Here is a 130,698-nt window from a genome sequence, read left to right on the forward strand (position 1 = left end):
CTCTCTCTCTCTCTCTCTCCGCCCCCCACACACACACCTTAAACCAGCTTATATTTCAACTACTTCTTGGACTCGAACTCAAGTTCTGTCGAAGGGTCATGAGGACTCGAAACGTCAACTCTTTTCTTCTCCGCCGATGCTGCCAGACCTGCTGAGTTTTTCCAAGGACAGTAGATTTCCTTCCCTGAAGGGCATTAGTAAACCAGATAGATTTTTTTTGAAACAACAATCTGGCAATTACATACTTAGCTTTACTAATTCCAGCATTTTATTCCAGATTTATTTAATTCATTTAATTTAAATATCCCCAGTTGCCATGATGGGATTTGAACTCACCCGATCATTAGTCCAGCTCTCTGGATTACTAACCGAGTAACATAACTGTTGTGTAATGATTTAATAGAATAGCTATGCTAAAGACTAATATAGCCCATGATGTATCAGTGACATCAGCAGTCATATATACTAGACCCCTGGGAGAGAGGATGGAACACAATATACTCATGAGAAACATACCTACTCTGTAATCTATCTTATATCTAGTGTTAATAAACCAGTTTAAAGCAAGTACCAAATTAAGACTACAGTGTCTCTAGATAAGATAGGCCAAACAAACCAGAAGCCAGGAACCACGCCACTAGTAGATGAAACTGGTAGCAGCAGCAGTGCCACCAATCTAAAGCAGCATTGGTGCAAATGAGATGGAACTAAGGCAAAAGAGTGCAAGAAAACCTGGCAGAGTGAAAAATTTACAAACCTAACAAAGGAAGTGGCAAACTGGTGAGAGGTAATGATGCCCGTACCTGGTGAGTAGTCGCTGCCTCTACCCCACCCGTTTGAAAGCCTCGATGACCCACAGAGAGGCCAAAACTGGGAGCAATGGAAGAAGCACTTTCTCCGATAGAGCAGCATTGGGCCTTCATGCTAAAGAGCAGAAGTACCAGGTCAGTTTGTTTCTTTACGCCATGGGCGCAGTAGCCGATGATGTTCTCCTAAGGCAGGGGATGGAAGAGTCTTCTGCAGTTTTCAACACACATTTTAGCCTGAAGCGAAACCTAGTGATAGAGTGCGCATACTTTAACCGAAGATCCCAAAGACCAGGGGAATCAGTTGGTCCACTCCTCCATCACCCCCTACTCCTCAACCCCCTCCTATGGCACCACCCCATGCCCACGCAAAAGATGCAACACCTGCCCCTTCACTTCCTCTCTCCTCACCGTCCAAGGACCCAAACACTCCTTTCAAGTGAAGCAGCATTTCACTTGCATTTCCCCCAACTTAGTCTACTGCATTCGTTGCTCCCAATGTGGTCTCCTCTACATTGGAGAGACCAAACGTAAACTGGGCGACCGCTTTGCAGAACACCTGCGGTCTGTCCGCAAGAATGACCCAAACCTCCCTGTCGCTTGCCATTTCAACACTCCACCCTGCTCTCTTGCCCACATGTCTGTCCTTGGCTTGCTGCATTGTTCCAGTGAAGCCCAACGCAAACTGGAGGAACAACACCTCATCTTCCGACTAGGGACTTTACAGCCTTCCGGACTGAATATTGAATTCAACAACTTTAGGTCGTAAGCTCCCTCCCCCATCCCCACCCCCTTTCTGTTTCCCCCTTCCCTTTTTTTTCCAATAAATTATAAAGATTTTCCTTTTCCCACCTATTTCCATTATATAAAAATAAAACCCCACTAGAGCTATACCTTGAGTGCCCTACCATCCATTCTTAATTAGCACATTCGTTTAGATAATATCACCAACTTTAATTTTAACACCTATGTGTTCTATTGTACTATTGTCGTTGACATCTTTTGATGATCTGCTTCTATCACTGCTTGTTTGTCCCTACAACCACACCGCCCCCCCCCCCCCCCCACCTCTTTGTCCCTCTATCTCTCCGCCCCCCACACACACACCTTAAACCAGCTTATATTTCAACTCTTTCTTGGACTCGAACTCAAGTTCTGTCGAAGGGTCATGAGGACTCGAAACGTCAACTCTTTTCTTCTCCGCCGATGCTGCCAGACCTGCTGAGTTTTTCCAGGTAATTCTGTTTTTGTTTTGAATTATTTCTTACCAGCCTATATTGCCTAGCTAGCTCTTGTGAATACTGGATATTGAAAGATGATCTCACCTGCAACCGCATGGTTGTTGGGGCCCTTGATGAAAAGCTCTTTGATTTTTTATAGACCAAGTAGTTCAATATGCGAGGCAGCCAAACTCTGGTAGATAAACCAGGCTATAATTCGTCCCAACACAGAGGCGCTGGATGACTCCGTTAACTGGGTAGGCCCAAGGGCATCAGCCCCAACCACTCAAAAGCCCACCAAACTGGGCGAAAGGGCAGGAAAACCCAAAGCAGCCACTATGAGATGCTTGCGTTGTGGTGCAAAGGAGCACAGATGCCAAAATTGCCCAGCTGGGGGCACAGAATGCTCCTAGTGCAGGAAGACTGAACATTTCAAGCACTTCTGCAAGCCCAACAACTTTACAAGAGGAAGAAGACACAAGGGTATTTAGGAAATGCACTCCGTCTAAGAAATTGGAAATCTTGACAAGTGAAATTGCAGAGTTTCTGGGGAAGTAAATGGTCTTAATTCAAAACTATTGGTCAGGAACAGTGCAAATTAAAGGCTTTGACGCCAACTTTAAAATTGACATTGCGGCTGACGTTAACATACCTCCTCCAGCTGATCATCCGGACTGGCTTCAGTCAATACCCCTTCATCCATCAGATATTAATTTGCAAGGCCCAGGTAGCACAAACCTTCCAATAAAAGGCAGGATCATTGCTCCTCTTTGCTACAAGGGGCGACAGATCATTGACTCTTTCTACGCTGTTCACAATCAATGCACGTCCTTATTGAGTGGAAATGTCGGTGGACTACTGGGTACCAGATGATAGCCTGCATTTGGACAACTCGATGCCTTTCATGGAAGAACGTCCAAAGTTTTATGTAGAACCAGTGGATTCTCAGCCTACAGCAGCTGAGGAGGTTTATTTAGTCAGCAGTGATTTCCTTTCCATCACAGAGACACCATCCACTAGAGCCCTAGGGCAGACATTGAGGTTGTGGATCTCTTGGTTCTTTAGGAAGCTAGGCAAGGGGCGGTAAATACATTTGGCACCGCGGCAGAGCAGCATTCGGATCTTTATCCACGCACACCAGAAGGCAGCAACCATGCTACAAGTATATGAAACAATAATCAGGATGCTGTATATACCCCCATGACACTTTTTAAACACAGGTGTTCACAAAAATGAAGGATTTTGATACAGACAATAAGCCGAAATTGTTTCCACAGCAGAAGTGTCAGTAACTAGAGGACACAGACATAAGGTGATTGACAGAAGAACCTGAGGTGAAATTAAGATTAAAAGGAATTTAGGCAGCGAGGTATAATCTTGGAATGCACTGCCTGAAAGGGTGGAGCAAGCAGATTGAATAACTTTCAAAAGGGAATTGGATAAACATTCGAAGGTGAGAATATTGCTGGGTACGAAAGAGCAAGTTGGTGAGGGAGTGTCACAAATTGGAAAGGTCTTTCAAAGAACTGCCACAGGTATGATGGGCTGAATGGACTCCTTCCAGGCTATAAGAGTTAGAGGGTTCTCTAGAGTTTACGGGAGATATATGCCGTGATATCAACAAAACCTGATGGCAGGTGTGCTGGATTCTTAATCGAGCCTGGATGTCTCAGTCAAATCTCCAGCCCCCATCTGCCCCCAATTTCTCAGACAGGGAAGTGGGGGAGCAGAGTTGTTGGGAGTTGGCATTTGGCGATCCAATATCTTTGCACCTAGGTCAGGAAGGTGTGTGTTATCAGCAGGATTTCAGTGAAGAGATCCGTGAGGTTTCCCATCCCTTCCAATTATAGATTTTAACACTTATGTGTTGGAAATGGTCTTGCCCTTTCCCTTGGGCCCTGGTAGTGGCAGCAACGGGAGTGATTCAGAGTGGAATGAATCAAAAATGTACAGGTAGCACATGGCACAACATTAAAGTGAATGACCACGGTGGAAAGGTTAAATTGTGAGGACAGTTTCACAGGCTTGATTTGTATTCACGAGTATACAACACTAAGATGATCTAATTAATATTTATGCTGTTTGCAGAAATTGATAGGAAATAATCTCTATCGACCCTCTAAACTCAGAATAAGAGAGCATAACTTTAAGAGGTTGAGGTATTGTGGCCAGTGGTAGCATCCCTACCTCTGGGCCAGAAGCTCAGGGTTTAAGTCCTACTTCAGGACTTGATGGCCAGTGAAGGTATCATAGTCATAGAGGTCTACAGCACAGAAAAAGGCCCTTCGGTCCATCGAGTCTGCGCCGGTCAGACAAGTACCTAACTATTCTAATCCCGTTTTCCAGCACTAGGCCCATAGCCTTGTATGCCCTGGCATCGCAAGTGCACATCCAAATACTTCTTCAATGTTATGAGAGTATCTGCCTCTACCACCCTTTCAGATTCCCACCACTCTCTGGGTAAAAAAATTCATCCTCACATCCCCTCTAAACCTCCTGCCCCTTACCTTAAATCTGTGACCCCTGGTTATTGATGCCTCCACCAAGGGAAAAAGTTCCTTCCTGTCTACCCTATCTATGCCCCTCATAATTTTATACACCTCAGTAATGTCCCCCCTCAATTTCTTCTGCTGCAAGGAAAATAACTCCAATCTATCCAATCTCTCCTTATAACTAAAACTCTCCAGCCCAGGCAACATGCTGGTAAATCTCCTCTGCACTCTCTCTAGTGCAATCACATCCTTCCTATAATATGGATTCCAGAACAGCACGCAATACTCCAGCTGTTGCCCAACTAGCGTTTTATATAGTTCCAGCATAACCTCCCTGCTCTTATATTCTATGTCTTGGCTAATAAAGGCAAGTATCCCATATGTCTTCTTAACCACCTTATCTATGTGTCCCACTACCATAAAGGGCCGGTGGACATGCACACCAAGGTCCCTCTGATCCTCGGTACTTCCCAGTTTCCTACCATTGTGTATTCCTGTGCCTTTCTTGTCCTGCCTAAGTGCATCACCTCAAACTTATCCGGATTAAATTCCATTTGCCACTGATCAATCCATCTGACCAGCCTGTCTATATCCTCCTATGATCTAAGGCTAGCCTCCTCACTCTTTACCACCCCACCAATTTTCATGTCATCCGTGAACTTACTGATCAACCCTCCTACATTCAAGTCTAAATCATTTACATACACCACAAACAGCAAGGGACCCAACACCGATCTCTGTGGAACCCCACTGGACACAGGCATCCAGTCACAAAAACATCCCTCGACCATCATCCTCTGCTTCCTGCCACACAGCCAATTCTGGATCCAATTTGCCAAATTGCCTTGGATCCCATCGGCTCTTACCTTTGTTATCAGTCTCCCATGCAGGAAAAATATCAAAAGCCTTGCTGAAGTCCAAGTAGACTATGTCAAATGCATTTCCTTCATCTACACAACTGCTCACCTCTTCGAAAAATTCACTCAAATTGGTCAGACATGACCTTCCCTTAAAACCATGCTGACTGTCCTTGATTAATTTCTCCCTCTCCAAGTGTAGATTAATTCTGTCCCTCAGAATTGCTTCCAATAGTTTCCCCACCACTGATGTTATACTGACTGACCTGTAGTTCCCTGGTTTATCCCTTCCTCCCTTCTTGAATAATGGTACCACAGTGGCTGTCCTCCAGTCCTCTGGCACCTCTCTTGTGGCCAGAGAGGTATTGAAAATTATTGCCAGCGCCCCTGCTATCTCCTCCCTTGCCTCACTTAACAGCCTGGGGTACATTTTATCCGGGCCTGGAGATTTATCTACTTTTAAGTCTGCCAGACCACTTAAAGCCTCCTCCATTTCTATGCTAATTTCTTTAATTATATCACAGTCCTTCTGGCTGATTTCCATACCCATGTCGTCCCTCTCACTTGTGAACAATGACACAAAGTATTCATTTAGAACCCTTCCTGCATCTTCCAGCTCCACACACAAATTACCACTATGATCCTTAATGGGCCCTATTCTTTCACTACTTATCCTCTTGCTCTTAATATACTTGTAAAATAACTTTTGGATTTTCCTTTATTTTACCTGCCAATGTTTTTTCATGCCCCCTCTTTGCTCTCTTAATTTCCTTTTTAAGTTCCCCCCTACACATTCTATACTCCTCTAGGGCTTCCACTGTTTTGAGTCCTCGGTATTTGCCATAAGCCTCCCTTTCTCTCTTTATCCAATCCTATATGTCCCTCGACATCCAAGGTTCCCTGGATTTGTTGGTCCCACTCTTTATCTTTACTGCAATATGTTGGCCCTGTACTCTTCCTATTTCCTTCTTGAATGAGTCCCACTGCTCTGATGCAGATTTACCTAAAAATAGTTGCTCCCAGTCTACTCTGGCCAAATCATATCTGATCTTATTAAAATTGGCCTTCCCCCAATTTAGAATTCTGATTTCTGACCCATCCTTGTCCTTTTCCATAACAACCTTGAATCTAACAGAGTTATGATCACTATCTGCAAAATGCTCCCCCACTGATACCTCTACTACTTTCTCGGCTTCATTCCCTAAAATGAAGCCCAGGGCTGCCCCCTGTCTTGTAGGACCTTCTACATACTGACTTAAAAAGCCCTCCTAGATGCATTTTAAGATTCCGCTCCCTCTAAACCTATCACACGATGACTAACCCAGTTAATGTTGGGGAAGTTGAAATCCCCATCCATTACTACCCTATTATTTTTACGCTTCTCTGAAATTTACTTACATATCTGCTCTTCTATTTCTCTTTGACTGTTTGGGGGCCTCTAGTACACTCCCAGCAATGTGATTGCTCCTTTTGTGTTTTTCAGTTCTACCCATATGGCTTCATTTGAGGAGCCTTCTAAGATGTTATCCCTCCTTACTGCTGTATTTGATTCCTTGATTAGTATTGTGATGCTCCCTCCTCTTTTACCTCCTTCTCTGTCTCGCCTGAAAACCCAATATCCTGGAATATTGAGCTGCCAATCCTGCCCCTCTCTCAACCATGTCTCTGTGACAGCAATGACATCATACTTCCATATGTTAATTTGTGCCCTCATCTGCCTTATTCATCAGATTCCTTGCATTAAAATAAATATCATCTAAGCTCCCTTGTGCCTTAACTGGTCTATAATTTCTATGCCTTCCAGACTCACTTGCTCTCTCTTCTAATTTTGGCTGTGCATCTCCCTCTGCTGAACCTCCTCTCAGGACCCCATCTCCCTGCCAAGTTAGTTTAAACCCTCCCCAAAAGCACTAGAAAACCTTCCCACAAGGATGTTGGTCCCATTCCGGTTCAGGTGAGCCCCATCCACCTTGTACAGGTCACACCACCCTCTGAAACAGTCCCAATGTCCCAGAAATCTAAAGCCCTCCCTCCTGCACCATCTCTGCAGCCACACTAACCTCCTATTTCTATACTTACTAATGCGTGGCACCAGAAGTAATCCAGAGATTACTACTTTTGAGGTCCTATTTTTTTAATCTGTTTCCTAGCTCCCTAAATTCTGCTTGCAGGACCCCATCCCTCTTTCTACCTATGTCATTGTACCACATTGTACCAATATGTACCACAATCTCTGTCTGTTTGCCCTCCCCCTTTAGAATGCCCTGCAGCTGTTCAGTGACATCCTTGACCTGGCACCAGGGAGGCAACATACCATCCTGGAGTCACATCTATGGCCGCAGAAATGCCTGTCTGTTCCCCTTACTATTGAGTCTCCTACCACTATTGCTCTTCCCCTCTTTTTCCTCCTTCCCTGCTGTGCAGCTGAGCCACTCACAGTGCCATGAGCATGGCTGCACTCCTCAGAGGAACCGTCACTCTCACCGCTTCCCAACACAGAAAAACGGTTCTCAAGCGAGATGCACCCTGGGGATTTCCTAACTACCTGCCTGACACCTTTCTTCTGACCGATGGTCACCCATTCCCCCTCTGTCTGCACTTCCTTAAGCTGTGGGGTGACCACATCTAAAAACGTGCTATCCACGAAACTCTCAGCCTCGCGGATGCACCTCAGCGCCTCCAGCTGCCGCTCAAACTCTGAAACCCGGAGCTCAAGTAGCTGCAGCTGGTGGCACTTCCTGCACACGTGGTCAGTCTTGGACTTCCCACATGTTGCAGGCGGTACATAACATGGGACTGAGCTGCCCTGCCATGCCGCTAGTTGAAATAAACCCCTTGCTTTAAGTTAAATACAGTAAAAAAAGCATTAAATTATTTATGTACTTTAAATAAAAACTAGAACCCTTACCTTTCCTTAGCTTAATCTATTTTAAACTGGAGAAAACTGTGTTCATAATGTGGCCAAACCAGGTTGATTATCAGCCTGTAAATCCTTCCAATACATGTCATGGCAGCAGGTAAGGATGGGAGAGTTTCCTGATCAGTCATACTGCAGAAGGCAATAGCAAACTACTGTAGTGCTTTGCCAAGCATGATCATGGACCAATCCAATGGAAGTCCATGGTCACCAATGCCCTCATAGGGCAAGGTACCTGAAGGAGGAGGAATCTTAAGAGCCAATGTTGTTCAGGAGTGAAATCAGGAAGCACATCTTCACAGTGGGTAGTAGAAATCCAGAATTCGCCACCAAAAGGCTGTGGATGGTGGTGGGGTCAATTGAAAATTTAAGATTGGGATTAATAAAGTTTTTTTCGGCAAGGGGAATTAAGGGATATGGAACAAAGGTGGCCAATAGAGCTAAGATCAGCCATGATTTAATTAAATGATGGAAAAAGCTGAAAGGGTCAAACGCTTCCTGAGTTTTAAGCCTTGTATCTGGTCTTCTTTCCTTCTCAGCACAAGTAAGCCAATTGTCTGGTTTCCCTTCCCAAAAGGTCGACAGCCGATACTGTCATTATCCTGGTGCAGTCGCTAATCCATGTGACCCATACATGCGCATGCCCCGTCAGCAGGAGTACAGGTAGGTGCTTTGACTTTCCATCAGCAGATTGTAAGTACAGTGAGCTCATGTAAATAACAATAATCTCTATGTTTCTTTGACAAACTGAACTGATGGCTGATAGTTTGCAATGGATTTTACTTGTAAAGATACTGCAACCTACTGCAATATGAGACACCCAGAATTATACTCATCACATCTCCTACCTTTTCTATTTGTCCTGATTTCACGTGATGGGTGGTATCTCCTTGATTCTGTACTCATGTCAACCTCATCTGCCCTCTCTTGTTTTGAGTTTTATTTATGGCTACCCCTCCTTACATTTTCCACTTCTGATCCTTTGCCATTGGGTGTTCTTGATGTTCCTGTGGTTTGAAACCCCTAATTTGGACCTCCTGTCACCTCACTGGGAACCTTCTGCCCCCATAGCTCTCTTAAGCGCCAAAGGTTCTTGTTTCAGAAAATGTTGAAATCGAATCTGTGAATTCTAACTTCCCTCTGCCGAAATCACCACCTTTCGCAACTTCACTTGTACATTTGTAGTCTTGAGTAGGTAATCACAATGTAAACATAATGTTTGACCTTCTACCTGTGCCACAGAAGTGATTGATATTCTAGTTGGTATGAAAGGTTTCATGAAGCATAGTTCCTTCTCCATTAGATCTGGCACTAAAACCTTGCCTCAGTCATACTGGCCGCCAACTATTTGTGGTAAAAATTCTGCCTGTTGTTCAGCCCTGCAAAATGCCAGAGACTCTCTCAAAGGCATTGGAGAGATCTAATGGCAAGCGAATTAGCAAAGTATTGGTAATCAGAATTTCTGTTCTGTTCTCTCCCAGGGTGGGGGTGGATGATGTTTTTGTCATGGTTACCGTTGTGTTGACAATAAATGTCGTCACTTGTTTTCTGCCTGAAGGCATTATTTGCTGATGCTTCATTCTGAGTCATTTCCTTGGCAGTTTTTTGTTTTGTCAGTGGTGGTTTGCGATTGTCTTCCACTTTCAGGGCAGGGTGAGGATGCAAACCAACTAAACCAACCGGCCCCCTTGACACCTCAGTTGACTTAAGTGGTATTAAGTTTTTTTTTCAATTGCTTCATTCCTTGTCTAGACTATGAGAATGCCTTCCTACTTCTCCCTTGGCTAATTCGATTCATTCATTGTAGGTGCATGTAACATAATGTGCAGCACTTTATATTCATCAGGGTGGAATTTCATCACCTGCCCAATTGCAAATAGGCCCTTCTACGAATCTTCAGCTGCCTCAACCTCCTGCCATCTATAACTTTTAGATTTGAGAAGAGATTGCTATACATTCAAACTCGACCAAGGAGTTTTCTCCACTGACCGGGCCAATATCTGAGAATGACAGAATTTTAATGGCACAGAAGGAGGCCATTCAGCCCATCATGTCTGCACCAGCTCTCCAATATGTACCCTTCAACCATTGCTAAGAAGCATACCATCTGGTCATTAGCTTGCGGAAGTTTGCTGTGCCACATCAACATTCAGAAAGGAGCCACAAAGCAATCACACCCTCCGCAATAGGACAAGGCCCAAACTCTACATTATCAGAAATAAAAACACAGGGTGTTAGAAAAACTCAGCAGATTTGGCAGCATCTTTGGAGAGAGAAAGAGAGTTAACATTTTGAGTCCGATATGACTCTTCTTTGGAACTGCTTCAGAACACCTTCGTTCAGTCCGCAAGCATGACCCCGACCTCGCAGTCGCTTGCCCTTTCAATTCACCACCTTGCTCTCGTTTCTGTCCTCAGCCTGTTGCAATATTCCAGTGAAGCCCAACGCAAGCTGGAGGAAAAGCACCTCATCTTCCGATTAAGCACTTTACAGTGTTCTGGGCTCAACACTGAGTTCAACAACTTCAGACCATGAACTCTGTACTCCATTTTGTATGTTTTACCCCCCCTCCCCCCACCCCCAGCCAAGTGCTAGTCTGTATCTTGTTCTCTTGTTTTGCTTTCAGGCAGCACTTCACTTATTCTGCTATTAACACCTACTCTGGTCCAACGTTTTGTTCCTTTATAACTAACATTCCGACTCTGCCTTTTTTCCAAGCCATCTTTGTAATTTAATCTCCCCTATCTTCTAAGCTATCCCTGACCTTCCTTTTTAGCTCCACCCTCCCCCCTCTTTTTCAATAGCATAAAACCCATCACATTTCTGCCCCCCTTCAATTCTGAAGAAACAACATATTGAACCCGAAATGTTAGCTCTTTCTCTCTCCACGGGTGCTGCCAGTCCTGCTGAGTTTCTCCAGCACTCCCCAGCATCTGCAATACGTTTCTTTTATTCTACAATATCAGGTGCACTAACTTCCATCTCAGGAATAATTGAACAACTTATCCAAATCCTCCACCTCTCTCCTTCCACCACCTACTACCTCTAACAGCATAACGTTCCCAGATGTGCAATGTGTATTAAAGTGGCGACATAGGTTCAGTCTTGAGTTAGAAGGTCGGGGGTTTCATGTCCCACTCCAAGGGCCTGAGCACAAAATGCAGGATGGCAATCCAAAGCAGTACTGAAGAAATGCTACACTATTGGAGGTGCCAACTTTCAGATGAGATGTTAAACTGCCCCCTCAGCTGGATGTAAAAGATTCCATTACACTCTCCAAGGATATCAGAGGAGTTTTTTGGTATTCTGTCTAACATTTATACCTCAGCTAATATCACCAAAATGTTGCTGTTAATGGGATTTACTGTGTGCAAACTGGCTACTATTGTAATACATTACAACACTGACTACACTTCAAAAGCCCTTTGGAAAATCCTGAGATCTTACCTTGATTGGCAAGGGGATCAAAGGTTACAGGGAGAAGGCGGGAGAGTGGGGTTGAGAAACTTATCAGCCATGATTGAATGATGGAGCAGACTTGATGGGCCGAATGGCCTAATTTCTGCTCCCAGGTCTTATGGTCTCATCATGAAAGGTGCTATATAAATGCAAGTTTGCTCCCTTTTACCCCAATGTGCATCTCCACAATAATATTAAAAGCTGCTCAGTAATTTTATAACCCAAGATTTCAAATTAATTAATTTTAAAATATCGAGTGTGGGATACAGAAAAATATCACACAAAGTATGCATTTCAGAGGCTGGAGCCCAGGCAAACTGTTGGGTTGAAGTAGCGGAAGTTTTACTCTACTTCTGGTAACCGAGGTGCTCCATTGTCCAACACCAAAATCCTGCCCCTGGATAAGCATGAAAGCAAAAGTAAACCAGGAGAACGGGAAAATGTTTGAAAGTAATTTACTTTAACGTTTTGTTTTTTTTTTGTTTGCAGTTACAGTTGTAATAGGCTGGAGAGAACAAGCTAAATGATTTTCGAGTAGGCCACAGATAATTAAAATCGTACAGAACAATTGAAGAAACCAGTCAAAGGATCATCGATAAATTTGAAGTACTATGGGTGCCTTTTGCGCTTTACCAATACTCTCATGCCGTCCAACACTATATTCTAATCTTTACTAATCTTTAGGCAAACCACACAGACAATCGCATGCCATTCAATTCTCTACCCTTAACCTGACCAATTTTACTTGTGTGAACACAAACACTATACACCTGGTCACCAATACCATCAATCCAAGCACAAACGTACCCCGTAACCCTTAATTCCCTTTATTACTCAAGTGCTATCTGACGCCGTCTAACCATACCAATATTCACCTGCTCTACAGCACATCAGAAGAGCCTCTTCACTTTACCACCCCCACCGAAACGAGTACCAAAGTATCGCCAGATATACCATCTGTTATCCTTGGCAGTGTCACAAGTACCTGAAGAACATCCCGTGGCAACTGTTATACTTTGTTATGCTGACCTGTACGAATGTCCTAAGAAAAAAATAAAGGGAAACTGGATACATGTGTGAGAGAACAGGTGACATAAGCCAGCTGCAGACCTTAAAGGAGCAATATGAAGATGTTATACTGGGAGGGGGTGGGGGGAGGGGGGCGTGTGAGGGGGGTGGAAATAAACACCAGTTTCAAGATTGATCAGAAGAAGCCTGCCCTTTGAACCACCACCTATTCACACCAGATCTCTCAGCCTCCAAAGTGGAACTCAATGGCAGAGCTTTGGCGCTGGCAAAACTGCGTTAGTGCTTTTTGGTGGGGTTTACCTTCTGGGCCACATGGACACTAGCTGGGCCAGATAGCAGGGCAGGCTCCGCGCAGGGTAGTCCAATTTCCCCCAAGAGATCATAAAACAGGCATTAGACCCCTCATTAGCACAGGCAAGAGGCTTTATTCCTGTTTCTCGGTGGCATCCCTAGATGCCTGAAGATCATCAGAGACGGAAATGGCTACATGCATTTTCTCGGTATCCTGAGAGCTCAGGATGCAGCCTTTCAAAATCGTTCACTTATATGACATCCACGGTTTCTATCACTAAAACAGAGGAACGATGACCTCACCTGTTTTTGTTACCTATATGTGTTCCTGGACTGCTGTTCTTGAATATTTTAATAAGTCATATGCCTTGGATATTTGTTATGATGCGACAGATGACGCGTGCCAGGCAAGTCAAATCCACGTGGGAAACCTGATCACACTGTCACAACGATTATGCAATTTATATTTTATTTCAAGTTGCATGCCTTGAGTTCAGTAGTAATAAGTCCGCCAAGATGTTAGAGATTTTTTTTTAGAAAACTAAATTAAACATTTATTAACAAAAGAAAAGATTTCAAGCACATACATAGGTCTACAAATTACTACTATAATAACTCGTAAAACCCCTAATTAACCTGGCTTCCAGTTACACCCCAATTAAGGCAACAGTAAACAAAAAAGTAGATTTCAGATAGATTCCAGCCAGTTAACACAGTATCCTGGACAGTAGAATTCAAAATGGCTTTCCCAGCTTTGGTTTCTGTAGACAGCAGCTTAATGCACAAATACTGGAGGCTTTTCACACTTCTGGTAGATCTTACAATGCCTTCCTAACACATGGCCTCATCTCCTTTATGCATGTTTCTCCCTTTTAATGCAAATTCCATAGTTCCCCGATATCTTTGGGATTTTACTTTTCTCATAATATAAATCTATTCATGGTGCTAATACTGTCAGTAACATTTGGGAAAAATAAACACACTGCTTGGCCAAGCTTCTCCGGCTAGGTGTAATGTCCTACCATCTCTTTGAAATTCAAATTACCCTGATTTATCTAAAAATGCAAATTCTCCTCACCTCACATTCTAAAACTTCAGCCATGTTTATGGATTTAGCATTTCAAACCTAGCTTCTTCTGATGAGTCAAAGCCGCCAAACCAGCTGTCTCCAATTCAGTTAAATCACACACACACACACACACACAGAAATTATCCAAGCCCCGCTATTAACTTACTTTTACAATAAATCACAATAATATGAGAATTATTATACTTTCGTGACATATCCCTAAAGCCTTTGGATTGTGCAGCTCCAAAGCGACTATCGCATGAACTCCCAACAAAATGATACTCATGGCTAATATCTCAGTTCCCCTCATTATCTGTGTTCTAGTTGATTTTCTGATCCTTTCCATCAACTCAAAGATTCTCTCTTCCACTTTCATTGTCCAAACCTATCCGCTGCTTTCACACAGATGAAGTAATGGTGGAAGCCATTTGGCTGATCTGGGATGACTGCAGAGTTTTGGCTTTCATTATTCTACCATTTTGGCTGTTAATCCTTGTGTGAAGAACTGTTTGCTGCACAATTCTCAAATGTGCCTCTGTCTCTGTCCTACAAAGAAACTGGAAGTAGGAGGCTGTGTAAAGGTTGTAATGATAGAACGAAGTTGCAATCCTTGTCTTCTCAGAAGGGGAAGGTAGTGGCATTGTGGTAGCGTCACTGGACTGGTAATCCCAAGACCTAGGGTAATGCTCTGGGGACCTGGGTTCAAATCCCATCATGGCAGATGGTGGATTTTGAACTCAATAAATACCTGGAATTAAAAGTCTAATAATGACCATGAAACCATTGTTAATTGTTGTAAAAACCCAACTGGTTCACTAATGCCCTTTAAGGAAAGAAATCTGCTGTCCTTACCTGGTCTGGCCTACATGTGACTCCAGACACACAACAATATTTTAAATGCCCTCTGAACAAGGGATGGGCAGTAAGTACATTCCATAAAAAAGATGGGGGTTCCACAAGAACACCTTGCATTTATATAGCGTTGCTGGTAATTAACCATGAAGGACATTAGAGACAGACAATAAAGCTTGAGGAGCAGCATTCCACTTTAAGCATGCGGCGAGCCTCCATGAACAACCACAGCCGACATGGGGATTGAACCCATGCTCTTGACATCATTCTGCATCATATTCTAACCATCAGCTGAGCATTGTTGGCACCTCACAGTAAAGTCAGCTGACAAAAATTTGATACAGCCACGTAAGAGTATATTAGGACAAGGGACCAAACATTTGGTCAAAAACATAGCTTTCAAGGAGTGTCCATACAGGAAGAAAGAGATCCAGAGAAGCTTAAGGAGCGGCATAGCTGCCGCTGGTAGAGTGATTAAAGTAGGGGGTGCACAGAGGCCAGAACAGGAGGAGTGCAGACATGTCAGAGGATTATGTAGTGCTTGAGGAAGGTTCAGAAATAGGATGCAAGATTTTATGGGTTCCCTGAACATTCATGCACAGTGAACACAAGGGTTATACATCATGTTTTAGTCACTGAGCTCAACTTGCTCGATCTCTTCCTCTTCTTCATCTAAGTTCACATTAAAATGTCATTATTTTCATATCTGACTACACTACTTCATACAATCATGATGTTAATTATACCAGTTCTCACCTAGTCTTTATCATGATGTTGCAGCCTGACTAAACTTCTACCTCCCAAGGCTTTCTTTCTGACGTCTGTTCTCTCAAAGGCCAGCAGAAATCACTGCTGTTTAGGATTGGTGAGGTATAGATGGCAATATCATGATTCAACTAAAGGTAAGTTAGTTTCTAAGTAAAATTAATGATAAAAGGTCCAGGTCGACAGAGCTGGCCCTCCAATTTTTTTAAGATGGGATGCCTGGAATGACACTCAAAACTGCGAGTGGAGCCTCACCAGTCAACTGTTCAAGGCCAGCATAACTTCTTCAGATGTGCAGTCAAATATCTTTGCGTTGACTGAGTGTTTACTTGATAATTTTTTTATTATCATCCGGAAGCTTTAAACAAATCAAATTTAAATGATTTTCCTTCAACTTTACTAATGGACAGTTTCTCATTTCCTTTTTCCAACATAACATAAATTTACCTTTATCTATAAGATGGCTTTCCTTAGCCAACATAACGATATAATTGCTCCAGATCCTTTTTCATTGGCCTATATCTATCTCCTTTAGTCAATGGGGCTTATGGTTTGGGGTCATTGGAAATTGTTATATCTGTTATCATAAATGTTATTTTAATGCTCGTTTGATAGTACAGAACTTGAGAATTGCTGAAAAAGAGACATGTCAAAGCTTTTCGTCTTGCCCTCTTCAGGACACTTCACAGGAATACCAATATAAGGGGAAAACAACAATTTATATGTGAAGAGAGTGCTGATTGGTTGGCAAGTGGTTTCGGATTGGTAGAGGCATTGCCAAGGAGAATGCACCAGTGATGGTGACTGACAGTTAACTGCCAAGCATTGTTTGAAATTTAAATCAGGCAACTTGATCCTGATTGGTCAAGGTGTTGTTCTGAGGAATGAGTCAATGAGTGGCTGTCACTTATTTTGTTCAGCTGAAACAGGTGAAATATGTGTACCTGTTCCTTCTATGTACAAAGAACAGGACCCGGTGTATTAATAACTTCCAGCGCATGCAAACACACCACACTGCAAACCCGACTGACAGTCTCATATTGGTTTGTTTTTATTCGTTCATGGGATGTGGGCGTCGCTGGCTGGGCCAGCATTTATTGCCCATCCTTAATTGCCCTTGAGAAGGTGGTGGTGAGCTGCCTTCTTGAACTGCTGCAGTCCATGTGGTGTAGGTACACCCACAGTGCTGTTAGGAACAGAGTTCCAGGATTTTGACCCAGCGACAGTGAAGGAACGGCAATATATTTCCAAGTCAGGGCGGTGAGTGACTTAGAGGGGAACTTCCAGTTTGTGGTGTTCCCATTTATCAGCTGCCCTTGTCCTTCTAGGTGGTAGAGGTCATGTGTTTGGAAAGTGCTGTTAAAGGAGCCTTGAAGTCTATCTTGTAAATGGTACACACTGCTGCTTCTGTGATGGAGGGAGTGAGTGTTTGTGGATGGGGTGCCAATCAAGCGGGCTGCTTTGTCCTGGATGGTGTCAAGCTTCTTGAGTGTTGTTGGAGCTGCACTCATCCAGGCAAGTGGGGAGTATTCCATCACACTCCTGACTTGTGCCTTGTAGATGATGGACAGGTTTTGGGGAGTCAGGAGGTGAGTTACTCATCACATGATTCCTAGCCTCTGACCTGCTCTTATAGCCACAGTATTTATATAGCTAGTCCAGTTCAGTTTCTGGTTAACAGTAACCCCCAGGATGTTCATAGTTGGGGATTCAGTGATGGTAATGCCATTGAACATCAAGGTTGTTCATCATTTTTCCCCCCCCACAACCCAGAGTACTTTATGTGCTCTTGCCATCCTCAGTGCTTCCTCCAAGTGATGTTCAACAGGGAGGAAGCACTGATTCATGGTACATGGTAATCAGCAGGAGGTTTCCTTGCCCATGTTTGACCTGATACCTTGAGACTTCATGGAGTCCAGAGTCGATGTTGAGGACGCCCAGAGCAACTCACTCCCAACTGTATACCACTGCTGGGTCTGTCCTGCTGATGGGACAGGACATACCCAGGAATGGTGATGGTGGTGTCTGGGCCATTATCTGAGAGATATGATTCCATGAGTCAGGCTGTTGCTTGATTCATCTGAGACATGGCTCTCTCAATTTTGGGACTAGCCCCCAAATGTTAGTAAGGGCTTTGCAGGGTCAACAGGGCCAAGATTGCTGTTGTTCAGTGCCTATGTAGATGCCGGGTGGCCTGCCCGGTTTCATTTCTTTTTTGTGACGTTGTAGCAGTTTGATACAACTGAGTGGCTTTCTAGGCCATTTCAGCAGACGTTTAAGAGTCAACCACATTACTGTGGGTCAGGAATCACATGCAGGCCAGACCAGATAAGTACAACAGATTTCCTTCCCTAAAGGACATTAGTGAACCAGATGGGTTTTTGTAGCAGTCTCAATTGTCTGAGACTTTTATCTGCCGTGGCAGGATTCGAACCTGGGTCCCCAGAGCATTACCCTGGATCTCTAGATTACTAGTCCAGCAACAACACCACTACGTCATCACCTCCCAGCGCAATTCTTAGCGCGCTGAGGATTATTTAGCAAATTGTGGAATCACATTTAAAGTTGGACACCGTGTTTTGAGTTTTGCAAGCGCAGGCTCGTTGGGTACGGTCAGTGCCTTGCCCGTTGTGAACCGCGGCTGGGACACGCTGTTTGATATGCCCGCCAGCCTTTGGGATGTACGGCCTACATACCTAGCATCACTGAAATTCACACACCACGTTATTCATTTGTAGGACAGGCAGAATGTCATTTCGGCTTGACACCGACATCCTGTCAGCGGTGAACACCACTTGTGTGATAGCTTGACATGTCCCTTTTTTCAGCAACACCCAAATTTTATTTTCTCGAGTCACTTATGTATAGTTTGAACAGCAGAAGATACAACCGCTACCTGCTCAATAGATTGGTCTTAGGACAATAGGAACAGGAGAAGATAGACAGATTTTTAATTAGCAATGGGTTGAAAGGTTACGGGGAGAAGGCAGGAAATTGGAGTTGAGGCTGAAATGAGATCAGCCATGATCATAATGAATGGCGGGGCAGGCTCGAGGGGCTGAATTGCCTACTCCTGCTTCTAGTTCTTATGTTCTTCAGGGAGGATGGGGTAATCTAGGGAACTATTGGCCAGTCAGTCTAACCTCAGTGGTGGGGAAACTATTGGAAGCAATTCTGAGGGACAGAATTAATCTACACTTGGAGAGGCAGGGATTAATCAAGGGCAGTCAGCATGGTTTTGTTAAGGGGAGGTCATGTCTGACCAGTTTGATTGAATTTGTCGAAAAGGTGACCAGGTGTGTAGATGAAGGCAATACATTTGATGTAGTCTACTTGGAATTCAGCAAGGCTTTTGATAAGGTCCCGCATGGGAGACTGATAATGAAGGTAAGGTGCCCATGGGATCCAAGGCAATATGGCAAATTGGATCCAGAATTGGCTGACTGGCAGGAAGCAGAGGGTGATGGTCAAGGGGTGTTTTTGTGACTGGATGCCTGTGTCCAGTGGGGTTCCACAGGGATTGGTGTTGGGTCCCTTGCTGTTTGTGGTATATATAAACGATTTAGACTTGAATGTAGTAGGTTTGATCAGTAAGTTTGCGGATGACACGAAAATTGGTGCGGTGGTATATAGTGAGGAGGATAGCCTTAGATTACAGGAGGATATGGACGGGCTGGTCAGATGGGCTGATTAACGGCAAATAGAATTTAATTCCGAAAAGTGTGAGGTGATGCACTTGGGCAGGACAAACAAGGCACGGGAATAGAGGATGAATGGTAGGACCCTGGAAAGTACCGAGGATCAGAGAGACCTTGGTGTGCACGTCCACCAGTCCCTTAAGGTAGTGGGACAGGTAGATAAGGTGGTTAAGAAGGCATATGGGATACTTGCCTTTATTAGCTGAGGCATAGAATATAAGAGCAGGGAGGTTATGCTGGAACAGTATAAAACGCTGGTTAGGCCGCAGCTAGAGTATTGTGTGCAGTTCTGGAATCCGCATTATGGGAAGGATGTGATTGCACTAGAGAGAGAGCAGAGGAGATTTACCAGGATGTTGCCTGGGCTGGAGAGTTTCAGTTATGAGGAGAGATTAGATAGACTGGGGTTATTTTCCTTGGAGCAGAGGAGATTGAAGAGGGACATGATTGAGGTGTATAAAATTACAAGGGGCATAGATAGGGTAGACAGGAAGGAGCTTTTTTTCCCCTTGGTGGAGGGATCAGTAATCAGGAGGCATAGATTTAAGGTAAGGGGCAGGAGGTTTAGAGGGGATGTGAGGAAGAATTTTTTCACCCAGAGGGTGGTGGGAATCTGGAACTCACTGCCTGAAAGGATGGTAGAGGCAGAAACCCTCATGACATTGAAGAAGTATTTGGATGTGCACTTGCGATGCCAGGGCATACAAGGCTATGGGCCTAGTGCTGGAAAACAGGATTAGAATAGTTAGGTACTTGTTTGACCGGCGCAGGCTCGATGGGCCGAAGGGCCTTTTTCTGTGCTGTAGACCCTCTATGAGGAGGCCACTGAGCTCAAGTCTGTCTCATCATTTAGTTAGTTCGTGGCTGATCTACATCTGAACTCCATCTATCTGCCTTGGCTCTGTAACCCGTTGTACCCTTGCCTAACAAAAAAATGGTCGGTCTTAAATTGCTTCCTATCACCAAACCCACTGGCGTATTAGTAATATAATTGGATAGGAATCTGGAGGCTCAGGCTAATGCTTCGGGGAAATAGGTTCAAATCCCAGCACGGCTGGTGGAATTGAAATTCAATTAATAAATCGACAATCTCAGTAATAGTGACCATGAAACCACTGATTATCGTAAAAATCATCTGGTTCACTATCGTCCTTTAGGGAAGGAAATCTGCCATCCTTATCCGGTCTGGCCTACAGGTGACCCCAGACCCACAGCAACACCCGTGCTCTGTAATAGCCTAGCATGCCAGTCACTTCAAGGACAATTAAGGATGGGAAACATACACTGCCTTTGCCAGCGCTGCTCGCTTCCCATGAAAGAATAAATAAAACAAAGTTTTTAACACAACTATCTAATTTGCTATCGATTCCATGAATCTTAAGGTCGCGTATTCTCCACCATTGAGTTGCTTTTCGGACTGGAGGATGGTAATATAGTGGGACTCCCCAGTGGTCAGTTTCAGGACCACCGCTTTTCTTGATTTTATTAATAACTTGGGTGTGCGGGACACAATTTCATTTCAAAATTTGCAAGTAACCGCAACTTGGGGAGGATTGTGAACTATGAGGCTGATACATTTCATGAGGACATTGACAACCTGGTGGCGAAGGTGGACATGTGGCAGATGAAATATAAACTGAAACGTGAAGTGATATATTCTGGTAGGAGGGACCGGGGGGGGTATATATGCACAAATCCTGGAACGTGTAAGGGCAAGCTGAAAAAGCGAATAAGGCACACGGGATCTGGGGTTTTATAAATAGAGGCACAGAGCACAACAGAGATAAACCTTTATAAAGCACTGGCTCGGCCTCACCGGAGTATTGTGTCCAATTCTGAGCACCACACTTTAGGAAGGATGTGAAGCCATTGGAGATAGTGCAGAATAGACTTACGAGAATGGTCCCAGGATGAGACTCTTCAGTTACATGGATAGACTGGTGAAACTGGAACTGTTCTCTTTAGTGAAGAGAAGGTTGAGAGATTTGATGGAGATATTCAAAATCATAAGGGGCTTGGACAGGCAAGATAGGGAAAAACTTTCTATTGGGGGCGGGGGGGGGGGTACTGAGAATCAGAGGACGCCTATTTAAAGCTGCTTTCAAAAGAACGAGAGAGGACGTAAGGAAAAACTTTTTTCTTAAACAGTGAGTTCAGATCTGGAATAAAGGGAATTGAATTATTATTTGAAGAGATTTGCAGGGCTACTAGGAAAATGCAGGAGAGTGGAACTAGCTGAATTGTTCTCATCGAGAGCCAGCACAGAGATGATGGCTACGAAATGCTTTGGGACATCCTGAAATCATTAGCAATGCAACAATTTCACTATCATCTCCCACAGATTCTACCTCCTGCGACACCTTCATTTCCAGCATGCAACCCAAGCCCCACTCTTAGCAATATATTTGCTTCACATTTTCCTTTGCACCCCATCTTAGTACTGGGGCTGTTACATTCCCCCGCTTGCAACAACAAATATTTATATAGCACCTTTAACACAGTAAAACTGTGGCAAATGGATTTCAATATTGGCAAATGCAAGGCCATCCAGTTCAGGCCTAAAAGGGATACAATGGTGAAAGTTTGAATGATGAAAGTTTGGAAACAGTGGAGGTCCAAAGAGGCTTGGGTGTAAATACATTGATCATTAAAATGCCATGAACAGGTACAGAAAATAATTAAAAAGCCTCAAGGAATGTTAGCCTGTATACCTAGAAGACTAAAGTACAAGTGGTTAAGCTTCAGCTACATAGAAACCTGATTAAGACCATGCCTGGAGTATTGTGAACAGCTCTGGGAACCACAAAGAGAAGGATATGTTGGCCTTGGACAGAAAGCAGCATATATTTACTAGAATATTACCCAGATTCCAAGGGTTAGCTAAAAAAAAGAAAGAGATTAAACAAAATATGGCTGTATTATTTGGAATTTGAAAGAATAAGGGGCAATTTAATCAAAATTTTCAAGATATCAAGGGGAACAGATAAGATAGTGAAGGGGAATTATTTTTGCTGCATAGAGAGGTGAGAACTAAGGGACACAGTCTAAACCTTTCACTCCAGACTTTTCAAGAGTGAAATTAAAATAAAAGCAAAATACTGCAGATGCTGGAAGTCTGAAACAAAAACAGAAAACATTGGAAAAACTCAGCGGGTCTAGCAGCATCTGTGGAGAGAGAAACAAGAGTTGACATTCCTAGTCCATATGACCGGAGGTGGTGGGGGGGTTGGTGAAGGTAGAGCTCTATAGAAGTCCAGCAAAAGGTGGGAACAAAGGAGAGATTGACAAAGATGTCATGAACTGAAGGACAAAGGGAGTGTTGATAAGACCATAAGACATAGAAGCAAAAATTAGGCCATTTGGCCCATCGAGTCTGCTCCACCATTCAATCATGGCTGATATATTTTCTCAACCCCATTCTCCCGCCTTCTCCCCATAACCTTTGATCCCCTTACTAATCAAGAACCTATCTATCTCAGTCTTAAATACACTCAATGACCTGGCCTCCACAGCCTTCTGTGGCAATGAATTCCATAGATTCATCACTCTCTGGCTAAAGAAGTTTCTCCTCATCTCTGTTCCAAAAGGTCTTCACTTTACTCTGAGGCTGTGCCCTCGGGTCCTAGTCTCTCCTACTAATGGAAACATCTTCCCCACGTCCACTCTATCCAGGCCTTTCAGTATTCTGTAAGTTTCAATCAGATCCCCCCTCATCCTTCTAAACTCCATCGAGTATAGACCCAGAGTCCTCAAATGTTCCTCATATGTTAAGCCTTTCATTCCTGGGATCATTCTCGTGAACCTCCTCTGGACCCTCTCCAGGGCCAGCACATCCTTCCTGAGATATGAAGCCCAAAATTGCTCACTATATTCTAAATGTGGTCTGACCAGAGCCTCATAAAGCCTCAACAGCACATCCCTGCTTTTATATTCTAGTTCTTTCGAAATAAATGCCAACATTGCATTTGCCTTCCTAACTACTGACTCGACCTGCAAGTTAACCTTAAGAGAATCCTGGACTAGGACTCCCAAGTCCCTTTGCACTCCAGATTTCTGAATTCTCTCCCCATTTAGAAAATAGTCTATGCCTCTATTCTTCCTACCAAAGTGCATGACCTCACACTTCCCCACGTTGTATTCCATCTGCCACTTCTTTGCCCGTTCTCCTAACCTGTCCAAATCCTTCTGCAGCCTCCCCGCCTCCTCAATACTACCTGTTCCTCCACCTATCTTTGTATCATCTGCAAACTTAGCCAGGATGGCCTCAGTTCCTTCATCTAGATCATTAATGTATAAAGTGAAAAGCTGTGGTCCCAACACTGACCCCTGTGGAACTCCACTAGTCACTGGCCGCCATCCTGAGAAGGACCCCCTTATCCCACTCTCTGCCTCCTGCCAGACAGCCAATCTTCTATCCATGTTGGTACCTTGTCTTTAACACCATGGGCTCTTATCTTTCTGAGCAGCCTCTTGTGCAGCACCTTGTCAAAGGCCTTCTGGAAGTCCAAGTAGCTAACATCCATTGGCTCTCTTTTGTCTAACCTACTCATTACCTCCTCAAAGGATTCTAACAGATTTGTCAGGCATGACCTCCCTTTGATGAAACCATGCTGACTTTGCCCTATTTTACCATGCACTTCCAAGTATTCTGAAATCTCATCCTTAATTATGGACTCTAAAACTTACCAACAACCCAGGTCAGGCTAATTGGCCTGTATTTTCCCATCTTTTGCCTCACTCCCTTCTTAAACAGGAGGGTTACATTAGCGACCTTCCAGTCCTCTGGGGCCCTCCCTGACTCCAGTGATTCCTGAAAGATCACCACTAACGCCTCCACTATCTCTTCAGCTATCTCCTTCAGAACTCTGGGGTGTAATCCATCTGGCCCAGGTGATTTATCCACCTTCAGACCTTTCAGTTTTCCTAGCACCTTCTCCTTGGTAATGGTCACCATACTCACCTCTGCCCCCTGACTCTCTTGAACTTTGGGGATGTTACTCGTGTCTTCCACCATGAAGACTGACGCAATGTACCTATTCAGTTCCTCCGCCATTTCTTTGTTCCCCACTACTACTTCTCCAGCGTCATTTTCCTGCAGCCCAATGTCCACTTTTGCCTCTCTCTCACCCTTTATATATCTAAAAAAAACTCTTGCAATCTTCTTTGATGCTGGTGATTAGTGCTAAAAAAAGGTGCTAATAGTGACATAAAGAAAGCAAAATGTGATTATAGCAGAACAAGGGTAGCATTGTGTGAAAGAACAACATGGAACAAGTAACAGGTGGCCCTGTGGGGGATGGGGTGGGGGAGGGGGTGGTGGTGGGGGAAAAAGAGGATAGAAAATGGGATTAAAAAAGGGGATAAAGGCACAGAGAAATGAATAAAAATAAGTGGATAAAAATTTAAAATTAATGTAGAAAAAAGGGGATTAAATTAAAATATACTTCTTAACACAAAGTATGGTAGCAGCTTGGAACACTATTCTGCAAAAAGCAGTTGGTGCTCGATCAATTGTTAATTTTAAAGTTAAGATTGAAAGATTTTTATTAGTTATTATGGGAAATGGGACAAAGGCAGGTATGTGGAGGTAGCTCGTAGGTCAGTCATGATCTCATTGAATGGTGGCGGAACAGGTTTGAGGGGCTAAATGTCCACTTTGGTTCCTATAAAATACCCCACCCAAGCTGCTTCACAGGAGCATTACCAAACAAAATTTGACATTGAGCCACATAGGGGTGGTGTTGGCACGTTTGCCAAAAAGGAGGAAAATGTGAAGAGGTTAGATAGGGAATTCCAGAACTTAGGGAGGAGGTTATGCAAGAAGTCAGAATTAGGGTGTGGCGACCTTGGAAGGTTGTCGGGCTGGAGCATGTTAGAGAGATAGAGGGGTACAAGAACATGGATAAATTTGAAAACAAGGAAGTGAATTTTAAAATTGAGGCAATGTGGACCATCTTGAGAGAACTTGGCAGCGTGGATATCCAGAGGTAGTTTCCTCTTGTAGGGGAGACTAAAACTAAGGGATAGAGTTTAAGGATAAGTGGTTTCACTTTTAAGACATGGAGAAATTTTTTCTTTCAGAGGATTGTAAGTTTGTGGAATTCTCTTCCCCAGAAAGTAGTGAAGGCTGGGTCTGTAAATTTATTCAAGTATGAGTTAGATAGGTTTTTGATAGACAAAGAAGTCCATAAGACCATCAGACCATAAGACATAGGAGCAGAAAATAGGCCATTCGGCCCATCGAGTCTGCTCTGCCATTCAATCATGACTGATAAGTTTCTCAACCCCATCCTCCCGCCTTCTCCCCGTAACCTTTGATCCCCTTACCAATCAAGAACCTATCTATCTCGGTCTTAAATACACTCAATGACCTGGCCTCCACAGCCTTCTGTGGCAATGAATTCCATAGATTCATCACTCTCTGGCTAAAGAAGTTTCTCCTCATCTCTGTTCTAAAAGGTCTTCCCTTTACTCCGAGGCTGTGCCCTCGGGTCCTAGTCTCTCCTACTAATGGAAACATCTTCCCCATGTCCACTCCATCCAGGCCTTTCAGTGTTCTGTAAGTTTCAATCAGATCCCCCCTCATCCTTCTAAACTCCATCAAGTATAGACCCAGAGTCCTCAAACATTCCTCATATGTTAAGCCTTTCATTCCTGGGATAGTTCTCGTGAACCTCCTCTGATCCTCTCCAGGGCCAGCACATCCTTCCTGAGAGTCAAGGGTAATGGCGGACAGACAGGAAGGTGGAACTGAGGCCACAACCACATCAGCCATGATCATCGTAATGAATAGTGGTGCAGTCTCAAAGGGCCAAATGGCCTACACCTGCTCCTAAGTCCTATGTGCCGAGTATGTCCACTTAAGATGAAGAGCAAAGCTGAGTTAGTCACCAAAAAGTCAAATGGGAAATTCAGAAGAAATTTCTTTACCCAGAGAGTAGTGAGAATGTGGAATTCCCTACTACAGGAAGTGGTTGATGTCAATATCCCATCAACATCCTGGGGGTTACCATTGACCAGAAACTGAAGTGGGCCAGTCATATAAATACTATGGCTACAAGAGCAGGTCAGAGGCTGGGAATCCTGTGACTAGTAACTCACTTCCTGACTCCCCAATGCCTGTCCACCATCGACAAGGCACAAGTCAGGAGTGTGATAGAATACTCTCCACTTGCCTGGATGAGTGCAGCTGCAACAAAACTCAAGAAGTTCTACACCATCCAGGGCAAGGCAGCCTGCTTGATTGGCACCCCATCCACATACATACACTCCCTCCACCGCCGATGCATAAAGGCAGCAGTGTGCACCATCTCCAAGATGTACTGCAGAAACTCACCAAGATTCCTAAGACAGCACCTTCCAAATCCACAACAACGACCATGTAGAAGGACAAGGGCAGCAGACACATGGGAACATCACCACCTGAAAGTTCCCATCCAAGTCACTCATCATCCTGACTTGGAAATATATTGCCATTCCTTCATTGTCGCTGGGTCAAAATTCTGGAATCCCTTCCTAACAGCACCTTGGATGTACCTACACCACGTGGACTACAGTGTTTCAAGAAAGCAGCTCACTACCACTTTCTCAAGGGCAATTAGGGATGGGCAATAAATGCTCATCTAGCCAGCGATGCCCACATCCCATCAATGAATTTTTAAAAAAATAAGCATAGATACATTTAAGGCAAAGCTAGGTAAACATATGAAGATGACGGGGGTAGATGGTTATACTGATGCAGTTAGATGATATTAGGGTGAGAGAAGAGGAACATAAATAGTTGGGTGAGGATGAATGACCTGTTTCTGTGCTGAATATCGTAAGTAATTTTACGTAACTCTCTTCTGGCAAAATTACCCCAGCGCTGTAGTAACTTTAGAAATTATACCGTTTTTGCCTTAGTACAGAAACATCACAATGTTTATAAGCTTCAGTAATACATCTGATCCTTGTACTTGCTTGAAAATGAAATCTAGTAGTCCATTGATGAGGGACTTCAGTTACATGGAGAGACTGAAGAAACTGGGGTTGTCCTCCTTCAAGCAGAGAAAGGTTGAGGAGGTATAATCGTGGTGTTCAAAATCATGAAGTACTTTGATAGAGTAAATAAGAAGAGGCTGTCTCCACTGGCAGGAGGGTTGGTAATAATTGACCAAAGAACTAGAGGTGACACGAGGATTTAAAAAAAATGCAGTGAGTCGCTAGGATCTGGAATGCTCGGCCTGACAGTACGGTGGAGGCAGATTCAATTGTGGCATTCAAAAGAGAATTGAATCATTATCTTAAATGGAAAAATTTGCAGGGTTACAGGAAAGAACTTGCTAACCAGGCCGAGGTGAGTGAGAAGGTAACTGGTACATTGGAAGAAGTTACAATCAAGAGGAAGGAGGTTTTGGAAAGGCTATCTTTACTTATAATAGATAAGGTATGAGGACCAAATGAGACGCATTCAAGGGTAGTGAGGGAAGTGAGAGCGGAACTTGCAGAGGCACTAGTGATATATTCCAGTATTCCTTAGACACAGGAGAGGTGCCAGAGGACTGGAGAACTGTGAGTGTTACACCCTTGTTCAAAAAGGGGTGCAAGGATAAAGCTGGCAACTACAGATCAGTCAGCGTGACCTCAGTGGTAGGGAAATTTCTGTACGGGATAAAATCAATAATCACTTAGACAAGTGCAGGATAATTAAGGAAAGCCAGCATGGATTCATCAAGAGAAAATCATGTTTAACTAACTTGCTGGTGTTTTTTGAGGAGGTAACAGACAAGGTAAAAGACAGGAAATTACAGGCCGATTAGCCTGACCTCGGTCGTTGGTAAGATTTTAGAGTCCATCATTAAGGATGAGATTTCAGAATACTTGGAAGTGCATGATAAAATAGGGCAATGTCAGCATGGTTTCATCAAGGGGAGGTCATGCCTGACAAATCTGCTAGAATTATTTGAGGAGGTAACGAGTAGGTTAGACAAAGGAGAGCCAATGGATGTTATCTACTTGGACTTCCAGAAGGCCTTTGACAAGGTGCCGCACAGGAGGCTGCTCAGTAAGATAAGAGCCCATGGTGTTAGAGGCAAGGTACTAGCATGGGTAGAAGACTGGCTGTCTAGCAGGAGGCAGAGAGTGGGGATAAGGGGGACCCTTCTCAGGATGGCGACCGGTGACTAGTGGAGTTCCACAGAGGTCAGTGTTGGGACCACAACTTTTCACTTTATGCATTAATGATCTAGATGAATGAACTGAGGGCATCCTGGCTAAGTTTGCAGATGATACAAAGATAGGCGGAGGGACAGGTAGTATTGAGGAGGCGGGGAGGCTGCAGAAGGATTTGGACAGGTTAGGAGAATGGGCAAAGAAGTGGCAGATGGAATACAACGTGGGGAAGTGTGAGGTCATGCACTTTGGTAGGAAGAATAGAGGCATAGACTATTTTCTAAATGGGGAGAGAATTCAGAAATCTGGAGCGCAAAGGGACTTGGGAGTCCTAGTTCAGGATTCTCTTAAAAACAAAAAACTGTGGATGCTGGAAATCCAAAACAAAAACAGAAACAAAAATACCTGGAAAAACTCAGCAGGTCTGGCAGCATCGGCGGAGAAGAGCACAGTTGACATTTCGAGTCCTTATGAACCTTCAGCAGAACTAAGTAAAGATAGGAAAGGGGTGAAATATAAACTGGTTTAAGGGTGGGGGGGGGGGGGGCGGCGGGCAGGGTTGTTGGGACAAGCAGCCAGTGATAGGAGGAGATAACCAAAAGATGTCACAGACAAAAGGACAAAGAGTCCCAATGCGGTTTCCTCTACATTGGAGAGACCAAACACAGACTGGGTGACCGCTTTGCAGAACACCTTCGTTCTGTCCGCAAGCATTACCCAGACCTCCCTGTCGCTTGCCATTTCAACACTCCACCCTGCTCTCATGCCCACATGTCTGTCCTTGGCTTGCTGCATTGTTCCGGTGAAGCTCAACGCAAACTGGAGGAACAGCATCTCATCTTCTGACTAGGCACTTTACAGCCTTCCGGACTGAATATTGAGTTCAACAATTTTAGATCTTGAATTCCCTCCTCCATCCCCACTCTCTTTCCGTTTCTTCCCCCTCCTTTTTGTTTTTACCAATAATTTATAATATAGATTTTTCTTTTCCCACCTATTTCCATTATTTTTAAATGTATTGCCACCCATCATTTATCTGTACCTTTTATGCCCTTTTAATCTTATTTCACCCCACCCCCACTAGAGCTATCTGTACCTTGCTTGTCCTGCTCTCCACTCTTAATTAGCACATTCCTTTCGATAATATCACTACCTTCAACACATCTTTGTCATTTTGTCTGTGACATCTTTTGGTTATCTCCTCCTATCACTGGCTGCTTGTCCCAACAACCCCACCCTTCCCCCTCCCCACCTTAAACCAGCTTATATTTCACCCCTTTCCTATTTTTAATATGTTCTGTTGAAGAGTCATGAGGACTCAAAACCTCAACTGTGCTCTTCTCCACCGATGCTGCCAGACCTGCTGAGTTTTTCCAGGATTCTCTTAAGGTTAACTTGCAGGTTGAGTCGGTAGTTGGGAAGGCAAATGCAATGTTGGCATTTATTTCGAGAGGACTAGAATATAAAAGCAGGGAAGTGCAGCTGAGGCTTTATAAGGCTCTGGTCAGACCACATTTAGAATATTGTGAGCAATTTTGTCCCCGTATCTCAAGAAGGATGTTCTGGCCCTGGAGAGGATCCAGAGGAAGTTCACGAGAATGATCCCAGGAATGAAGGGCTTAACATATGAGGAACGTTTGAGGACTCTGGGTCTATACTCAGTGGAGTTTAGAAGGATGAGGGGGGAATCTGATTGAAACTTACAGAACACTGAAAGGCCTGGATAGAGTGGACGTGGGGAAGATGTTTCCATTAGGAAAGACTAGGACCCGAGGGCACAGCCTCAGAGTAAAGGGAAGACCTTTTAGAACAGAGATGAGGAGAAACTTCTTTAGCCAGAGAGTGGTGAATCTATGGAATTCATTGCCACAGAAGGCTGTGGAGGTGAGGTCATTGAGTGTATTTAAGACTGAGATAGATAGGTTCTTGATTGGTAAAGGGATCAAAGGTTACGGGAGAAGGCGGGAGAATGGGGTTGAGAAACTTATCAGCCATGATTGAATGGCGGAGCAGGCTCGATGGGCCAAATGGCCTAATTTCTGCTCCTATGTCTTATGACCTTATGGCATAAGGTTGATAAAGGAAACACTGTTGATCTGGTGTCTATGGAATTTCAAAAGGCACTTGATGCAGTGCCACACAACAGACTTGTGAGCAAAATTCTAGCTCATGGAATAAAAGGGAAAGTAGGCACTTGGCTACTGGCTGAATAACAGGAAAGAGAGAGTAGTGATAAATGGTTGTTTTTCAGATTGGAGGAAGGTCTGTAGTGGAATTCATCCAGGGTCAGTGTTGGAACCCTTGCTCTTCCTTATATATATTAATGACCTAGACTGCGGTGGGCAGGGCATGATTTCAAAATTTGCAGATGACATGAAGATTGGAATTGTTGTCAACTGTGATGGGGATAGTCTTGAACTTCAAAAGGACATAGACATGTTGGTGGATTGGGCAGACAAGTGGCAGATGAAGTTCAATGCAGAGAAGTGTGAGGTGATTTGTTTTGGCAGGAAAGATATGGTGAGACAGTACAATAGAGGGAGAGCGTCTAAAGGAGGTGCACGAACATAAGTCATTGAAGATGGCAGGGCATGTTGACAGAGCAGTTAATAAAGCATATAGTGCCTTAGAATGTATTAATAGGGGCATTGAGTACAAGAGCACGGAGGTCATGTTGAACTTGCATAAGATCCTAGATAGGTCTCATCTGGAGTACTGCATCCCGTTCTGGGTGCCATACTTGAGGAAGGATGTGAAGGCATTGGAGACTACACAGAGGAGATTCACAAGAATGATTCCTGGGATGAAGAACTGTAGCATATGGATAGGTTGGAGAGGTTGGGACTGTTTTCCTTGGAGCAAAGAAGGCCAAGCGGAGACTTGATAGAGGCACTCAAGATCCTGAAGGGTATGGACAAGGTAAATAGTGAGAAACTGTTCCCACTCAAGAGAACATCAAGAACGAGAGGGCACAGATTTAAAATAATTGGCAAAAGGAGTAAATGTGTTGTGAGAAAAGTTTTTTGCACCCGGAGTATGGTTGGAGTCTGGAACAAAGTTCCTAAAAGGGTGGTGGAGGCAGGTTCGATCGAGGTATTCAAAATGGAATTGGATTGTTATCTGAAAGGAAAGAATGTGCAAGGTTACGGGGATAAGGCAGGGAGTTGAGCTCCCTGGTAAACCTAATGAATATACAACTGCTGCTGTACAGACTGTGATTGGTCAGGTTCTGGGAGAAATTCAGTCACTTCCAAAAGATGCTCAGCAGAGGCCCTGACTGCTTTTATTGAGGCCTGCATCAATCATATACTGAAGCAAAAGATAAAATTTAGGTAATCTTACACATAATTTTATTCTGTTGTATATCCTGTGAAAAAGCTGGCCACTGCCACACAATTTTATCTGACATATAAATCACATCTGGCAAAAAATAATTTTTACTATTTCTTTCTAAAACTTTCAGCAACTAATTCTAAAAAAATCTGTTTTTTTAAACTAATTCATCGGGTGTGGGCTTCACTGGCTGGGCCAGCATTTATTGTCCTTCCCAACTTAAGAAGGCGTTAGTGAGCTGTCTTCTTGAGCCACTGCAGTCCATGTGGTGTAGGTACACCCACAGTGCTGTTAGGAAGGGAGTTCCAGGATTTTGACCCAGCGACAGGGAAGGGATGGTCATATATTTCCAAGTCAGGACGGTGAGTGACTTGGAGGGGAATTTCCTGTTTGTGGTATTCCCATCTATTGGCTGCCCTTGTTCTTCAAATGGTTGTGGTTGTGGGTTTGGAAGGTGCTGTCGAAGGAGCCTTGGTGAATTCCTGCAGTGCATCTTGCAGATGGTACACACTGCTGCTACTGCGCGTCGTTGGTGGAGGGAGTGAATGTTTGTGGATGTGGTGCCAATCAAGCGGGCTACTTTGTCCTGGATGGTGTCAAGCTTCTTGAATGGTGTGGGAGCTGCACTCACCCAGGCAAGTGAGGAATATTCCATCATACTCCTTACATATGCTTTGTAGATGGTGGACAGGCTTTGGGGAGTCAGGAGGCGAGATACTTCTCGCACGATTCCTAGCCTCTGACCTGCTCTTGTAGCCACAGTATTTATATGGCTAGCCCAGTTCAGTTTCTGGTCAATGGTAACACCCAGGATGTTGATAGTGGGGAATTTAGAGATGGTAATGCCATTGAACATTAGGGGGCAATGCTTGGAATCTCTCTTATTGAAGAGGGTTATTGCCTGGCACTTGTGTGGCACGAATGTTACTTGCCACTTGTCAGCTCAAGCATGGATATTGTCCAGGTCTTGCTGCATTTGGGCACGGACTGCTTCAGTATCTGAGTCATCACGAATGGTTCTAAACATTGTGCAATCATCAGCGAACATCCCCACTTCTAACCTTATGATGGAAAGAAGTTCATTGATCAAGCAGCTGCAGATGGTTGGGCTGAGGACACTACCCTGAGGAACTCCTGCAGCGATGTCCTGGAGCTGAGATAACTGACCTCCAACAACCACAACCATCTTCCTTTGTGCTAGGTATGACCCTAACCAGTGGAGAGTTTTCCCCGATTCCCATTGACTCCAATTTTGTTAGGGCTCCTTGATGCCACACTCTGTCAAATACGGCCTTGATGTCAAGGGCAGTCACTCTCACCTCACCTTGGGAGTTCAGCTCTTTTGTCCATGTTTGAACCAAGACTGTAATGAGGTCAGGAGCTGAGTGGCTCTGGCGGAACACAAACTGGGCATCAGTGAGCAGGTTATTGCTAAGCAAGTGCCACTTGAGAGCACTGTTGATGACCCCTTCCATCACTTTACTGATGATTGAGATTAGACTGATGGGGCGGTAATTGGCCGGGTTGGATTTGTCCTGCTTTGTGTGTACAGGACGTACCTGTGCAATTTTCCACATAGCCAGGTAGATGCCAGTGTTGTAGCTACACTGGAACAGCTTGGCTAGGGGCACAGCAAGTTCTGGAGCACAAGTCTTCAGTACTATTGCCGGAATATTGTTATCCAATTTTGAAACAGAATGTTAGTGGCTTAATAACACAGTGCTTTTCTTAGCCACCAAAAATTGTCTAGCCCTGTCCACACTACAAAATCTCCTGCTAAATAATTAAACTTTGATTCATCTCAGCTTCTGTTTACTCAAGAAAGAAGGAACTTGCATTCACTTATTGCATTTTAAATCCAAAACCACTTCACAATCATTCTTGAACTGTTGGCTACTTCTGTCGGTAAATGCAGCAGCCGAATAGCACAGAGCTCGATTGTACAAACAGAAAATGAGCTAATGAGATAAACGATCTTTTGATGGTGTTGGTCGAGGGCTAAATGTTGCCCAGAATATACCAGATCAATTTGAGCCTGTGTTTATCAGTTGGCAAATGTGCTATCAAGAGAGATCATTCTACTTTAGCAGACTAAAATATTGAATGTTATATAAATACTCCTAATAAAATATTGCGTCAAGCAACTTACTGCTAACTTTGTGGGGAGGGTGATGGAGTGGTAATGTTAGTGGACTATTAATTCAGAATCCCAGGCTAATCCATTGGGAGCATGGGTTCAAGTCCCACTATATCAACTGGTTCACTATTGTGTCCTTCAGGGAAAGAAATCTGCTGCCTTTCCCTGGTCTGGCCTACACTTGACTCTACACCCACAGCAATGTGGTTGACTCTTAACTGCCCCCTGAAAGGGCCGAGCAAACCAATCAGTTCAAGGGCAATTGGGGGAAAGCAACAAATGCTGGCTTTACCAGCGGTACCCACATCTCATGAAAGAATAAAAACGCAGTGAGAGAAAATCTGTGAGTAGGATCTATCCATTTGTTTTACCCCAGAGGAGGTCCTCAGTTAAATCTCATGACAATTTCTGAGCTACTTACTAGTGAAAAGTAGCTGAAGCAGTTTATGGTTACCTTTGGAGTACTTTCTCCTTGGTGGTCTGCAACCAAAGCTAGATAGTTACACCTACATCTCGTCAGCTGCGGCTCAGTGAGTAGCACTCATGCCTCTGAATTAGAAGATTGTAGGCTCAAGCTCCCCTTGACACTTGAGCACAAAATCTAGGCTGATGTTTCAATGCAGTACTGAAGGAATGCTGCAATGTCACAGGTGCCATTGTTAAAAAAAGGCGCTGATGTTAAATGAATGCCTTGTCTGTGCTCTCAGGTGGAGATTAAAGATTCCATGACATTATTTAGAAGATCAGGTGAATTCCCCCTGGTGTCCTGACCAATATTTATTCCTCACCACAACATCATTGAAAAATATAGGGCATTATCATGGTGCATTTGGGAGCTTGCTGTCAGCAAATTGGCTGTCCCATGTCCTGCATTACAACAGCAATTGCACTTCAAATGTACTTAATTGGCTGTAAAGCACTTTGAGACATCCTGGAGTTGTGAAAGGCACCTTCTTTATGATGTGGGGCGGGGGGGTGGGGTGAGAGCACCAACATACATAGGGCACAAGTATGCTCACTGGACATGAATCCAGTATTCAGAGCTGGCACTGTCTGGTTTAGGGGGCCACACCAAACCCATCTGACTCAGAGGCAGCAATGGTCAGTCCATCAGATGCAAGTGGATGTCAACTCAAGTGCTTAGAGACCATATTCCAGGCTCCAACCACGAGGACTATCTGAAGTGGACCTTGGACCTATGACTTTCTTACTCAAGAGATCAAAATGCTACCACCAGGGCCCTAAGCTCATTCCAGTAACACATTATGGTGTTAGATCCCAATCTATGACTTTGGAAGCAAGCTATTTTTCAATATAACCAAACGAGAATTATTTTCATTTTCATTTTTTTTTGTACAGTGAAGGTCATTAACAGAAGAACAATTTGTTTAACACAATGGTCTCTGTTTGCAGGCGCAGTTGTAATCGGCTGGCCAGGTTAAACAACATGATTTCCACAGAGTAGATTGCCAAGTATACAAGATGGCAGAAGACATTGTGTAATGTACTGTTTCTCATCATTAATACCATGACTTGGACATAGATCATCCCACATATCCTTATAAACACTTCTCACACATGCTCTACCTCACCACCAATGTTCAAAGGCACACCATCCAAACCCCTCGAACATATAATCCCCCAACCACTTCACTTTACCAGTGCCATTCAAGCGTTAAGATGAGTCATATCTTTACTGACACCGTTTACATCAATAGAACTTCTTAGCTTATATCAACTGTCACTGAAGAAAACAAAGGAGAATCAGAACAATCCAGTGATATACATCTAAAAACCAGGTAGTATAAGAAAGAAACGGCAGTTATAGACTTTGTTGAACAAGGGTGTTAAAGGATACGGAACCAATGGGGGCAAATGGAGTTAAGATCAGCCACAAGCTACTTAAACAGTGTAACAGACTTGAGGCGTTGGACGGCCTACTCCTCTTGTCCCTATGTCATACAGCATTTGTCACGATCTCACGATGTCCAAGCTGTTCGAAACAACAAATTAGTTTTGTAGGCAAGCAATGTCCCACAGACAAGGAGATAAATTGCTAGTTAATCTGATTTAACAGAGAAACATGGGAAATAGGAGCAGGAGTAGGTCATTCGGCCCTTCGAACATTCAATATGATCATGGCTGATCCTCTATCTCAAAGCCATACTCTGCGATCTCCTCATACCCCTCGACGCCTTTAGAATCCAGAAATCTATTTCCTTCTTAAATATATTCAGTGACTTGGCCTCCACAGCCTCTGTGGTAGAGAGTTCCACAGGTTCACCACCCTCTGAATGAAGAGGTTTCTCCTCAACTCAGTCCTAAATGGCCCATCCCATATCCTGAGACTGTGATCCCTTGTTCTAGACTCCCCAGCCAGGGGAAACATCATCCCTGCACCCAGTCTGTCCATCCCTGTCAGAATTTTATGTCTCAATGAGATCTCATCTCATTCTTCTAAACTCCAGTAAATACAGACCTAGTCAGCCCAATCTCTCCTCATACGACAATCCTGCCAACCCAGGCATCTGTCTGCTGAACCTTCGCTGCACTCCCTCTATGACAAGTATATCCTTTCTTAGGTAAGGAGACCGAAACTGCACACAAAACTCCAGGTGTGGTCTCACAAAGGCCCCGTACAGCTGCAGTAAGACATCCTTGCTCCTGTACTCAAGTCCTCTCGTAATGAAGGCCAACATACCATTTGCCTTCTTAACTGCTTGCTGCACTTGCATGCTTGCTTTCAGTGACTGGTGTACAAGGACACCCAGGTTTCTTTGTATATCAACATTTCCCAATCTATCACCATTTAAATAATACTCTGCCATTCTGTTTTTCCTACTGAAGTGGATAACTTCACACTTATCCACATTATACTGCACCTGCCATGTATTTGCCCACTCACTCAACCTGTCTAAATCACCCTGAAGCCTCTTAACACCCTCCTCATTGCACACATTCCCACCAAGTTTCGTGTCGTCAGAAAACTTGGAAACATTACATTCAGCTCCCTTATCCAAATCATTGATATATATTGTGAATAGCTGGGGCCCAAGCATTAATCCCTGTGGTACCCCAATCGCCACTGCCTGCCACTCCGCAAAAGACCCATTTATTCCTACACACTGTTACCTGTCTGTGAACCAATTCTCAATCCATGCCAATATATTACCCCCAATCCCATGTGCTTTAATTTTACACACTAACCTCTTACGTGGGACTTTATCAAAAGCTTTCTGAAAATCCAAACAAACTACACCCACTGGTTCTCCCTTATCTATTCTGCTAGTCACGTCCTCAAAGAACTGCAGTAGGTTTGTCAAACGTGATTTCCCTTTCATAAATCCATGTTGACTTCGTCTAATCCCACTGATATTTTCTAAGTGTCCTGTTATCACATCCTTTATAATAGGCTCTAGCATTTTCCCTACTACTGAGGTTAGGCTAACCAGTCTGTAATTCCCTGTTTTCTCCTTCCCTCATTTTTTAAATAGTGGGGTTACATTTTCCACCCTTCAATCTGCCAGGACTGTTCCAGAATCTACAGAATTTAAGATGATGACAACCAATGCATTCACTATTTCCATGGCCACCTCCTTCAGTACCCTGGGATGTAGATTATCGAGCCCTGGGGATTTATCGGCTTTCAGTCCCATTAATTTCTCCAGCACTATCGTTTTAGTAATACAAATTTTCTTCAATTCCTTCTTCTCGCTACACCCTTGGCTCCCCGGTATTTCTGGGAAGTTTTTTGTGTCTTCCTCTATGAAGACAGAACTAAAGTAGTTATTTAATTGCTCTATTTCCTTGTTTTTCTAATGTAAATTCACCCATTTCAGACCGATAGGGACCTACATTTGTCTTCACTAATCTTTTTTAACATACTCATAGAAGCTTTTGTAGTCTGATTTTATGTTCCTTGCAAGCTTACTCTCATAGTCTATTTTTCCCCTCTTGGTCCTCCTTTGTTGAATTCTAAACTGCTCCCAATCCTCAGGCTTGCTACTTTTTCGAGCAACTTTATATGGCTCCTCTTTGGATCTAATAATATCCTTAATTTCTTTTGTTAGCCATGGTTGGGTCACTTTTTCTGTTGTGCTTTTGCGCCAGAGGGGAATGTATAACTGTTGCAATACATTCATTCCTTAAGCATTAACCACTGTCTATTCACCATCATGTCTTTTAATGAAGTTCCCCAATCTATCTTAGTCAACTCATGCCTGAGAAACATAGAAAATAGGAGTAGGCCATTCGCCCTTTAAGCCTGCCCCACCATTCATTATGATCATGGCTGATCATCCAACTCAACAGCTTGCTCCTGCTTTCTCCCCATATCCTTTGATCCCTTTCGCCCCAAGAGCTACATCTAACTCCTTCTTGAAAACATACAATGTTTTGGCCTTAATTACTTTCTGTAGTAGCGAATTTCACAGGCTCACCACTCTCTGGATGAAGAAATTTCTCATCTCAGTCCTAAATGGTCTAATACGTATCCTCAGACTGTGACGCCTGGTTCTGGACTCCCCCACCATCGGGAACATCCTTCCTGCATCTACCCTGTCTAGTCCTGTTAGAATTTTATAGGTTTCTATGAGATCCCCCATATTCTACTGAACTCTATCGAATATAATCCTAACCGACTCAATTCTCCTCATATGTCAGTCCCGCCATCCCAAGAATCAGTTGGGTAAATCTTCGCTGCACTCCCTCTATAGCAAGAACATCCTTCCTCAGATAAGGAGACCAAAACTGCACACAGTATTCCAAGTGTGGTCTCACCAAGGCCCTGTACAATTGCAGCAAGACATCCCAGTTTCTGTACTCGAATCCTCTCGCTATGAAGGCCAACATACCATTTGCCTTCTTTACTGCTGCACCTGCATGCTTACCTTCAGCGACCTTCAAGGACACCCAGGTCTCGTTGCACATTCCCCTCTCTCAATTTATAGCCATTCAGATAATAATCTGCCTTCCTGCTTTTGCTTCCAAACCTCACATTATATTGCATCTACCATGCATTTGCCCACTCAGCTTGCCCAAATCACCCTGAAGCATCTCTGTATCCTCCTCATTGCTCACCCTCCCACCCAGCTTTGTGTCATCTGCAAATCTGGAGATATTACATTTAGTTCCCTCATCTAAATCATTAATATATATTGTAAATAACTGGGGTCCCAGCACCGATCCCTGCGGTACCCCACTAGTCACTGCCTGCCATTCAGAAAAAGACCCGTTTATTCCTACTCTTTGTTTCCTGTCTGCCAACCAGTTTTCTATCCATCTCAAAGCACTATCCCCAATCCCATGTGCTTTAATTTTAATTTTGTCGAAAGCCTTCTGAAAGTCCAAATAAGTCACATCCACTGGCTCCCCCTCATCAACTCTACTAATTACATTCTCCAAAAACTCCAGTAGATTTGTCAAACATGATTTCCCTTTTGTAAATCCATGCTGACTCTGTCCAATTCTGCCACTGTCTTCTAAGTGCTCAGCTATTAAATCTTTTGTAATGGACTCTACAATTTTCCCCACTTCTGATGTCAGGCTGACTGGTCTATAATTCCGTTTTCTCTCTACCTCCCTTTTTAAATCGTGGGGTTACATTAGCTACCCTCCAATCTGTAGGAACTGTTCCAGAGTCTATGGAATCTCGGAAGATGACCACCAATGCATCCACTATTTCAAGGGCCACTTCCTTAAGTACTCTGGGATGTAGATTATCAGGCCCTGGGGATGTATCAACCTTCAATCCCATCAATTTCTCCAACACCATTTCCCTACTAATACTGATTTCTTTCAGTTCCTCCCACTCACTAAACCCTGTGTTCCCCAAAATTTCTGGTATGTTATTTGTGTCCTCCTTTGTGAAGACAGATCCAAAATATGTATTTAGTTGGTCAGCCATTTCTTTGTTCCCCATTATAAAATCCCCTGTTTCAGACTGTAAGGGACCTACATTTGTCTTCATCAATCTTTTTCTCTTCAAATATCTATGGAACCTTTTACAGTCAGTTTTTATGTTCCCCGTAAGCTTACTCTCATACTCTACTTCCCCTTCTAAATCAATCCCTGGGTCCTCCTTTGCTAAATTCTAAAGTGCTTCCAATCCTCAGGTCGGTTGTTTTTTCCTGGCCAATTTGTATGCCTCTTCCCTGGATCTAATTATACCACTAATTTCCCTTCGTAGTTTCCTTTGTTAAGATTTAGGACCCTAGTTTCAGATTGGACTACTTCACTTTCCATCCTAATGAAGAATTTTATCATGTTAGGGCCACTGTTCCCGAAAGAACCCCACACAATAAGATTATTAATTAAACCCTTCTCATTGCATAACACCAAATCTATGATAGCCTGTTCCCCAGTCATTCCTTGACATACTGGTCTAAAAAACCATCTCGTACATACTTCAGGAATTCATTCAACCACAGTATTATTGCTAATTCCCAGTCTACATGTAAAGTCACCCATGATTACTGTAGCACCCTTGTTACATGCATTTCTAATTCCCTGTTTAATGCCACCCCCTACTTTATCACTACTCTTTGGAGGCCTATAGGCAACTCCCATTAATGTTTTCTGCCCTTTGTCGCTTCTTAGCTCCATCTACGTCTAGATTTTCTGAGCCAATATCCTTTCTCACTATTGCACTGATTTCATCCTTAACTAACAACGCCACGCCGCCTCCTTTCCCTTTTTGCCTGTCCGCCCTAAATATCGAATACCCTTGGGTATCAAGTTCCCAAGCTTGGTTACCCCGCAGCCATGTTTCTGTAATCGGAATCATATCGTACCCATTTACAAATTTGTATTGTTAATTTGTCTACCTTGTTGAGAATGCTCTGTGCATTCAGCTACAGTGCCTTTGGACTTGTCTCTTTAACATTTTTACACATTTTCTTTGGAGCTGGCGGTGAGATAAATGTTGGGTGGGATACCAGGAGTGCTCAAGAAGGTTTTTTAAATATTTATTTTATGGAACGTGCGTCACTGGAAAGGCCAGCATTTGTTATCCATCTCGAATTGTCCTGGATAAGACGTTGAGCCGCAATTTTGAACCCACATCCAGAGGAAAGAGTGCTGCTGCAATTGCCAAACTGGGAAAGAGGTATAAAGAAAGAATCTAATAGTTGAGGGACCACAGCTACATGATTAAATGCTCTTGGTTCTAAACCTCTTGCAAGAGAAACCTATTTGGAGAGACTGTTAGTATGGTATTGGTAGTATTGTGTTTATGTTACTGGACTAGTAATCCAGAAGCCCGGCCTAATGATCCAGAGAACACGGGCTGGATTTTAATTTTAGCCTCCAGAAACAGCCTGTCACCTCTGCCAATGCCCGCCATATTTAGTCTCCCGAAGACATGGGCAGGCAGTGTTTGGATTTTCAGAGTCCTGAGGCAGCAGAGTACTGCAGGTGCCAAGGCGAGCCGCTTAGAAGGCCCGTCTTGGTTTGCTTGGACGTCAGCCCAGCTCTCTACGTCATTCTTAGACCTAACCCCTATGCCTCCTCATATTCCCCATGTCTTCTCCCTCACCACTCACCTAGAATCCACCATGTACAGTCCTCAGGAGCCATGTAATAGCCATTTTATAGCCATCCTTTTAAATTGACATTAAAGTAGTACACATCCAACAATCTAATGGAGCTGTCACTGAAAGACACAACCATTCATTTAAAATAAAATCCTGGCCCAATGAAAAAAAACATAAATCCCTCAAGTGCTCATTTAGTTGTAAAAACAACTAAAGTAAATGTTTGTATCTATTCAGTAACCACAAAGACAAATAATCCTTTAGTAACCTCTTAAAACTGCCAAACTGTGAACATACACCCCTGCAGAGAAATGGTTCTGTAGCTCTAAAACTCAGTCAAGCATTCATAATTGCCCCAGTTTTCAGGACGGATCATTATACTGTAGCTCAATGGAACCTACTGAAACTACAAAAACAGAGGTCTATGTTTTCACTAAGCCATACCAGATGTCCTGTCAATCAAAGCAGTCTAGGAGCAGATGTCTATTCTTTTTCTCTCTCAAGGTTGCAGGCCCATTATGTTTTTCCAAACTAGAAGTGCTGTGGACATTTAAATCATGCCCCCTCAAATCTAGATCTGAGTTTGAATCCAGCCCAGAAAAATACAGTTTAGTGCTAGTGGCAAGTGCCCAATACAAAATGTACCCACTACAGTCTCAACCTGAATTCAGTGAGCAAGAATCCAAATCTACCTTTCCAGATTCAGCACCATTACCATTCAGGCTGACCATAAAAATACCTGGCTTTGGAAATGCAACTACCTCAGTGTAATTTAGGTGGAGTGTCTGGCTTTCAGGTTCTGTTGGTGCAGAATGGTTGCAGCCTCACATTTTCTTTTGGTTCTCCTATTATCTAATCTAGTACTGCATCATGCTAGCCTAGAGCATTCCTCATTGGGTCCTCAAGCCCAAATCTTAACCCTTCTCTGACCAAAGAAAATAACATGAGAATTGCAGCACAATGGCACTTTAAAGTGAGGGGCAGAACACAGGAACATAGGAAATACGAGCAGAAGTAAGCCATTCGGCCCTTCGAGCCTGTTCCGACATTCATTAAGACCGTGGCTGATCTGTTTTTGTTTCATATTCCACATTCCCTTCTGCCCCGATAACCTTTGATTCCCTTTCACAACAAGAATCCATCCACCTCAGCCTTAAAAATGTTCAATGAGCCTTCCTCCACTGCCTTCTGAGGCAGAGAGTTCCAAAGTCACACAACTCTATGAAAGAAAAAAATTTCTCCTCACCTTTTGTCCTAAAAGGGTGGCTCCTAATTTTAAAACAGTGCTCCCTCGTTCTGGACTCACCCACAAGAGGAAACATTCTTTCCACATCCACCTTGTCAAGACCATTCAAGATCTTATATACTTCAATCAAATCACCCCTCACTCTTCTAAACTCCAGTGGAAACAAGCCCAGTCTGTCCAACCTTTCCTCATAAGACAACCTGCTCATTCCAGGTATCAACCTAGGAAACCTCCTTTGAATTGCCTCCAATGTATTTACATCCTTTCTTAAATAACGAGACCAAAACTGCACAGATTATTCGATATGTGGTCTCACCAAGGCCTTGTATAACTGTAGCATAATGTCCTTACATTTATGTTCAATTCCTCTCATAATAAAGGATAGCATTCCATTAGTTTTCTTAATTACTTGCTGTACCTGCGTACTAACTTTTTGTGACTCATGCATGAGAACACCTAGATCCCTCTGCACCTCAGAATTCTTCAGCCATTCTCCATTTAAATAATACTCGGCTTTTTTATTCTTCCTGCCAAAGTGAACATCTTCATATTATCCCACATTATACTCCATCTGCCAGATATTTGCCCACTCACTCAACCTATCTATATCCTTCTGCAATCTCCTTATATCCTCTCCACAACACACTTTTCTACCTACTTGTGTCATCTGCAAATTTAGCTACCATGCCTTCACTCCCCTCATCTAAGTCATTGCCCTCATCTAAGTCATTGATACTAATTGTAAAAAGTTGAGGCGCCAGCACAGACCTCTGCCAATCAGAAAAAGACCCAACCAGCCAATCTTCTATCCATGCTGTGTTACCCTCTACACCATAAGCTTTCATTTTCTGCAATTACCTTTACTGTGGCACGTCTTGAAGAATATTAAGGTGGATAAGTCCCCAGGGCCAGATGGCATCTACCCCAGAGTACTGAGGGAGGCTTAACAGAAATCTTTGTATCCTTACTGGCTATGGGTGAGGTCCCAGAGAATTGGAGAATAGCCAATGTTGTTCCATTGTTTAAGAAGGGTAGCAGGGATAATCCAGGAAATTACAGGCTGGTGAGCCTTACGTCAGTGGTAGGGAAATTATTGGAGAAGATGCTTCATGACAGGACTTACTACCATTTGGAAGCAAATGGGCGTATTAGTGAGAGGCAGCATGGTTTTGTGAAGGGGAGGTTGTGTCTCACTAACTTGATCGAGTTTTTTGAGAAAGTGACAAAGATGATCGACGATGGAAGGGCAGAGGATGTTACCTACATGGATTTCAGTAAGGCCCTTGACAAGGTCCCTCATGGCAGACTGGTACAGAAGGTAAAATCGCATGGGATCAGAGGTGAGCTGGCAGGATGGATACAGAATTGGCTTGGTCATAGCAGACAGAGGGTAGCAGTGGAAGGGTGCTTTTCTGAATGGAAAGCTGTGACTAGTGGTGTTCCGCAGGGATCAGTGCTGGGACCTTTGCTGTTTGTAGTATACATAAATGATTTGGAGGAAAATGTAACTGGGCTAATTAGTAAGTTTGCAGACGACACTAAGGTTGGAGGAGTTGCAGATAGTGAAGAGGATTGTCAAAGGATACAATGGGATATAGATCGGTTGGAGACTTGGGCGGAGAAATGGCAGATGGAGGTTAATCCAGACAAATACGAGGTAATGCATTTTGGAAGGTCTAATATAGGTAGCAATTATACAGTAAATGGCAGAACCCTTAAGTGCATTGACGGGCAGAGGGATCTGGGTGTACAGGTCCACAGGTCACTGAAAGTGGCAACGCAGGTGGATAAGGTAGTCAGGAAGGCATAAGGCATGCTTGCCTTCGTCGGCAGGGGTATTGAGCATAAAAGCTGGGAAGTCATGCTGCAACTGTATAGAAGCTTGGTTAGGCCACACTTGGAATATTGCGTGCAATTCTGGTCATCACATTACCAGAAGGATATGGAGGTATTGGAGAGGGTGCAGAAGTTTACCAGGATGCTGCCTGGTCTGGAAGTTATTAGCTGTGAGGAGAGGTTGGAGAAACTCGGATTGTTCTCACTAGAGCAACAGAGACTGAGGGACGATTTGATAGAAGTTCACAAAATTATGAGTGGCATGGACAGAGTAGGTAGTCAGAAGCTTTTTCCCAGGGTGGAAGAGTCAATTACTAGGGGACATAAATTTAAGGTGAGAGGAGAAAACTTTAGAGGAGATGTGCGGGGCAAGTTTTTTACACAGAGGGTAGTGAGTGTCTGGAATTCGCTGCCAGAGGAGATGGTAGAAGCAGGTACGTAGTGGTGTTTAAGAGGCAGCTTGACAAATACACGAATAGGATGGGAATAGAGGGATATGGACCCCGGAAGTGCAAAATGTTTTAGTTTGACAGGCAATATGATCGGCGCAGGCTTGGAGGCCAAAGGGCCTGTTCCTGTGCTGTACTTTTCTTTGTTCTTTATCAAATGCCTTCTGGAAATCCAAGTACAGTAGGTCTACAGGCTCCCCTTTATCCACCGCACATGTCACTCCTTCAAAGATCTTTAATAAATTGGTTAGATGTGATTTCCCTTTCACAAAACCATCCTGATGCGTCCCAATTACTTTGAGTTTTTCTAAGAGCCCTGCTATAACCCCTTTAATGATTGATTCTAACACCTTCCCCATGAGGGACATCAAGCTAACTGGCCTATCGTTTCTTGTTTTCTGCCTCCCTCCCTTCTTGAATAGAGGGGATTATATTTGCTACTTTCCAGTCTGATGGAGCATTTCCAGAATCTAGGGAATTTTTGAAAATTAACACCAATGCATCTACTACCTCATTAGCCATATCTTTTAAGGCCCTAGGATGAAGTCCATCAGGACCCAGAGACTCACCAGCCCAGAAACACTCAGCAGGTTAGGGAGCATATGTGGAAAAAGAAATGGTTAACCTTTTGGACAAGTATACTGAGCACCTGCAAACACATAAATAGATACCAGGAATGAAGACATATACTGAATATTTGTTTCACTAGTGTTGGATAAACAAGATTCTGTCCTGGCAAAAGGCTTCAAATGTTATTTTTTTGGTGCTTGGATTTAGTGCAGATGCATTTTATCTGATAATGGTCATCAAGTTTATGAAGGGGTTTGACATGATATAAATGATGTTTCAACTTGTGGGACAGACCAAAACACCAGCATGGGCCATTTGGACAGAATGATCTTTTTCTGTGCTGTAAGTTCTATCAACAGCTTCTTGATGTGCAATTATTACAATTTATATTTGCAAAACTCTATGTGCAGTTCAAGGAAAACAGACTAAACAAATATGTAAATTACAAATTTTATTCCACACTTGTGTCAGATAATTAACAACAAACCAAGGCGATACATCCACAATCGGATAATGCCCTTGTCTTGAAAAAATGCTGAGAACTCAATTTTTAATACAGAAATGGTATTAATACAGAAATATGCTGGCAACTGTGGTTTAAACAGATCTTACCCCGGGAGTGATCCAATCCATTAGCTACCAGGTAGCAAAATGGCAACAATGATACTGTGCAACTGAATTTTATGGAACGAAGACCCATTGCCAATGACACACAGCAACAATTTAAGATCGTGAACAGGGTTATTTGGGGCAGTGAGGGGCAGGGCAAAAGGGAAATTCATGTTGGAAAAGATGCTGGATCATTTCCAGAGGGAACAGAGATACATGGCCCTTCAGTTGGCCTTTTAGAAGTCAATTTCGGAGTGGCATTAGTAGATGCCTAGGAGTAAATTGGGGAGCTAGGCTTACTGCATTTGATAAAAACAAAAAACTGCGGATGCTGGAAATCCAAAACAAAAACAGAATTACCTGGAAAAACTCAGCAGGTCTGGCAGCATCGGCAGAGAAGAAAAGAGTTGACGTTTCGAGTCCTCATGACCCTTCCACAGAATATAGTTCTGTTGAAGGGTCATGAGGACTCAAAATGTCAACTCTTTTCTTCTCTGCCGATGCTGCCAGACCTGCTGAGTTTTTCCAGGTAATTCTGTTTTTGTTACTGCATTTGATGTCTATGAACCTCAGCCAATAGGATTTCTTGGCTTCAATCTACAAAATGCCACTTTAGTTAAATCTTCACCAGCCAAGTCTGTCAAACTGGTCTGTCATTAGGACTGCATCTGAAGATTGAGAGCCTCAGGGCAAGCGAAACAGAGCTTGTAGGGAAACAAAAATTAGTTAAATAATGGGACATTACCCTGCCCCAAAATGCATAGTCATGGTGCTAAACCTTTCCAAAAGAATTAATAAAATAAATCACACAATATGTTCCTATGTTCAATGAGGTTTTCAATGTTAAAACTTAAATATTTTGGTTTTACAAACTTATATACTGTTTAACGGGATGATTCTTTTGTTTCCCCCTTTTTTGGTCATGATTGCTTTGCAATAATTTTGACAGTGAAAAAGAGAAAAAGGAAAAAAGATAAAGAAAGAAAAAGACAGAGACGGAAAGAAAGAAATGTTTTTTATGGTGCTTTTCATGACCGCAAGATGTCCCAAAATGTCAACACAATATTTTGGAAATGCACTCACTACTGTTAAGTCAGAAATGTTGTAATTATTCTCCAGATGCAAAGTTGGAGGTTTTCCAAATGTGGTCCTCCAGCATTGCTCAATATCTCAAGTGCGTATGGTACCAAGTGAAATGCAAATTTAAAATAAAATTTAGGTAGCAAGCTAACACAAATGGGAAAGGGACCAGAGTTCTAGCACCAATGCCAACTATTCAATTTACACAGCAAGCTTAGAAATGAACAGCTGGGACTTAAAGAGCCCAGAACTTCAAACTGCCCTGACAAGTCTAGCATTTTAGTTTGCTGTTTTTACTTCCCCACATACAGGCAAATCTTGATGGAAAATGCTGAATTTATGCACACAAATACATCTAGAATGTATGGAGCAGCCAGGATAATGGCAGCACATAAAACAACCAAATTTAGTCCTCAATTTTTTTCCTGCATAATTTAAAAAGCAAATCTGGTGTACAGATCTTTACACCATTAAAACATCAGCTCTCCCTCACATGCTGACCTGTTCTAAAGCACCAGCTCCTCCTGTGCATGCAAGTAGTAAACAAAATAGTCAGCAGTGATGTACATGAACCATAGAGCTGACCAGGAACTTTTATCCACAATGCAATGTACCATCGAATTGTGAAAGACTGATGAAAGCACAGGGGGTTACACACATCCTATTTGCAATTTAAAAAACACAAATTTTGAAATGCATGGGTCTCAAAACCAAAAATACCTCCCCCTCTTTCCCCCTGAAATTTGAGAGAAAATGAAAGGTTAAGTGCATGATGGGACAGGGTATTTACATTGGAGCATTAATTTGCTTCTAGTTTCAAAACGTGGGCATAAATAGGAAGTGTACAAAAGCTAACGAATGCAAGCATACACAAATCCCACAATCTGAAGGGTCTGGTTACATCTTGAAACAGCTAGGTGTGAAACTGGGTGATGGGGAAATGTAGTCAATATGAGGTACAAGCTGCACTTTGAGGCAAATCCTCGTTACTCCACAGATATTCAATAGACAGCTATGAAGGGGTGAAGTGAGGGAAGTGGGGAAGGGGGTAAGAGAGGGAGAAACACCTGCCAATTTGCCAAATAGCCACAAGAACCTAATGCACCCAAATAAACCCGGCTAAAGTTCAATTCTATGGTGGCATTAACAATGTTTTGGATGACTACCAGAATTATTTTTTTTTAAAAAAGGAGCAGCTTTAATAGCTAGAGATCTCCTCAGACTTAACATATGGCCAAATTACACCTTTCTTCTAATCAGAAAAGATACTCAAGTCCCTAGATGGGTTTGTTTCATTCATCTTGATGCTCTAATTCCCAGTTATTACTGCACAGGAGTTTTGAAACAATTTTCAATTTATAGTCTAGTTAAAGATTCAAGATGGGGGAGTTGGGTGGAGGAGGCAAGATAGTTGCCACACATTATTTTAAATGCGACATACACTAACATAGAATGTAGTACCCTGCCTTCCTGCAATGCTATTAAAGCAGCAGAAATTCTTCTCTCAGCTGCTTCAATACTAAAATTCAGACAATGCACTGTGATGAGCTTTTTTCCCTGGAAGTTTACGATTGTGGCAATATGGTGGAACATACCAGAACAGGAGAAACATCAGCAGCATACCATTTTTCTCCTTTTGGGCAGGCTGGTCGGCAGGGTGAAATAAAGCAGTAATTACTAAAATTAACAGTTTCAGGAAAAAACCCAAAAGTTATTTTGACGTTACTTTTAAAAAGATATTAAAATGGAGAATTTTCCAACTAGGGGATGAGTTCTCATATCAGAACTTTCCCCTCCTAAACACCCTCATCATCCTATTCAAATTTTAACCACCTTTCCTCCTGAAGGCACCAACTTATGCTCAAATATGGTCTGTCAGTGCTGGCAACCCCAAAGTCCCTCAAAAGTGACTATTCCCCAGAAACAACACTCAGAAGCAGAGGATTCAACTGGAGGTCACAACTGAACCTGATCAGGCTTCAGCTAACCATTCAAATATGTGCACTTTTCCATCAAGACTGGACATTGATAAGAAGATAGATCCTATATTACTTTCTTTTCTTTAGTCCAGGGTGCAGATCCAATAATAAAATATCCATTGCTGCTTCCTCTGCTGTGATCAGCTTTACTTGTTACACATCGAGGATTGAATCAAGGGCCTCCTGGTCCTGGTCTGTATTATTTCACAAATGGGGCAGTGCCTTTAATTACTGGGTCAACAAGAGACCAAACTCATTATTCACCCCCAGAATGTAGCTTTCAATCCTCCAGATTGATGGAATTGAAGTTCCAGATCCAGACAAAAGGAATTATCTGCTGGGCGTTCATGCAGTACAAAAGTGACCACAGTTCAGCAGCAACTGGTACTTCACTCAGAGAAGCCACAAGAAGTTTGCAGAAGGGGAATGTCAGCTTGGTGGAAAGCATGTGCAAGTGTTGTTCTAATGAAGCAAAGTGCAGAGGGGAACCATTTGACCCACATTAGAACCAATCCAGAAGTGCTTAATGCTGACACAGGATGGCAAAAATGGAATATTTCTTTCTTCCAAATGTCAATCCACCTTGAGCAAAGCCAGCCAAAACTGCATGTGTGATGGGACACCAGGGGAAAAAAAACGTGTCACCTTGAAACAGACCCAATATCTTAAAATTGTTTCAGCTGAAAAGGTCAAGAGCTGATTGTCAGAACGATACAATATCATCCATCTAGTTTATAAAATGTATAAAGGAGAGTTAGTTTCTAATGAAGTATTACATGACAGGATACATTATGCAGAAGCTTATATGTAAGATTCTTTAATGACAGTATGAAGTGTAACTCGGGCATTGAGGGAGCTATAAACTGATGCTTCAGGCCACAATCAGGTGTTCTGCATAACAGCATGTAAAATGAGTTCCTCATTTATTAATGCAACTATAATGGAATTTCCACTATCTTTGTAAATTTAGAACCACAGAGTGGGTCAGAGAGATGAGAGAGTAAAGGACTGTTAGTATGCAATCAATTATCATGGAAATTGCCAAAGCATCTCAGTAGTGATCTCGTTCTAGAGATTGGAACTGTTCTCATCACTATATAGCCACAAAAAAGAGCTAATCGACGTTTGTGGGATCAGTTGAGTGAAACAGGAAATTGGTACAAGAAAAATATTTTGGAACACTTTCAATCGGGTAAACTAGGTTTAAATTATTAGCAATAAAACAGATTTTTGTTAATATAAGCTGACACAAGGTTCAGGAAGAAATACAGCAACTTCAATATCTGAAAATGAGTAGCGTGGGGTTGAAAATCCCCACTTGTTCAGGACTTGCACGGTTTTAAGGGCAGGTGGTTTGGAGAAGTGGAAGTCTAACGAGCTCAAAACTGTCAAATTCATAGAAAAATGTCAATACTTCAGAAACCACTTACACCCACTGGAGAGCATCTCCCCAGCACTAGAATACAGATATCAATGACCAAAGCACTGCAGAGTGAAGACTAAGGTTGCTCCCCCACCCCTCCCCACAACAGATTTTGTATTAGATTAACTAAAGCTTTCACAAAAGAAATTAGGCATCAGATCTTTATTTTTTTCCATCAAATTGGAAATTAATTCCCTCCCCCAACACTTAATTCTGTGCCTTGTGATGAATTATGAGACCTTTAAGCAAAATTAAAGAATAAGGTGAGATTCACAACTTAAGACCCAATTCAATTCCCTCCCACTGAAACACAATGTGCAAAACAAAAGTGTTAACCCTACTTAAATAAGGGCATCTGCCAAACCACTTTTATACCATCAGGTCCTGAACCTACACATCCCCATCACCCAAAGAATTTACTCATGATCTTTTTAAAAATCCACATTCAACCTTTGACCTTCCTGACTTTCCACTGACCAAAGCTTTAGAAGAGTAGCCAAGTACCTTATTGTTTTCTTATAATAAAATCTACTTTCCAGTACTGTTTTTTTTTTGCACTCACTTGTCCTTGAGATCAGAAAAGAAAAACAAATCCGAGCCTTGAAGGAGCATCATCTTCCCAGGGAGATAGAAAGTGCGAGAGAGGCTGCAACAGCGATGCCATTTTCACCATTAAGGCAGACACAAGCAATGATGTTTCTGAAAACTTGAGAGAGCTGGATTCCCATGTCTGGTATTTGCTGCACGCAAAGCTCTTTGCCGAGCACTTGTGGACTCTGTAGTTTGGGAAATTTTTTTTTGTCATGGCCCACCTTCCTCTCCCGCCGTGAAAAGCGCAACCCAATTTTCAGTCAGTAAAGGATTTCCCCACACAAACTCATTCTAACAAACAGCATCCCTTTTGCTTTGCTTTTCGCCCATTTGGGCTGCATTTTGGAAAAAAAAACCCCAAAAAGTTACATATACTGCATTTATAAATCTTACAATGTGCATTGTAACATATTTAGCTTCTACAGCAAGTTCCCTTTACTGCTAGTTTCAATGTTATTTTAGAAAGAAATTCGGTTAGACCATAAAATTGACTACATGTAATGGCAGTGGTAATACTGTATGCTGTATAGCTGTTCTACATCTCTGCCTTTTGTAAGGCTCTCAGATAAGGGAAAAGGGGAAAGTTTATGATCAGGCAGTAAAATAACCAAAGGGTGTGTGCGTGTGTGTGTTTCCAGCAGTTGGTAATTTTTCAATTCTTTTAGAATCAATTTCTTTTGGCAAAGTGCTTTTGTTATTTCGCTTAAGCCAATTTTTAATTATATTTTTAAAAAAAGGATACTGTCACTTTAAATTCATCTTCCAGAAGATAACGAAGTACCCTAAACTGAGCAACTTCTGGCATTGCGTTCAATTCACCTCCTTCCCCACTCACCAAGCCATTAAACCAGTCGTTTTGAGTAACAGACCCACTGTGATACGTGGCAGACGGAATACCGTACACCAGTAAGAGCATGCCGACTTGGCCTTGCACGTACCAGAAAGTGTGAAAGGACCAAGCTGTTTTTGCAATAAAGCCGAACCAAGCCAAAAAACAAAACAGTAAATCTAAAACAGGTCTTCGGTTGGGAAGGGATAGAGGGTAGGTAATCCAATAGCATCTATAACAAATAGGCCCTCCTAAAAAGTGACTTGCTTCACAGTGTTCAGAGATTGTATTTTTTTTTGTTGCTTCCTCCAGCAGAGGGCTGCCTGCAGAATCTCAGAATTTCAATACTTCACTCCAGGAACAAATTCCTTGGCGTCAGGATTCAGAGTACTTTTACTCTAGAGGGAAAGAAGGAAAAATAAAAGACATGATTGTGTTATACAGTCACAAAAGATTTTTTTTTTAAGTAAACAGCACAAACATCTGGCAATAACAACCTGAACTATGAAGAGGAAAAACATCAACTGAGCAACTTCTGGCATTACGTTCGATGGAGCTGACTGCTATTTAGTGGTGCTCTGCTGGGAAGCTAGTGTGTTCATGTTAAGTGACGGCATAATCTGGCATAGCTGTGATACCAGAGGTTTGAACAGCTTGTTAAGAAGTAGGGCGAAGGACAGGCAGGGAAATCACTTTAAGAACAGCTGATCATGCAAGATGATAGAATGTGTGGCATCGATGGAGACACAAGAACAGGAGCCTGCCATTCAGTCCCTTGAGCCTTTTCCACCGACATTCAATCAGATCATGCCTGATATGTACCTCAACTCCATTTAAACACCTTTGCTGCTTGACCCTTAAGACCCTTGCCTAACAGGAATCCATCGATGCCACTCCTGAAAGTATTAATTATTTCAGTTACCAGTCTTCTAGGGAAGCAAGTTCCAAATTTTCACGATTGTGTGCGTTACTGATTTTGTTCCTCAATGGCCTAACTCTAATTTTAAAATTGTGTCACTGGTTCTGGATTTCCCTCACCAATTTAAACAGCTTCTCTGTATCTATGTATAATCATTTTAAGCACCTCGGTTAGATCATCTAAACATACTGGGGTAAGCTAAACAACTCAAGGAGGAAAATTAACAGAAAACTATGTACAGATTATTTAGAAACATAGAAAAATACTGGACCAGTAAAAACAATGCAGTTAAGTTGGCTGGTCCCAAATACTAATATCGCTCAATTGCTCATTCCCTCCAACCTCTTTCTAATTCTCACATAAATTGATCCCATAGTGCCTCACAGGACAATCTTCATGTTAATCACATTGTTCAGCTGAAATTGTTGTACTTGAATTTTCAAAGCTAAGACCCATGCCCCCACCTTGGCTTCTGTCTTCTTGCATTACGTGCCTTTCTTCCATGATTATACAGACTAGATAAAGAACGCTGGTTGCTGTGTAACAATTTGCTCGATTGTAGGCGATAGCGACTGTTGGTGATCTGTTTACAAATTCCTCTCCCCCCTTTTACTGTGCGAGAAAGCACCCAATCCTCATACTGCATCTCCTCACAACAGTGCGACTGAAAACATATTGCATTTTTTGGAACTACAACTACAACTACTCACTGAGCTGCAGTATGAATGCTCCAGATATTTGACTCTGCCACAGAGAAAGTTGCACACTTTGAATTGAGAAACATGGTTGTTAAGAAATTCACCACCTTTCCCCTTTTAATAATGATATTTTCTCCCTTATTTATTTATCCAGGTGACAGACTTACATTACACCATCCCAACTAGATGGAGCAGGCAATTTGCAGTCAGGTGTAAAGCAGTGAACTGCAGCAACTGAGATTAGGGAAGCACTTGAAATTTGTTTTGCATATTGATGAGATTGGAAACTTGGAGTGAGATTACAATTCAGGGTTTACAGGTCTTCAGCTGTACGATCAACTCCTATTCCCCAGTCCAAAACCAAACCCTTAAACAAAAAAAATCAAGCATGTATGGAACTTTTAAAGCTAAACTTTAACATCTGATGCATCTACTGTAATTTTATTTTTGCTGTGGACTTACTTTGTGCAATTTCGTGGCTGCCCAGATATCACAAAAATAAAAATCCAAGCAAATATTTGTTCTCAGAATTATCTAGTACGAGTCAGAATAAAGGTGAAAACACACCAAATTACTTTGTGAAAAGTTGGACCCACAAACCTGTTTAACAATCATATAGAAAGGAACGGAAGATACCAGGACATAGAGTGCACTGATCATAAAGCAAATATTTTTATACTGATATGATGTGCACTGACCCTTTGAGCGAGAGGGTTACATCACCATTCTCTGCTTCTTACCACGAGTTCCTCTGTCTTGCTGCTGTCATTTATGGACAGTCCATTCATTTGTTGCTGCATCTGGTTGATGCCTGGCAAATCCCGCTCTGGAATGAACCATTCTTGGTCCTCCTCATCCAGCATCTCCTGAAAACAACGCTCCAAGAATTCCTCCTCCCATAATTCCTCTTCTACCTGCAAATGACCAGAAAAATGTTAACTATTAAACACAAGTTGGTTCATTTTATGATTGAGTCTGAACATTGTAGTATGGCGTCACTGGACAAGCCCAGCAGTACTGGCTAGCTGCAAATTCTTCAGGCAGCAAAAATAGTGCAACAAGTTTGAGGTAGAAGGAGAAAAAAATGTATCTGAATTGGAGTTATCTGATTACATGTTCAAATCATATGCCATCTCCTTATTTTCCATTATTAATTCCCCAAACTCACTTTCTATAGACCAACATTGACTTTAACCCTTTTCTTTTTTAGAAACTCTTACTATCTGTTTTATATTGTGAGCCAGTTTTCTCTCGTACTCTGATTTTCCCTCCTTATTCATCTTTTAGTCATTCTGTACCATATTTTATATTCTGTCCAATCTTCTGACCTGCCACTTATCTTTGCACAATTATATGCTTTTTCTATTAAGTTTGATTCTATCTTTAACTTATTTAGTGAATCACAAATGGTGGGTCCTCCCCTTTGGAATTTCTCCTTCTTGGTGGAATTCTGAAATATCCCTTTAAATGTCTGTCATTGCATCTCTATTCACCTATCCCTTAACCTCATTTGCTAGTTCACTATAACTAGCTCTGCTTTCATGCCCTTATTTAAGTTTAAAATGCTCATCTTGGACCCGCTCTTCACTCCCTCAAAGTGAATGTAAAATTCAATCATATTATGATCGCTGCTACTGAGGGGCGCCTTCACGGAGGTCACTAATGAATCCTGTCTTGTTGCACAATAACATTTCTAGTATAGCATGCTCTCTGGTTGGCTTCAGAATGTGTGGTTCGAAGAAACTATCCTGAAAACTTTCTATGAGTTCCTCATCTACCCTACCTCTGCCCATCTGATTTTCCCAGTCTTTCTGTAGATTAAAATCCCCCATGATTATCGACCTACCTTTTTGACAAGCTCCCATTATTTCTTCCTTTATACTCTACCTAAACTGCTTCCACATCCTGGCTTCCAGAACTTAGCCATCTTTTTCTATTGTGTTAACACCATCATTAATCAACAGAACCACCCCTCCACCTTTTCCTAACTTCCTGTCCTTCCTAAATGTCACATACCCTTCAATATGCAGGTCCCAAATCCATGTCATCCTGCAGCCATGTCTCTGTAATGGCTATCAAATCATACTTTTTATTTCTATTTGCACTATCAGTTCATCTGTTTTGTTTCATATGTTACGTGCATTCAGATACAGAGTGTTTAGTTTTGCCCTTTTATTATTTTACAACCTCTAGCCTTATCTGCTGATTTACTCTTAGATTTTTACTCTCTATCCCTTCCTGTCACAGCCTGTTTATCATTTCCCATATTATTACCTTTCTCTCTTGCTTTGTCTCTACTCTTTGATTTGCCACATCTTCCCAAATTTGATCCCTTGCACCTACTGTTTACATTTACATTCCATTTATTTACATTATCCACACTTCCCTAGTTATGAGGCTCGGTAGAACACTCGTCCCAGCAAAGTTGAGGTGTAAACCATCCCATTAATACAGCCCCCACTTTCCCCACTAGTACCACCAGTGCCCCATGAACCGGAACCCACTTCTCCCATACCAGTTTCTGAGCCACACATTAATTTCTCTGATCTTATTTGCCCTATGCCAATTTGCACAAGGCTTAGATAAGAATCCACAAGTTAATGCTTTTGAGATCCTGCTTCCTAATTTATTGCATCGCTCCTCATACTGACTATGCAGAACCTCTTTCCTTGCCCTGCCTATGTCGTTGGTTCATACATGGGCCACAATGACTGTCTCCTCTCCCCCTCACTCTCTCTCCAGCCTTGAACAGGTGTCCTGAGGCCTGGCACCAGGCAGGCAACACAGCCTTATGGACTCTCACTCTTTGCTGTAGAGAATGCTGTCAATCCCCTGCACTATACTGTCCCCTACTCCCACTACATTCCATTTTGCTCCCCCCAATTGAATGGCTTCCTGTATCACAGTGCCATGGCCAATCAGTTCATCCACACTGCAGCCCCACTCTTATCCAAACAAGCTGAAAGAACGTTAAAGATGTCATACAATTGCAAAGGTTGAGCCTCTGCACTCTTGCCCTCTGGGTCCCCTTAACTGCCTCACTCGCAGTCACACCCTCCTGTCTCTGACAATTGACAAAATCAGAAGACCCTATCCTAAGGGGTGACCGCCCCATGGTACGAAGTGTCCAGGTAACTTGCCCCCTCCCTGAATGACTGCAGGATGGACGGCTGACTCCAAGTCCAGTACTAACACCATGAATTAGTTAGCTGAAGATGGGCTCCAGAAAACTTATTTTCCCTCCCCCAACTTCCTTACACTGATTACTTGCAATGCTGGAGGTCAACCACTCCGTGATAAGGATAAGGTAAGATGTAAGTCAAACCAGTTGTCACTCAAAGTCATAGTTCTTAGGAAAATACCTTTCAAAAATACCACACGATGACTTAATAAAAAACTGACCATAAAGTGACTGTAGGCAGATCAGTTGTGTGGAGAAACTAAAGAACCTGTAGTCGTTCTCCTTAGAACAAGAAAAAGAAAAAAAAAACTTTTGTTTCTATAGTGCTTTTCCCATCTCAAATCGCTTAGTATTTTATTTGTTCAAGGGGTGTGGTGGATTGCTGGCTAGGTCAGTATTTATTGCCCATCCCTAATTACCCTTGAGAAGGTGGTGGTGGTGAACTGCCTTCCTGAACGGCTGCAGTCCATGCAGAGTAGGTACACCCACAATGCCGTTAGGAAGAGTTCCAGGATTTTGACCCAGTGACAGTGAAGGAACACTGATATAGTTCCAAATCAGGATGGTGAGTGGCTTGAAGGGGTAGCGTGTGTGGTGCAGGTGGTGGTGTTCCAATGCATCAGCTACCCTTGCCCTGCTAAAGTGGTGGATGGGGTGCCAATCAAGCAGGCTGCTTTGTCCTGGGTGGTGTTGAGCTTCTTTGTTGTTGGAGCTGGACTCATCCAGGTAAGTGGAGAGTATTCCATCACACTCCTGACTTGTGCCTCGTAGATGGTGGTCAGGTTTTGGAGAGTCAGGAGGTGAGCTACTCACCACAGAATTCCCAGCGTCTGACCTGCTCTTCTAACCACAGTATTTATATTGTGAAGAGGGGTGTTGTTATTTTCATATTTTTGAGAATATGGTAGTATTTTGTAAAGAAGGCTGTGTGTTTGTGCGTCTATCATTAATTGAACTGGGGGAAGGTTCATAGAGACAGCTTGTCCAAGGGAACTGAGTTGAAAGGTAAAGGTGCTATATGAATGCATTTGTAATGAGAGGCTATGGTGAAGTTGGAATTACAAGTAAATAGGTTGGATTTTAAAATTTGCATTAGGAGATAGGTAAGGACTTGACTTTTCACCTGTTAAATTTCAAAGGCTAATAGAGATGATAAGGGACTTATGCAACTTACAGAAGGTTTCATAAGTAAACAAGGGAAGGTTATTAAATTTTATTTGACCCAAAAGTGGAGGCAATAGGAAGGGGTGAAAGATTTTTATATTTTGCAAAACTTGAGTTCAAAGAGGTGCTTAGGACAGTGGAGTCTAGGATGAAAGGTGAAAAAAGGAATTTAAGAAAAGATGTGTAGTTGAGTTGAGGTGGCTGTGAGGGGGAGATGTCTTGAGAACAGCTCTGTGCTGAGAAAAGTTGAAGCCGGAAAGGTCTTTGTTTTCAGAAAACAGTCTGTTTCTGAACTTCCTTTGGATTTCCACAGCAGAGTGGAAGACAGTGAGAAGTCGTGTGGTATACTTTATTAATGTAGCAGCAATTTTGGCCTTGGATAATATTAGTGGATTTTTAAGGTTAAAAATCTAAAAGGGAGCTGTTGCCAAGATACTTACTTGTGTGTTCTGGCCAAATAGGTTTTTTTGGGGGAATGTTTTGCAAGACTGTTTCAACCGTGTAACTTTAATCCTGTGTGTTTAAGTTTTTTTCCTTCTTGTTAATAAAGCTTATAATTTTAAAATCCTAAAAGTGTTACTGGGATTCTATGTTTCTGGGATCAGTAGTTTCCCCCTCATTTTCAAAATACAAAACAAAAAAAAGTTATGATCAGTAAGACAAGTTTCCCTCAAGGATTTGGCTTGCTCAGCGAAAAACATCGACTGCAGTCCTAACAATGTGGCCGGTTCAATTCAGTTTCTGATCAACGGTAACCATCCAGGATGTTGATAGTGGGGGATTTAGCAATGGCAATGCCATTGAATATCAAAGGGAGATGGTTAGATTACCTCTTGTTGGAGATGGTCATTGCCTGGCACTTGTGTAGTGGGAATGTTACTCGTCACTGATCAGCCCAATACAGAATATTGCCAGGTCTTGCCGGTTATCCGGGCTGCTTTCATATCCGCGGAGTCTCGAATGGTGCTGAATGTTGTCCAATCAGAGAACATCTCACTTCTGACCTTATGATAGATGGAAGGTCATTGAAGAAACAGCTGAAGATGGTTGGGCCAAGACACTACCCTGAGGGACTCCTGCATGTCTCAGGACTGAGATGATTGACCTCCAACAAACATCTTCCTTTGTGCTAGGAATGACTCCAACCAGTGCAGAACTTTACCCCAATTCCCATTAACTTCAGTTTTGCCAGGACTCCTTGATGTCACACTCAGTCAAATGGCCCACAGCTCCTCATGGACACCCAGTTTTGAGTTGCGAGGTCTGAACAAAATTTATCCCAATTAGCAAGGTGGTAGTGCCACACAACACAATGGAGGGTATACTCAATATGAAGATGGGATGCCATCTCCACAAGGACTGGGTGGTGGTCATTCCTACCCATACCGTCATGAACAGATGCATCTGCAATAGGTAGAGTGATGAGGGTGAAGTCACGTAGATTCTTCTCTCTTGTTGGTTCCCTCACCACTTGTCACGCCAAAGTCCCAGTCTAACAGCTATGTCCTTTCGGACTCGGCCAACTTTGATGCTACCGAGCCACTCTTGGTGATGGGCATTGAAATCCCCTACCCAGAGTACCTTGCCACTCTCAGTGCTTCCTCCAAGTGGTGTTCAACCTGGAGGAGTACTAATTTGTCAGCTGACGGGTGGATGGCAGGTGGCAACCAGCCGGAAGTGGATTGTAAGGACACTTGCTGACAATCAACTAAATACGTCTGAAAGTGTAGTCACTGCTGTAGTGTACAAAACGTGGCAGCCAATATGTGCAAGCAAACTTTGACAAACAGCAATATGTAAACGGCCAGATAATCTGTTTTTGTGATGACTAAAGAATAAATATTGGCCAGACCACCGGAGATAATGCCCCTGTTCTTCCTCAAAATAGTGCCATGGGACATTTTATATCTAACCAGTAGGCAGCTGGGGCCTTGGTTCATTTTAAAAATGTATTCTTTCTTTGCTGGGGTGTGGGCAGTGCTGGCTAGGTCAGTATTTATTAGCCATCCCTAACTGCCCTCAAAAAAATGGTCATGGCCTGCCTTCTTGAACCGCTGTGGTCCACATGGTGTAGGTACACCCACAGTGCTGTTCAGAAGGGAGTTTCAGGTTTTGCGCCGTGACAGTGAAGGAAAGGCGATATATTTCCAAGTCAGGATAGTGAGTGGCTTGGAGGGGAACTTCCAGATGGCGGTGATCCCATGCCTCTGCTGCCTTTGTCCTTCGAGATGGTAAAGGTCATAGATTTGGAAAGTGCGGTTGAAGAAGTCTTTGTGAGTTGCTGCAATGCATTTGTAGATGTTACACGCTGCTGCCACTGTGTGCCAGTGTTAAAGGGAGTAAACATTTAATGTGGTGGATGGGGTGACAATTCAGCTTTGTCCTGGATGGTGTTAAGCTTCTTGATTGTTGTTCGAGCTGCACTCATCCAGACAAGTGGAGGGTTTTGCATCGCACTCCTGACTTAAACCTTGTAGATGGTGGACAGGCTTTTGGGAGTGCGGATGTAAGTTACTCACCACAGAATTCCTAGCCTCTGAATTGCTCTTGTAGCCACAGTATTTATATGGCTAGTCCAGTTTAGTTTCTCGTCAATGGTAACCCCCAGGTTGCTGACAATGGGGGATTCAGTGATGGTAATGCCATCGAATATCAAGGTGTGATGGTTAGATGCTCTCTTGTTGGATGTGGTCATTGTCTGGCACCTATGTTACTTGCCACCTTGCAACCTTAGCTTGAATGTTGTCCACATCTTCCTGCATTTGGGCAAGGACTGCTTCAGTATCTGAGGAGTCATGAATGGTGCTGAACATTATGCAATCTTCATCTCCACTTCAGACCTTATAATGAAGCGAAGGTCATTGGTGATTGTGCTGAAGATAGTTGGGCCTGGGACAGTATTCTGAGGAACTCCTACAGTGCTGTCCCAGGACTGAGATGATTGATCACCAACCATAACTATCTTCCTTTGTGCTAGGTATGACTCCAATAAGTGGAAAGTTTTCCCTCTTATTTCCATCGACGCGGGTTTTTCCAGGGCTCCTTGACGCCACACTGCCAAATGCTGTCGAGGGTAGTCGCTCTCATCTCGTGTGATGAGCATTTAAGTCCATGTTTGGGCCAAGGCTGTAATGATGTCTGGAACTGAGTGGCCGTGGCAGAACCCAAACTGAGCTTTGACAAGCAGGTCAGTGGCAAGTAGCTTGAAAGCATTGTCAAGGACTCCTTCCATCACTTTGCTGCTTATTGAGACTAGAGCTCTGTGGCAGTATTGGCCAGATTAGGTTTGTCTTGCTTTTTGTGGACAGGACATTTTTTTCTTCATTCACAGTGTGTGGGCTTCACTGGCTGGGGCAGCATTTAAATGCTTATCCCTAGTTGCCCTTGAGGTGGTGGTGGTGAGCTGCCTTCTTCAACTGCTGCAGTACATGTGGTCAAGGTACACCAGGATTTTGACCCAGCGACAGACAACACAACCATCTTCCTTTGTGCTAGGTATGACTCCAATCAGTGGAGAGTTTTCTCCTTGCTTCCCATTGACTCCGGTTTTGCTAGGGCTCCTTGATGCCGCACTCAGTCAAGTGCAGCCTTGATGTCAAGGACAGTCACTCTCACCTCACCTCATCTCGAGAGTTGAGCTCTTCTATCCATGTTTGAACCAAGGCTGGAATGAGATCAGGAGATGAGTAGCTCAGCATCATTCGTGACATATCTGGGCAATTTTCCACATCATCGAATCAATGTGCTGCAGCAGTACTGGAACAGGTGAAGCAGAGTACGGGTGTCAGGACCCATAGCCTTTGCAGTAAACAGCGCCTTCAGCCATTTCCTGATATTACATGGAGTAAATCAGATTGGCTGAAGTCTGGCATCTGTGATGCTGCGGAGCTCAGGTAAAGGCCGAGATGGATCCATCGGTTGTGAGATCGCTTAGCTCTGTCTATTGCATGCTGCTTGCACTGTTTGGCATGCAAGTAGTCTTGTGCTGTAGCTTCACCCGATTTATAACTCATTTTCGGGTATGCCTAGTGCTGCTCCTGGCATACACCCTGCACTCTTCATTGAACCAAGGTTAAATCAGGGGATCATTGGTAATGGTAGAGTGAGGAATGTGCCAGACCATGAGCACCATGTGGTTGAATACAATACTGCTGCTGATGATGGCCCCAGACTGCCTCATGGATGCCCAGTTTTGAATTATTTGAAATCTATCCCAAAGCATGGTGGTGGTAACAAACAACACGATGGAGGGTAAATATGGATGCTGGAAATCTGAAATAAAAACAGAAAATTCTGGAAAAACTCAGCATGTCTGACAGCATCTGTGGAGACAGAAACAGAGTTAATGTTTCATGTCAGTATGACTCTTCTTCAGAACATGTGGGAAAAAGCTGCAGAAGGCGACTCTTTAAATGATTCAGCCCAGGTCTGTTGGGCTGAAGGACCTCCCATCTGTGCTTTAAGATTTCATATTTTAATATTCTACATGTACAACTGCAGGCCTGTTATGATAATGGGGTCATTATCTACGAAACAAAAGTAGCTGGGGTTGAGTGGAACCTTGGATCCCACAAAGAAGTGGGTGAATAACTTGAGCTATGGTAATCATTAAAAGCCAAGAAAGATCATATCCAGTGGCTTTTCATTATGTATGGTGTATATATGGTCGTTTGACAGCTCTTTCAACAGCTTGGTTATGGTGACATCATACGCTTATTTTTCACTGGCAGCTATTTTGAGATAAAACACTTGTGCCAACCTCAACTCCTTTAGTCAGAGCAAAAATAAAAATAAACAATTAGGGACACAGTACCATCTCACCAACAGCTTGAACAAGGTTATCCCGAACCTAACCAAGATGTTGCAGAGTTTCTAACAGCTCTACAGTTTAGGAAGGGCAAAGGCCAAGTGATGAAAGATTCCGCTGTGGGAAGGGAAAATTCCCCTCAGCAGCCAGTTTCTGTGCATGTATCACTACCTGGTCAGACACTTCACAGGGTTGGGTGAAGGATAAAACTTCGCCTTAGCTGTCAACCAATCAACCAGCCGCATTTTCTGCACCAATGTGATAATTCCATTTCTCACATCTTTGACTTACATGAAATAAAAACAGAAAATGCTGGATATAAACATTAGATTGGGGACTATGGCAAAGCATTTTGCAGGAGTTAACTGGTTTCGGATTTTGAACAACCCAGTAACATTCTCCCTCTTTGTCTAAAAAAAAACTCAGCTTTCTGAAACTCTCCTTGTAACTCAAGTGCCTGATGACAGTTATTAGGCAGGTAGCCCTTTGCTGTAGCTTTGGCAATACCATGAAGTACTTCCTGCAACATGGTGACCAGAATTGTACTTCATACTCCAGATCAGCTAATGCACCATGTAGTCCATATCGCATGGATGTGATGCGAATTCAATTCTACAAGCTATACCTTTCATTGTGCACTCAACATTTAACAATGCTATATGTCTCAATTGTCTCCTCGATCATCAAGCTCCATTGTATGATGCCCCTTCTATCTAGCCAACTAACCATAACCAGCAAGTTTATCCATCCCTTGCACAGTGGCCTCCAGAAGATTCCAAGGCCTTTTCCTCTTCTTTACCTGATATACAGCCTTCAACATTACCTGTGATCATTCTCATGATGCCCAACATTGCCCCTCTAACTCTTGTCAACCACCATAAGCTTGAAACTAATTCTTCCAGGGCAAAACCAAGACCACGACGCTATCATCTTTGGACCATGTCATAAACTCCACTCCCTGCCTAGCTGTTATTTCAGGCTGAACCAAACTCCTTGCAAATTTGGTGCTCTGTTCAAACTTCAACTGAGCACATAAACCCATAATCTATCCATTACCAAGGTGATTTATTTCCTCTTCCACAATATTGTCTGCTGCGCCTCAGTCCCTCTTAATCACTTGGCACATGTCAACGCTGAATTTCAATTTCTCAGTTCATCTTCGCAATTGAACTAGAATCCCTGTGCAACATAATCACCCTCCCCACTCCATTCCCCAGGTTCAAACTTGGTGTCTTTGATAAATTTTCATAGTTTGTCCATCCTTAGTTCTAAGTCACTGATATATGACGTTGACAGCAAAGGTTCCAACAGTAATCAAGACAGTTGGAGAATTACATGCAGCTCCAGACACCCCTTTCTTAACTTGCAAAATTCTTACAGGGCATGACAGGGAAGATGCAAATAGGATGTTTCCCCTAACTGGTGAGTCTAGAACCAGGGGACATAGTCTCAGAACAAGGGGTAGGCCATTTAAGACTGAGAGAAGAAGGAATTTCTTCACAGAGGGTGGTGAATGCTGGCCTATCTCTGAGGGCTGTGGAAGCTCAATCATTGAGCATACTCAAAACAGAAATCAATAGGTTTCTGGATACTAATGGCATCAAGGAATATGGGAATCATGCAGCAAAGTGGCATTGAGGTAGATGATCAGCCATGATCCAACAGAGGACGCTGGTGAGAAGTGACTGAAGCATTCTGGGAGAAGTCACCACAGACACCGCGACTCAGGAGGGAATTGAGGAGGACCCACTGTCAAAGATCAGAATAGCCCCAAACATTACATTGCTGTAGTGTTTCTATCCCTCCCTCCTCCTCAAACCTAAAAAAAGAGAAGAGGCAGCGCCTTCAGCAGTGCACCAGACCTGCGAGGGACACTCTTTGAAAGTGGATTTTAAAGATAAAGCAGCTGATTGGTGAGTAAATCCTGGGAGAAGACTTGGAGGGAGGAGCACTGGAGCGGTGAGCATAAACCTAGCTTACCTTGGGGATTCGCAGCCTTGTCTCCAGGGAACAGACTCAGAGGGAGGAACACCAGAGCGGTGACCTCGGGGCACAGAGTAACTGAAGCCAAAACTGAAAAAGTGACATCACAGGAAAGCTGTGACCTGATTGGTTGGTAGGAAATCTGCACCAAATTTGAAAAAAAAACACTGCAAAGCTAAGTAATAAATTAATTATCTAAGTCGAGATGGTTGGGCAGGTGGTGTGCTGTAGCTGTATGATATGGGAGCTGGCAGATCCCATTGCGAGCCGTAGTGACCACATCTGCAGCAAGTGTTGGTTGCTGGAGGAACTCCGGCTCAGAATTGATGACCTGGAGTCTGAGCTCCAGACATTGCGGCACATCCGGGAGGGGGAGAGTTACCTGGATGCTTTGTTTCAGGAGGCAGTCACACCCGGTAGATTAAGTACCTCAAGTTCAGTCAGTGGTCAGGGTCAGCAGGGTGTGACTGCAAGTGAGGCAGGTAGAGGGATCCTCTGTTCAGGAACAGAGGAGCCTCAGCTCTTGAACTTGTCCAACAGGTACGAGGTACTTGCTCCTTGTGTGGATGAGGAACAGGGCTGTAGGGAGGATGAGCCAGCTGACCATGGCACAGGAAGCCATTCAAGAGGGGGGAGCAAAAAGACAAGTGGTAGTTGTAGGGGATTCTATAATTAGGGGAATTGATAGCTTCCATTGTAAGCAGGATCGAGAGTCCCGCATGGTATGTTGCCTGCCCGGTGCCAGGGTGAGGGATATCTCTGACTGGCTTGAAAGGATATTGGAGAGGGAGGGGGAGGATCCAGTTGTTGTAGGTCCACGTCGGGACAAATAACATAGGTAAGACTAGGAAAGAGGACCTTTTTGGGAATTATCAGAAACTAGGAACTAAATTAAAGAACAGGTCCTCAAGGGTTATAATCTCTGAATTACTAACCGAACCACATGCAAATTGGCATAGGGACGCGAGAACAAGGGAAGTAAACACGTGGCTAAAGGAGTGGTGCGGGAAAGAGGGGTTCCATTTCGTGGGGCACTGGCATCAGTATTGGAACAGGAGGGATCTGTACTGTTGGAACCGTCTCCACCTGAAGCGATCTGGGACCAATTTTCTAGCGAAAAGGGTAAATAGGGTGGTCAACAGGACTTTAAACTAGAAAGTGGGGGGGAGGGAAGAGGAAAACCCCAAGAAGTATGATTAATGGGAAACAAAGCAGCAGGTTAGCGTGTGTGGGGGCGGGGGGTGGGGGGCAGGGGGTGGGGGAGGTGGATTCAACTTCATGGAAAATTATGAAAAAACTGAAAAGAAAGGAGAGCCCAGGAGAGGCTATTAAAGTCCCCAGAACACAAAATAGGACAGAGTGTTTGGAAAGGGCTAGGAATCTAACTTCAAGTACATCAGATAAAGGGACGACAATGAGAAAGGGGACGGGAAATACAGGACTGAAGGTGTTGTATCTGAATGCACACAGTATACGAAATAAGGTAAATGAGCTTGTGGCGCAGATTGAAATTGGCAGGTATGATGTGGTGGGCGTCACGGAGACATGGCTGCAAGGGAATCAGGATCAGGACTGGGAGCTAAATATACAAGGATATACATCCTATCGAAAAGATAGGCAGGTTGGCAGAGGGGGTGGGGTTGCTTTGTTAGTAAGAAATGAAATTAAATCGATGGCAAGAAATGATGTAGGGTCAGATGATGTAGAATCTGTGTGGGTAGAGTTGAGGAGCCGCAAAGGTAAAAAAAAACCATAATGGGAGTTATGTACAGGCCTCCGAACAATAGTTAGGATGTGGGGCACAAGATACACAGGAGATAGAAAAGGCATGTAAGAAAGGCAAGGTCACAGTGATTATGGGGGATTTCAATATGCAGTTAGACTGGGAAAATCAGGTTGGTAGTGGATCCCAAGGAAACGAATTTGTAGAATGTCTACGAGATGGCTTTTTAGAGCAGCTTGTGGTGGAGCCCACTAGGGAACAGGCAATTCTCAATTTAGTGGTGTGTAAAGAGGCAAATTTGATAAGGGAGCTTAAGGTGAAGGAACCCTTAGGAGGAAGTGACCATAATGTGATAGAATTTACCCTGCAGTTTGAGAGGAAAAAGCTGGAATCAGATGTAATGGTATTACAGTTGAATAAAGGCAACTACAGAGGCATGAGGGAGGAGCTGGCCAGAATTGACTGGGAGATGAGCCTAGCAGGAAGGACAGTGGAACAGCAATGGCAGGAGTTTCTGGGAGTAATTTGGGAGACACAGCAAAAATTCAACCCTAGGAAGAAGAAGCATGCTAAAGGGAGGACGAGGCAACCATGGCTGACAAGGGAAGTCAGGGACAGCATAAAAGCTAAAGAGAAAGCATATAATGCAGCAAAGAGCAGTGGCAAACCAGGGGATTGGGAAGCCTACAAAGACCAACAGAGGACAACCAAAAAAGAAATAAAAATTAAATATGAGGGTAAACTAGCCAGTAATATAAAAGAAGATTGCAAGGTGTTTTTTAGATACATAAAGGGTAAGAGAGAGGCAAAAGTGGACACTGGGCCACTGGAAAATGACATTGGAGAAGTAGTAGTAGGGAACAAAGAAATGGCGGAGGAACTGAATAGGTACTTTGCGTCAGTCTTCATGGTGGAAAACACGAATAACATCCCCAAAGTTCAAGAGAGTCGGGGGGGCAGAGGTGAGTACGGTGGCCATTATCAAGGAGAAGGTGCTAGGAAAACTGAATGGTCTGAAGGTGGATAAATCACCTGGGCCAGATGGATTACACCCCAGAGTTCTGAAGGAGATAGCTGAAGAGATAGTGGAGGCGTTAGTGGTGACCTTTCAGGAATCACTCGAGTCAGGGAGGGTCCCAGAGGACTGGAAAATTGCTAATGTAACCCCCTCGTTTAAGAAGGGAGTGAGGCAAAAGAGGGGAAATTACAGGCCGATTAGCCTGACCTCGGTCGTTGGTAAGATTTTAGAGTCCATTTTTAAGGGAGATTTCAGATACTTGGAAATGCATGATAAAATAGGGCAAAGTCAGCATGGTTTCATCAAAGGGAGGTCATGCCTGACAAATCTGTTAGAATCCTTTGAGGAGGTAACGAGTAGGTTAGACAAAAGAGAGCCAATGGATGTAATCTACCTGGACTTCCAGAAGGCCTTTGACAAGGTGCTACACAGGAGGCTGTTCAGTAAGATAAGAGCCCATGGTGTTAGAGGCATGTTACTAGCAAAGATAGAAGATTGGCTGTCTGGCAGGAGGCAGAGAGCGGGGATAAGGGGGTCCTTCTCAGGATGGCGGCCGGTGACTAGTGGAGTTCCACAGGGGTCAGTGTGGGGACCACAACTTTTCACTTAATACATTATAGATCTAGATGAAGGAACTGAGGGCAGCCTGGCTAAGTTTGCAGATGATACAAAGATAGGTGGAGGGACAGATAGTATTGAGGAGTGGGGAGGCTGCAGAAGGATTTGGACAGGTTAGGAGAACGGGCAAAGAAGTGGCAGATGGAATACAATGTGGGGAAGTGTGAGGTCATGCACTTTGGTTGGAAGACTAGAGGCATAGACTATTTTCTAAATGGGGAGAAAATTCAGAAATCAAGTGCAAAGGGACTTGGGAGTCCTAGTCCAGGATTCTCTTGCAGGTCGAGTCGGTAGTTAGGAAGGCAAATGCAATGTTGGCATTTATTTCGAGAGGACTAGAATATAAAAGCAGGGATGTGCTGCTGAGGCTTTATAAGGCTCTGGTCAGACCACATTTAGAATATTGTGAACAATTTTGGGCCCCGTATCTCAGGAAGGATGTGCTGGCCCTGGAGAGGGTCCAGAGGAGGTTCATGAGAACAATCCCAGGAATGAAAGGCTTAACATATGAGGAACGTTTGAAGACTCTGGGTCGATACTTGATGGAGTTTAGAAGGATGAGGGGGGATCTGATTGAAACTTACAGAATACTGAAAGGCCTGGATAGAGTGGACATGGGAAAGATGTTTCCATTAGCAGGAGAGACTAGGACCCGAGGGCATAGCCTCAGAGTAAAGGGAAGACCTTTTAGAACAGAGATGAGGAGAAACTTCTTTCACCAGAGAGTGGTGAATCTATGGAATTCATTGCCACAGAAGGCTGTGGAGGCCAGGTCATTGAGCGTATTTAAGACCGAGATAGATAGGTTCTTGATTGGTAAGGGGATCAAAGGTTACCGGGAGAAGGCGGGAGCATGGGGTTGAGAAACTTATCAGCCATGATTGAGTGGCGGAGCAGACTCGATGGGCTGAATGGCCTAACTTCTGCACCCATGTCTTATGGTCTTATGGACCTAATTGAGTGGCAGAGCAGGTTCGATGGGCTGAACAGCCTGCTCTTATGTTCCTCATTATAGGGAGGCTATATTTATCAACCAAGAGAGGTCGATGAGACTGAGACAGTGCCCTTGAAACGGAATCATTTCAATGCTGCATTAATGTATCTCCTCCGCCAACTAACAGCTTGGGTCATTAACTCCTTCCCATTAGTTCGCAATGAAACAATAAACTCATCAGTATCTTATAATTTCAACAGAATTTTAACTTCCTCCTCCCCCAACCTGCTCCACAAAGAAATTATCTTTTCTTTTCCCAAAGATACATAAAGCTTCAACCCCACCTTTGAAAATACAATTAATTGAAGTTGACAAATGGGGTAATTGCACAAAAATGCAATGCAATGATCAAATTAAGGCCAACTTATGACAACAGCTCAGAGAACTACGTGTACAAAAAGCTGTTTATATCAAATAATTAGATAATAGTTACAGCCCAGAAGGAATTCATTTGCTGAGCCCATTCCAGCTCTCCACAAGAGCAATTTAACTGGTGTCACGAAATATAACTTACCTTCTCATTGAGTGGAGGTTGGGAACTCCAAGTCCCAAAAGGCCTCAGGCATTTCTACACCTGCGCAGACCAGGAGCGGGAGGCCAAGTAAAGGCAAAGAAGAGAAGCAGATCAAAAACCCCAACAATGTGACCAGGAAACAGAGCGCCATAATCAAGAAGAGTCCCATGGAGAGAGGAGCAAAGAAAAAGGCTCCGTGCATAAAAAAGGCTGCGGTTGATATGCTTGAAGTAATGAGGGCTCAGCAGAAGCCCTGGAGATCAAAGAAGGCATCTGTTACGACCGGGATGGGAGGAGTGCGCAGTTGATCTAGCCCCATTACTCCACAGGTCCCAACATTAGATTAAATGTTCAATTCACTCACCAAAATGGCCAATTATTTACCCTCACTACTATTACCCAGGATAAAATGGACTTTAATAAGGCTTCTTTCAATAAATAACAAACGTATTAGTTTATTACAAAGCCAGCCTTGTTGAATAGAAAGGTAAAGCTTATCAACATACAGTATGCAATGTGAAATTATACGGAATACTCTTTTGAGATTCCCTAAGTCATTCAGATACACAGCGCACAAAGGAATGAAAGTAAGAATGGAGGGATTCTGCCAAAGGTTAAAAGCTAATGATTCAAAGGCAAAGGATAGATGGTAGAGTCCTTGAAATGCTATTTGGGATATACAGGTGGTCTCTCAGCACTGATCCACAAAACAATCAATGACACTGGCATTGCTTTTCAGGCGGACTGGACGTATACTCAAGGGAACTCCATTCCAGCATGCACAGCAATTTAGGTGCAACATATGATGTGGCGAGGAAGTTTCCTCTTGCAGGAGAATCGAGAACTAGGGGGGGTCATGGTTTAAAATTAAGGGGCTGCTCATTTAAGGCAGGGATGAGGAGAAACTGTTTCTCTCAGCGGGTCAAGTGTCTTTGGAACTGTCTTCCTCAAAAGGGAGTGGAAGCAGGATCTTTGAATATTTTTAAGGCAGAGCTAGATTGTTGAGTAACAAGAGGGTGAAAGGTTATTGGCAGGAGGCAGGAGGTTACAATGTGATCCATAATGATCGTACTGAATGGTGGAGCAGGTTTGAAGGGCCATAGATACTAGGAGCAGGAGTAGGCCATTAGGCCCTTCAAGCCTGTTCCGCCATTCATTATGATCGTGGCTGATCATCCAACTCAATAGCCTGCTCCCGCTTTCTCCCCATGCTCTTTGATCCCTTTCACCCAAAGAGCTATATCTAACTCCTTCTTGAAAGCATACAATGTTTTGGTCTCAACTACTTTCTATGGTAATGAATTCCACTGACTCTCCACTCTCTGGGTGAAGAAATTTCTCCTCATCTCAGTCCTAAATGGTCTACCCTATATCCTCAGACTGTGACCCCTTGTTCTGGACTCCCCCACCATCGGGAACATCCTTCCTGCATCTCTCCTGTCTAGTCCTGTTAGAATTTTATAGATTTCTATGAGATCCCCCCTCATTCTTCTGAACTCCAGAGAATATAATCCTAACTGACTCAATTTCTCCTCATATGTCAGTCCCTCCTTCCCAGGAACCAGTTAAGTAAAACTTCGCTGCACTCCCTCTATAGCAAGTACATCATTCCTCAGATAAGGAGACCAAAATTGTACACAATATTCCAGGTATGGTCTCACCAAGACCCTGCAACATCCCTGTTCCTGTACTCAAATCCTGTGGCTATGAAGGCCAACATACCATTTGCCTTCTTTACCACCTGCTGCATCTGCATGCTTACCTTCAGCGACTGGTGTACCAGGACACCCAGGTCTCGTTGCACATTTCCCTCTCTCAATTTATAGCCACACAGGTAATAATCTGCCTTCCTGTTTTTGCTACCAAAATGGATAACCTCACATTTATCCACATTATACTGCACCTGCCATGCATTTGCCCACTCACTCAGCTTGTCCAAATCACACTGAAGCATCTCTGCATCCTCCTCACAGCTCACCCTCCTACCCAGCTTTGTCTCATCTGCAAATTTGGAGGTATTACATTTAATTCCCTCATCTAAATATGGCATGCAGTCAAGCTGCAGCTGTATAGAACCTTGGTTAGGACACAATTGGAATATTGCATGCAATTCTGGTCACCACATTACCGGAAGGATATGGAGGCATTGGAGAGGGTGCAGAGGAGGTTTACCAGGATGCTGCCTGGTCTGGAGGTTGTTAGCTATAAGGAGAGGTTGGAGAAATTCGGATTGTTTTCACTAGAACAATGGAGATTGAGGGGCAAATTGATAGAAGTTTACAAAATTATGAGTGGCGTGGACAGAGTAGATAGTCAGAAGCTTTTTCCCAGGGTGGAAGAGTCAATTACTAGGGGACATAGATGTAAAGTGAGAGGAGAAAACTTTAGAGGAGTTGTGCGGGGTAAGTTTTTTACACAGAGGGTAGTGAGTGTCTGGAATTCGCTGCCAGAGGAGGTGGTGGAAGCAGGTACGATAGTGGTGTTTAAGAGGCAGTTTGACAAATACATGAATAGGATGGGAATAGAGGGATATGGACCCCGGAAGTGCAAATATTTTAGTTGACGGGCAATATGATCGGCTCAGGCTTGGAGGGCCAAAGGGCTTGTTCCTATGCTGTACTTTTCTTTGTTCTTAGATCATTAATATATATTGTGAATAACTGGGTTTCCAGCACCGATCCCTGTGGTACCCCACTAGTCACTGCCTGCCATTCAGAAAAAGACCCTTTTATTCCTACTCTTTGTTTCCTGTCTGCCAACCAGTTTTCTATCTATCTCAATACACTTCCCCCAATCCCATGTGCTTTAATTTTACACGCCAATCTCTTAAGTGGGACTTTGTTGAAAGCCTTCGGAAAGTCCAAATAAATCACATCCATTGGCTCCCCCTCATCAACTGTACTAGTTACATCCTCAAAAAATTCCAATAGATTTGTCAAGCATGATTTCCCTTTTGTAAATCCATGCTGAATCTGTCCGATTCTGCCACTGTTTTCCACGTACTCAGCCAATAAATCTTTTATAGTGGACTCTACAATTTTCCCCATTACTGATGTCAGGCTGACAGGTCTTTAATTCCATGTTTTCTCTCTGCCTCCCGAGTGGCCTACTCTTGCTCCTAGTTTGTATGCATTCACTTCCTGCTGTGGACGGGCCCTGGGCTGCAAAAAGGCTGCTGTCTTCCTTCCCAAGTAGTCAGCCCTTCTCTTGTCAAAGCAAAACCAAAACTAATTTTTAAACCTCTTCTAGGCATGACCTTTTTCCAGAGCCATAAAAACCATATGACCCCCAGCCCACCACCATACTTCCCACTTCGTACACAGTCCAGCAGGTTTCCAGCTTTTGTTTTCATCAGCTTAATTACCCCTTCTTGTAAAATGCTGCTTTTTTCCAGCAGAGTCCTGCATTAACCCTTTAGGGGACTGTCTCTTTTAAACACAAATTCTTCCAAAACATCCTTGAAAATGAACCATTTTCTGTGATTAAAGTATTCATGATACAGAAGAAAGTTGGCGACTCCATGCTGCGGGCTGTTGACGCAGAAGAACCCCTTTGGATCAGTAGTATTTTAATAGTCTACTTGGCGCAGCCGAAGAGCTCAAGTTGTTTTGTGAGCTGGGAATCTAAGGGGACAGAGTCTTTGGAGACGAGATTGAAACGCTGAGAGGTGGGCCATCATTAAGGCCATACGATGTGGAGCAACTTTTGGAGAGAATTCCAAATGCAAGTTCTTCGTAGGTGAAGACTGGAATTCCTCAGAGAGAGACATTTATTGTCCAGTGTGGTGTGTTTGACCACAGCTTGGTTGTTAATTCACATGCACCTCATTTTTTTTTCATGGGGTGTGGGCATTGCCTATCCCTAATCGCACTTTTTCAGAGGGCATTTAAGGGCTGACCACATTGCTGTGGGTCTGGAGTCACATGTAGGCCAGACCAGGTAAGGAAGGCAGATTTCCTTCCCTAAAGGACATTAGTGAACCAGATGGGTTTTTAAAACAATCAACAATGTTTCATGGTCATCACTAGACTTTTAATTCCAGATTTTTATTGAATTCAAATGGCGGGATTCAATCCTGGGTCTCTGGATTATTAGACCAGCGACAATACCACTATGCCATCACCTCCTTCTGTTATATTAATCCTGAATGTTAGATTTTAACATAAATATTGCAAATTGTTTTATCTTTCTGACCTTGTATGGTCAAGTTTATTTTTGTTTGTTCAAAACCAATGCAATCTTGTAGCTTTATTCTCTTAAGCATCTTGAATCTCAAACTCTATCTACTTTAAAAAGAATGTTATTGGTCCATAATTGGATCGTGTGGTGGTCTGGTCCAGGATCACAACAGTCGTCCCATTTCCCTGCCCTGTTTCTACTGCTCTATTCCCTTTCTTCCATCCCTCCTTCAGAACTTCAGACATGAAGCTTTTTTTTAAGAAAACAAAAGGCAAATAATATTTAACTAAATGACAACCTTCCCCAATCATAACTTATGCCATTAGCAAACTGCGCAAGTCAACTGTTTACTCAAACATGCTGAGCAAAGTATTTCTCTGTAAGTGGAAGATTAGTTACAAAATCTCTTATTGAGCACTGGAAGTTCACAACAACATTGCAATTTATATCCCTCATTCCACTTAAATTAGAAAGTAAGTCTAAGAGTTGGTGACTTCATAAGACTAATATTTACAAGCGGGGGAAAGAAAAAACAAATTTATGGTGGATATTTGACAGTTTGTTTATTTCTATAGAATCACCATTTCAGCCAAGGCCAGCAGAAACTGCTCAGCTGACAACAGTAGTATCATTGGGATTTTTGTGAATTGCAATGGCACAAGCAAAAAATCCCATGAAAAATACCCAGCACCGATTCTGTCCTCCCCAATTTAGGAGGGAAAATTTTGAGCAATAGGAATATTTAATTCTTTCAGGTCTGTCACTGAATTAAAGCTATTAGTTGATTAATTAAAATGATACAAACAACAATTTGCCTTTAAACAGTAAAACATTCCAAGGTGTTATCAGACAAAACTTGACACACAAAGAGATATTAGGACCAGTGACCAAAGCTTAGTCAAAGAGGTAGGCTTTAAGGAGTGCCTTAAAAGGAGAGAGAGAGAGAGGAACAAGAGGTTTAGGGAGAGAATTCCAGAGCTCATGTCTGTGCAGTTGAAGGCTCAGCCCCAATGATGAATGAAGAAAGATGGATGATGCCTAAAAGCCCAGAATTAAAGGGAGCATACACAGAGCTCAGAGGGTTGTAGGACTGGAGGAGGTTAGAGAGACAGGGAAGTGCGAGGGCAAGGAAGGATCTGAAAATAAGTGTGAGAATTTTTAAATCAAGGCATTGGTGGACCAGGAGCCAATGTAGATTCCAAAGGTGATGGATGATGGAACTTTGGTTCAGGCTAGGTTAGGGAAAGCACACAAGTATATTGGAACAAAATCACTAACTTAAGAAAATCTTCAAATAATGTAAGGTAACAGTACATTAAAATAGGCAAACAACTCTGATTAATAGAATCCTGTTAGTCAGGAGCATTCAGGGGCAGAACTTGTGTCAAATTAGGAAGTAACCAATCCAAATGCTGCTACACATCGATACTGAAGTTTCCCAGCTTGGATGACAGTGTCACCGCTCCTGGCCGCTGTTCACAGATGGCCACTTAATTGACACTAGTCAAATCAATGTGTTGATACAATATGATCCATCCCACTTAAAGTTACATCAAATTACTTCCTAAGGTTGATAGTTTAAGGAAATACAATTTTTTTTCCAACTAGACATCTTAATATTCCTTCATAGTTTAGGTCCCTAACCTAAATTACCGCCTATATTAGAAATTCTACATCACTTCAAAAAAGTGTACAATACATACATAATACATAAACAGCTATTCAATAACATAACAGACAATATATTTAACATATAATGCTCCTCTTCCCTCTCCTCCGCTTGAAACTCAGGATATCTCCCCTATAATACATTGCATAGAAATGCACGTTGTCATGGCAGTAGATCATTACTTATGAACATATTAGTCACGAAGAATCTTCTCCAATAATTTCCCTACTACTGACGTAAAGCTCACCAGCCTGTAATTGCCTGGATTATCCCTGCTACCCTTTTTAAACAATGGAACAACATTGGCCATTCTCCAATGTTGTTCCATTGTTTAAGAAGGGTAGCAGGGATAATCCAGGAAATTACAGGCTGGTGAGCCTTACGTCAGTGGTAGGGAAATTATTGGGGAAGATTCTTCGTGACAGGATTTACTACCATTTGGAAGCAAATGGGCATGTTAGTGAGAGGCAGCTTGGTTTTGTGAAGGGGAGGTCATGTCTCACTAACTTGATCGAGTTTTTCGGGGAAGTGACAAAGATGATCGAGGATGGAAGGGCAGTGGATGTTACCTACATGGATTTCAGTAAGGCCTTTGACAAGGTCCCTCATGGCAGACTGGTACAGAAGGTAAAGTCGCATGGGATCAGAGGTGAGCTGGCAAGATGGATACAGAATTGACCTGGTCATAGAAGACAGAGGGTAGCAGTGGAAGGGTGCTTTTCTGAATGGAGAGCTGTGTCTAGTGGTGCTCTACAGGGATCAATGCTGGGGCCTTTGCTGTTTATAGTATATGTAAATGATTTGGAGGAAAATGTAACTGGGCTAATTAGTAAGTTTGCAGACGACACTAAGGTTGGAGGAGTTGCAGATAGTGAAGAGGATTGTCAAAAAATACAACAGGATATAGGTCGGTTGGAGACTTGTGCGCAGAAATGGCAGCTGGAGTTTAATCCAGACAAATGCGAGGTAATGCATTTTGGAAGGTCTAATACAGGTAGGAATTATACAGTAAATGACAGAACCCTTAAGTGCATCGACGGGCAGAGGGATCTGGGTGTACAGGTCCACAGGTCACTGAAAGTGGCAACGCAGGTGGATAATGTAGTCAGGAAGGCATAGGGCATGCTTGCCTTCATTGGCAGGGGTATTGAGTATAAAAGCTGGGAAGTCATGCTGCAGCTGTATAGAATATTGGTTAGGCCACACTTGGAATATTGCGTGCAATTCTGGTCACTACATTACCAGAAGAATATGGAGGTGTTGGAGAGGGTACAGAGGAGGTTTACCAAGATGCTGCCTGATCTGGAGGTTATTAGCTATGAGGAGAGGTTGGAGAAACTCGGATTGTTCTCACTAGAGCGACGGAGATTGAGGGGCGACTTGAAAGAAGTTCACAAAATTATGAGTGGCATGGACAGAGTAGATAGTCAGAAGCTTTTTCCCAGGGTGGAAGAGTCAATTACTAAGGTACATAGATTTAAGGTGAGAGGAGAAAACTTTAGAGGAGATGTGCAGGGCAAGTTTTTTACGCAGAGGATAGTGAGTGTCTGGAATTCGCTGCCAGAGGAGGTGGTGGAAGCAGGTACCATAGTGGTGTTTAAGAGGCAGCTTGACAAATACATGAATAGGATGGGAATAGAGGGATACGGACCCCGGAAGTTCAAAATATTTTAGTTTGACAGGCAAAACGATCGGAATTACTTATGAACATTGAATTTTTAAGAAAGATATTTTTTCTTTTTAAAAAAAGTACTAACAGGTAAAAGCTGGCTGAGACTCTAAAGTAGCCACTTGCTGGAAAATTCCTATGTGGATTACACTTGACCAACTAGTCCAGAGAATGGAATATCGCACCTAAAAAGGCATCAAGACCTACTTTATATTGATACAATTCAAAGGAAAAGGTGCAATGCAAAAGCTGAACTGTAATCTTCTGTGGTTGCGGAGATAATAAAGGCTGATTACCATCTTGGCAGAAGCCAGCTCCTGTGAGTTATATCCCAGACTATGAACATGATGTGAGTTGAAAAGAAAACAGTTTCTGGGTGAAAGACATTTGTTTTTTCCCCTTCCCGGAAAACACAAGAAAAGGGGTTAAAAAGCCAACTGCAACTCTAGTTGTGTGTGCCTGGTATGCTGTTAAGGTCACGGCTGAAGATCAACTAGACGTCCTTGTGTTTGTAGGCAAAAAGTCCTCTATCTCCGATTGCTGGAAGCAAGTCACAAGTCGGCGAACACATAGTGAAAGAGGAAACAGGACAACTCCTGTCAGCTTTACCAGAATCACCGAACTTCACGGCCACAATGTTTCGTTAGCTACTCCTCGGACAAGAAAGGCTGATTCGTATATCTTTTTTAATTTTTATTTTTGGACTCACTTCTCACTTCAATTTGTGTGTATGTGCGTTGCGTTTTTTTGCTCTCATGTTTCAGTAACTAATAAACTCATTCCTTCTTTAACTCAAGCCCAGTGATTTGCACCACATCCACAAACATTCACTCTCTCCACCACCGACGCACAGTGGCAGCACTGTATACCATCTACAAGATGTACTGCAGGAATTCACCAAGGCTTCTTCAACAGCATCTTCCAAATCCATGACCACTACCAGATACAAGGACAAGGGCAGCAGATAGATGGGAACACCACCACCTGGAAGTTCCCCTCCAAGTCATTCATCATCCTGACTTGGAAATATATCGCTGTTCCTTCACTGTCACTGGGTCAAAATTCTGGAACTCCCTTCCTAACAGCACTATGGGTGTACCTACACCACATGGACTGCAGCTGTTCAAGAAGACAACTCACCACCACTTTCCTAAGAGCAACTAGGGATGGGCAATAAATGCTGGACGAGCCAGCGAAGCCCACATCCCATGAATGAATTTTTTTTAAAAAGCCTGGTTAAATTGGCTCCTTTTAAAACATAAATACATTTGGACTGGGAAAGGGTATGCACAAGGGAAAGCGTCCTTTTTAAATTAACCTTGCTGCAGCCAACCGAGGAGGTCAAATAAAGAAAGGGAGCCCATTTGTTCCTCATCACCAGGGAGCATAACAATTTGGGCATCTCATCTGGGATCATAACAAATTTGGTGAATCCTGCCCAGGGACCGGTCTTAACAACGTAGTATTTGATGCTTTATACCGAAGTCCAGAGCAGACGTTGAAAGGATGTTTCCTCTTTTGGGAGAGACTGGCACTGGGAGGCACAGTTTAAAAATAAGGGGTCGCCCATTTAAGATGGAGATGAGGAGAGTTTTTTTTCTGAGGTTCGAGAGTCTGTGGACTCTCTTTCCCAGAGATTGATGGAGGCAGCATGATTGACTCCCTTGTCTATCCAATTCAACCTGAAAAGTATTCAAAGAGTATAGGGGATAGGAAGGAAAGCAGGATTGAAGCAACAATCAGATGAGCTTATTTTATGGTGGAGCAGGCTCCAGGGGCTGAATAGCCTGCTCCTAATTTGTATGCTTGTATGTTCCTACTCGCTATATGACCTCCTTGGACTTGTCCTTTAACCAAAGACTCTGGACAGTAATTAGGAGCAGTACCATGACATTATGAAATGCGATGCAAGGGAAGAAAAGGGACACTGAACAGGAGAATAAGAAGAGTTTACATGACTATAGTTAGGGGAAGAGGCAGTCTTTCTTACATTCACTAGTGGGAGCCCCAATTTGTACACGGGACCCTTGTTCAAGACATTCTTCTGGAGGTTTGATTATGTGACATGCCAGTAGTTGGGTCCTCTCTGAGTCTATTTGCTATGGTTTGTGTACTCAAAACAGAAGCCACCCATAAGGAAGAGATGAAAATTAGATATAGTTAGATTTAGCATCATTATGGAGAAGGACAAAGATAGAACAGGAGTAAAAGTTCTAAATTGGGGGAAGACAAATTTTACAAAGCTGAGTTGAGCTGGCGATAGTGGACTGGATACAGCTACTGGAAGGAAAAACTATGTCAAGTCAGTGGGAGGCATTCAAAGGCGAGATTCTACGTGCACAGTGTAGACATATCCCCACAAAGAAAAAGGGAGGTACTGCCAAAGCTGGAGCCCCTTGGTTATCTAGAAGCATACCGGCCAAGATAAAGCGGAAAAAGAAAGCTTATGACAGTCACAAAAGATTGTAGAATACTGTAGAAAGCCTAGAGGAGTACAGAAAGTACAAGGGTGAAGTAAAAGTGGAAATTAGGAAAGCAAAGAGAACATTCATTTTACCTGCCACTATTTTTTTGTAAGAAAATCCGATGATGTTTTACCAGTACATTAAGAGCAAGAAAATAACTAAAGAAAAGGTAGGGCCTATCAGAAATGTAAATGGTAACTTGTGGGTTGGTGCAGAAGATGTGGGCAGGGTTCTCACTGAGTATTTTGTCCCTGTCTTCACTAAGGAGAGGGATGATGCAGAAATTCTAGCTAAAGAGGAATGTGAAATATTAGATACAGTCAGCATTGTGAGAGAGGAAGTACTGGAGGGACTGGCATCCTTGAAGGTGGATAAATCACCAGATGGATTGTATCTCAGGCCAGTGAAGGAAGCCAGAGAGGAAATAGCAGATGCTCTGAGGATCATTTTCCAATCCTCAATAGATACAGGCGCAGACCCAGAGGATTGGACATCTGTGAACTTAGTGCCATTATTTAAAAAGGATGCGAGAGCTAGGCCAAAACATTATAAGCTGGTCAGTCTGACTTTGATGGTGGGCAAAGTATTGGAAACAATTCTGAGAGGCAGGATAAACTCACTTATAAAGCCAGGAATTGACCAGGAACAATCAGCACGGTTTTGTTAGGGGAAGACCGTGTCTTACTAACTTAATATAATTTTCTGAGGAAGTAACAAAGAGGATTGATGAGGGTAGTGTAGTGGATGTTGTCTACATGGATTTCAGCAAGGCATTTGACAAGATCCCACATGGCAGTCTGGTCAAGAAAATGAGATCACATGGGATACAGGGGAAGGTTGCAGGTTGGATCCAAAATTGGCTCAATGACAGGAAATAAAGGGTAATGGGCAATGGATGTTTTTGCAAATGGAAAATGGTTTCCAGTGGTGTTCAACATGGCTCAGTGTTGGTGCCCTTGCTGTTTGTTGTATATATTGATTTAGACTTCAATGTGAGAGGCATGATTGGGAAATGTGCAGATGACACAAAAATTGGCCATGTAGTTGCTAGTGAAGAGGATACCCGTCAGCTCCAGAATGATACCAAAAGTTTGGTTGAGTGGGCACAGAAGTGGCAAATGGAATTCAAGCCAGAAAATTGTGAGGTAATACATTTAGGGAGGGCAAACAAAGCAAGGGAATACTCAATGAACAAGAAGTTATTGAGAAGAGTTGAAATGAGAGACCTTGGAGTGCCTGTCCACAGGTCCTTGAAGTGGCAGGACAGGTGGACAAGGTGGTCTAGAAAGCATACGGAATGCTTTCCTTTATTGGGCGAGATCTTGAATACAAAAGCAGGGATGTAATGATGGACTGTATAAAATACTGGTTAGGCTACAGCTGGAATTGTGTACACAGTTCTAGTCATCACATTACAAGGAGGACATAATTGCTCTGGAGAGAGTACAGAGGAGATTCACAAGAATGTTGCCAGGGAAATTGCAGCTATGAGGAGAGATTGGATAGGCTAGGGTTGTTTTCCTTAGAACAGAGGAGTGAAGGGGTGACCTAATTGAGGTGTACAAAATTATGATGGGCCTAAATATGGTAGACAGGAGAGACTTGTTTCCCTTAGCTGAGGGGGGCATAGATTTAAGGTGACTGGCAGAAGGATTAGAAGGCACATGAGGAAAAACCTTTTCATCTGGAATTTACTGCCTAAGCTGGTGGTTGAGGCTGAAATACAACTCATTTACGAGGTATTTGGATCTGCATTTGAAATGCTGTAACCTGCAAGGCTACAGAGCAGGTGCTGCAAAGTGGGATTAAGATGAACTGGCTAGTTTCTTTTTCTTCTTTATGGCCTGCGCAGAAACAATGGGTTGAATGGCCTCTTCCTGCACCGTAACTTTTCTGTGGTTCTATGGTTTAAACCACAAACAGAAAGTGTGAATTTCAATTTTTTGCCGAGTTTCAAGCACCAGTGCCAGGGAGACTTGATCTTACACTCTTAAAATATTTTTGGACAATTCAGGAGATTTGGTGATCCCACTGAAGGATCAAGTAACCTGAGGTTTATTAGATCGAGATACTGAGGGGTGTTTGATGCCTTGAATCAGCATATTCAAGAGGGGAACATGTTTCCAAGGAATGGCAATAATAATGACCAGGAATGACTCTCAGTTATTATTAGTTCATTTGAATTAAGAAGCAACCTTGCTACAACTGAGGTTAAATGTGCACTAAATTTATTTAAGAAATTATATACACACAAATATATGCAAATAAAATGCAGACATTCAGGAAAGATTAGTGACTCAACATTGCTCCAAAAAATTGTACAAATATATATATACACAACTATATAATAACTTTATATATATGTTTGTGTGCCTTGGTTTAGCTCCCATTTCCAGCTATCCCTTCGAGATTTTATCTGATTTTGTTTTCCACTTTCTTTTGTGCTGTTTTCAAGTCCTTGAGGGCTGGGTGCCTTGCTCTCTTGTCCTTAGTTCATTACTTCTTTTCAGGTGATATTTTTCAGTTTTTCTGTCTTGCCCATTAAACTTCAATCCTGTAGGTGGAATGTAGCCCTTGGATTCATTTGTTAATTCCAGCACAAAAATAGTATCTACCGTTTTGTGGTAATTAATCTTAATATTCCCCTCACCTAATGTTAATCTGGTTCCTTTTTCCTCATGTACATTTATGGGAGCCTTCACTTATAACAAAATACATACTAACAACAATTCTCATTTCCATGTCATCTGACCATTTAAAAAAATTTACCTCTACCTTTTTTCTACACTCAATATCTTGACAGATCTAAAACTTAATTTTGTAATTTTTTGCCACATTGGTTTCCTCCTTGGCTGTACTTTTTATTTAATTGAAAATTTCTATGCCCGAATTTCTCATGGAAGCTGCTCGAGTCAGCTTGTCACGTTGTAATCACATTGTCCTGCCAGCGAAGGCACTGAAGCAGCACTGCTAGAAAAGTTTTCTTGGAGGGCAACTTGACGATTTCCATTAGAAATGTGGGCACAAATATTTAGAATGGAAAAAAGTTGACAATGTTCAAATATGTAAGGTTTTACACATTGCAGGTGACATATAAAGACTTAAAAGTGGGAAATGGATTACTTCTGTATACCTGATTTAATTATCCTCCGCTCAGTAATGAAAATTGCACTTATTTACTACATACGTCATTCTATATTTGGATATTGCCTGTGACATAGCCAAGCCTGCAGCTGCAGATTTATACCATCAGATGGAGCTTCATAGTCTCCAAATTCCCATGTCGATAAATGCATCACTATCACAGAGAAATTCATCTTGTCTTAACTTTCTACATTGTCTGAGTATACATGGCAATCCATTGTTCTTAACTATGCCCCAACCTGTGCTTACCTGTACTCCTTTCAACTTAGTGAAAATATTATTTGAATCTCTAGCACATTGTGACAGCTGTTTATGGGCTTTATTTGTACTTACCATTCTCTAGCCATTGCGTGACAACAAATCTATCATTGCTCCCCAACCACCCTCCCAACACCTCCTAAGTTATGACTGTGAGTCATATAGTAATCCATAATTATGTTCAGAAGTTTGCATGCTCCACAAACATTGTCTCTTTCTTCATGCAAAATGTGTAACCGGAAATCACCATCATAAGGAACAGACGGAGGCTATTTGGTCTGTCACGCCAGTGCCAACTCTTGGAAAGAACTGTCTAATTTAGTCCCACGTCTCAGATTTTTCCTTATTTACCTACAAATAAGTTCTCCAAATACATTTATAATTGCCTTTTGAAAGCTACATTCACAACTCCTCTGACAAGTAAACAGCCAATGCCAGCCTATAGCAGGACTTGGATAACATCTAGGCTTGTGCTGACAAATAACATTTGCACTGCACAAGTGCCAGGTACTGTTCAACCAGCCATTTCTTCTTGACCTTCAACACTGTCATCTTTGAGTCTCTTACCACCAACATCTTGGGAGGTGGCATTTGCCAATATCAAGAAACTTAATTGAATCATATCAATTGGCCATAACAACACTGTAGCTACAAGATTAGGGCAGAGGCAAGGCAAGTCTGCAATGAATGTCTCATCTCCTGAACCCTGCAATACTCAAATCAAATATAATGGAATTCTTGTCACACACTTGAACACAAGTTCCACACCATCCAGAATAGAGTAGTTGACTTGATCAGGGCCATGGCACTGTAGCTGCAATACTCTTAAGTATAATTGACAAGATGTACTGAAGTAACTGATCAAGGTACGCTGATTTAACATTGCTTTTCTGTGACCTCTAACATTGAGGAAAAAAGCAGCAATATTTTTGGAACACCATCACCAAGTTCCCTTCTGATTTCCATCACTGTCACTGAGCAAATATCCTGGGATTACTTACCCAGCGCCATAATGGGTGTAGCATCGGCACATGGAATACAGCAGGATAAGTCCCAATGCCACCTTCTCAAGGTAGCTGTCAATGAACAGTAAATGCAGCCTTGCCAGTGAAGCACATCCAGACAACAAAAAAAACATTCACAAGCAACACCTGCTCTATGAATTGAACTTGCTGGTACCTACAGACAATTTTAAAAATGTTGGTGCCAGCATTCTTAGGATTTAATAATGGCAGGCACTCGGTTAATTTATTAAATTACTGGTGGCTCCTTAGCTGTGTCACATCATTCATCAGTAATCTTTTGTTGCTGTGATGTGTGATTTATGAATGGTTGCATAGTTTGAGTTTTAGTACAAAGGTGTGGCAGCCAACAAAAGTAGCAACACGCTATATTATAATTTAAGGTCTTCAGTTTACTTAATTTTTAATGTTTGCATTATAGTAGCAGATTTGATTGTTCACTGCTTTAGGGTGCACTGCCATCACATTGTTTGTCAGCATTAGAAGATCAAGACTGCACAAGTCTTGATTTGTCATGTGCAACACCGTGGCCCAGATCTTCTGTTCCCTGGAGCAGTATGCCCAGAGGTCTGTTCCCCAAAAGCTACGCTGGGGACCCCTCAGAAATCCCCATGAAAGGGCTGCAGAGAAATTTCAATTTGAAACTTCAGTTTCAACTTCCCTTGGGCAATTATCCTGCACCTGGAACACTCCGAAACCCCGATTTAAAATTGGAGACTTCAGATGGTTCCGACTATCTTAGCAGAATAGTTACCCAGGAAAAGTTAGAAGGATTAAAGTCAGTTCCAGAATAAAGTGTTACACCTTTATCTAATTTTTCATGACTCTTCAAAGACAGTAAATTTTAGTTGTAAGGCAAACTCAGGTGTCAATATGCACAAAGCAAGGTCCCACAAACAATGGGAAAGTAATAGCAAAATTAATCTTTTTTCTGAGGAATCAGCGTTGCTCAGTACTACAAGAAAACATTTTTGGAAGGGGCTACACTCTTTTAAATACACCTGAAGAGGTAAATAAGAGTCTTGGTTTAATGATTCATCAGTAAGATGATACTTTGAACAATGCAACAGTCCTTAAAGCTGCATTGAATTGGCAGTCTAGATTATATGAAATTGTCCTGAAATGAAACTCGAGCTTCAACCTGCTGATACAGATGAGCACTATCGACTGAGTCAAGCTGACGGATCATTATTTAAAAAGCATGCAGGAGAAAGCAAGGCACTGAAATAATTCCAGAAATGCCCAGTAGTCCTGAGTCAGTTCATGAAAGGTTCAGCAAACAAAACATCTAGTTGAGGTTCTTTCAAAACTCCCTCTCAAAAGCTAGGATGATTTCTAATTTCTTAATAAACTACTAGTCCATGGCCTTTGCGGAATTTGTGGTTATACTTCTACAGAGCTGCAATATCTCCATGTTCAACAGCCAGATTAAACTGAAATAAGTCAGTGAACAGTTCTGGAACACTGATCACCAATACCAACCTTTGGTCAACAAGTACTTTCATTTCCAATAATCCTCACCAATCTGATGGCATTAAAAAGTGAATATTCTTTTTGCCAACCAGTGAAACAGTATCAAGCAGAAAGTACTCAAAGCTGAGTAGGTGAACAACGATATCAAGATAGCAGGGAATGCTCTCTCAAAATTTCACTTGACAATTAAATCATTGGCATAGTAATGGCATTTTGATTATATCAAGACTTTCTGTAGCTGCCTGACCTAAGCTAATTCAAGTCCACAAGATTATTAGATGACAGCCATTTGGCTTATCTGAAATCATCCATCTAACAAGGCCTAATTGTCCCCCAGTCCTGCATCCAATTGTTTCTTAAATGATTTCAGGGTTTTCCTGCACTACTTCATCTGAAACTCCATTTCCTGTGTGGATCACGTTGTGCAAAGAACTTCTTAATATCTTTTGCTATCAAGTCCCCTGGTCCGAATCTTGTGCTTTAATTTAAAGCAATGTTCTGGATTTGCCTTTTCCATTCCCTCTGTATGATCACCTCCCAGGCATTTCCTTTCCAAGCTCAAGGCCCAAGGTTTCAACTTTCCTCACAACTCAGACTTTTTACACTTGGCATCAGCCTTATGTCTCTTCTCTACATTGCTTGAATGCCTCCTTTGTTTCTTGGCAGCCAGGAGTGGACACAGTCCTCAAGGGAAGTCCGATCAGGAGACTGAATAATTTAATCAAGACCTCAAGATAAATTATGCTCTATTAACCATATATTTCAACATACAATTAGCTTTGCTGATTGTTATTTTTACATTTGTCATGCATCTCAAGTGTCGAGTTTACTGAGATTCCTATGCCTCATACAATTTCATCCTTAGTATTTTTGTATTCAGCTAATAAAAGTTAAGAGCCTTGAATAGATAGCAAGAAAGTAAAATTAAAATAAATGGGCAGGTAAACAATAGGGAATACAACATGAGGGAATGAGGGAAGGTGAGGAAGCAGTAGTTAAGACGACAAGCATTGATAAATATTTAAGTTTAACAATAAAAAATATAAAACCATTTTTAATGTTTGAGTAACTTTATGTAACTGCTTTAGATCACAGAGTATGAGCTGAAAACAAGACAGGTCAAGTGTCCCTGAATGTACTGGCAGCATGAGTTAAAAGAACGCCTTATAGGAAAACTGGTTTGTTAGCCCGGAAACCAGTGCACCCAGTAATAAGCTGTAATTCAGCCAACATTTCAGGCCAAATATACCTGAATCTTTATACATACAAGATCAAGAATGTATTTTATCTTGATTCCTGGTAGGTATTGGTGTTTTGGAGCACAAGAAAGTCTATAGCAGATTACACAACGAGCAATCATGAGGTGAATAATATATATAATTTTTTTTAAACACAGGTTTACAGGGCTTGGATGGAGTGGATTTCTTGAAACGTGTACAGAAGAACTTTATAGGTCAATATGTAGAGGGTCCGACAAGGGACAGCGCAGTGCTGGACCTAATTCTAGGGAACGAAGCCAGACAGGTAGCTGAGGCGATGGTGGGGGAGCATTTTAGTGATAGCGACCACAACATGGTACAATTTAGATAAAAACAAAAAACTGCAGATGCTGGAAATCCAAAACAAAAACAGAATTACCTGGAAAAACTCAGCAGGTCTGGCAGCATCGGCGGAGAAGAAAAGAGTTGACGTTTCAAGTCCTCATGACCCTTCAACAGAACTAGGTGAATCCAAGTAGAGGGGTGAAATAAAAGCTGGTTTAAGGTGGGGGGGGGGAGGGGTTCAGCTGGGGGGAGAGAAGTGAAGTGAAGTGGAGGGGGGTGGTGTGGTTGTAGGGACAAGCAAGCAGTGATAGGAGCAGATAATCAAAAGATGTCACAGACAAAAGAACAAAAGAACACAGAGGTGTTGAAGGTAGTGATATTATCTAAACGAATGTGCTAATTAAGAATGGATGGTAGGGCACTCAAGGTACAGCTCTAGTGGGGGTGGGGTGGAAAGGCTAGCAGGGCATACAAGATTTAAAAATAATGGAAATAGGTGGGAAAAGAAAAATCTATATAAATTATTGGAAAAAACAAAAGGAAGGGGGAAGAAACGGAAAGGGGGTGGGGATGGAGGAGGGAGCTCAAGATCTAAAGTTGTTGAATTCAATATTCAGTCCGGAAGGCTGTAAAGTGCCTAGTCGGAAGATGAGGTGCTGTTCCTCCAGTTTGCGTTGGTGGTACAATTTAAGCTTGTTATGGACAAAGAAATAGACAAGTTGCAAAAAAAATGTTTTAGATTTGGGGAGAGCGTATTTTAGTAAAATAAGGCAGGACCTGGCCAAGGTAGACTGGGAACAGCTACTTGTGGGGAAATCCACAGAAGAACAGTGGGGGGTGTTCAAAAAGGAAATGGGGAGGGTACAGGCCCAACATGTTCCCTCAAGGGTGACAGGAAGGAGTAACAAGCCCAGAGAACCATGGATGACTAGAGATATTCAGGATATGATGAGAAGGAAAAGAGAGGCTTTTAGCAGGTACAAGGTGAGCAAATCAGCAGAGGCATTAGTGGAGTACAGAAAGTGCAGGGTGGAGCTTAAGAAAGCAATTCGGAGAGTAAAGAGGGGATATGAGAAAGCTCTGGCTGGCAAAAGTAGGGAAAATCCCAAGATATTCTATCAATACATCAATGGGAAGAGGATAACCAGGGAAAGAGTAGGGCCCATTAGAGACCAAGGGAGCAATCTATGGCTGGAGCCAGAGGACATCGGTAGTGTTGAATGAATACTTCACACTCGTCTTCACCCAAGAGAATGAGGATGAAGGCATGGAACTCGGGGTGAGAGACCACGAGGTTCTTGAGCAAATTGATACAGGGAGTGACAAGGTATTGGAAGTGTTGGCAGGCTTAAAAGTGGACAAATCTCCAGGTCCAGATGATTTGTGTCCAAGACTGTTGAGGGAGGCAAGGGAGGAGATCACAAGGGCTCTGACCCAAATTTTTAATTCCTTTCTGGCCACGGGGGAGGTGCCAGAGGACTGGGGAACAGCTAATGTGGTTGCGCTATTTAAGAAGGATTGCAGAGATAAGCCAGGAAACTGTAGGCCAGTGAGTCTCACGTCAGTGGTAGGGAAACTATTGGAGAAAATTCTGAAGGAGAGAATCCATCTCCACTTGGAGAGGCAAGGTTTGATCAGGGATAGTCAGCATGGCTTTGTCAGAGGGAGGTCATGCCGAATAAATTTGATTGAATTTTTTGAGGAGGTGACCAGGTGTGTAGATGAGAGTGGTGCAGTTGATGTAGTTTATATGGATTTCAGCAAAGCCTTTGACAAGGTCCCACATGGGAGACTTATAAAGAAGGGGATACAGGGTAATTTGATAAGGTGGATTCAAAATTGGCTTAGTTGTAGGAGGCAGAGGGTGATGACAGAAGGCTGCTTTAGTGACTGGAAGCCCGTGTCCAGTGGCGTACCACAGGGATCTATGCTGGGTGCCCTATTATTCGTCAATTATATAAATGACATAGATGACTTTGTGGGGGGTAGGATTAGTAAGCTTGCGGATGACACAAAGATTGTCCGGGTGGTTAACAGCGTCTTGGGCTAAGGGAGATATAGACAGGATGGTCAAATGGGCAGATAAGTGGCAGATGAAATTTAACCCTGAAAAGTGAGAGGTGATACACTTTGGAAGGAGTAATTTGACAAGGAAGTATTCAAAGAACGGCATGACACTAAGAAGTTCTGAGGAACAAAGGGACCTTGGCGTGTGTGTCCATAGATCTCTGAAGGCAGAGGGGCATGTTAGTGGGGTGGTGAAAAAGGCATTTGGGACACTTGCCTTTATCAATCAAGGCATAAATTACAAAAGTAGGGAGGTCACGTTGGAGTTGTATAGAACCTTGGTGAGGCTGGAGTACTGTGTGCAGTTCTGGTCACCACATTATAAGAAAGATGTGATTGCACTGGAGGGGGTGCAAAGGAGATTCACCAGGATGTTGCCTGGGATGAAACATTTAAGTTTTGAAGACAGGTTGGATGGACTTGGGTTGTTTTCGTTGGAGCAGAGAAGACTGAGGGATGACCTGATCGAGGTGTACAAGATTATGAGGGGCATGGCTAGGGTGGATAGGGAGCAGCTATTCCCCTTAGTTGAAGGGTCAGTCACAAGGGGTCATAAGTTCAAGGTGAGGGGCAGGAGGTTTAGGGAGGATGTGAGGAAAATCTTTTTTACCCAGAGGGTGGTGACAGTCTGGAATGCACTGCCTGGGAGGGTGGTGGAGGTGAGCTGCCTCACATCCTTTAAAAAAGTACCTGGATGAGCACTTGGCATTTCATAACATTCAAGGCTATGGGCCAAGTGCTGGTAAATGGGATTAGTAGGTAGGTCAGGTGCTTCTCATGTGTTGGTGCAGGCTCGATGGGTTGAATCACTGTGATGCTGTGATTTTTTTGATGGAAGCAAAGTTCATATTTCAATCAAATCCTCAATACATGTATTTCACTGTTATTCAATATTGGCCATGTAAGTCAACAACAACTAATTCTATGATTCAGTTCTGCAGCACATTTGGTGGTTTTGTGGGGGTAGAGAGAGGAAAGTGAAGAACAGATAGCAAAAACGTTTTTAAAATCTTTGAAGTTGTCAGGCCAAGTTGATGTTATAAAAGCATACAGGATCCTTGGTTTATAAGTGGGTACGAAAGCAAAGTTATGCCAAGCTTTTATAAATCACTGGTTAGATCTCAGTTGGAGCTTTGTTTCCCATTCTGGGAATCACACTTCAGGAAGAATGTGAGGCTTTTGAGAGGGTGCAGAGGAGATTACTAGAATGGCACAAGGGGTAAGGAGCTTCAGTTATGTGGACAGATTAGGGATCTGAGATTGTCCTCTTCAGAGCAAAGAAGGGTAATGGGAGATCAATAGAGAAAAATTTTTCACTGGCTGGTATGTCAGTAACCAGAGGACAGAAATTTCAGGTAATTGGCAAAAAAAAAAATCCAGAGGGAAGATGAGGTGAATTTTTTAAAAACACTTGTAACATTCTGTTTGAAAGATGATGGAAGTAGATGTATTATTAAGTTTCAAAAAAGAACTGGATAAACACTTGAAAAGGAACAATCTGCAGGACTATGGGGAAGAGCAGAGGAGGGAAATAAATCATAAAGCTCTTTCAAAGAGCTGGCATGGATACAATATACCGAATGGTCTCATCCTATGCCATATATTCTTATACAGTGATCCAATAAGTTTTTTCTGCCTGTTGACTATACGATATTTGAAAGCTGGACATTAGAGGGTCTGTACCACCCTGTTCTTTGACATCTAGGACTTGGCTGGTCTGAATCTTGCTACCTTCCTCTCAGTTCCAAAAGCTTCCTCAAAAGACCATAAGATGTCGAAGCAGAAGTAGGCCATTTGGCCCATCGAGTCTGCTCCACCATTCAATGAGATCATGGTTGATCTGATAATCTTCAACTCCACTTTCCTGCCTTATCCCCATAACCCTTGATTCCCTTACTGATTAAAAATCTGTCTACCTCAGACTTGAATATACTTAACGACCCAGCCTCTGTGGTAAAGAATTCCACAGATTCACTACCCTCAGAAGAAATTCCTCCTCACCTGTGTTTTAAATGGGTGACCACTTACTCAGATTATGCCCTCTGGTCTTATACTCTCGCACAAGGGGAAACAACCTCTCAGCATCTACTCTGTCAAGCCCCTTAAGAATCTTATATTTTTTTTACCATTTTACCCCCAAGCCTTTTCTTCTACTGTCACTCTCTCTGCTGCAACTACATTAAACATGCTTTCTTTATTCCTTCATGGGATGTAGGAATCAGTGGCAAGGCCAGCACTTGTTGCCCATCCCTCATTGCCAGTGACACTGAGTGACAGGCTAGGCCATTAAGAGTCAACCATATTGCTGTGGATTTGGAGTTGCATGTAGGATGGCAGATTTCCTTTCCTAATGGACATTATTGAACCAGATGGGCTTTTACAACAATCAGCTTCATGATGATAGTTTCATGGTCACCGTTACTGAGACTAGATTTGGATTCAAGATTTATTTATTTAATTTAAATTTTATTAGCTGCCATGGTGGGATTTGAACTCACATAGCATTAGTCTGGGCCCTCTGGATTACTAGTCCACTATGCCACCCTTTTCCCATGCTACAAGTTGTTGATTGTGAAAGTCTTCTTTCCTGACAAGAATCTAAAACAATAAAGATTGTCTGCATAGTTCACAGGGGAAAGAAACACTTTTGGAATTGGGAGTGCCTTTGCAAACACAGATATTTTTGCAAATTCTGTGCTTTGCAATTCCCCCATATTGTATGGGGACTTTCCAGTTCCGGTGTGGAAATTCAGTACTAGATTTTTCATTTCATCAGCCTTTGCTATAAACTCACTTTCTCAGACTCTTCCTCTCTTCTGACAAGCTGCAACTTTTGAAAACCCAGGCTTGCCATCACAGAACCATTACTTCTCAACTATCTTGTATTCCCCAATTCCATTGAACCTTGGATTAAATTTATGGGCCTTCATTTTTCCACATAACTTTCTCAAAAGATTAAAGTGGGGGGAAGGAAATGTAAAGGCAGAAAATATTAATCAAAGTTTCCAACAATTAAAAGGAGTAAACTTTGCATATGAGATGCCATCCCTATAATTAATTGAATAATGCTATTTACTTGAAAGTGCATGCTTACCTGTCTGTTGTATTCTTCTTCATGCTCCATCCACATGTACTCAGCAAAAGGATTAGGCTCACTTTCAGTGTGTCCATTGGATACTATAATCTCCTGTGCCCCAGAGCCTGGTGTGTTTGCCATATTAGGCGCCTTCATGTCTAAGGAATCAGTCTGAAATGCAGAACACAAGAGATAAGGACTGATTAAAAGACGGGTAACACACAGTTCATTAATACCCTAAATCCATTACAACATACAATGAAAATAGTGGGTTTGCACAGGATAGTCATTAGAAACCAAAGCATTCAGCACATACTGTAGGCTGATTGGTTAAGTCCCCAACTGTAGCATAATAGCTGCAAACAAGAAAGCTAATCATCGGATTGGAACACAATACCTAAATGAACACAAACACAATTTTAAAAGTTTCTCATTAAAGTCGAGCTGCACACATGCTACCCTTTCACAAACAAATTTTCGATGTGGGTGTGTACTTGTAATGCTACAGACCTCGTGACCTGACCTCATACTTCCCAGCAACATAAGGTGCAGGGACATGTGTGATAAGGCTCACAACTCTTCTGACAAACTCACCATTTTCCTCAGTTGTTGAAATGATCAGAAGAAAAAGTTGTTCCAGGGTAGTCACTAGAGGTAAAGAAACAAACGTAAGGGCTGGGGCATTGAAAAGTAATAAGACACAAACACTACCATGAGAAAAAAATCTGGGTATCATACCAAGCAACACACCAACACCAAGGTATAATGTTCCTTTCCAAAAAAAAAAAAAAAAATTTTTATTACTGATCTATCCAGGCTTAATAAGTGCGAGGTAAAAAGGAAAACGTCTCCACAAACTGTAGTCCTTTTGAAGTTTTTCGTACCTTTCCTTTAAGCCATTCCAAATGCAGCTCTTATCTACCACTGCCCCATCCCAGCACATGCTGAAAACATACAGAAGGGCAATGATTTACTTCCTCTATGCAAAGGATAAAGGTTCAGTACATAAAAAACACTTGAATGGAGAGATAGTAGTTTGTGTCTATGATTCTTCAAACACTGCATTCTTCAAACACTAATTTCCAGATCTTAGCTGTGCCATCAACCCATCTTCTAACAGCTGGTTTCCTAACACTGGTAGATGCCCGAAAGTAAGTTGCTCAGATGGCCCTACAGGGGTGCTGAGGAGAATATCTGAAAAAAGGGAGCCTTCTTTGAGAAAACAATTTGTGCATCTGCATACTAAGTTATACAATATTGCACAGCTGTAACGACTCTATGGAATCAAACTGTATACCACTCACTTATACGAGTATACTAATTCAAAGGAGTAGGCCACTAGGCCCCTCAAGTCTGTTCCACCATTCAATATGATGGCTGATCTGATTGTAACCACCCGCCTACCCCTGATATCATTTCGCTCTATTGTTTATCAAGGATCTATCTACCTCTGCCTTAAAAATATTCAAAGACTCTACTTCCACTGCCTTTTGAAGAAGGGAATTTCAAAGACTTACTGCCCTCAAGAGAAAAAATTTCTCCTCATCTGTCTTAAAAGAGCGATCCCTTATTTTTAAACAGTGATCTCTAGTTTCTCTCACAAGAGGAAGTATCCTCTCCACATCCACCTTGTCAAGACCCCTCAGGATCTTAGATATTTCAATCAAGTTGCCTCTTACTCTTTTAAACTCCAGCAGATATAAGCCTAGCCTGTCCAACCTTTCCTCAAAACAACCAGCCCATTCCTGGTATTAGTCTTGTAAACCTTCTCTGAACTGCTTCTAATGCATTTACATCCTTCCTTAAATAACGAGACCAACACTGTACCACAGTACTCCAGATGTGGTCCTACCAGTATCCTGTACAACTGTAGCACAACCTCTCTACCTTTATATTTAATTCCCCTCACAATATTTGATAACATTCTCGAAGCTTTCTTAATGACTTGCTGTACCTGCATACTAGCCTTTTGTGATTCATGCACAAGGATACCCAGATCCCTCTGCATCTCAGAGCTCTACAATTTCTCATCATCTAAATAATGTCTTTTGTATTCTCCTTCCAAAATGGACAATTTCACATTTGCCAGATCACACTTATCCTATGTCCCTTTGTAGCCTTTGCAGAAGCGCAACAAACAGAACACCATGCAAGACTGTGGAGTTCACTTGATTATCACAGGGCTCAATTATCAACTCCCTCCGCCACTGGTACACTGTGGCAGCAGTGCACACTACAAATGCACTGCAGCAAGTTTAGTTTTACAGCACCTCCAAGACCTCTATCAAAGGGAAGGACAAGGTCATCAGGATCACAGAAACAACAACTCCTCCAAATGATACACCATCCTGATCTGGAAAAATATTGTTCTAACTTCAGAAGCGCTGAATCAGAACCTTATAAATCTCTACCCAAAACAACGAAACAATAAAAGTAACAATTAAAGGAAGAGAAGGACCATCCCCATATTCTCAAAGAAGTTAGGATTAGGCAGGAATTCACCAAGGCTCCTTCAATAGCATCTTCAAAACCCACGACCAGTACCATCTACAATGACAAGGGCAGTAGATACATGGGAACACCACCACCTGGAAGTTCCCCTCTAAGCCACTCACCCTCCTGACTTGGAAATATATTGCCATTCCTTCACCGACTCTGGGTCAAAATCCTGGATCTCCCTTCCTAGCAGCACTGTGGGTGTACCTACACCAGAATGACTGCAGTGGTTCAAGAAGGCAGCTCAACACCACCTTTTCAAGGGCAACTAAGGATGGGCAATAAATGCTGGCCCAGCCAGCGAAGCCCACATCCCATGAATAAATAAAAAAGGCAATAAACATATTGCCAAAATTGCAAAAAAAAATCAAAAATTTGTAAGAAGTTCACACATTTCTTTATACTAACTGCAGTTTTACAAGCCTTATACAATGTTGCTCTTCAAAACATAATACAACTGGGCAGCCATGAGGCACTGTGGGCCATCAGCAGCAGTCTTGCATTCAACCACAATCTGTTATCACATACTCCACATATCCCTCACTGTAACATAACCATCAAACAAAAGGACCAACCCTGGTTTAATACGGAGTGCAGGAGAGCATGTCAGGAGCAGCACCAGCATAGCTAAAAATTAGATAGCAATCTGGTGAAGCTACAACACAGGACTACCTGGATGCCAAACAGCAGCAGCAGTATTAACAGAGCTAAGCAATCTCATAACCAACAAATCAGATCAAAGCTTTGCAGTCCTATCGTATCCAGTTGTGAACGGTGGTCGGCAACTAAACAACTAACTGCAGGAGACAGCTTCACAAACATCCCCATACTCAATAATGGGAGAGACCAGGAGGTCAGCGCACAAAACAAGGCTTGAAGTGTTTGCCACTACCTTCAGCCTGAAGTACCATGTGGATTATCCATCTTGGCCATCTCCCAAGACCCCAGCATCAATTAACTCCATGCGATATCAATAAATAGCTATAGGCACTGGATGCAGCAAAGGCTTTGGGCCCTGAAAACATTCCAGCTGTAGTACTGAAGACTTATGCTCCAGAATTAGCCAAGCTGTTCCAGTACAGCTACAATACTGCCATCTGTTCAACAATGTGGAAAATTTCCCAGTTAAGTCCTGTCTACAAAAAAACAAGGCAAATCTAATCTGGCCAAAACCGCCACATCAGTCTAGTCTCATTAATCAGCAAGTGACAGAAGGTGTCCTCGACAATGCTATCAAATGACTCAACAATAACCTGCTCACTGAAGCTCAGTTAAGGTTCTGCCAAGGCCACTGCGCTTCAGATCTCATTACGGCCTTGGGTCCAAATATGGACAAAATAGCTGAATTCCAGAGGTGAAGTGAGAGTGACTCAACTTGGCATCAATGCAGCATTTGACAGAGTGTGGCATCAAGAGGCCTTAACAAAATGAAAATCAGGGGAAAACTCTCCACTGGTTGGAGTCATATTTAGCACAAAGGAAAGATGGTTGTGGTTGTTGGAGGCCAATCAACTCAGCCCCAGGAGATTGCTGCAGGATCTCTTCAGGGTAGTGTCCTAGGCCCAACTATCTTAGTAGTTTCATCAATGATGTTCCCTCCACATAAGGTCAGAGTGGGAATGGTCATTGATTATTCCAGAGTGTTCATTACTATGCTTAACTCCTCAGATACTGAAGCAGCAACACCTGGACAACATTCAGGCTTGGACGAACAAGTGGCAAGTAACATTTATGTCACACAAGTGTCAGGTCATGACCATCTCTAACAAGAGACCATCGAACCATCTCTTTCAGATTAAATGCTATTACCATTGCTAATTCCCCAACTAACATCTTGGGAGTTACCACTGATCAGAAATTGAACTGGGCTAGCCAAAGAAATACTGTGGCTACAAGAGCAGGTCAGGCACTGAGAATTCTGCAGTGAGTAACTCACCACCTGACTTCCAAAGCCTATCTACAAGGCACAAGTCAGGAGTGTGATAGAATACTCTCCACTTGCCTGGATGAGCACAGCTCCAACAACACTCAAGAAGCTCGACACCATCCAGGACAGCCCACTTGATCAGCACTATAAAGCAAGGCCAACCTTTATTGCCAATTTCTAATTGCTCTTGAGAAGGTGCAGGTGAGCTGCTATCTTGATCTACTGTTGTCTGGGTGATGTAGGTATGCCCACAGTGCTGTTTTGGTAGGGAGGTTCTGGAATTTTAATCCAGTGATAGTGAAGGAATGATGATATAGTCCCAAGGCAGGGTGGTGTGAGACTGGAAAGGCAAATTGCAGGTGGTGGTGTTCTTGAGTATCTCTTGCCCCTGTTCTCCTAGATAGTAAACGGTTCTGTTGAAGGAGCCTTGGCGTGTTGCTATAGATTGCACACAGTGGCAGCAATTTTGCAAGCGCATGTAAATGTTTAAGGTGTGATGAGGTGCTGATCAAGTGGGCTGTCCTGGATGGTGTCGAGCTTCTTGAGAATTTCACTTTAAATCCAACTACCTCTCTCACTTCATAATGCAGCAACATAGCAAAAGTCTGAGATGGATATCAAATTTAGGGTTTTGCCCATTTAACATTTGTTAGCTCGATTTCTAGGCTTTTAAAAATGCAAATTACGTCACAAAACCCAGCTGGAAAATGAAAAGCAACAGGCCATATTGCACTGATAACAGATTTTCAAAGGTAAGTGTACATCTGATCATTTACCAAGTTCCCCCTCCTCTCTTCTCAGAGAATTCTAGAACAAGGTGAAACATTGAAATAATGTCAATGGCCAAACTCCAGAAACTCTATACGGCCAGAACATGAAGGGCGGTCTATTAAAAAAACTGGATCACTCCGCCTAAAGCAAGAACACAGACAAACAAACTTAGTGACAAACTAACCAGGCAAACACAGGCGTCAACAGCAGATCGCATTAATCCTTAACTCAAGGTGAAAAATTCATTTAAATTTAATTCCACCAAAAAATAATAAATCGTCAATCATGTTTCACAATAGTCGCGCAAAATCCAAGTGGAAACCTTCCAGAGACGGCTTTTTTAGTTGCTCAATATGACAGCACTGCTAGTCATTTGACACCTACATCTTTCCCCACCCCCTCCTCAGCACACATCCAACCATATAAATAAGCAAGCATTAGATATCCAAGAATAAAAGGATGACGATCAAAAAATAAAAATCAATAAAGGGAGAGACTTCAAAGCCAGACTACACATGCAAAGACAGGAGCCTTCTTTTCCTTTCAGGTTATCTGTTCGGGGCAACAAATGCCTGCAAGTTATTAGAACAGAAAAGATCTACATTAATCACAGAACTACGTTGTAGCTTTTTTTGTGTTTAGTAACTAAGTAGGATTCCCTTTACTTTTGAGGAAATAAGAAACAAAATTGGTCAAAAGGTGCAAGATAAAATTGTGTTTTTAATGACTAAGTTGGAGCACAGACTTTCAAAACTAATATCACAGGAACTTAGGGGTCCAAGAGGTCAACAAACTTCTGTCTGATCAGATTTCTGCATTTGTTGACTTAATAATTCATTACCTCCACTGTAGTACTCTGGGTGAAAGACTTCAATGACTGGTCTAGAGGAATAAAATATGAGGGGTTAGAAGTCATGCTTCAACTATATAAAGTCCTAGCTAGACCACACCTGGAACATTGAGCAGTTCTCGGCACCATACCTAACAAAGGGTATATTGGCCTTACAGGAGTGCAACACAGATTTACTAAAATTATACATGGACATCAAGGTTTAAACTATGAGATTAAACAAACTTGGGCTATATTCCCTGGAATTCAGAAGGTATGGGGATGATTTTGTCAAAGTGTTCAAGATATTAAAGGAGAACAGATAAGGTAGATAGAGAGAAACTGTCTGCTGGCTGAGGAGTCCAGGACAAGGCTGCCTAGTCTAAAAATTAGAGCCAGATCTTTCAGGAATGAAATTAGGAAGTACTTCTAAATACAAAAGGAACTCTCTTTTGCAAATGGCAGTTGATGCTAGGTCAATTATTAATTCTAAATCAGAGATTGATAGATTTTTGTTAATTGAAGATATTAAAGGGATATGGAGCAAAGGGTGGATATATGGAGTGAGGTCACAGATCAGTCATGAACTTACTGAATGGCAGTATCGGGCTTGAAAGGTTAACTGGCCTACTCCTGTTCCTATGCTCCACAAGGACGATATTCCAGCAGTAGTACTGAAAACCAATGTACTAGCCAGCTGTTCCCTCAGCTAAGCTGTTCCAGTATAGCAATGACAGAAGCATCTACCTGACAATGTAGATGATTGCCCAGATATATCCAAAAAAATGAATCTAACTTGACCAATTGCTGCCCTATCAGCCTCCTCCCAGTCATCAATACAGTGACTACACTTCAAAAGCTTTGGCTATAAAGCACTTTGAGACAACTTGTGATTGTGGAAATTGCGATATCAATATAAGGTATCCTCTTCTTCAAGTAACAGAAGGAGGAGTTTATTAATCGTGCTATCAAGAAACACCTACTTAGCAATAACTTGCTCATTGATGTTCAGTCCAGGTTCCACAAGAACAATTTGGCTCCACAGGCCTGTTCACAAGTACCAAGTCCAACAAGAAAAAGCTCAGCCACCTCCCTGAACCTTCAATGGCACCAGACCACTACCATCATAATCTTGGGAACCGGAATTCAATAGGATTAGCCATATTAATAGTGCAGTACAAAAGCAAGACAGGCACCAAGTGTTCTGTGACAATTGATTTATTGCCAGGTTCTTCAAAGCCTCTCCATCAACAAGGCTCAAGTCAGGAATATGATGTAATGCCCACCACTTGTCTGGATGGATACAGCTGCTGCACCACTCAAGAAACTCAACACCATCCAGAGAAGTTCATTTGATTTGTGCTCCTGCCTCTAGACAATGTCCAGTCCATTATCACAAAAGCTGCCATTTGTATTACCTATAGGTTGCAGCAACCCATGGATTACTTCGACGGTAATATGCTGTTCTGGTGATAACGGAGGCTTAGCTAAAAGGAATGGCAGAATTGAGTACTGTACTAAATACTCCTGAAAAAAGGTGTTCGGAAAAGGTACATAGATACAAACATATGTATGAATTAGGGCAGAAGTAGATGGTGGAGATGGGCAGAAAACAGAAGGGGTAATGATTGACAATACTATAGTGCTGGGACGAGAGGATATCCTGGAGGGGTCAATCTATTTGTTTCGAGTTGTCAAAGTGACATATAGCCCCCCTTTCGGTTTTCTGGCTTTGGTTGCCTGACTCTTCCATCTCGTGTGGATGTACTTTGACTACACTCGAACCATCTCTCCTTTAAAGGTAGCCCATTGTTCCGTTACGTCTTTGCCTGACAATCTTTGATACCAATTTTACTGGGACAGAACTGTTCTCAACTCACTAAAATTGGCTCTCCCATAATGAAATATTTCTATTCTATATTGCTCCTTGCCTTTTTTCATGACTAACCTAAACCTTATAAAATTATGACGACTGTTCACTAAATGTTCCCGAACTGAAACTGGATCCACTTCATTTCCCAGCACCAGAGTCAGAACCAAGCAACAACAGGCCAGTTTTAAACTCAGAAATGGCTTTTAGAAAAATGATAATATTAAGCAAAATTATCAGACAAATTTGGATTGATAAAGGAAAGTCAAAGGTGAACCATATTTAATAAACTTGATTGAGTTTGAACAGGTAACAGAGTTGATGGGGTGAATGCTGTTGATGTGGTGTATATGGACCTCCAAAAGGCATTTGATAAAGTGCCAAATAATAGACTTGCCAGCAAAGTTGGCACCATAGGAATAAAAGGGAAAATGACAGCATGAATACAAAGTTGGCTGAGTGACAGGAAACAGAGAGTAGTAATAACTAAACAGAAAATACTGGAAATACTCCAGATCAGGTAGCATCTGTGGAGAGGCAACAGAATTAACTTCACAGATCACTGACCTTTCATCTGAACTGGGAAGTTAATAGATGTAACAGGTTTTAAGCAAATGAAAATGTTGGGGGGTGGGGGTAGTGGGGGAAGAACAAAAGGAAAGAACAGTGATAGGGTGGAAGACAGGAAAGATTAAATAACAAGTAGCAGGCTTGAAAGGTTACTTCAGTGGTGCAAGGTCAAAGGGAATGGTAATGGGACAAGCAAAGATGAAGACTGTCGAGAGGAGGCGTGAATGGCAGAGTTATGAATAGCAAGACACAGAAAAACAAGACAGTAAAACCAAAATCAGCAAAGAAAAAGGAAATAAAAATGGAGGAAGAGGAGGTACAGTCTGAAACTGTTCAACTCAATCTCAATGCCTATCCAAAGATGAGATGTTCCTTGAGCTTGTGTTGAGCTTCATTCAAACACTGCAGGAGGCCAGGGGCACAGTGGTCCGACTGGGAAGCAAGGTAGAGAATCAAAATGGCTTGGAGTCAGACTTGTGGCCTGAGTGGAGGTGTTCCCCAAAGTGGCTATCCAATCTTCATTTGGTCTTCCCAGCGCAGAGCAGAATATACCATGGCAGCAAAAAACAGCATAGCTGCTCAATACCACTGCTCTGTCTCTTGTTGCTCAGCCAATTTCTGAATCAGGTCAGTAATTTGTCTTCAGTTTCATAATCTTTAACTTTAGCTTTCATGCGGAACTCTATTGAATGCCTTCTAGGGGTCCATAAAAATAACGTCCAATGACATTGCACTGCCCACTACTTCAGTCAGTCCATAATGGCAATCGATTCAGGAGACCAAGATTCTGTGGGGAGTGTAAAATGTCATGCCAACAACATCAAACACACCTCAGAATGAAGGACTAACTTAGTTGAAGCTCAGCAGAGCACTTTCATACTAAACTGAAAAAAACATGCTGTCGAATAATCTAAGGAATTTAACGAAAACAGATCACAACAAACTTCAATAGCTCTACTTCATTCATATCCATGCCATTGACTAAGCTGTTCTAGTTCAGTTATGACATTTACACCCAACTATTAGTACAACTGACATTTATGTTGCATCTTTAATGTAATAAGATATCCCCAGAGCCAAATTCAATACTGAGTCCCTGGGGAGATGTCAGGCCAAATGACCAAAAATTTGGCCAAAGAGGTAGGTTTTAAGGAGCATCTTAAAGGAGGAAGGAGAAGGAAAGACATGGAAAATATATAAGGAGAGAATTCCTGAGTTTAGGGCCTAGACACCTGAGGGTACATCATCCTGTGGTGGAGTGATTAAAATAGGGAATGCTCAAGAGGCCAGGATTGACATAGCACAGGGGCCCACGTGGGCTGTAAGGCTTGAGATTAGAGATAGGGAAGATAGGGAATCATGAAGAAATTTGAAGAAAAATTATGACAATTTTAAAATTATTTACATAAAATTGCCCATGCACACCCTTACCACAAGCGACGATAATTTTAACACAGCCCAATCAACCTTTTCCAAATAAAAAGTGAAGGAAGAAGCTAGTGATAGTGCCAAGTATCACTAATAATCTGCTCACCAATGCACGGTTAAGGTGCACCAAAATCAATTATGAACCACTACTTGCTTGACGGGTACGGCCGCAGCACTCAAAAGCTGGACACTATCCAAGGCCAAGTAAACTGCTTGATCAAAATCTACTGGGTGCACTACAAAAGTTTACTTCACTTACATTTCAAAGCCCTGCGACCTCTACCACCAAACAGGCCAGGAGCATGAAAAAAAAAATCATGAAACCAGCTCCAAGTCACATTCAAGCCTGGACTTGTAATCACGCTTACAGAGTTAAAATCGTGGAATTCCAAACACCAACATAGGAGGAAACTCAGTTCAAGCAACCATACGCACATACAAATTAGGAGTAGGCCATTCGGCCCCTACAGTATTCAATAAGATCATGACTGACCCGATTGCGGCTTCAACTCCTCATTCCCACCTACCATCGATAACCTTTAACTCCCTTTGTTAGTCAAGAATCCATCCACCTCTGCCTTAAAAATATTCACTGTCTCTGTCTCCACCTCTCACTGGGGAAGAGTTCCAAAAGCTGATGTCCCTCAGAGGAAAATTTCTCTTCCTCCCCATCTTAAATGGGAGACCCCTTATTTTTAACTGCGTCCTCTAGTTCTAGTCTCTCCCACAAGGGGAAACATCCTTTCAGCAGCCAACTTGTCAAGTCCCCTCAGGATCTTCTATGTTTAAATAAGGTCACCTCTCATTCTTCTAAACTGCAATGGATACAGTCCTAGCCTGTCCAACCTTTCCTCGTAAGATAAGCCCTCCATCCCAGCTATCAGTCGAATGAACCTTCTCTGAACTGCTTCTAATGCATTTCTAGCCTTTCTTAAATAAGGCGACCAAAACTATACACTATATCCTAGATGTGGTCTCACCAATGCCCTGTACAACTGTAGCAAAACATCCCTACTTTTATATTCCATTCCTCTTTCAATAAACAACAACATTCCATTTGCCTTCCTAATCACTTGCTCTATCTGCATACTAACTTTTTTGTGATTCATATACCAGGACACTCAGATCCCCATGTATCTCAGTATTCTGCAATCTCTCTCCATATAAATAATATTCTGCTTTTCGCTTCTTCCTGACAAAGTGGACAAGTTCACATTATCGCACATTCTGTCTGCTCCATCTGCCAAATTTTTGCCCACTCACTTAGCCTATGTCCCTTTGCAGGTTCCTTATGTTCTCTTTACAATTTACTTTCCTATCCATCTTTGTACCATCAGCAAATTTAGCAACCATACACTTGGTCCCTCCATCCAAGTCATTGATATAAATTGTAAACAATTGAGGACCCACCACTAACCCCTGTGGCACTCCACTCATCACATCTTGCCTCCTGAAAGTGACCCATTTATCCCTACTCTCCGCTTCCTGTTAGCTAACCAATCCTATATCCATGCAAATATATTACCCCCTACACCATGAACTCTTATTTTGTGTACTAACCTTTAATATGGCACCTTGTCATAGTCTTCTGGAAAAGTACAGCCCACCTACAGGTTCCCCTGCTCGTTACTTCAATAAATTAGTCAAACATGATTTCCTTTTCTAAAAACCATGCTTGCACTGTCTGATCACATTGAGATTTTCTAAGTACCCTGTTGTAGCCTCCTGAATAATAGATTCCAACATTTTTCCTATCAGAGATGTTAAGCCATCTGGCCTGTAGTTTCTTGCTTTCTGTCTCCCTCCTTTCTTGAATAGTCAAATCGCTATTTTCCAATCTGATGGGAGCTTTGCTTTCCATAATCTAGGGAATTTTTGAACTTAAAACCAATGCATCGACTCTCTCATCTGATGCTATCTACAGATCTAGTATCTACTCTCCCATAACCCATTGACAAATAAATAAACATATATTTTTTTTTAAAATCCCAGCCTCTCTTCTGAAAACCACAGCTAATATTAAAAAGTACAACTTTGGGGGTCAGGGGTAGAGAAGTGAATGAATTAAGAGTACTGGTAATTTATAGTTTTAAGTATCATCTACCACAATACGAGTGAAACATGGGTCTACGATTGAATGTCATCCCATAACAGCTAAGTTTCACAAAGCTTTAAAAATAGGGCCCTTGTCCTGTTTTCCAACAGAGCCAAACATTTTACTGCTACTGTTGTGACATCACTATCAATTGGAAATTGTTGCTCCTAGGTTAAACCGCTTTCCTCACAAAATCCTAGTTCCTTAAGGATAGTTTTGGACATTCCCCCGGGCAGTCAATGGCATTACCATCACTGAATCACCAATCACCATCAACCAGAAACTGAACTGGACTAGCCATATAAATACAGTGGCTACAAGAGGTCAGGAATTCTGCAGCGAGTAACTCATCTCCCAACTCCCCAAAGCCTGTACACTATCTACAAAGCACAAGTCAAGAGTGTGATGGAATGCTCTCCACTTCCCCGGATGACTGCAGCTCCAACAACACTCAAAAAGCTTGATACCATCCAGCACAAAGCAGCCCACTTGATTGGCATCCAATCCACTCTCTTCACCACCAATGCACAGTGGCAGCAGTGTGTACAAGATACAGTGCACCAAGGCTTCTGCGATAGCACGTCCCAAAGCCGAAGCCTCTACCACCTAGAAGGACAAGGGCAGCAGATGCATGGGGACACCACCATCACCTGCAAGTTCCCCTCGAAGTCTCACACCATCCTGGATAGGTTCTGTTGGAACCATATTGTCATTGCTTCACTGGGTCAAAATCCTGGAACCCCCTTCCTAACAACACCATGGGTGTTCTTACAGCACATGACTGCAGCTGTTCAAGAAGGCAGCACACCATCCCCTTTTCAGGGCAATAAATGCTGGCCTCGCTAGCGATGCCCACATTCCATAAATGAATTTTTACAAAAGTAACTGAAGATTTTAATTATTAATATTTTTATACAATTTATACAATAATATGCAATTGATGAGAAAATTAACAAGCTAGGGTAGCGTAATTATGTAAATAGACAAGTAACCAAGTGGCCTGGACTAATAAACCAGAGAAGAGGACTTCAAATTACAGTTTCTTAAAATCTGGAAATTAATAAAAAACGAACTGGAATTAGCGAGAGCGATCAGGGATTATAAAATTCCAATGGGTTCATTAATGCAAGCCACTCAGTATGAAACTGGCATGCAGTGGTTCAAGAAGATGGTCCGCCATCATCAGCTCAGGGTGACTAGGAATGGGCAGGAATGAAATGTTGGTCTTGCCAATGACACATATTACATAAATTGTGCATTTTGTCTTTGCATTTTGAGTTCACAGGAAAGAAGCTACAAAGGTTTAAGAGGCAAGACTGTCCAGGCAGAGAAACACGGCAGACAATTTTCAAACACAAACATCCCAAAAACAGCAATGAGATAAATGGCCAGATAATCTATTTTAGTAGTGTCGGTCAAGGTGAGTGTCGGTCAAGGTGAGTGTCGGTCAAGGTGAGTGTCGGTCAAGGTGAGTGTCGGTCAAGGTGAGTGTCGGTCAAGGTGAGTGTCGGTCAAGGTGAGTGTCGGTCAAGGTGAGTGTCGGTCAAGGTGAGTGTCGGTCAGGACAGAATGAGATCCTGAAATGCTCCATCGCCATCCCTGGATAGATTACATTTCATCAGCAGCAACAGAGGTGGAGGTACTCTGTATGCAGCTGAGGGGAAATAGGCATTGAAGTCCTCAACAGAGTCTGAACGCATGGAAACTCGTGGCTTCAAGTCAAACATGGGCAAGGAAACCTGATCAACAACCACCCTCAGTCGAGGTATCATACTCGTTCACGTTTGAGGAACCCCTAGGGTAGCAGGGGCACAGAATGTAGGGGAGGGGATTTCAGTGTCCATTACCAAGAGAGGGTCAGCAGTACCACCACTGACTGAAATGGACTCAGCTGCCAGACAAGGTTTGCAGCAAGTGGTGAGAACACAGGAGGGGATAACCGCTTTCATCCTGCTCTCAATAAATCTACCAGTTACAAATGCATCTGTCCATCTGAGAGTTGGTGGTGCCCACCGCACACAATGTGTGAATACCAAGTCTTCACACTGAGGACACCCTCCATCATGTCATGTAGAAGAACCACATGCCAAGTGAGGTAAGGTAACAATCTAGCAGCTCTAAACTGGGCATTCATAAAGCTCTGTGGACCACCGGTATCAGCAGAATTGCATACCATCACAATCTGTAATCTCATTGCCCTAGATGGCAAGAGCTGTAACCAGATTACAGATACTCAAAAGACTCTTCATTCATCTCCTGAAGATCCACCTTCACAACAGCCAGCATACTGGCACAGCCCTTCAACAACACTTCAAGGCTTCGTCAGCAGCACTTCCCAGACTCTCAGCTTCCACCACCTTGAATCATTAGCAGGTGCATGGGAACAAGTTCTCCTCCAAGCCACACACGATCCTGACTTGGGCATATATATATCACCATACCCTCATCATCGCCAAGTTAAAATCTTGGCACTGCCTACCTAACAGCATTGTAACTTCACAGGGATTGCAACAGGTCTTCTCAATCTTCTACTTCCCCATCTTCTCAAGAGCAACTAGGGATGGGTAATAAATGCCAAAATCAAAAGAATTAATTCTAAAAAAAAAACATGCAATTAAACAGGTAATATCTTGCAGCACATTAACATAAGATATCTATACTGCAGCAGATACCTATATTCTAAGGTCACCTATGCACGGTTCAAATGTGGGAAAAAGGCCACTTGTTCTACCCAGTCATCCTATGCATAATGGATGTAAATGCTAGACTTGGATGAATATAGGACGAAGGCCCCTAAATCATGTATGAAAAAAATGAACAGCATATATTAAATCATGAAATAGGAGCTCTAGTTTCTGCAATTAAACAGGAATGACAGCTTGTGCAGCACAGAAGTTTCAAAATTGGCACACCAGCTATCCATGCTGTACATACATCTCAGTGATGAAGTTTCTTGAACATTCAAATCTTTGGAGCACAATCCAGAGAACCTTGTGATTTACTGGTCAAATGCTTTGGTCAGGTCAATGAATGCAAGAGAGTTCCTGATGTTGTCTCAACATTTTTCTTGGGTCTGCCTGGCAACAAAAACCATGTTGGAGGCTCTTCTGGAAGGTCTAAGGTGCCTCTGAAAGGATTTCCTCAGCTGCAGGAAGTCGGCAATTTGGAGGAAGTATGTCAAGACTTTCCCTACTATGCTAACAGCAAGGTAACCTTGTGGTGTACACCACAAGGATTGCAGCGGTTCAAGGTGGCAACTCACCAGCACCTTCTCAAAGGTAAGGGCAATAAATGCTGGCCAACCCAGCAATGTCCATATCCCATGAAAGAATTGAAAATCAGTACCTCAGTTGTTTCCATAGCATGGTGATATAACTAATGCTTTGAACCAGAGATCTGAAACAACAGTCTTCAAAATCCAGACCCGGGTCAAGCAAGGCCATGCGATAGTCCCCGTACTATTTACAATCTACCTGACAGTGGCTATTCACCTCAAAGTTTAACTGCCCTTTGGTGTGTGTTTATTTAATACTGCCGGATGGAAAACTCTGGAACCTCAGTTCCCTCCATGCTAAAACTAAACTGACCACCATAAGCATACATGATCTGCAGCTTGCGAATGACTGCAGTGTCGTTCCCCAGTTGCACCAGATTTGCAAGCCACTTTTGATCTCTTCAATTCTGCATACAAGAAACTTGGCCTGCCCTTGAATGTCACCAAAACAAAACTCATATCATCGGCTTCTGCTTCGGATGCAACAATACAGGCTGACTGAATACGGATGTATTCCACCAACATTTACGAACGTGCCTAACAACGTGAGCATGACCAGATAATCTGTTTTGTGATGTTGACCACAAGACGTTAAGAGCAGAAATAGACCATTCAGCCCATCGAGTCTGCTCCGCCATTCAATGAGATCATGGCTGATCTGATAATCCTCAAATCTACTTTCCTGCTCTTTCCCCATAACCCTAGATTCCCTTACTGATTAAAAATCAGTTTATCTCAGCCTTGAATATACTGAACAATCCAGCCTCTACAGCCCTCTGCGGTAAAGAATTCCAGTTTTACTATCCTCAGAGAAGTAATTCCTCCTCCTCTGTTTTAAATGGGCGGCCCCCTACTTTGAGATTATGCCCTCTGGTCCTAGACTCCCCCACAAGGGGAAACAACCTCTCAGCATCTACCCTGTCAAGCCCCCTAAGAATCTTATAGGTTTCAATAAGTTGGCTTTCATTCTTCTAAACTCCAACGAGGCCCAACCTACTCAACCTTTCCTCATAAGAAAATCCTTCCATACCCGGAATCAACCTAGTGAACTTTCTCTGGACTGCCTCCAATGCCAGTATATCTTTCCTTAGTGTTCACAGTGTTCTATAGCTAGTACATTGTATAGTTTTAGCAAGACTTCCCTATTTTTATACTCTGTTCCCTTTGAAATAAAGGCCAACATTCCATTTGCCTTCTCTATTACCTGCTGAACTTGTATGTTGGTTTTTTTGGGATTCATGCACAAGGGCTCCCAAATCCCTCTGTACTGCAGCCTTCTGAAGTCTTTCCCCATTTAAATAATGTAAAGCTCCTCTATTCTTCCTGCCAAAGTGCATAATCTCACATTTTCCCACATTATATTCCATCTACCACTTTTTTGCCCACTCACTCAACCTGTCTACATCCCTCTTACACTCTTTGTGTCATCCTCACCACTTACCTTCTCACCTATTTTTGTACCATCTGCAAATTTGGCAAATTTCCCTCATCTCAGTCATTAATATATATTGTAAATAATGGAGGCCCCAGCACTGATCCCTGTGGCACTCCACTAGTTACAGATCCCCATCCTGAAAATAGAAATATAGAAACTAGGAGCAGGAGTAGGTCTTTCGGCCCTTCGAGCCTGCTCCGCCATTCATTATGATCACGGCTGATCATTCAACTCAATAGCCTGCTCCCGCTTTCTTCCCATATTCTTTGATCCCTTTCGCCCCAAGAGCTATATCTAACTCTTCTTGAAAACATACAATATTTTGGTCTCAACTACTTCCTGTGGTAGCGAATCCCACAGGGTCACCACTCTCTGGGTGAAAAAATTTCTCCTCCTCTCAGTGCAAATGGTCTACCCCGTATCCTCAGACTGTGGCCCCTGGTTTTGGACTCCCCCACCATCGGGAACATCCTTCCTACATCTACCCTGTCTAGTCCTGTTAGAATTTTATAGGTTTCTATGAGATCCCCCCTCATTCTTCTGAACTCCAGCGAATATAATCCTAACCAACTCAATCTCTCCTCATATGTCACTCCCACCATCTCAGGAATCGGTCTGGTAAACATTCGCTGCACCCCCTCTATTGTAAGAATATCCTTCTTCAGGTAAGGAGACCAAAACTGTACACAATATTCCAGGTGTGGTTTCATCAAGGTCCTGTATAATTGCAGCAAGACATCCCTGCTGCTGTCCTCGAATCCTCTGGCTACGAAGGCTAACATACAATTTTCCTTCTTTATCGCCTGCTACACCTGCATGCTTACCTTCAGCGACTAGTGTACCAGGACACCCAGGTCTCGTTGCACATTTCCCTCTCTCAACTTATAGCCTTTCAGGTAATAATCTATCTTCCTGTTTTTGCTACCAAAGTGGATAACCTCACATTTATCCACATTATACTGCATCTGCCATGCATTTGCCCACTCACTCAGCTTGTCCAAATCACACTGAAGCATCTCTGCATCTTCCTCACAGCTCACCCTCCCACCCAGCTTTGTCTTATCTGCAAATGTGGAAATATTACATTTAGTTCCCTCATCTAAATCATTAATATATATTGTGAATAGTTGGGGTCCCAGCACCGATCCCTGCGGTACTCCAGAAGTCACTGCCTGCCATTCAGAAAAAGACCCGTTTAATCCTACTCTTTGTTTCCTGTCTACCAGCCAGTTTTCTATCCATCTCAATACACTGCCCCAATCCCATGCGCTTTAATTTTACACGCTAATATTTTATGTGGGACTTTGCCGAAAGCCTTCTGAAAGTCCAAATAAACCGCATCCACTGGCTCCCCCTCATCAACTCTACTAGTTACATTCTCGAAAAATTTCAGTAGATTTCCCTTTCGTAAATCCATGTTGACCCTGTCTGATTCTGACACTGTTTTCCAAGTGCTCAGCTATTAAATCTTTTATAATGGACTCTTATGCCCCCCCCTTATCCGAACTCTTTATCTTCTATTAGTTAGTCAATCCTCTATCCATGTTAATATGCTACCCTCAACATCATGGGCTCTTAAGTAGCCCTACATGTGGTACCTTATCGAATGTCTTTTGGAAATCCAAATATACTACATCTATTCGAACCCTTTATCTATCTTGCTCATTACCCCCTCAAAGAATTCTAATAAATTTGTCAGGCATGATGTCCCCTTCATGAAACCATGCTGACTCTGCTTGGTTTGATTATGAAATTCTAAATGCTCTGCTATTACATCCTTTATAATAGGCTCTAACATTTTCCCAATGACGGATGTTAAGCTAACTGGCCTACAGTCACCCGCTTTTAGTCTCCCTCCCATTTTGAATAAGGGTGTTACGTTGGCAGTTTTCAATCCTCTGGGACTTTTTTCAGAATGTAAGGATCCTTGGAAGATTACTACCAGTGCATCCACAACTCTGAAACTACTTCCTTTAATATCTGAGGATGTAACCCATCAGGTCCAGGGGACTTGACTGAGGGATGGATATTGGCCAGGGCACCAAGGATAACTCCCCTGCTCAACCCACAGCTGGTCAGCTAAACATTCCACCTCCCATAAATGTTGAAGGAGATACTCTTCCCATACCTTGGCAACCACCTCCCTCAAAATGCTGCCATTGAAGAGATCTCACAACAGATCAGTTGCACCAGTTCAGCCTTCTACAAACTGCAGCAGCAATTGTTTGACAATAAAAACCTCCACAAGTCAACAAAAGCCCCAGTGTACAGGGTTGAGTATTCTCTCAATTCTTAAATGAGCAATATTCTAGGAAAGGGCAAATAAAATGCTTTGAAGACATACTGAAGCTCTCCTTGAAGCACGATGGCATTGTCCTTAATGACTGGGAGGAGCTTGTTACCATTGTTCAGAATGGTAGCAACTTGTCGATCAAGCTGCATCACACTTTGAGTCATGCCTGAATGATGAGGCAGATCGGTGGCAGAGAAGGAAAATAAAGGAAGCACTCCAGATCCCACTACCTCATGAAGCAACCTGCCCCATGTGCCAAAGATATGCAAGTCGAGAATTGCTTGCTCAATCACATGGAGACCCACAGCATAAAATTGCGACACTGAGATGATTTTATCCTTGAATCAAGGGGCAGCAGATAACGACATCTCAGTGTAAAGGCCTGAATATAGAGCCTTCCACCTGGGTCACAAATTGTCAGAAAGTAATACAACTTGTGACACATGAGGTGAAAGAAAATAAAATTGAGGAATAAATGCAGCAAGGTGCACACAGGCATCTACTAGAACACTGTATGAAAGGGCTTCTCCACTTTCTTCCAGGGGCTTTAGTGGACCAGGGATAGAAAAAAGGTTCAGTCCTTCATCCATAAGGTATACAATTGTTAAACTTATTCTCAGAACAATCCACTTTCCACTCCTCCCACACCAGACAGCAAGGTTTTTTTTAGCTTTTTATCTGATGAATGGGGAGCAGGCAGAAAGAGGGCTTTAAACATCATGAGAAACTCTTGACATGATGTTTAAAACAGTATTATGATACCAATTAAAAGGGAAAATATTGAACACATCAGTCTGAAAGAAAAGGTCAGGTTACATAATCAAGGATCCCACCTTTCATGTATCATTCTTCCACTAAAATGTTACCTGATTCACTTAGTAATTTTATCATTTTCCATTTAATTTTCAGAAAAACTTTTGTTTGGAATCTGGCACTCCATATCTCCAAAATAAATGTGTCAATCACTCACTGGTTTTCTTAATCAGATTTGTGGTGCCTACTCAGTGATTGGTATTCACCAGATTTATAGAATAGAAATAGCACAAAAGGATCCAATGTTTTGTAGGTTTGGAGATAAATACCAACACAAAGGAATTCAGTATCAGCACTGCTATAGTGGCTTTATTAAAGCTCACAAAAAAGTACAAAGTCACCACCCAAAGCAAATTCTCTTGCAACCAGAAACCATATTGCTTTTCAACAATGCTTAGCACCAAGGCACACTGGACTTACAGATCTTTGATTGTTAACTACTACATTTTAGGCACTCATCTAGCATCATCCGGTTTTAGATTTTCCTCCAGTTCAGCAACGTTGATTATCAATTGTACATGAATCATAAGTTCCCAATAACCAGAATTTGTCTTTACCTACCCACCACTGGTGAGCCCGAGGTTACACTGAACCCTTGCTACTTCACTCTATCTATTGGAATACATCACAGGTCTTCTTGATTTCAGAAGATGGAATAGCATAATCCACCAGACTGTGGCTCAGGCTATAAAGCAACACATACTTAAAATTGAGCACGTATAAGAGATGGATTTACAACAAACAGTATATTTCCAGAAATGCCAATAGTTTGCAAGGGAAGGATTTAGAAAAAAAATGATCAGTAAAAACAAGAGATGGCATTTATTGCACACCATGATACTAACCAGCTGCTCTGTGAAATTCATACATTCAGGAGGCCAGAGATTTTATAAATAATCTGTAGTTTGCCAACACAAGCTCATCTCCATATCCTGAGAATTCAGGTCAATTCAATGAGCTTTTATATAGTACCTTTAATATAAAACAAAGATGGCATTTTCCACACCATAACTATAAATAATTGGATGCAAAGCCAAGAAACAAGATATTAAGGCATGACAACCAGCTGGATCAAGTTTGAAAGATTGGTTAGATTCAAAAAGGAAACTATCGGAAAGCTGGACATCGATTTGAGAGGCAACACAACCTGCGAGGACTCAAAGTAAAAAGGGGGTCAGTGACAAGTTTGAAAGGATGAGGGGTCAAATGTAGATTTTTGAGGACGGCTGTAACAACAGAAATTTTGAAAGGGAGGGAGCCAGGACTTGGGAGGAAACCAATTTCTTCTGGCTCTTGAACCTTGTGCCGGTGGGAACAGTTTCTCTCCATGTACTTTTTCCAGACACCTCTACCAACACTACTCTCGACTTTCTCTTCTCAAAGGAGAATAGCTTAGCTTCTCCAATCTATCTACGTAGTTCCAGTCCCTTTGCCCTGGAACCATTCTTGCAAATCTTTTCTGCACCCTCCCTAAAGTCTTTGCATCCTTCCAAAATTGTGATGCCCAGAACTACACACAATACTCTAGCTGAAGCTGAACCAAAATGTTTGAATGGTTCACCATGGCTCCCTTGCTTTCGTACTGCATGGCCTTATTTATTAAGTCCAGGATCCTGTATGCCTTATCAACTGTCACCTTCAACAATTTGGTGCACATGTACCCCCAGGACCCTCAGCTCCTGCATCCCCTTTAGAATGTTATACTTTATTTCATATTTTGGACAACCATTTGAGGGAGGAGGAAATAGATTGTTAAGATGGTAGATTTAGGCGAGACAAAATGGGAAATGTGCGAGTGGAGCACAAAGATCAGCATAGGCCGGCAGACCAAATGGCCATAGGCATCTCTCTGCTCACTCCAAATTCTGCATTCTGTTGTCATTCCTCTCTCTGTCCACCCATCCAGTCCTTCTCCGACCTGACCTGTTCTTTCCTGGTGTTTTACCTTCTATTGTCGCCAGCGCTAGGCTCACACCCCACCTTTTCTAGCAGTCGTACTTTCTCAATTTCTGCTTCCTATGTAATAGTAGATGTAATCTTTTGTAAAAAAAAATGCACCACATTTTTCAGCCAACACAGACTAATAGTCTCCCTTTGTAAATTTCTATGATTCAATAATTTATTTCAGTTAGCATGGGGTTCAGGAAGGGAAACTGGGTGGTCAGTAATTTCATGAGTCTGAGGTCAAGAAAGCAAGATGGGCTCAGCGATGGCAAACGAGGAGATGGAATAAGTTCCACTTTATTCAGCACTTCCTTCGTAACATCCTTTTGCAGCTAAGTTATATCATGAATTAATGTAGTCTTTACAAACAAGAAAATTAATGGAAAGGAAGTGAGAGAAGGGTGGGATGGGATATTGCATTTATATAGCACCTTTCACAACTTCAACGCACTTCACAAACAAATCACTTTTTTCAAATATTCATTCTCGAGATGCAAGTGTCATTGGTAAGGCTGGGATTTACTGTTTATCTCCAACTGCTTTGAAGGTAACTTAGGGACTTGGTATGGCACTTCAGATGGCAGTTGATTCAACCACAATGTGCAGCTCCAGTCCTACACCCAAAGACCAGACTGTGTAAGGATGACCAATTTCCTTCCCTGAAGGAATCAGTTTGATCTTTACCACAATCAGGCAGTTTCTTGGCCATTTTTACTGACAACAACTTTTAAACCGAATTCATAATCTTGAACACAAATTCCATGCTGCCCTTATTCAAGGTCTCTGCAGTACTCGTCCAGTAACCTACAAACCTACACAGGCACGCCCAGCAGCCCATTTGTGCACAGCAAGGTCCCAGAAACAGCCATGAGAAAAATGATCAAATATTCTGTTTTGTTATTCGTTAAAGGCTAAATATTATTGAAGGGAGAACTCCCCTGCTCTTCCAATAGTTTCTTTTAATCCATTCATGGAGTGTGGGCTTCGCTGGCTGGGCCAGCATTTCCTGCCCATCCCCAGTTGCCCTTGAAAAGGTGGTGGTGTGCTGCTTTCTGGAATCACTGAAGTGTAGGTGCACCCAGAGTGCTGTTCAGGAGTTCCAGGGTTTTCACCCAGCGATAGCAAAGGAATGGCGAAAATTTCGAAGTCACGATGATGAGTGATTTGGAGGGGAAATTCCAGATGATGGTGTTCCCTTCTATCTGCTGCCTTTATCCTTCTAGATGGTAGTGGTTGTAGGTTTGGAAGGTGCTGCCTAAGGAGCCTTCATGAATGCCTGCAGTGCATCTTGTAGATGGTGCACACTGCTGCTGTGCTTCAGTGGTGGAGGGAGTGAATGTTTATGGATGGGGTGCCAATCAAGCGGGTTGCTTTGCCTTGCACGGTGCCAAGCTTATTAAGTGTTGTGGGAGATGCACTCATCCAGGCAAGTGGGAAGTATTCCATCACACTCCTGACTTGTGCCTTGTAGATGGTGGACAGGCTTTGGGGAGTCAGGTGGTGAGTTACTCATTGCACGATTCCTAGCCTCCGACCTGCTCTTGTAGCCACAATATTTATATGGCTAGTGCAGTTCAGTTTCTGGTCAATAGTAACCCCCAGGATGTTCATAGTTGGGGATTCAGTGATGGTAATGCCATTGACCATCAAGGGCGATAGTTGGATTCTCTCTTGTTGAAGATGGTCATTGCCTGACACTTGTGTGGTGCGAATGTTGCTTGCCACTTGTCAGCCCAAGCCTGGATATTGTCCAGATCTTGCTGCATTTGGACATGGACTGCTTCAGTATCTGAGTTGCGAATGGTGAATATTGTGCAATCATCAGCAAACATCCCCACTTCTGACATTATGATGGAAGAAAGCTCATTGATGATGCAACTGAAGATGGTTGGGCTGAGGACACTACCCTGAGGAACTCTTGCAGTGATGTCCTGGAGCTGAGATGACTGACCTCCAATAACCACATCATGGGATCTATTATATTCACCTGACCAAGCAAACAGGGCCCTGGTTTAACGTCTCATTCAACAGATGGCAACTCTGGCAATGCAGCACTCCCTCTGTAAATGCATTGAAAGATCAGCTTAGTTTTCGGAAGTGTGTGTTTAAACTCACGACTTTGACACAAGGGCCGGAGGGCCGGAGCTGTACGAACGAGCAACAGCTCAGACTTAAATCAGGTCAGGGGCTGCTGCCAATGGTACATGACAAAACAAAGTTTAAAAAGTATAGACAAATAAAAAGTTTTAAAAAGTTAGGTAAATCAAGAAGCAGTGCTTAGACAAATAAAGCTTGGGTTCTAAAGCCTATAAATTGTAAAGGATTTAAAGAGGTCCACATTATGCAATTTTTAAGAAAACATGGCAGAGAAATAAAGAAGAAAGCAATGTTCTACAGCCAATGAATTATTTATGAAGTGTAGTCATTGTTGTTTTGCAGGCAAATGGAGCATCAAACCTGTGCCATAGCAAGGTCCCACAAAGAAAAATAAAATGAGCGACCAGTTAATTGTTTTTGGTGATATTGGTTGAGTGAAAAAAGTCAGCCAGGGCACGAGATAAATCCCTATTCTTCTTCAAGATAAGTGCCATGACATCTGAACAGACTTGGTTTTATTTTATATCCAAAAGACAGCAAATAATCCACCATCTTCTCACTGTACTGAACTGCAAACTAACATCTTGTAAAACTGTTAGCATGATTGGGATCCCTATAAATACAAGTAAATATCAAAAATTCCTATCCTGACATAAGGACCCATCAGGTGAGAGGTAGATCCCTCAAGTATTATACTCAACCAAAACAGAGCAAGCAATCAATTAAGTCAATAAAAATTTGAATTATATACAGCCAAGACAGTATCATTGCAAATCTAAGTCATGATCAATCAGTATCCTGCTCTAGTAAGAGAACACCTTAGTAAAGGTGTTCAGTTCTAGTCACCAAGACATAAGGGAGACATTCGAGACAGTGCCAGGAGAGCCACAAAACTGATTCTTGGTCTTAGAGATCTGTGTCATGAGGAAAGACTGCAGACACTTGGACTTTTCTGCTCCGAAAGGAGGAATTTGAGAGTTGGCAATTTTGCGATAAAATAACAGCAGTAAAGATACAAGGGACCACAGGTGCAAACCAGTTAAAGATAAATTTAGAACAGATATCAGAAAGCTCTTCTTTGCCTAAGAAACAGTAACATTCGTACCACATAAGTGCCAGGCAATGATCATCGCCAACAAGAGAGAATCTAACCATCGCCCCTTGACATTAAATGGCATCACTATCGCTGAATAACCCACTAACAACATCCTGGGGGGTTACCATTGACCAGGAACTGAACTGGACCAGCCATATAAATACAGTGGCTACAAGAGCTGGTCAGAGGCGAGGAATCCTGAAGTAACTCACCAAAGCCTGTCCACCATCTACAAGGCACAATTCAGAAGTGTGTTGGAATACTCTCCATTTGCCTGGATGAGTACAGCTCTAACAACACAAGGACACCATCCAGGACAAAGCAGCCAACTTGATTGGCACCCCATCCACAAACCTTCACTCCCTTCAACACCGATGCACAGTGGCAGCAGTGTGCACCATCTACAAGATGCACTGCAGGAACTCACCAAGGCTCCTTAGATAGCACCTTCCAAACCCACGACCACTACCATCTACAAGGATAAGGGCCACAGATACATGGGAACACCACCACCTGGAAGTTCCGCTCCAAACCACTCACCATACCAACTTGGAAATATATCACCATTCCTTCACTGTAACTGGGTCCAAGTTCAGCAACTCCCTTCCTAACAGCATTGTGGGTGTACCTGCACCACGGACTGCTGCAGCGGTTCAAGAAGGCAACTCACCACCACCTTCTCAAGGGCAAGTAAGGATGGGCAATAAATGCTGGCCAAGCCAGTGAAGCGCACATCCCGTGAATCATTAACAAGAAACCTTGTAACTAAGATCCCTCATCCCTAGAATCATTCTGGTATATCTCCTCTACACCATCTAGGTAATTTCCACAAAATCACACTCTCCTACAACACGAAGCAAAACATCAGATATCAAACCCTTGGCAATGTAATAAAAACAGTTTAAAAGGAAGCCATAAAGATACCAAGTGAAAAGTTGGACAAATTTTGCTGCAAGATCTGCAATCAGAAGTATCACTGTAGGCCCTCTAGGAAAAACAGTATAAGATATAAAGCATAGATTTTTGAAAAACCAATAAAGAGCATCACTCTACAATCACTGACATAATATGCAAAGGATCAAGAAAGATAAATCAAGCCAAAGATTCAAATTATATAAAATTATCCATGACTGGAGGCAAAATACTGCACAAAATTAGCCATAAAGAAAAGTCATACATGCAAACAAAACAACGAAGTAGATTTTCCTGTTATTGAACTGGGAATATGGATGGATCGAGTTCAGCGACTCGGGCACAGACAAGTGCTGGCCCCTAATTCACCCCACCCAATTTTGTGTCCATTTATTTAAATGGATCAGGCAGGTTCCCTATCGGTGTGTATTCCATTCAATCCAATTTTCTTGTATTCACTGCGCCCAGTCAGCCAAAACCCCCAACTGTAGGCACATGAAAATTGGCTCCAACATATCCAGGTTATGTTTAAAAAGCAAGCTGAAGCCCAGATCTGAAAAATAATTGACTCATAACTCAAAAATGAGAATCAGTTAACTAAAATTGAAATCATGCAAAAGCAGCTCATGCTTCATTTTATTTAAATTGCTCTATCCAAATTGTTCTGAGTAAAAATGTGGAATTAACAGGAGTAGAATGTACAAGCCAAAGTGTGTACAGCTAATCTAAATTCCACTCATGATCATTGACCCCTCCTGATCTTGCGGTTCCTCTGAATTTGGTTTCTTGCGCATCTTCTCACCATTAAAAAAAAGTACCTTGAGCCAGTGTGGTCCCATGCACTTGAATTCTCCCCAGCCATGTCTTTGCCCAAGCTTTTATCACCCCTTGAAGCTTTAATATATAGATTTTTTCACCACACCAATGAGCACCTCAAGGTGCCTCCTTGCATTATTCAAACACCACATAAATCATATTGTTGGTGATTCTTGCACTGGAGATTCTTAAAATTGTGATCTTCAGGGCACATATTTTATTTTTGAGAAAATTGGCACTTCCTAGAATCACCACCATCCTATCTTCCAAAGGCCAACTCTAGCTATCCAAATATAACTGGTATTCTTTCTGGAGATAGTATAAACAGCAGTATGCTAGAAAGTCAGCAAAGAACCTAAATTCAAAGCCTAGGGGGTGGCGGTGGGGAGGGGAAGAAAGTGACAGAAAAGGGGAGCTATGGACTGATCACAAGTGGAAGAGAGGAACACAGTAAGCAGAACAGGGACATAAGATGCATACAAACAACAGACAGGCAGATAGAGGCAGAGTTGCATGCCTAATCAAAATGCAGGGAGAAGCACAACATGAGACAGGAGGCAGCAGGAGAAAAGATAAAGAGTCCCATATACAAATATTACAGAATGGGACATTACAAAGCGAGTGACATAAAAACAGAGATACATTCAGAGCTAATAGAGACAGGGAGGAGTCAGACATATGCACAAAAAGAGAGTGACAGTGAAATGGGCAAACATGGACATACCCACATGTAGGGGCACAGTAAGAGGGAGAAAAGCACAAAAAGAGACAATTACTTATGCTGAGAAACACAAGGTAAAGACACACACACACACACACACAAAGAGCAAGAGAAATACACTTATTCAGGGAGGTACTGTGACATTGCAGGCACACAGACACAATGAGCTTCATAAGAGAAAGATACAGTGAAAAAACGAAATCACATGAGAGTGGCACATATGCAGAGATTAGGAGCCACATGCATATTTTCACTTAGGGAAGATGCCTACACAGGAGAGACACATTTGGATACACACAGACTAGAAAGGGACAGAAAGGACAAGGATAGGGGGAAAGAACCCACAATGAGATTGACAAACATGCCTGAATAAACACGTCAGACTCAAGGTCAAAAATGACAAGGAATGCATTGCCAAACCATCAGGAAACAGCCCACAGATGCTCTGGAATTTCTTCCCTAAATCTCTCCTCCTTAAAGAAGCTCATTAATCAAGCTTATCGTAATACAGTATCTCCCCATTTGGCTCACCAAATTTTGTCTGATAACAACATTGCGAAGTGCCTTGTGACGTTTACTAAGTTAAAGGTGATACATAAATGTATTGGTACATGATTGACACAACTTCAGGTATATAGCAGTTTATTCAAGCCAGGAACCGCTGAGTTGTCTTTGCACTGCGTTTAGCAGGCCGTTAGAACTACTAGCTCTTGACCGATTAGTCCCTTACAGTCACTACCATGCTACATAGCTTGCAATATTCAGTCAAGCTGGCTACTGCGTAGAGTCAGTTTAGAAAAAGACAAGGTCATTTTCTGGCTGACTTTCGCAACTCTGGCAAGTTTACTTTCCATACACCTGTATATTGGGAATCAGAGGCATTAAGATCTCACAGAACGCTGTATAAAACCAGCTTTAATACCTAGAAGACACAGGAGCTACATTGGGTTTATAAAGTGATAAGATGTATGCTGTACTGGAAAGCTCTAACTAAAACCTGGGGAAAAGACAATCAAGGTGTGCTCATAAGTTACCTGTTAATATAGTGACTTCTTTAACATGACCATCTGCTTAGCTCTCGATCACTGTTAACATGAAGCATTTTAATATAGGAACAAAGGTAGGCCTGTTCTGCCATTCATTCATCCTGGCTGATACTGCTTCAGTATGAGGAGTCGGGAATGGTGCTGAACCTTGTGCAATCATCAGTGAACACCCCCCACTTCTGACCTTAAGTTCAGTGATGAAGTAGCTGAAGATGGTTGGGCCGAGGACACTATCCTGAGGAACTCCTGCAGTGATGTCCTGGAGCTGAGATGACTGACCTTCAACAACCACCACCATCTTCCTTTGTACTAGGTATGACTCCTATCAGCCAAGAGTTTCCCCCCCGATTCCCAATGACTCCTGTTTTGTTAGGGCTTCTTAATGCCACACTCAATCAAATACCACCTTGATGTCAAGGACAGTCACTCTCACCTCACCTCTGCAATGCTGTTGATGTAGTGTACATGGGCTTCCAAAAGGCATTTGATAAAGTGTCGCGCAATAGACTTGTGAGCAAAGTTAGAGCTCATGGAATATTAGGGACAACAGCAACTGGATACGAAATTGGCTGAGTGACAGGAAACAGAGCAATGATTAATGGATGCTTTTCTGTCTCGAGGAAGGTTTTTAAAAATTTGTTCCTGGGATGGGCATCACTAGCTAGGCCAGCATTTATTGCCCATCCCTCACTGCCCTTGAACTGAGTGGCTTGCTAGGCCATTTCAGTGTTCCCCAGGGGTCAGTGTTGGGATGCTTGTTCTTCCTGAAACATATTAATGAACTAGCCTTGGTATACAGGGCGCAATTTCAAAATTTACAGATGATATGAGTCTTGGAAGCATTGTGAACTGTGAGGAGGATCATGTCCAACTTCAAAAGGATATAGGCAAGTTGGTTGAACAGGTGGACAAGTGGCAGATGAAGTTCAATGCCGAGAAATGTGAGGCGATTCAAGAACGTGGAAAGACAATATAAAATAAAGGGTACAGCAAGAGCAGAGAAATCTGAGTGTATATGTGCATAAGCCATTGAAGGTGGCAGGACAATTTCAGAGCATGGTTAATAATGCATACAGTATCCTAGGCTTTTGTAATAGGGTCATAGAGTACAAGGGCAAGGAGATTATGTTGAACTTATAAAAGGACACTACTGCATCCAGTTCTGGGCACCAAACTTTAGAAAGATGTGAAGACTTTAGAGAAAGTGCAGAAAAGATTCACGAGAGTGGTTCCAGGGTCAAGAAACTTCAGTTACAAAGATCAATTGGAGAAGTTGGGACTATTTTCCTTGAAGAGAAGGCTAAGAGATTTGATAGAGGTATTCAAAATCATTAGAAGTCTGGGCAGAATAGATATAGAGAAACTGTTCCCATTTGTGAAAGGATTGAGAACAAGAGGGCACAAATTTAAAGTAATTGGCAAAAGAAGCAAAGTGACATGAGAAAAAACTTATTCATGCAGCGAGTGATTAAGGTCTGGAATGCACTGCCTGACAGTGTGGTAGCAGGTTCAATTGGGGAATGCAAAGGAAATTGGATTGTTATCTGAAAAGGAAGAATGTGCAGGGTTACAGGGATAAAGGCAGGGGAAAATGGCACAAGGTGAACTGCTCATTTGGAGAGCCAGTGCAGGCACGAGGGGCCGAATGGCCACCTTCTGCACTATAACAATTCTGTGATTCTATGGTTTGTGTACTTGGGTACCCAAATCCCTGCTCCATCACAGTTAAATACCCTACTTGAACAAGACATACATAAATATTTATACACAAACATCGATCAATATTTTGAAAGTCTTCCCTATAGTTCAAAATCTGGGTGACACTGTCAAGGCTGCATTTATTGACCATCCTTAATTGCCCTGAGAAAGTGGCAGTCCGAATGGCAATGCTATTCTGTGTTCCACTTTAACAATTAATGAGCTTACTAGGCAACTTCAAATTGCATTACAAAGTGTGGGATTGAAGACATGTAATGGCCAGATGAGGAAAGGGGAAAACAGGTTTCCTTCCTTGAAGGATACTGATGAACAAGTTGAGATTTTGTAATAATATAGCTGTTTGTGCCACCATTTTAGCAGCTCTTACTTTTCAGTGTGGTCTGAACTCATTACTTCACAATGTTCATCTTGTACCATAGTCACCAGACTACTATTCTTCGACAAAACCAGCAACCGGTCCTACTTTTATTCAGTCTTGGGATGCAGGCATCCTGACTATGGTGGTGGTGGGCCTCTTTGAACAGCTGAAGGCCATGTGATAAAGGCACAGCCAGGGAGAGTTTTGACCCTGTGACGATGAAGGAATGTTGACATGTCCTCATCAGGATGCTATGCTACTCTTGCTTTGGGGTGGGGGGGGAGACTTGGAAGCTGATGTTTTCTCATGAATCTGGATTTCCCTTATCCTTCCAGGTAGATGATGAAGATTTGGGTAAATGAATGTCACAGAACACCCAGTCTCTGACCTGCTATAGGACCCACATTTATGCAGCTGGTCCAGTTGGTATTTTGGTCAGAATTCTCATAGGAGGATTTGGAGAACGTAACGCACTTCAATGTTACAGGGAGATAGTTAAGCTTTCTTTTATGAGAGATGAATGTCACCTGGTACCTGGGCTGCACAAACATCTTTTGCCGCTCATCAGCCCAATCCTGAATGTTGTTCATGTTTTGCTGCATGCAGGCATTGACTGCTGCATTATCTGAGGAATTATGAATGGAACTGAACAGAGAGTAATCAGCAGCAAACAGGCCCATCTCTGGCCTTATGATGGATGGCAGTTTTACTTTTATTCATTCATAGGATGTGAGCATCTCTGGCAAGGCCAGCATTTGTTGTCTATTCCTAATTTTCCCTTGAAAAGTCAATCATGAGCCGCTTGAACCAGGTCACTAGCTAGGTAAACGAGGGTGGTTAGGCATAATACACCATCCTGAGGAACTCCAGTAGCAGTGTCCTCAGTCTGATATGATGGCAGATGTTGGAGACCAATCATTGCCCTTGATTTTACTTAGCTACTGGATTGTTATCAATTAATTTCAATTTTACTTAAACTCCTTGATGCTGGACATGAACAAGTATTGGCCTGATGTCAAGAGCAGTCATTCTCACCTCATCTGTGGGATTCGCCTGGTGTCCATGTTTGGACTTTGGCTGGAATGAGGACTGGAGCTGAGTGATCTTGGCAGAATCCAAACTGAGCACTAATGAACAGGTTATTAATGACACTTCATAGCACAGTTGATGACATCTTCCATCATTATACTGCTGATTAAGGCATTAGGAATGGATGGATTTGACTCACTGCTCATGGACAGGATATAACTGGGCTAGTTTCCATATTCTCAGGTAGAAGTCAGCATTGTAGCCATACTGGAATACAATTTAACTTGGGGGCTGCATGGGCTATCTGCAGCTTGATTAGAAATGAAGTTGGTCCTGAAACACAGGCTTTCAACATTACAGCCAGGATGCTGTCAGTCCCCTCGGCATTTGCTATGTCCAATGGACTTCAGTGGAGTGAATCGAACTGGCTGAAGATTGACATCAGTGATAGCAGTGACCATCACAAGGACCACAGGGTCATCCACCTTGGCATTTCTGGATGTGGAAGGTTGAAACCACCTTAGCCTTGTCTTTTGCACCCATGCTGAATTCCACCATCATTAAGGATGGAGATGTTCAGGGAGATACCAACTCCCATTCATGGCTTAATTGCGTCCACCAGAGTGTGCACAAAGCTTCAAGCGATCTGCTGGTTGTGGCATCGTAAGCTTCTGTCTATCATACACTACTTCCACTGTTGAGCATGCTTGTAGTCCTGTATTGCAGTTTTAACCAGGTTGGCACCTCATTTTTAAGTGTGCTATGTAGCTTTCCACATTTAACCAGAGTTGTTCATCTGGCTTGATGGTTATGGAGGAATGAGGGATAAGCCAGGCCATAAGAATGCGATGGTATACAATTCTGCTGCTACCAAGGGTCCATATGGATGCCCAATTTAGAGCTGCAGGATCTGTTAATATGGGGTATTGGCACACGTGGAACCATGGTGTGAAGACAGGACTTGGTCTCCAAAAGGACTGATATTTGTTCAAGCATATTAAGACACAGAAAGCCAACAACCAGCAACCATACAGGATCCACAGATGCACAAGCATGTGAACACATCAATCAATAATGCGCAAAAGTATCCATTTCCTGTCAGTTGTCACACTTCCCTTCTCATACCTTGAATGTTGGCCTACAGATTTGCATCAAGAGCTGGCAACAACAAAAGCTGTTTTAATATATAAAAACTTATAAGGCAGGAGAAAGAAGGGGGTGGGGGGGTGGAAGTCATCGCTGGAGGGGGGTGCGTCGCCAGAGGTGGAGGAGGGGGGGGTCACTGCCGAAGGAAGGGGAGAGGAAGACGGGGTCATCACAGGAGGTGGGTGGGGGGAGGGGGGGGGTGTCATCACCAGGGGAAGGGTTGCGGGAGGGTCATCACTGGAGTAGGAAGGATCAGGGCCACCACCGTGAAAGGTGGGGGGGGGGGCCTCACCACCGTGAAAGGTGGGGGGGGGGGCCTCACCATCGTGAAAGGTGGGGGGGGGGGGGCCTCACCACCGTGAAAGGGGGGGGGGGGGCCTCACCACCGTGAAAGGGGGGGGGGGGGGGGGGGCCGTCACCACCGTGAAAGGGGGGGGGGGGGGGGCCTCACCACCGTGAAAGGGGGGGGGGGGGGGCCTCACCACCGTGAAAGGGGGGGGGGGCGTCACCACCGTGAAAGGGGGGGGGGGCGTCACCACCGTGAAAGGGGGGGGGGGGCGTCACCACCGTGAAAGGGGGGGGGGGGCGTCACCACCGTGAAAGGGGGGGGGCGTCACCACCGTGAAAGGGGGGGGCGTCACCACCGTGAAAGGGGGGGGGGCGTCACCACCGTGAAAGGGGGGGGGCGGACGTCACCACCGTTGAAAGGGGGGGGGGGGGGCGTCACCACCGTGAAAGGGGGGGCACGTCACCACCGTGAAAGGGGGGGGCACGTCACCACCGTGAAAGGGGGGGGCACGTCACCACCGTGAAAGGGGGGGGGCACGTCACCACCGTGAAAGGGGGGGGCACGTCACCACCGTGAAAGGGGGGGGCACGTCACCACCGTGAAAGGGGGGGGGCGTCACCACCGTGAAAGGGTGGGGGGCGTCACCACCGTGAAAGGGGGGGGGGGGGACGTCACCACCGTGAAAGGGGGGGGGGGGGGCGTCACCACCGTGAAAGGGGGGGGGGGGGCCTCACCACCGTGAAAGGGGGGGGGGGCCTCACCACCGTGAAAGGGGGGGGGGGGGCCTCACCACCGTGAAAGGGGGGGGGGGGGGGCCTCACCACCGTGAAAGGGGGGGGGGGGCCTCACCACCGTGAAAGGGGGGGGGGGGGCCTCACCACCGTGAAAGGGGGGGGGGGGGGCCTCACCACCGTGAAAGGGGGGGGGGGGGGCCTCACCACCGTGAAAGGGGGGGGGGGGCCTCACCACCGTGAAAGGGGGGGGGGGGCCTCACCACCGTGAAAGGGGGGGGGGGCCTCACCACCGTGAAAGGGGGGGGGGGGCCTCACCACCGTGAAAGGGGGGGGGGGGCCTCACCACCGTGAAAGGGGGGGGGGGCCTCACCACCGTGAAAGGGGGGGGGGGGGCCTCACCACCGTGAAAGGGGGGGGGGGGGGGCCTCACCACCGTGAAAGGGGGGGGGGGGGGCCTCACCACCGTGAAAGGGGGGGGGGGCCTCACCACCGTGAAAGGGGGGGGGGGGGCCTCACCACCGTGAAAGGGGGGGGGGGGCCTCACCACCGTGAAAGGGGGGGGGGGGCCTCACCACCGTGAAAGGGGGGGGGGGGGGCCTCACCACCGTGAAAGGGGGGGGGGGGCCTCACCACCGTGAAAGGGGGGGGGGGGCCTCACCACCGTGAAAGGGGGGGGGGGGCCTCACCACCGTGAAAGGGGGGGGGGCCTCACCACCGTGAAAGGGGGGGTGGGGCCTCACCACCGTGAAAGGGGGGGGGGGCCTCACCACCGTGAAAGGGGGGGGGGGGGCCTCACCACCGTGAAAGGGGGGGGGGGGCCTCACCACCGTGAAAGGGGGGGGGGGCCTCACCACCGTGAAAGGGGGGGGGGGGGCCTCACCACCGTGAAAGGGGGGGGGGGGCCTCACCACCGTGAAAGGGGGGGGGGGCCTCACCACCGTGAAAGGGGGGGGGGGCCTCACCACCGTGAAAGGGGGGGGGGGGGCCCTCACCACCGTGAAAGGGGGGGGGGGGGGCCTCACCACCGTGAAAGGGGGGGGGGGCCTCACCACCGTGAAAAGGGGGGGGGGGGGCCTCACCACCGTGAAAGGGGGGGGGGGGGCCTCACCACCGTGAAAGGGGGGGGGGGGGCCTCACCACCGTGAAAGGGGGGGGGGGGCCTCACCACCGTGAAAGGGGGGGGGGGGCCTCACCACCGTGAAAGGGGGGGGGGGGGGGCCTCACCACCGTGAAAGGGGGGGGGGGGGCCTCACCACCGTGAAAGGGGGGGGGGGGCCTCACCACCGTGAAAGGGGGGGGGGGGCCTCACCACCGTGAAAGGGGGGGGGGGGCCTCACCACCGTGAAAGGGGGGGGGGGGGCCTCACCACCGTGAAAGGGGGGGGGGGGCCTCACCACCGTGAAAGGGGGGGGGGGCCTCACCACCGTGAAAGGGGGGGGGGCCTCACCACCGTGAAAGGGGGGGGGGGGCCTCACCACCGTGAAAGGGGGGGGGGGGGGCCTCACCACCGTGAAAGGGGGGGGGGGGCCTCACCACCGTGAAAGGGGGGGGGGGCCTCACCACCGTGAAAGGGGGGGGGGGGGCCTCACCACCGTGAAAGGGGGGGGGGGGCCTCACCACCGTGAAAGGGGGGGGGGGCCTCACCACCGTGAAAGGGGGGGGGGGGCCTCCACCACCGTGAAAGGGGGGGGGGGGCCTCACCACCGTGAAAGGGGGGGGGGGGGCCTCACCACCGTGAAAGGGGGGGGGGGGGGGGGCCTCACCACCGTGAAAGGGGGGGGGGGCCTCACCACCGTGAAAGGGGGGGGGGGGGCCTCACCACCGGTGAAAGGGGGGGGGGGGGGCCTCACCACCGTGAAAGGGGGGGGGGGGGGCCCTCACCACCGTGAAAGGGGGGGGGGGGCCTCACCACCGTGAAAGGGGGGGGGGGCCTCACCACCGTGAAAGGGGGGGGGGGGCCTCACCACCGTGAAAGGGGGGGGGGGCCTCACCACCGTGAAAGGAGGGGGGGGGGGCCTCACCACCGTGAAAGGGGGGGGGGGGCCTCACCACCGTGAAAGGGGGGGGGGGGCCTCACCACCCGTGAAAGGGGGGGGGGGGCCTCACCACCGTGAAAGGGGGGGGGGGCCCTCACCACCGTGAAAGGGGGGGGGGGGGGCCTCACCACCGTGAAAGGGGGGGGGGGGGGGCCTCACCACCGTGGAAAGGGGGGGGGGGCCTCACCACCGTGAAAGGGGGGGGGGGGCCTCACCACCGTGAAAGGGGGGGGGGGGCCTCACCACCGTGAAAGGGGGGGGGGGCCTCACCACCGTGAAAGGGGGGGGGGGGCCTCACCACCGTGAAAGGGGGGGGGGGCCTCACCACCGTGAAAGGGGGGGGGGGGCCTCACCACCGTGAAAGGGGGGGGGGGGCCTCACCACCGTGAAAGGGGGGGGGGGCCTCACCACCGTGAAAGGGGGGGGGGGCCTCACCACCGTGAAAGGGGGGGGGGGCCTCACCACCGTGAAAGGGGGGGGAGGGGCCTCACCACCGTGAAAGGGGGGGGGGGCCTCACCACCGTGAAAGGGGGGGGGGGCCTCACCACCGTGAAAGGGGGGGGGGGGCCTCACCACCGTGAAAGGGGGGGGGGGGGCCTCACCACCGTGAAAGGGGGGGGGGCCTCACCACCGTGAAAGGGGGGGGGGGGCCTCACCACCGTGAAAGGGGGGGGGGGGCCTCACCACCGTGAAAGGGGGGGGGGGGGCCTCACCACCGTGAAAGGGGGGGGGGGGGGGCCTCACCACCGTGAAAGGGGGGGGGGGGCCTCACCACCGTGAAAGGGGGGGGGGGGGGCCTCACCACCGTGAAAGGGGGGGGGGGCCCTCACCACCGTGAAAGGGGGGGGGGGCCTCACCACCGTGAAAGGGGGGGGGGGGCCTCACCACCGTGAAAGGGGGGGGGGGGGCCTCACCACCGTGAAAGGGGGGGGGGGGGCCTCACCACCGTGAAAGGGGGGGGGGGGCCTCACCACCGTGAAAGGGGGGGGGGGGCCTCACCACCGTGAAAGGGGGGGGGGGGCCTCACCACCGTGAAAGGGGGGGGGGGGCCTCACCACCGTGAAAGGGGGGGGGGGGCCTCACCACCGTGAAAGGGGGGGGGGGGCCTCACCACCGTGAAAGGGGGGGGGGGGCCTCACCACCCGTGAAAGGGGGGGGGGGGGGCCTCACCACCGTGAAAGGGGGGGGGGGGCCTCACCACCGTGAAAGGGGGGGGGGGCCTCACCACCGTGAAAGGGGGGGGGGCCTCACCACCGTGAAAGGGGGGGGGGGGCCTCACCACCGTGAAAGGGGGGGGGGGGGCCTCACCACCGTGAAAGGGGGGGGGGGCCTCACCACCGTGAAAGGGGGGGGGGGGCCTCACCACCGTGAAAGGGGGGGGGGGGCCTCACCACCGTGAAAGGGGGGGGGAGGGTCTCACCACCGTGAAAGGGGGGGGGGGCCTCACCACCGTGAAAGGGGGGGGGGGGGGCCTCACCACCGTGAAAGGGGGGGGGGGGGCCTCACCACCGTGAAAGGGGGGGGGGGGGCTCACCACCGTGAAAGGGGGGGGGGGCTCACCACCGTGAAAGGGGGGGGGGGGCCTCACCACCGTGAAAGGGGGGGGGGGGCCTCACCACCGTGAAAGGGGGGGGGGGGGGGGGGGGGGCCTCACCACCGTGAAAGGGGGGGGGGGCCTCACCACCGTGAAAGGGGGGGGGGGGGGGGCCTCACCACCGTGAAAGGGGGGGGGGGGCCTCACCACCGTGAAAGGGGGGGGGGGGGGGCCTCACCACCGTGAAAGGGGGGGGGGCCTCACCACCGTGAAAGGGGGGGGGGCCTCACCACCGTGAAAGGGAGGGGGGCCTCACCACCGTGAAAGGGAGGGGGGCCTCACCACCGTGAAAGGGGGGGGGGCCTCACCACCGTGAAAGGGGGGGGGGGCCTCACCACCGTGAAAAGGGGGGGGGGGCGTCACCACCGTGAAAGCGGGGGGGGTGTCACCACCGTGAAAGCGGGGGGGGCGTCACCACCGTGAAAGGGGGGGGGGGCGTCACCACCGTGAAAGCGGGGGGGGCGTCACCACCGTGAAAGGGGGGGGGGGCGTCACCACCCGTGAAAGGGGGGGGGGGCGTCACCACCGTGAAAGGGGGGGGGGCGTCACCACCGTGAAAGGGGGGGGGGGGCGTCACCACCGTGAAAGGGGGGGGGGGCGTCATCACCGTGAAAGGGGGGGGGGCGTCACCACCATGAAAGGGGGGGGGGGGGGGGCGTCAACACCGTGAAAGGGGGAGGGGGGGGGGGGGGGGCGTCACCACCGTGAAAGGGGGGGGGGGGGGGGGGGGGGCGGGGGGGGGGCGTCACCACCGTGAAGGGGGGGGGGGGGGGGGGGGCGGTCACCACCGTGAAAGGGGGGGGGGGGGGGCGCGTCACCACCGTGAAAGGGGGGGGGGGCGCGTCACCACCGTGAAAGGGGGGGGCGCGTCACCACCGTGAAAGGGGGGGGCGCGTCACCACCGTGAAAGGGGGGGGCGCGTCACCACCGTGAAAGGGGGGGGGGGGGGGGGGGGG

At 44.0% G+C, this 130,698-nt stretch overlaps 1 protein-coding gene across 5 annotated transcripts; it reads right to left on the reverse strand.

Annotated features, from left to right (window-relative positions):
- Positions 1 to 47,319: 47,319 nt before the first annotated feature.
- On the reverse strand, positions 47,320 to 106,888 carry LOC121278426 (polyadenylate-binding protein-interacting protein 2-like). 5 transcript variants are annotated; one of them, XM_041188876.1, is made up of 5 exons: positions 106,870 to 106,888; positions 92,999 to 93,052; positions 92,423 to 92,575; positions 54,577 to 54,750; positions 47,320 to 52,617 (listed from the first exon to the last, which is right to left on the reverse strand). In XM_041188876.1, exons 2-5 carry the CDS (start codon positions 92,999 to 93,001, stop codon positions 52,561 to 52,563), a joined length of 387 nt encoding a protein of 128 aa, XP_041044810.1. In that variant the 5' UTR covers positions 93,002 to 93,052; positions 106,870 to 106,888; the 3' UTR covers positions 47,320 to 52,560. The 5 variants fall into 5 exon arrangements, with proteins under 5 accessions (XP_041044810.1, XP_041044802.1, XP_041044797.1 ...); XM_041188868.1 differs by lacking the exon at positions 106,870 to 106,888 and adding an exon at positions 97,783 to 97,887; XM_041188863.1 differs by lacking the exons at positions 92,999 to 93,052; positions 106,870 to 106,888 and adding an exon at positions 97,783 to 97,885.
- Between the last annotated feature and the right edge of the window lie 23,810 nt (positions 106,889 to 130,698).

Source organism: Carcharodon carcharias, chromosome 1, assembly GCF_017639515.1.
Source record: "Carcharodon carcharias isolate sCarCar2 chromosome 1, sCarCar2.pri, whole genome shotgun sequence".
Taxonomy (NCBI): domain Eukaryota; kingdom Metazoa; phylum Chordata; class Chondrichthyes; order Lamniformes; family Lamnidae; genus Carcharodon; species Carcharodon carcharias.

Excerpts from the sequence above, each read along its gene's own strand:
- LOC121278426 (XM_041188855.1), bottom strand. The coding sequence starts at position 92,783 with ATGATTAGCTTTCTTGTTTGCAGCTATTATGCTACAGTTGGGGACTTA. Across the intron at positions 92,576-92,720 it reads ACTTAACCAATCAGCCTACA|ACTGATTCCTTAGACATGAA; the intron begins GTATGTGCTGAA and ends TCTGCATTTCAG. Across the intron at positions 54,751-92,422 it reads AAGAAGAATACAACAGACAG|GTAGAAGAGGAATTATGGGA; the intron begins GTAAGCATGCAC and ends GGTCATTTGCAG.